Here is a 144,179-nt window from a genome sequence, read left to right as displayed (position 1 = left end):
AAATCAAAGCATATACTGGAGCAGTGCATGCCATAACTCAAGGACCCCTCAGCCAACCATGTTCCCTTCAGGGATTTGGAGACAACAGTGGAAGAAAACTGCTGGAATACCCACACAAAGAGCCAGAGATGGGCAGGAGAACTGCCAGCACATGCCATGCTTCATACAGCACAACTGACCAAAAGCCTGAGGTTACAGAACTGGAAAAGAGCAAGATCCACACCATGGAGGGCTTCAGTGCTGAGCTGAATTCCTCCCACTCTCCTAGTGATTTAAAAGAAAAATGGCTACTGCAGAAAAAGGGTTAAGAGGAAAAAAACCCAATCAGCCAATTAGGTATCTGCAGCACAGACCAATTCAGCAACTTAAGAGAGTTATGAAAATAGCCAATATTTCTCTTTTCTGGGACGAAAAATGACTACTTATAACTCAATTGAAAGCAATGTCCTTGCTTTCCAAAAATCAGCCATTTGTAGCTGATCTGAAAACAATGTTCCTGCACAAGAAGTGGCCACTTGTAACTCAGAAGCTCAGAAGGAATGTTCCCGCTCCACTGGGAGTCTCCTCAGTGCTGTTAGGCCAGCATGCTGTTACTGTCTTCAGCGTGGTACCATACCCGGGTGGGGAAATATATTGATTACTGTACTCTGGCCTCTGCAAGTTGTTCATGCACTGGTGAGGACGGCAAGGTCAACAGAAATAAGAAGCGTCTCCTCCAGCCTTCCCATGAGACCGTCATAGCTGTGTGACAACGATGGATGACCACCGTGCTTACCGTGAGATTTAGCTAAGAAAAAGCTATGGGATGAGCTCATTTGTATTTGAATCAAGGCGGGCGCAGCCTCTTCTGAGAGCAAAAGCAGAAAGGGACACAGGAAAATGAAAATATCTTCCATGCTACCCAGGAAAACAATTTTCTGTGCATATTTCCTACATGTTTTGCATAGTGTCAACCCTGTGCTGTCTTTATACACTGGTATTGTATAAAAAGGGAAAAAACCACAACACCTGGGGTAGGATTCATCTCGCCTAACCTTAGCTGTCTAAATCAGACCATTGCAGTGAACACAGAGAAACAAGCATTGGCAGGGTCATATTCCTCCTCTGCCTTATCCCAGAGGCTTTAAGATGAGATAACTCATGCCCGAGAGATGAGTCTAAGCCTCCCTCTCCCCACGAAGTAGAAAGGACAAGCTCAGACATGTATGGGGCGGAGAGGTGAGTCCCATCGTTACTTTCTACGGATGCAATTCGGGTCTCCAGTACTGATTCAGATGTGGAACGGCGTCCTGCCTGGCCTCCAGCTGCTGCTTCAGAAAGATGCAGGTCTCATGGCTCTCACTGTCATCTGCCAGCTCTGTGCAGATGACTCCAGTACCCCAAGATGTTTAACATGGCACTGGGGACCTTTCCGTAGGTACCTCAATTGCTCCCTGCATTTCTAACTGGAAAGTAGAAAAAGTAGAGAAAGTAGAACAGGCTGGGGTTTTAAAAGCTATTTTCAACACAAAAATTGGATAATGCATGACAAACTTCTGCTCTATTATATACTGGGGGTAGGAGGGAGAGGAGAGATTCCAAATAAATTCCAAATAAATGGGCCAATGCTTTCCTTATTTAAAATTATTGGGGTTTTGGGAAAAAAAAGAAAAAAAAAAAAAAGAAGGGAATTGAAGGGGAAGAAGGAGGAGAGAGGGTTTTTTTTTTTAAAAAAAAAAAGCGAAAATATGATATAGCAGAATTTTTCAGATTTAGGTCCATCATAAAATTGTGCTTGATTTTCTCAGTTTAGAAAACAAAAAGCAATACAGAAAGATTTTCAGCAAAATTATGCTTTTCATAATGATAGAATCATAGAATCATAGAAAAGTTTGGGTTGGAAAAAACCTTTACAGTTCATCTAGACCAACCCCCTGCAATGAGCAGGGACATCTTCAACTCAGTCAGGTTTCTCAGAGCCCTGTCCAACCTGACCTTGAATGTTTCCAGGGATGGGGCATCTACCACCTCTCTGGGCAATGTATGCCAGTGTTTCACCACCCTCATCGTAAAAAAATGTCCAGCCAAAATCTTCCCTCTTTTAGTTTAAAACCTTTACCCCTTCTCCTGTCACTGCAGGCCCTAGTAAAAAGTCTCTCTCCATCTTTCTTATAAGCCCTCTTTAAGTACGGAAAAGCCACATTGAGGTCTCCCCAGAGCCTCCTCTTCTCCAGGCTGAACAACCCCAACTCTCTCAGCCTGTCCTTGCAGGAGAGGGGCTTCTGCTTTGACAGAAGAAAGGGGGAGCAGGATCGAGAAGCAGTGGGAGATAACAGTATCTCCAGTCAGTTTTGAGGTGCCCTTGAGTTCAACAAGGGCAAATGTAGGGTCTGTACCTGGGGAGGAAGAACCCCAGGCACCAATATAGGTTAGGGATGGATCTTCTGGAAAGCACTTCTGAGGAGAAGGATCTGGGGGTCCTGGTGGATAGTAAACTATCCATGAGCCAGCAATGTGCCCTTGTTGCCAAGAGGGCCAATGGGATCCTGGGCTGCATAGGGAAGAGTGTGGCCAGTAAGTCGAGGGAGGTCATTCTCCCCCTCTGCTCTGCACTGGTGAGGCCACAACTGGAATACTGTGTCCGGTTCTGGGCTCCCCAGTTCAAGAGAGACAGGGAACTACTGGAGAGAGTCCAACGTAGGGCAACAAAGATGATTAAGGGATTGGAGCATCTCCTTTACGAGGAAAGGCTCAAAGAGCTGGGGATCTTTAGCCTGGAGAAGAGAAGGCTGAGGGGAGACCTTATCTATGTTTACAAGTACCTAAAGGGTTGGTTGAAGGATGATGGAGCCGGACTCTTTTCAGTGGTTCCCAGCGATAGGACGAGGGGCAACAGGCACAAGCTGGAACATAGGAAGTTCCATTTAAATATGAGGAAGAACTTCTTTACAGTGAGGGTGACAGAGCCCTGGAACAGGCTGCCCAGGGAGGTCATGGAGTGCCCTTCTCTGGAGATTTTCAAGACCCGCCTGGATGCAGTCCAGAGTAATGTGCTCTAGGCAATCCTGCTTCAGCAGGGGAGTTGGACTAGATGATCTCTAGAGGTCCCTTCCAACTCTGACAATTCCGTGATGCCGTGATTGAGAGTCCTAGGAGAAAGAAGGCTGACGGGGAATACATTTGCGAGGGTTTTCCGGAGGAACATGAGAGGGCAAGGGTTCCCAACTCACAGCTGCGTGCCCGCACACGGGAGTGGGAGACCGGGCATCCCAAGCCTGGAAACAGACTGTCAACAGCCAGGCCTCAGAGCCGCCATTGTTTGGGCTACAGCGAGAAGATGTGGCCTTTAAAGGAGCTGAGCCGTACGAAAAGATAAAAAACTCACAACACACATTTTGTTTATTTTTGCAGAGCTATTTCAGACATTTACCGGTGAAGCGACAATGAAACGCCCACTACCAGCGACTCGGAAGGAGGTATCCGTAGGATATTGTTCAACCTCCGAATGTGATTTTAACCAATTTTTCTCCCTTCTGCGATACTTGGTGGTAGATGGTGGCAGACCGTGTCTCTGGCCGGCGGCTGTCAGAAGGAACCACCCCTTGCACCTGCCACCCCCGCGCTTTAAAGTCATTAAAAATGACTTTAACCTTGTAAAGCCATTTCCGCTTTGACAACATCCCATCCCCGAACGCTACGAACGCCCCCTCCCCGTTCCCGTTCCCGCCCCCCCGACTCCCGCCTTCCCCGCAGCGCAGCACCACCCCGCCACGCCCCAGGGACGCCGCCGCGCATGCGCCCCGCCACAGGCGGGAGGCGAAAGCGAGGCTCCGGCTCCGAAGTGGGTGGGGCGTCTCCAGGAAGTACGCGCGGAGTATGGCGTCATCGGTGCGCGTCGCTGAGCGTCGGTCGGTTGGAGCGATGTCGCCGCCGCTCTTCAGCCTGCCTGAGGCCCGGATCCGCTTTACGGTGAGCTCGACCGGGGTCGGGGGGGGCTCCTCTTCCTCGGGACCGCTCGGAGGGGAGGGGCCCGGCGGGCAGGAGGCTGCCTCAGCGCGACGTCCGCCCCTCTTCCGCCTGAGCCGCCGTCCGGGGCCGCCCCTGGGCCCACAGCCTCCCCCTGAGGAGGGACCCAGGCTCTCCTTTAACGAGCATGCAGCGCGGCTGAGAAAGCGGTTTAAGTTTGGGGACAGGGCTTCGTACCGGCTCAGCCAGGCCCGCCCAAGGGAGGAGCTGCTGTTTGGTTTTGACTGAAATTAACGTAAAATAAAATGAAATTAAGTTATGGCGTAACGTCCGCAGATTATCGCGCGTATCTCTTTTGCGCCTCTGCCGAATGGTGCTTTTGCGTTGCCAGAGCAGATGGGGCTGGGATGTGCACCCCGGCATCCGGGTCCAGCCGTTTGCAGCTCAGTTTGTCGGACAAGGGGATGGGGTTTGCGCAGAAGTGGTCAGGCACTTGCTCCATTAGATTCATGTTTGTTACAGGATAGCTGTGGGGCAGGTGAAGTTGTGTGCCTGGGACTTGAGACTGTTGTAGATGCAGCAACAGTGTATTCCTTCGTATTTCACTTAGAGATAATATTTTTACCACACTGTTAGCCCAGATTTGAAACGTGGTGCTCTACTAGGTTATGTGCCTAATTTGCTAGGCACATGACCTAGTAGACCACTACCTGTTAGAAAGTTCTTTTTGTAAATTGATGCATGGTGTGTGGCAAATAGATTCTGTAGTGTTTCCATCCACTGTTGGCTAGAGGAAGGAGGAGGTCCTTCTGGTTTTGTAACTTTTCTTTCTTTACATTTTGGTAGACGTCCACCAGAGATGCTCTGATTAACAAAAGTATCAAGCCATTGTTGAACGCATTTAACCAGATTCCTGGGAGGTAAATAAATGCCACTTGATTTTAAAAGGTGTCTATTCAAATAACTTTTAGTAATCTTGTCCTAAATAATTCTTATTACCTGATGTGGAATGTTTGCATTTGCAGTGAAAATGAAAAGAAATGTACCTTGGATCAAGCTTTTCGAGTTATTGTAGAAGAAGAAATAGTAAGTATTTCAAGATGCTACAGCTTATCTCTTGATAAAACTCACATTTCTATTTGCAGGTGAATGTATTAATTTAACAGCAACTTACTATAATATAAATAAATACTGTTCATTAAAAACCTGAATTATGTCAAAGTTACCTAATTAAGATTGAATATAGATGATTAAAGAAGGACAGAATGGCAGTATTTTACAGATAGCAGACTATAGCAAGAGGTGTTGACTTAGCCTTTTCCAGCAGTTCTTTGGAATGCTTATGCAAAGCCTGCTATGTCTTAAAATTGTAGTTCATAAATGCACATTATTCTACAACTGTACTTTAAGGGTGGAGTGGGTTATCTGTTATTAGCATGTAACAAAACTGCCTGTTAGCTGAAAAGAATGATGAAATGTATAATGATTTTGAGTGAAGGCTGAATGTGGGATATTAATTTTCAGAGGTAAATGACTCTACACAGTAGGTGTTGTAGGGTCTTTAATAGCTGGAGGCAATCAAGAAACATTGCTCACTCAATAAGAACTTCATCTAGTTAACTGACAATTCTGATTAAATACATGCCTACTCAGAAACAAGAATTTTAGTTTTGTTCGATATATTTAGGTCAGAATAGATAAGTTTAACGCTGTTTTGTTTGTTTAGATAAACAAAGCTCCATGTGAAAATCTCCTGGCAATTATTTCTCTTGCTATTAATGGAGTCACAGAAGGTGAGCATCTTTCTCTCAAATATGTTGGCCTATAAATAAGTTATAGGGACCATTTAGGGGGATTTTAAAATCTTCATTTTTTGTATGTCATCTCCAGCAGTTAGCTTTGATAATGTGTTACCCTTATGCTAGTGGTTATGAAATGTTTCATGAGAGGAATGAAATATAATTAAATTCGCTTATATGTGTGACATTTTTGTTGGTTTGGTTTTTTTTTAGTGGAGGAAGATACATGGTCAGAAAATGCTAATTATTTTCTGTCTTTGTCCACCACTGTAAAAATGTTTGAAAGTTTCCCATCATAATTTCAGAGATGAGACCACTGAGGCAGAGTTGTAGGTTTCACTGGCATAGCCAGAAATAACCTTTCCTGAATATCTATGCTCATCTCCCAGTACTCACCTGTCAGTACACAGCTGGTTTTCAGATACTTGAATCTGTTTCTACTGTTGTCTTTTGTGTCAGAAATCGGTATGTTAATCTCTTCTGAAGAGACTTTCCCGCTCTTCCCTTTGTTAATTTGTTCACATTGCACATCAAATGCTTGTTTGTTTCAGTAAATATAACTCAATTACATACGTGTTTTATGAACTGTATAATAACAAGACCTGTGATTATGAGGAGTGCAGATGCTACCAAACTACAGAGCGTGGGTAGAGAGACTTGAAGCTCTGCTTTAGTAGTGCTTTGCTTGAGGAAAAGACTGTCAAACTGCATGGCTGTGTATAGTGTTAACTAGCTGGGGGTTTTGCAGACTGCAAGTGAGCTCTTTCAGACTTCTAAGAGATGCAACATTGTTTCAGACTTTGAGGTTTTTTAGAACAGTTACTCTTTATTATTTGTCTTAGGTTAGTGCACAGCTCTTGTAAAGCTCATCTGCGTATCTATGATTCTATATGTATATATATAGAAATAGCTTTAATGGAAGTCCATGTTTTAGGTCAAGCTTTTTGTTAGGATTTGTAGGAACCCAGGAGAACTTTTTTCTTCTTTTTGGCATAATGTCCCTCAACTGACATGCATTTTTATTGCATTTCGGTTAAAATTTGCTGAATAAAATATTCCCTGTTCCTCATAGGTATCTGCACTGCTTCAACCCCTTTTGTGCTTCTGGGGGATGTTCTGGATTGCCTGCCTTTGGATCAGTGTGACAAAATTTTCACTTTTGTGGAGAAAAACGTTGCTACATGGAAATCAGTAGGTATTTTTCCAAAATGTGATATAGCTGTGCCAAAGCTTCTGTCTACCTGAACCATTTTTACCGATGTATTTTAACTGTCTTTGTATCTTTTTGTGTTAAAATAGTAGCATTGAGCACATTTTGTTTTGAGGCTTAATAATGTCTGAGCAGCAGAGGTCAGAGAATCAATAATAAAAGAAATCATAGTTTTGATTTATGTATATTCACAAACTGTTCTTTATCATTAATTCAAGTGCCTATCAATTTCTTCCTCCTGCTACCAGGTTACTGGTACTGTGAATGCTCTGTATCTTGTGTACTGCGTTTATGTATAAAGGATGCATGGAATAGTAAAGGCAATGAGTGTAAAAATTAGTGTGTACCAGGAAAAAAAGGTGGATGCTGCTCTTACAGTTCATTATCACATAGTTTGTCTGTATGGAGGCTGGATTTAAATATTCTGTTTTATGCTTTCTTGGAATTTGTGAGACTGCTTGTTTTATTTTGCCTTTTTGTGAAACCTGCCTCTTATTTAAGGGAAAACTCAAATTTAGAATTAACAGTATGGGGGACTCATACTTACTCATGGCTTGTGATTGATTTAAATTCTGCCCAAGAAGGTTTTGTGTTCTCTTAATGATCTAAGTACCTTTAATCCGTTTCAGAATACATTTTACTCTGCAGGGAAAAATTACTTACTACGAATGTGCAATGGTGAGTTTTTCAGGGGGGTGGCAGGGAATTAAAGAACTCCCTATCTTGGCAAATGACAGTGAGTTTTATATTTTGATTTACATTCAGTGTGTTCAGTAAGTACTGAAGTTAAAAGACAGATCACTCATCTGAGCAGATATTCATGAGTCTTGCTGATTAATGTAAAAGTCATTCTGACCTTAGGGAAATCTCTTCATCGATGCAGGTCGTTATAGCAGAACATCTGAGATATATTTATTCTTCAGCAATGATAAGGCCCATATCAGAGCCTGTATTTAAGTAGGATTCATTTTAACTTATTTTTTATTGCTGTTGAAGGTGTTAGGAGAATTGGTAGAATGCGTTTGGAAAAAATGACTGATCTAAGGAAGCTACTAGCATTTAAATTTACAAATCTTAGCTTCCTTTCTTTAGCTAAGTAGGTCCTGTAATTGGCAAGTCTTAAACTCTAGTGCATGAGAAATGGAAAGAGGGATTAATACTAATATTCTTTACTTTTTACAATGTTTAGACCTCCTAAGAAGATTATCTAAGTCACAAAACACAGTCTTCTGTGGAAGAATTCAGCTGTTCTTGGCTAGGTTATTTCCACTTTCAGAAAAGTCAGGTGAGATTTTTTGTATTTCATCACACAACATCTAACAAAGACTAAATATGCTGAATCTTTTAAGTTTATGATGGTTGCTGACCAAATTCAGTTGGAGAAAATAACTTTGGACTTTTATCTTAATTCTTGTCTCTACACTTGATACTGTAAGTGACTTTCATGTGTTGTGATTTCAAACACAAGTTTTGAATGCTGTTTCTGAGAATTTAATATCAGCATCTCATAAACAACTGAATGACCGGACTTAAAAACGTCACATCTTCTAAGGCTGACTCTTTGTATTTTACAGGACTTAACTTGCAGAGTCAGTTTAACCTGGAAAATGTCACTGTTTTTAATACCAATGAACATGAGAGCACTCTGGGACAGAAGGTGAAAATTCTTGTCATTTTTCCCTCATTCTGCAGGAAATGTGTAAGACTGTGCAGAAATACGCTACTGTGTATAATGTTCAGAACTGTATGTTCACAGTTTGATGGTCCCTCTTCAGATCAAGCTGGTGATTCTGGAAATAGGGATGTTACCTGGTACATTAAATTGTGTAGACTTTGGGGAGGGGGGAAGGTTGATTAGATTGTGAAGGATAAGCGCTGTCACTTACTATACTAAGTTTTTCCCACAATGTACGGAGGATAGAGCTGTCCCTTCAGCTCTTTTTCAAGAGAAGTCAGGCCACCATTGCAAAGTGTAGTAAGGTGTTAGGACAAGAATTAGTTGTGCATTTTACTGGAATAATACTTTACAGAACTTTCAAATTACCAGCTTAAGCTTTGTGATCTAACAGGTAATAGAATGTTTAAAATAAAGGACATCATGCAAACTGTATGCAAGTTATACTGGCATTTGTATAAGTGTTATTTTTTCCTATTAGCACACCGAGGAGAGAGAAGAAGGAATGGATGTAGAGGAAGGTGAAATGGGAGATGATGAAGCACCAACAAGTTGGTGAGTTTATAGCAATTCTAAAAGTTGAAACAATTTTTTTTAAAGTGAAAGTAAAGAGCTGTTTGGGAAATACCCTTAAATGTTGTACTCAGAATTCTACTTATCTCCTGTCCTTTCAGGATTAGATACACAGATTAAGAAATGGCTAGGTTGTAAGTGGAGGTGCCTGAAAGAGGAAAGAAATCTATAGATTATTTGAAAAAGTTACATACCCTGGCTGAGAACCACTGTTATTCTCTCTTTCACAATTTTCCCAGTTATCTTGACAAAACTTGTTCTGGTAATACATATTCAGGGATTCTAAGTACATGCTGTGTATGCTTTTAGGAGTAAAAGCTGTGCTCCTCTTCATTCCCCACATAGTGAAAAATTCTGAAGATCCCTTTCTCTTATTATTTCTGCTTTTGTGGTGAGAAGGTAACAATAGACTGGCTGGAAAACTCTTTAAGGGACAAATTCTGAATGACAGATTTTCTGTAAGGGCTTGCTATTGACTCATCATTTCACTTTCAAAATTTGCTATTTGCTATTTCAAAATAATGCTATTTACTGACATTGTACGTTTCTGAGTGGACTCGAATTTAATATATCACTATCAATATTGGTTTCTTATATTTATTTTTCTCCCCCAGTTCCATTCCAATAGATTATAACCTGTATAGAAAATTCTGGTCGCTTCAAGATTATTTTAGAAATCCTGTGCAGTGCTATGAGAAGGTCTCATGGAAAACTTTTCTTAAGGTAATCTGAGTTCATGCTTTCAACCATTCAGCCTAAGCAAAAATCACAGTTTACACAAGCAGAAGAGTGACTGCATAAGCATAGAACATTTCAGCTACTAATGCTATTGAAAAAATAATAGCGCATGAGGAAGTGATTTTGGTGTTTTCTAAAGCGAGCCTTTGATGGTACAGAGTATATTAAGATGTACAGTAAATTCCCTAATAAAACTTTTGTAAATCAATTACAGAAAGACTTCATATTTTGCAACAATGTCAGAAGTACCTTTTCTGTGATTTATCAGCTGCAAAAAGCAGAATTTGTGGGTTTGGGTTTTTTTTCCCCAACAAGAAAAATAGTTCTACCTAATCCTAGATCTTACTTTTGAATAGTTATATTAATCCTGGTGGGATCCTAAAGATAATAGGTTTCTAATGAAACAATTCTCTTTATAGAAGCAATGACTTGAACGTCCCCTTTGGCCAGCTATTTCAATTTTTCTTAGTATGAATGTTGAGGATGATTTGTTGCTAAGCTACCTGTTTAATCACAATTTGCCACTCACTGTTTATTTAATAGCAAGAAGCCTTTTGGGTTTTTTTTCAATCTTCATTCTCTGTGTTCTGGTAATAAGAGGTAACATCTGCTCAGACATTCTAACATAAATCTCATTAATGAGGTCTATATTCTCAGCTTTCAAAAAAACCCCAACACAACAAACACAAAAAAACCCCCCACGTGTGGTTCAGAGAAACTGAACAAGGCCAAGCTTAAGCCTTTCAGATGAAACTTTTGAGTTTTTCTTCATTGCAGCTTTAAGGCTCTGAATTGATTTTTAAGAGCAGCACTTCAAATTTAACTGTCACTTACGTACCTTTCTTTGCTAAGTTCTGAACAACTTAAATTGAGTTTGAATATAGCACTATCATCACCTCTTTTTCATAAGGTCTAAACAACAAAGCAGCTGTGCCCTCTTTGCAACCTGTAACATTGTTTTTCTTAGTATGCTTTAAATACTCCAAATGATTAGATGTTCTGAAATGATAAGTAACACTTTCACTGTCATTTGTGGTGTTCAGAGAAGCCCTACATATTAATGGCAAATGGGTCTTGTTTTGACTGGCTCATAGCAAGTTTACAAATGATTTTGCTAGCTTTGCACTAAGTCTACTGTAGTTCTTCAGTTAAGAAGTTTTTGTACTACTTTCATGTGGTAAATAACTCTGTTTTATAGTACTCGGAAGAGGTTTTGGCTGTCTTCAAAAGTTACAAATTGGATGACACTCAGGCTTCCCGAAAAAAGTTGGAAGAACTGAAGACAGGAGGAGAACACGTATATTTTGCAAAGTTCCTAACTAGTGAAAAGGTATGTGCTTTCTTTTCTCAGAATCACAGCCTAGTTTAGTTTGGAAGGAACCTGTGTCTATTTCAACCTCCTTGCTCAAGGCTCTCAGCTAGAGCAGCTTGATCAGTGCTGTGTCCACTTGGGTTTTGAATATCTCCACGGATAGAGACTCCACAGCTCCTCTGGGTATCCTGTCCCGTTGTGTGGGTTCTCTTTGTTAGTTGATGATTCAGAGACTTTTATTTCCGGGACAGGAGTCTGAAGTAAAGCTGATGTTTGTTTATTGTGTTTGATATATATTGTTACATTTAGAAAGAGAAGTTAAAAGAAAGTAAATATTTAAAGATGTTGCTTTTTTATTGCCTTTAGAATTACATTTTCAATAATTGGCTGATGATCTGTTAATTATATTTTCTGTTTCTTACTTAAAATTGCTTCTAAAAACATCTTGAGAGGTTTTAATTATAGGAAAAGGGAGTAAGCTTTCCAAGTTACTGCAAAAATCAAATTTTTGTTTTTTTCCAAATTCTTGTTTGCATCAAAGTGAATGATATGAAATCCAGCAGCATGAAACTAGTTAAACAAAAAAGTAGGGATACACCATTTATTCTTACAGGCAGTTCCTCATGCTTTTAAAAAAATGGATTTCATTAGAAATTTTGATAACTGTCTTTCCTAAATGACATCTTTCCTAGATAATAGTTTACCAGTCCTAGCACCTTATGGAGCACTGTCCTTAGAAGTGATACTGAATAGAGGTTCTGTAATGACTTATCTTACTATAAAAATAGTTCCCATCTAGTTTATCTGAAACTGTTTGTTAGATTTTTTTTTTTCACTTATGCATGTTTAGTGTCTTTAAAATATGTTTCATTCTTTTTTTGTTTGGCTTTTTTTTTTTTTTGTTTAGCTGATGGATTTACAGCTGAGTGACAGTAACTTTCGCCGCCACATCTTGTTGCAGTACCTAATCCTATTTCAGTATCTAAAGGGACAGGTCAAATTTAAAAGGTAATGTGGAAATATGTTGTGTTTTGGAGACAGGGAGCTAAAAACTTTGAGATAAACCAAAAAATTGTACCTTTTCTGCTTGTTCTTGTGAAACTTGTAGAGCCTTGGATTGGTAAATATAGGGTGTGACTGAAGTTATTTTACAGCAGGAAAGGGGAGATCGCATTCTTGCCTTTCTCCACTCCTCTCTGTGTGATTCTCTGCCCACCCTTGTATTTGCCATAGTGTTCATTAAACTTACTCAAATTTGGCCAGTTTATTAAACCAGCAAAAAAAAGTCTACTCATCTCTGCAGAACTATTTTTCTGCTAAGCTGGTGAGTTGAGTGGAGTCTGAGAGAAGTAGAGGCCCCTAAAGCTTGCTTAAGGTGAGTGCCAGCCATCTGAGGGAAGGAGTCTCTCTTTGGCTGCAGCAAGTTGTTAGACCCATGCAAGCTACTTGTATGTGGCATTGTTTTGAATTTATATTGACTCCACGATGTGTCATTGTTTGCTGGTTTATTTTTTCCTGGTGTGCTACAGATTTCTGTCTAAAATAGCAAGAAATAACAGTGGTGATTATTGCTTTTATAAATTAATGGGACAGAACAAACCCCTATCTTTTCTTACTCTGTACTCTAATGTTACGCTGAAAATAACCCTGCCTCTCAGTTCATTTCTTGTGCCCTTGATCACGTGTGTATAATGATTAACATTTAAGGCAGTGATCTTTCATCTGCAATACACTGCTTTTTACAAACAGATCTCAAAGAACTTTGCAAACTAGATTAGGATCATTATCCTCATTCTAGAGATTATTTACCAAGGCAATGTGGTGGCAGAGAAGGACTAGAATTCTTGTCTTCTGAATTGCAGTTCAGTCCTGTAGAGGTCATAGTCAGTCATTTCAATGACAATTAATTAAAGTGCTCATTAAAAGCACTACCCATTTATCGCTTGTCAAGGATGGTATGACATATAAATGGTGTAGCGTAACACCTGGTGTGGTTGTAAAATAATACTAATTATTCCCTTCCTTAAAAAGGATGAGCTCTTTTATATCCTATTAACTAAGAGAAGCTAGTTCTGAAAGTCGCTCATGTTATTGACTTGGCCATAATCATGTTTATATTTGCTATTTATGGTACTTAGTGCTTTGTAAAAAGCTGGTTTGTGTTATATTGCTTTTGAACCATGTAAATAGAATGTTAATGGTTATGCTTCAAATGGATTCTTGAACCAGTGAAAACCAAAACTAGATTCTTATCTGATTTTTAATGTGTTTTAAAAAGTTCCGGTCTCTGCTTGGGAATGAAGTGGTCCGTGTTGTATTTATTTCTATGTTCTTTCCTTTTCGCTTCCACTTACTGATTTCATTATAATTCTGGATGTACCAAGCAATTTGTTTAATGACTTCAGGTTATTTTATATATAGTACGTGTTTTGAGATATTCAAGTTCTGTGTTCTGTATACAGCTGGTAGATTAATTGTTTCTTTTACTATGGTTTGTCTACGGTAGCGCTTTAGCTGGGGTTAGGAGAGGGGGGTTTTTTTTGAAGCCTTTTCGTTGTGCCCACTTGCTGTGCTTTGGGTCCAACATCAAGGTGTGACCTTGAATCATGCAAATGGACTTCCTGTTGGATAAAGTTAAACCCAAAAGTATAATCCGCAAGTGCATCTATTAATTCCACAAATACCAGGTGGCTAGTCCGTGGGACTAGAGCACATGCATAGTACTTTCATCAGATCCCCTCTAACACTTCTCAAAAAGTATGTAGTGTAAATGTTGTGGATGTGTCCTCAGCAATATTTTGAGGTGTAGTAACCTCTTCAAATTTACTAAAGAAAAAAAAAGGCAGGCTGATTTAATGACTCTTTCTTTGTTGACTTTTTCCTTTTTTTTTTTTTTTTCCAATTCCAGTTCGAACTATGTTCTAACTGACGAACAGTCTCTTTGGATTGAAGATACTACAAAAGCGGTTTACCAGGTTGGTACAGTAGATACTTCTCTAAAAATTACTTGTAAAAATATTTATTGTGTGGTATGGTATCAACCACCTTTGAAGCAGTAACCACTGCTTTCTTTGGGTTTTTTTTCTATGTATTCTGTGACAAATGTGATGCTAAAAGTTAACTTTTTTTCTCCCTCCCAATCACAGCTTCTTTCAGAAAATCCTCCAGATGGGGAAAGATTCTCAAAAATGGTTGAGGTAAGTAGTTCGGTGCTGGTCTGAACAAAGTCTACATAGAGCATAAAAAAGCACTATCAGTTTAAACTAGCTTTTGGAACACAGATGTAACATCTGAGGGAATTTGTATTTCATCTCACTGAAAAATAAAAAAGGTCCTATAATGTCTTCTTATTTTGTAGTCACGTTTTTCCCATGTTTTCATTAATGTGCTTTTCTTCTGAGGAGAAATGGAAATGTGCATATATGTGCATGTGTATGTACAAGAGACATTGGTTATTGAAAAAATTAATAAAGAATATAATAATATATTATAATAATATTGTTAATTATAATAATATATAATGTAGTAAACAATATAATTAAAAAAAAAAAAGCCTTTATATAAAGGAGTGCTGTGCCCAAAGGCATAGGGATAAGATGGAAGTGGAATTAAAAAAAAGTTGTCTTGCTTTCCTTTTTTCCTTTCCTTTGGCTGCATGTGTTTCCTTGTTTAAAGGAGGAGAAATAAAGCCCTTCCCACAATTATTGAAGAGAGGAGATACACTGTTTTTGAATAAACTAAACCAGCTGACTAAGATTATACTGATGACCTTCAAAATAGTGGCTGAAATAGAGTAACAAAGTTTTCCCTTTAATTGTAATAGCTCAATTAAAAACTTTGAGATCAGCTCTGAAGGTGATTATAACCCTAATAATGTGCAATACTATGTTTCTCCAGCATATATTAAATACTGAAGAAAACTGGAACTCATGGAAAAATGAGGGCTGCCCAAGCTTTGTGAAGGAAAGGTAACTATCATGAAGTAGAAGTTTGCTGCTGCTTGTTCAAAATGATGGTTCAACTTCAGAATATGTACCCATGGTGTATATGAATATGAACATTAATGATTCACACAACTTTGAGATTTGTATAGTTGGATGCCCCTTCTATATGTGCAGAAGGCTTTCAGATTTCTGCCAAAAGTCATAAGGTTTCATTATGTCAGTGAAGAGGTGGTTATGAATGTGCAGGGTGTCAGGAGAGCATTCCTCGCTGTCTTGTGGTGAAGTTTTGTTCCCTTAATACCAAGGGTCCAGTGACGAGGAGACTGGAGCAAGTTGTCTCCCCTCCGTCCTTCAGCAGACCCTAGGTTGGAGAAGTTAGTGCCTGACTATATACCACTTCAGATTGCCTTTAATGAAGCCTTTGGCCATATGGCTTTGGAGGAGCAGCCTGCCTGGAGTTTAGTGTAACAGTTCTCCTCTTACGCACTTTATTTATTAGGTTTGCTGCTTGGCGATGATCAGTTACCTGAACGGAAATTATAATTTGGCAGTTCTTGCCATTGAAAGGTTTCCTTTATAACTAGTTACTAGCTAGTGGCAAAACTTGAACAAGATTCCATATGTCTCTTTGACTATCTTGAGTTGGTGACCAAACATTCCTCTTCCATCCTTCTCCATTCAGCACACAGACCATAGCCTCTTCGTGTTGAGGAGCATCTGGGTCATTATCTCTTTGCAGATTTTCTTTTATGGGGAGATCAGGTGGAGCCACCTCTTCATGACTTGAGCTGTTTGCAATAAAAAGGGGAGGGGGGGCTGTGAGAAGAGAGAAATTACTATTGGGGGGGGGTAGGAAAGTAAAATTATGAAATTTGACTTTTATAAATGTTCTGTCTCCTCCTTTAGATCTCAGCCAGAGTTTCAGCTTGGGTAGGTCTTACCCTAACCTCAGTGGTCTGGGATCGCCATTCTCTGATCCCATGAAATCAGGTGCACCTGGGGAAAGGGAACTTGCAATCATAGAGCAGGTGATCCCAGCAGCAGGGTAGATAATACTTAGTATGTGCTGCTGGCACCCATGTGATTTCCTTCTTTTTCTATATTGGGACTCTGGACCTTTCAATTTGTGACTGAACTAATTCTGGTGTCTGGCAAATCCCTTTCCTTATCCTTACTTAACCTTCTCTCTCCACTTACCCCCCTGCCTCCTTCCACTCCTAGAATCCCTGTCCTTTTGAATACTTCCATTATGATTTAACTTGACACCACCTGAAGCAAAATGGCTTGATTTTGTTCTGTATTACTGGTTTGATACTAAAGAGTATCTTTTTTTTCTTTAGACCTCCTGATTCTAAGCCAATGAGGCCGGTGAGAAAGAGGCCAGCTCCAGAGGACTTCTTAGGAAAAGGACCAAACAAAAAAATCCTTATGGGGAAGTATGTTGGATTTTTTTTTTCATTACAAGGTTTCTGGGTTTTGGTTGGTTAGTTGATCTGGGGTTTTTTTGGGTGGTTTTTTTGTCACTCACTGCTTTTCTAGTCGGTAATTTTCAAAATTCCTCACTTTGGAACTGCCCGGAAAGAACAGCTGAGGGCTATGTCATTCTTTTAAAACTTGCAGTAGGCTTCCTTTCCTTCTAGGCATCTCTTGTAGATCCCTTTTAAATAGCCTGTAAGTTACAGGCTGAAAATCAGTATTTTGTACTTGTTGGATCAGATTTTATACTTTTGTCCTCTTTATTTTTATACTTAACACCCATGGCACAGATATATTTTAAAATAACACCCACTGGTATTTTATCCTCGGGGCAAAGAATTCTTCTTGATATGTCATCTCCAATAAAAGTGACATATTTTGTATGGTGTTAAGGGCTGCATTTTTCCACTTCTTTCTTTAGGAGAAATTATAGTCTTTTCATTGTAACCATTCACCTAACCGAGATGTGGAAATTTTGAATTTTGCCTTGAGCTTCAAGACTTTATACCAAGTGTTTAGCAAAATGTCCCTTCTGAAAAAGAAAGTGATAAACTATTTCATTTATCAAAACGAAGTGGCCTGACCTTAGCTAGTTTGGAATGTGAGAGTTTATTAGTTTCTGACCACGGATCAGTAAGAGATAATAATAGAAATTTAGTACATAATTTTGCTAATTTGCAACATCATATAAGATTTCTGTCACTTCTGGTAATTCCTAATATGTATGTAGCGCAAATTTTATATGGTATGCTTTATTGTAAAGGCTCTGGGGTGAGAATTTCTGTAGCATTGTTTCATGTGTCTGTCTTTGAATGATGCAACGTGGAATGATAGAATGATGAATGTGGAGTTTGATACGTGTTTATGCTTCTCTTTTCAGTGAGGAACTGACCCGCCTTTGGAATCTGTGTCCTGATAACATGGAAGCTTGTAAATCTGAGAGTAGGTAGGTAAAAAATGGTACATCCATTGTCTAAAGCTAACTTTCAGCACTTATTTACACACAAAATTACAATTACTGAAAATTGGTATAAGGAAAGTGTGCAAGATGTTCTTGTATGGCATGCCGTTTCACTGCGTGTCTTGAGTGAGAGGTTGGTTGTATGAATCTTTGTCTTGAAATCTCCTTACAGTTTTCTTCACTAGTGTTTATGTGGCGGTAGCTTTCATTGCTTAGGAAAGTAAAATCTAAGCTAAAAACCAGATGGAAGCTCCAGTTTTGTATGCCGTGATTGTATAATTAATTACCTTGTATAATAAAGGAAGATTGCCAGATCTGTCTCTAATGAAGTTAGCATGCTGTTTGGCTATGATTTTCAAGCAGGTATGTGCTTTGAACAATACTAGATAAGAGGCAGTTGGCTCGCAGGCATTGTTTCATGCATACCGGATCTACTAGTGGTGCTGATGTAGAAAAATACAATTATTGGTTATCCCTTCTGCTCGCACAATTGTAGGAAATACTGAAAATGTACTTTGCTACATAACTTTGTTTGTTAAAAATAGCGTAATCCCTTTTTGTGCAGACATGTTACCTAGTATGAAAAATTTGGTAAAGGAATGGGAGAGTTTCGGAAGAGAACTTTGCTAGTAGTGGCTGTAAAGGCTGGGTGCCTGGGGAGAGGCGCTGGCTGTGCAGAAGTCCTGAGTGGAGGAACTGCTTTTCCAGAGGTTGAGAGCTCTGCAGAGGAAGTGCCCTCCTTTCTTGGGAGGCTGGGGTGTGTAGCAAGGCCTCTGACAGGATACTTGCCGTTACTAGGCCAAGGGTGAAAGGTAGAGTTGTGTTTGGAAGCAAAGCTTTTAATTCCCAGTGCATGACTGTATTGTGCTGCAACTTCTTTAAATAAAATAACCCCTCATACTAAACACATGGAGATAAACCAAGAAAATGTATGCCATGGTAAACAGGAAAGAGAAGATCCTGGGAGATCTGGATTGGATTCCAAGTTTTATTATAGACTTTGTGACTGAATGTGGTCAAGTGACTGTAACTTTGTTTTGGTTCCTCGTTTCCTCATTCAGATGAGGTAATACTTCCTTACCTGGCTTCTTTTTGTATAGCTGTTCTTGGGATGATATAGTAGGATTCAAATCAGATGGGTTTTCAAGATGATGGCTTTGGTTCCAGTAGTCAGTGATAATACTACACGTATACATGCATAGGGCACAGCTTTCCTGAGCAAAATATATTTTTCAAAACAAAACTAAAGTGAATTTATAGACCAATGTGCTTCCCCCTCTGCCCCAACTGATTACTAGGTTTCCTTGTAGAAGCAGATGTGTCTGTGTCAAACATTAGGTAGGAGAAATACAGCTCGCTATGAGCTTGCTTTGCACCACCGATAGCCTTGGCTCACAGTAACCTACAGCTCTGATCTGTATTTCTTGCTTGTAGTCTTCAAAGCAGCAAACTGTCCTCATCATTGTGAATGTTATTTCTGTTATTTTTTCAGGTCATGGTTCCTTATGTACTGGTGTGAATACCTTTCAGAAGCACCCACTAGCTGCTCTAAGAGCAGGAGCATCAATCGCCTTTTTAATATGTCCCCATCAACCACAAATGTGGTCTTTTAAATCACAGAAGAGCTGAGGTTGGAAGGAACCTCTAGAGATCACCTAGTCCACCCCCTTGCTCAAAGCAGGGTCAAGTAGAGCAAGTTGCCGTGGACCTTCTCCAGTCACGTTTTGAATGTCTGTCCAAGAGTGGAAGTTCCACAGCCTTCCTGGGCAACCTGTTCCAATGTTTGATCTCCCTCACAGAAAAGTTTTGGATTTTTTTTTTTCTGATGCTTAAGTGGAGTTTCCTGTATTTCAATTTGTGCCACCTGCTGCTTGTACTTTCACTGAGTAGCATCAAGTCTGACTCTTTCTTTCTTATTGCCCCTCTCAGGGGTTCGCTGCCTCTGAGCCCTCTCTTCTCCAGGGTAAGCACTCCTAGCTCCTTCCGCCTCTCCTTGGATGTCGGATGTTCCTGTCCGTGCACAGCTTTTTGCATGGACCCATGTCTCTTGCTGTGGAGCCCAGAACTGGACCCAGTACTCCACATGTGTCTTGCCAGTGCTGAGCAGAAGGGAAGGATCATCTCCCTTGACCTGTTGGCAAGGCTCTTCCTAATGCAGCCCAGGATGCTGCTGGCCTTCTTTGCCAGAAGAGTGCATTGCTGGCTTATGTTCATGGTATTATTCCCCACGACCTTTTCTGCAAAGCTGCTCTCCAGCCAGTCAGTCACCAGCCTGTACTGGTGCCTGGGGTTGTTCCTCCCCAGGGGGAAGGACATTTCCCTTTCCTGGACTTCATGAGGTTCCTGTCAGCCAATTCTTCCAGTCTGTGTCCCTCTGAATGGCAGCACCGCCCTCTGTTCTGTCAGCCACTCCTCCCGGTTTTACATTTTCTGCAAACTTGCTGAGGGTGCACTCTGTCCCATCATCAGTAGGTTGCTAATGAAAGTGCTAAATAGTATTGGCCCCAGTATTGAGCCCTGGCATACACTAGTGACTGGCCTTCAGCGGGACTTCATGCCACTGATTGCATCTCTTTGAGACCAGGGGTTCAGTTACTTTTTGGTCCACTTCAAATAGATCAGTGTCTCCTGATGCCTGTAGACTTTGGACCTGGGTTGAATGTACTTTACTGAAGTACCTTCAGCAGAAGGTGCAGGCATCACCATGGGGGGTGAAATGAACATGTTTTTTGAGCGAGTCAGGGAGCCACTAAGATGGGATCATTCAGTACAACATTAAGCTGCCTAATATTTTCTCCCCTCTGAAATTAGTGGCTGTAAATAATTGAAATGGGGGAGTAATAGTAGTCTAGATTTCTCTGGTAGCAGGTGAAACTGAAATGGTGGGGTGGGAGGGGTAAAGAGGCCGTGTTTTACTTTTCTTGTCCTGTCAAGTTGCACAAAGCTAACAACCATTTTAGACTCCTGAGTGCTTGTGAGCTGTGTGAGTGACAGCATGTTTCTGACACAACCAATCGGTTGTTACGAGTATTTTTATGAAAGTCTCATTTCCTTATTGCCAGAATTCTTGTCTTGTGTCCCATGGTCCTTTTTCACCAGAAGCTGTTGACAGATGTTCATGTCACCTTTAATATGGCAGAAGGTTTAAATGCATATAATATTCAGTGCTAGCAACTACTGGTACGCTTCAAAGGTTACGCAGTAATTTTATAGCAACGTGTATCAAACAGATTCTTTGCTTATTTGCAGTTGTTAAATTTGAGTAGGTTGGGTTTGGGTTCTTTTTGTTTTTTTTCTTCAGTGGATGAACTTGAGATGTGTATAAAGGAACTGAAAACCAGCTATTTTAGAGTAGATTGTGGGGAGTATCAAGCTCCTTGTATTTTATTTTTTAGGGAATATATGCCAACGTTGGAGGAATTTTTCGAAGAAGCTATTGAACAAGCAGACCCTGAAAACATGGTTGAAAATAAGTATAAGTATGTCAATCTTTGCGTTTCACTTTATTTTGATCTCTTTCATGTTTGGATTGTTAAAGAAAACAGACTGTTCTGTGCATCACTAATACCTGTGCAGGACTGCAGTAATGGACAACAAATTTTAAGTTTGGACAGAATTACTTTTAATTAGTAAATGCCTCAGATCTCTTTTTTTTTTTTTTTGTGCTTTTAGAGATGCCAGACTGTCACCAACAAAACTTTTATTTTATTACAGGGCCGTGAACAATTCTAACTATGGCTGGAGAGCACTGAGACTTCTAGCACGCAGAAGTCCCCACTTCTTCCAGCCAACAAACCAACAATTCAAGAGTTTACCTGAATATCTAGAAAACATGGTAATCAAATTAGCCAAGGAGCTGCCTGTAAGTAATATTATTGTATAATAATAAATCCTGAATTCATTTGACTTCCTGCTTGTCTCTCTGCAGTCCATTTGGGGAGGCAGAAAGGGGGGAAAAAAACCCATTGTACACTAAAGTAAAATTACAAATAAAATTGGTCTAATACATGAAGATCCCAATAAGGCTAAACTGAATAACACTGACTAACCAAGCAAGTGCTGAGCTCTGCCTTGTGTTCTGTGAAGGAGCAGCTGTGGCAGGCCCCTTGGTAGGCAGGAATATATTTATACCCAGCTTCCTGGGTTCCGTGTTGTGATGCAAACAGCTTTTATTGAAGGTGTAGGCTGGTGTGATGGCTCAGGAATATCAGTAGCTGTGGCTACTGGGGTGGCGGTAAAAGGGGCAGGGTGTGCAGCTGAAGATACTGTGCTAAGTGTTACCAGATCGTTACAGCAAGATTGACCAGAGCTTTTCTATCGGCTCCCTGACTTTTAAATTTGTAAAGCAAAATAGACCTTGTGGAGCTGTAAATTTAAGGTGTTAACCCTTTGCATGTTCAACAGTACAAATTTGAGGCCACGGTGGGGTTTTTCAGATCACTCTATACACAATGGTAAGAGAGACTAAGAGTTGGGGAAGGGAGCGTTTTTCTAAGCCTTTGAGTGCGCACACAACCCAGGAATTTATTGCGGATATGAACCCAGGCTGCTGTACGTGAGACCTTCCTTGTCTGTAATGTGAAACCACTGAAGTGTAAAGGTTGGATTGTAATATAGAGCTTTTTTGTTTGTTCAGCCATTGAAGTTAACTAGATGCTAATAGCCATTCTAGAAAAAAATACTGGGAGGGGGAAAGCTGTTTAATATATCAAGTTGTTACTTTATGCGATATTCCTGATGGTGCTGCTGTCATGAGCCAAATGTTATGGCAAGAAACAAATATGTAGATAAGGCCTGTGATTGAAACGTAGGAAAAGAGGAAGCCTTTTGTTCATCTTGGCTGATGAGTAGCTTTAATCGGGGAGTGAAAAGTTTGTTGTTTGCATATTTGTTTGCCACCTTTAAGAAGTTTGAAAGTACAGAAAACTTTGAGGAATTCCCAAGTGAGGAATAAAATTAGTGAAAAAGAATAATAATTTAAAAAAAAAATGTTCATCGGTAGTGGTGTCATAGAAAGTTGGTTGGTTGTTTTTGGTTTTGAGTTGTGTGTTTTTTGTTTTTTTTTAAAGGAAGTAATAAAGCTAGGGATGTAATGCTTAGTTGTAGTTATGAAAAGGAGAGAATCCTGCGAAGTCAGTGGGTACTTCCATTAGGCTTTTTAGTTAATACTGTGTTTTATTAGAACACTTGTTACAGGTGTTTTGGATACGGGAGACTGTAGGGGTTTTTTAACTCTCATATGGGATCATGTCAGGTTTTCCATTCTAACACACGTTCTAGGGGCCATCACAGAGCTGTAAAATTTCTCTTTAAACCACAAAATTCATCCAGTGATGTTTAGTTCTCTCATTGTAGCCTCCTTCTGAAGAAATAAAAACAGGCGAAGATGAAGATGAGGAAGATAATGATGCTTTATTAAAGGAAAACAATGAAAGTAAGGTTTGCATGTTCTCAGTCCCTTCAGTTTCTCTCTTAATGTGTATTGTAGAAGCTGTGTTTTAACATAGTTTCTGCTGAGGGTCACCAGTCCTGGTTACCCTAGTGCTTCTGACTTGAACCCACATTCGTACCAGAAAGTGCAGCCCTTTCAGGACACAGGACACCGGTAGCAGCCTCTCAGTCTTGTGACCCGCAGTGCTCACAGTGCCCAACTTGTTGAACTTGGATTAGCGCTTTCATTAGAAGCCTCTGCCACCTTTTCTGCTCCATGGCATATGTTCACAGCGTTAGTAGGTGTTTAGAGCTAAAATGGCAGCATTGCTGAGTAAAAACCTGCCTGAAGTTCCTCACCCCGCTTTCCTGTTCTTTCTGTTCTGTAATTGCCACAGGCTAGTGCTTCCCTGTAGCCCCTGCTGGGGTGGGTAGTTGTGGGACTTTCAGAAATTAATATATTCCAGCTCTGGGATCTTTACTTCATCTTCATTTAAAATATCTTAAAAGCTTCTCTGTGAGAAGAGCAGCCTTCCTGACAAATACCATCTCTTGTTCATTCCTCTCCGTGAACCAGTCCTTCCATTTTTGTTTCTTGCCTGTAACCCTGGTATTTCCTGCTCCTGAGTGTCCTTCCCTGTCTCCTGTGTCTGTGACTGCCTTCTCCCGTCCTCCTTTGTGCCTTCATCTCGCAGCCCCTTCTCCCTCGCCGGTTATATCTCTGTGCTAGCTGGGATCCAGCACGGGCAGATGGGATGTGCAGGGCCTGGAAATCTCACACTGGGTACCCCTGGCAATTTTGTTGGAAGATTTTTCTGTTAGTAGAAAGCCGCCTGTGGGCCTCTGTGAATCTCTCTTCTGTTGCCCTTTTCCATCCAGCACCTGACCTTTTCCACAGTCTCCTTGCCAGCTGTGGAGAAGTTCTCTCCTCTTCAGCTTAACGCTGCCTGAAACAGCCTTTGAGGTTTCATGGTGTTGAATTTACGTTTTTCTTTCAATCTTGTCTTAAAGCAAAGAAGGCAGAGCTGTGGTCCCCTACGCACCCTTGTGCTTAGAAATAAGGGAAATGATCTCAGTGCTTTTGTTGTTTTGTGGTTCGTGATCTTCCATTCTTTCCCCTGGATGTAGTGAGTTTAGCTCAGATAAAGGGAGTGTGACTGATCAGTGCAGGAGAGAGTTGAAATTTCCACTCCATGCCAACTTGAGGTGGCATGAGGACGAGCCGTTTATTAAAAATTAAGAATATGATTAATTTCTGAAGTAATTCTGTCTTTAGGGTTTTTTCTTTAAAAGTGTGAAATAAGCTTGGGTGGTAAGCCATAGATTGTGAACCATGATAAGCTATAAATGTGCAAACCCATCTGTGTCATCACTGCAGCGCTTGGCTTCTCAGCAGGGCACAGTATTCCCTGGGGTTTTTTTTTATCTGGATGCCAGAATGACAGAAAATTCCTCTACATATTAAAGTTACTGTCCTGTCCACACTCCTGCTGCTGATAGGAACGTGAGGCTTTAGTAATTGAGTAAAAGGGAAGGAAACTATTTTTTACCTGGGCTAACTCTAAGTAACTAAAATAAGTCCAAAAGACAATTAAACTAAACTATATTTTAATATTATAGTTGACTCGTCTATTGAAAATTGCAGGCTGCTTGTCAACATCCTTGTTTTCATTTGGAAGAGGCAGTTCTGGTGCACTTAAGGCTTTAGCAATTCTCTCACGCTTAAAGAGGAGATAATGTAGCATAAAACCCAAGATGTCCTGTATCATGGATGATAAGGGACATTGCTCTTGGAACGCAGGTAACATACCTGTAGAAACCCATCTGCTCTCAGAGCTCTTGAGTAGGTGTTAACAACTGAAGGAAAGGTGTAAGTCAGTCTGTTAGTGAATAAATAGGAGGTTTAAAACGGGGCGGATCAGGACAGATTTATTTGCGGGACCTGGAGATGGTTCCCTCTGTCTCACTGATTCTTTCTTTTTTCTTTTCTTTTTTTCCCCTCCCAGGTCCAGAGGTACAACGGGACAAAGCCATGACGGGCGAACAAATCGAGTCATTTGCCATCAGGCTCGGGGAGCAGTGGAAGGCCTTGGCCCCCTACTTGGAAATGAAGGACTCCGACATCCGGCAGATCGAGTTGGACAGCGAGGACATGAAGATGAGGGCGAAGCAGCTGCTGGTGGCCTGGCAGGACCAGGAGGGGGCACACGCAAGCCCCGAGAATCTGATCGCTGCCCTGCAGAAAGCTGGGCTGAGTGACCTGGCGGAAAGCCTGACCAACGACACCGAGAGCAGCAGCTAACTGCGCTCAGAGGCCAGCTCCTCCTTTGGGCTGGGTGGTAGCTGTTGTTAATTGTGACTGTCTTTTGTTGTTAATTGTTGCTCTTGTTGCTAGGTAGCAGGTTTTTGATAGGTATTTTACGTTCAATAAATGATAACATTTTTTTAATAATGTTCTTCGGTTCTCCAGATTTTCGGAGAAAAAGATTACTCATCCCAATCCAGAAATAGGAAGCTTCATCTTGGCTGGCGGGAAGGTCAGAGGGAGGACGGAGGGTGAAGGCAGCTCCCTGCGCAGATGCAGGAGGAGGGTTTGGCATCGACGGAGCTCAGGTCACTCCCCTTGGACAGAGAGGTCTGATGGTCTCTGCGACTGCCTGCTCTCTCTGTGGTTTCTCAGAGCAGGGGCAGGTGTGAAGGACCTTCCAAGTCATTGCTTGGGGTGGTGGGGAGCTGTAGCCCAACAAAACCTACCTGTTTGCAGGTGGTTCAACTTTGAGAAAATAATAGGGTTGTGATGGAGCTCCAAGTCATAGTCCCTGTCAGTGAAGAACCTGTGTCCTTGGAGGGGCCCTGTGGTCAGTCCGCTCTTCTGCAAGAACTGGTTCTCTCCAGACACTGACAGTCAATAATCTAGGGGCTTTCTATGCTCATTTTTATTAGTAATTATCAATTTTAGTCTCTTGATTTGGCTGTGTAGGAACTCTCCTGACTCACGATAAACAAGGTAATGTTTTTGTCCCGGTTCACTGTGAATTGGTTTCATTTTAGGGATATGGCTCTTGTTTCGATGGGTACAAGCTGTTGTGAGGGACGTTAGTGGTGGTGTAGCTACCTACAACTTGCTTCATGGCTATTTCTTGTAGAATTTGTGTCATTCAGTGAAATCTTTGATTGCTGAGTGTTTGGAAAACTAGGTATCACCGAACTCTTCTCTGCAGAGTATTATTTCAGTTAATCCGACCTGTGAATTTCCAGGGTGGTTTGCTATCAGCTCAGGGTTCCTGCAGAGCTGTTGATGAGAACTTTGTGCCTGCTCCCCCTCAACCCTTTGATTTAAGGGTATTAGCAATTCGGTTGTTGGGTGCTTCAGTGAGAGTCGGTATGGGCTGAGATATGGACAGGAGCTGGAAACGACACAAGCGTACTCCTGCTGCAGGTGCAGTTGGGTAAAGGGTACAAAATGGAACCATCTCAACTGGTTTAGCTTTGATCCCCTTCTCTGACCGGGCAGCAGCGCAGTCTTGTGTCACTTTGATGTGAAGGACCTCTACTAGAAATGGAGGCTTCTAGCCCCACGTAGCAACTGCGGCTTCTACAGGGTTTTCAGCATCCCATGTGTTAATTACTAAAGTGTATCTTGTCCCAGTGAGACAACTTGCAGCCCAGTTGTCAGATGTGATAAATAAACGTCTCAACATTAGGAAAAAGCAGAACACTTTATGGGAAGGAAATATAGCTTAACTTTTTATATATATACATATAACTAATACTAATTAAGACTAATTATTTTATAGGTGTAGGGTCATGTAATCCTTCACAACAGAAGGCTCTTTTCCCCTGTCAACAGCAGCTTTAGGAGCGGAAACATTGATCAGAGGGCCACAGCTGGGAGGACATAGTTCCATGAAGCAGCAACCAGGCTCAGGCACAGTCTCAGTCTCTCCTCCTGACCATGAGCCAGAACGAGACTTTAAAACCAGTGGAGCCTGTGCTGTCTCTGTGGGGCAGACGGGACCAGAGCCAGTGGGGCAGTGGTGTGTCTGTAAGGGCTGGCGCTTGCCTTTAAGCATTGTGCAACTCTTTAAAATACACCCTTAGGCCTCTGGGGTGCTCCCAGGGAAAGGTGTGTGGTGAAGGTGGCAGCACAATAACCAGCAACACCAGTTGCAAGGCAGAAGAACATCCTGGGGAGGTCACAGCTGAAGGCAGCGTCCCCAAGGGAGGGTAAAAGAGGGGTCCTTTCTGAACAGGTGAGGCACAGTTAAACTCACCACCCAGCCACTGTTAATGAAGACACAACTGAAGGTACTTCATAGGAACATGGACTAGTGTTGGTACAGCTCTCCCAGGAGGGACTGGGACATGTTAAAAAGGAGGTCCTCTACACAGTGGCTGAGTTCTGTTGATGGGCTAGTGCTTTTCTGGCTGTACCCAACACTGAAGTACTTTTTTTATGGCAGCCTCCCACTAGCACACAGCTCTTGCATCCATTCCTGGGGGGCAGGGACAGAAGTTACTGTGAGCAAGCCCCAGTTTTGCAGCCGCCGTATAAGACTTATCTGCAGAGTAAAGAGTAGCAGGACAGGAGAGAGACACCTACAGCTTAAACAAAAACAAAAAAAAAAAAGTGGCTTTATTACATAACCGCTTTGAGACATTGATCAGTGGTGGCCAAGAAGCGAAACCAAAGACATACTAAACTACACCACCCAGACATGAACTTTTTTTAATGGAGACACATTATTGATCACAATTTATTTTGCAATCGTGAGATGCCAGCAACAGAACAGACTGAGTCAGCAGGTCAGGCTGGACAAGAACTTGATTGACTGTAGCCGTGGGCAGCAGCTACGGGCACCAGCACGGAGTTATGCAACAAGGCAACAGTTTCTCTTCTGCCTTCCTAACGGAACTGCCAGGAAAGGCAAAGGATGGAGAGCTACGGAACTGTGGTATAAACCATGCAAGAGTAAGAAATGTGAGAATAGGTGTGTAATAAATACTTGATGACATCGGGGGGGGGGGGGGGAGAGGCTCATTTAAAAAAAATTATCTTTTGCAAGACATTAAAGCTATTTTAAGTATTGTCACCACCACAGTGGGCAGTCCAGTCCAGTAGTGACTAATTGGTACACGGATCAGTTTTAAAACAATATCCCTCTTCACATGAAAAGGTTTGAACGAATTATTTCTCCACTTGCTAAAGCTCTGGGGTTAAAAGAAGTGATCAGTAATCAACATTTATTTCACACCTAGGCAGAATGACTAAAACTGAAGACTACTGCTCAGCTTCATCTTCAATCACTTCAATTCTGCGAGGCCCGTAGAGTAGAACATAAGCTATGTGCCAGTCTCCGCCCCCAGATAACCTCAAAATATCTTCAGGTGTAACAATGCTGACTTTGTCATCATCAAACTTAATCCATTCATCTGAAAGAAAAAACAAGAGAATTATTTGTAATTAGAAAAAAAAAAAAGTCTACCTGTGCTTAACAGCCCCTTAAGTAAAGTAAAAGAAGCTGTGAGGGGTGGGTAACAGCGCTATAATTTTATATTTCTTTTTACCTTGTTTCCTTTTAACCCAAGACACGTAATGCCCAGAGGAACTGGATCGGCCTTGATGCGTTAGCACTGCCTGCAGGTCGTAATAGCCGCAATTATTAGAACCAATATCTGAAGAAAGAGCAGGGGGAGGGAAAGTTACACAAGTCTTACGTGAAGGGTTTCAGCGTTTTTAACAGCACAGACCGAAGTGCTGCAGCTGCGTGAAACCCCATTCACAGCGTGGCTCTAAGTCATTGGGAACTAAAAGCAGGGGCTTTCAGCCAGGACGGCCCCACAGGAAACTGGGAATGTTGTCCATTTTCATTACATAAATATGTACCCTGGACATCATGCAAATGCAATAAGATTAAAGCATGAAAATGATGATGTGTGGTCAGTAGACCTTTTGGACAGGCTCAGCCAATACCTCCTTCAAACAGCAGCTGCTGGTGCAAGCTGTGAAACAGCAAGGACCGACGTGCTGAGAATACTCGGGTACAGCTCAGCCACTCCGCAGTCGGTTCCATTGCACTATTCAATTTTTCAATGGAAGAAACTGGCGAATTCCAAACGTATGGAGAAAGGTGTTACAGTCCCCAATGTCTCTCCACTGCATTTCACAGCACTCCAGACTATCCTGTTTTCACCATGCTCTCGATCTAGTCAACGTTGTCCCCCCCCGCCTTCTCATCTTCATCACACACAAGCCTCAGGAAGCACCAAATGGTGACAATTTGGGTAAACAAGACCTCCAGAATACCTTCTACACAGCATCCTCAACAGAAGGGCGAATACTTAGGATGTTCAAGCTCCAAGCTCCACAGCAGTTTTAGAAGTCCAATTTAAGTTTTTGTTTTAATTTCAGCTTCCTACTTCCCACTGACAAGGAATTGTACAAAACAACTGGATGTGACACGCAAATGCCTTTTGATCATAGAATCATAGAATCGTCTAGGTTGGAAGAGACCCTTGGGATCATCGAGTCCAACCATCTACCCTACTCTACAAAGTTCTCCCCTACACCATGTCCCCCAACACCACATCTAAACGTCTCTTAAACACATCCAGGGATGGTGACTCAACCACCTCCCTGGGCAGCCTATTCCAATGCCCGACCACTCTTTCTGTGAAAAATTCTTTCCTAATGTTCAGTCTAAACCCACCCTGTTGGAGCCTGAAGCCATTCCCTCTCGTTCTGTCATTAATTACCTGTGCGAAGAGACCAGCACCAACCTCTCTACAGTGTCCTTTCAAGTAGTTGTAGAGAGTGATGAGGTCTCCCCTCAGCCTCCTCTTCCTCAGACTAAACAGTCCCAGCTCTTTCATCTTCATATGATTTGTTTTCCAGGCCCTTCACCAGCTTTGTTGCCCTCCTCTGCACTCGCTCCAGCACCTTGATGTCTCTCTTGTATTGAGGTGCCCAAAACTGGACACAATACTCGAGGTGTGGCCTCACCAGTGCTGAGTACAGGGGCACAATCACCTCCCTACTTCTGCTGGTCACGCTATTTCTAATACAAGCCAGGATGCCGTTGGCTTTCTTGGCCACCTGGGCACACTGCCGGCTGATGTGCATGCCTTCTGTGTATCATCAACTTGTCAGGTGGATGACAATTATTTGACTATCTCAACAGCATTTTGACTTGCCTAATCTTTCCATTCCTTAAATTTCTGTCAGTTTCTTAAGATTAATTTTCAAAGGTATTAAAAACAACCAGGGTTCTCAAAATATTCTTACCATCCAGTCCACTTAAACATAAGTAAATAAAAATACAATTTAAAATAGATTTACTTCCCTGTACTCACCATCAGGAAAAGAAAACGGTTCATATTTAACTTCTTTCTGTGCACCATCACTTTTAGTGGACTAAAGAACAGAATACGCTGAATTAGTGTGGAATGGTTTTGAGAAAGCTTTAGCACAATCATATTAAATACCAACTCTCTATTTCATTTAGAAATGTCATAAAGACATTTCTAAGCTTAAACTTCTTCTGTTCAACTTGAAAGAAGTTCCATTACTGTGTTTCTAGCTGAACATCCAAAAGCCTAATCTAATCAAGACCACTTTTTAAAGCAAATCTATAACCATTTTAGCATATATTGCCTAGACTGCTCACCCACCAGATTTACAGGTTTGGAGCAAGAAAACAATTCTGCAGTTGAAGATTTTATTCCCTGTTGGGGACTTGCAAGCAGCAGAAGCGGTAACAAGAAAAATACCACAGACAGACTCTTAAGTGCCAATACATTCTGTTTTAAAATAGCATTCTTTCCTCGTTCCTAACTGTAAAGAGAGATGCAAGCCCAAGTCAAATGTTTAAATGAAGCTGCCAGGAGTTAGGCCAGGAAGAGCAGCAAACTTTAAAAAAAAAATAATTGGCTAAACTACTACAAGTTTTAGCTCATTTACTTTATTTCTTCATTAAAGAAAGGCAAGTTAGTTTTAGAATCTGTAGACAGGATAAGAGACTGAAGTATTTACCAAATCTTTAGAGTACAGTCTTTTAGCTCACTAGTATGTATATTCTAAACTTTATCAGTCAGACACTTAGTACTCCCTTGTACAACCCCTTCCGGCTGGTGAGCAGGAATACCTCCCTGTCCTCCACTGAACGAGTGACCACCAGCCAGCAATAACCTCTGAAGAGAATAATTTTGTGTAATTCACAGAACACATTAGGCATAATACTGGTAAGCGGAAGCACTACGCTTTAATACATTTTGAAATAAAAATCTAAGCAACGTGTTTGTCTCCAGCATTTCACATTTCTCAGCACCAAAGCAGATACTGTATTTTCGTGACAATACCCAAAGAAGATCTAAAGGTCAATACCAAGGAGTTTGAATGGTAAATAAGAAAACAATATATTTAAGGAAGTCAAGTCTTCTCTAGTCCTTATTTGTACCCCAATTTCAGACGGATGACTTATTTAATTAAAACATCCATGAAATTGCCAGCAGACTTACATTCTTTGGCTGTTGATTTACTTTTTTGTCTTCTAGATCTTTGAATTTTGATCGGTAAGAAACCATTTTTTCCTGAAGGTCTGGAGTACACAGCTCATAGACATCCAACATAAGAGGAAATTTAACATCCTAGGAAGTAAAAAGTATAAAAATTATTAGCATAATTTGGTACTCCACATTAAAGCATTCTCCCATGGGAAGACAACACTAAGTCCAATTAAATGCAACTCTCCTCACATTTACGACAACTTGATCTACTGAAATGTTGCTGATGGTACTTACGTGAAGGGCCACAATACTTTCACAGAAAAATGTCTGATTCAGTATAAATATTTAGATTTTTTATTATCACCTGTCATACTTTTATACTGTGGAAATACCTCTACAGGCCTAAGGATGAAAAATGCATGTAGAATGACTGAACGCTTGCAAAAATGTCAACTCGTGTTATTCAAACAATCTTCTAAAATAATTGACATGTGCCTTCAATCTTTCTTCCCTTGCTTGTCTTGTAAGGAACAGGCATCGCCTATCGTGATGCTGCTCCCCGGGCAGCCTGGGGGTCTATCAGCCAAGGCAACAAAGAGCAGAACTGGAACATTTAGCTGTTTGCAGCTGGTTCCTGCACTTATCAATCAGAAAGCCAGACAATTAACATAACTAATACAGGAAGTGTTTGTTAGCATTAACATTTCTCATCAACTTTAGAACACTGTCCAGTGACTGAAAGCACGGCTCTCTCCTTAATTAAACATCCTCCACTGGTGAAAAGAGACCAAAAACCATCCTAACGGTATTGGAGCAAATTCACTGCTGTCCCTTACCTCCTCCCCCCGCCTGATCTAGTAGTATAGTTTGCCACAACTGGGAACAAAGCTACTCTGAATTTAAGCAAAGAAACTGCACTGTTAATATTTTGAAATGCAATTTAAAAGCAAACAACTTAGCAAACGGCCTTCAAGTATTAGCTGTCTCCTATAATAAAAAAATCACTGAAAAGCATAAAGAGGAATTAAACATCAATATGCAGAAAACTTACCTTAAGAACTTTGGCATTCACAGATTCTTTCTCTTTGTAAAAAAATCTAACCATCTGAATAGTCAGGTACGCTGGCAAGCGGCTAATTTTAGACTATAAAAAAAAATTAGAAAAAGCTATTACTTTAGATATTCACAGATCTTTTATACCTTAAATACTGCTCATCCTAAATTACAGGTTATTCTGAGAACAAACACATAGGAGTATAAGGCGGCTTCCTACTTTTGAAGCTCTGTATAGTAGTGTACTCGAAATAATTTTCAACTGGTCTTAAAACTTCTTGCTAGTGGATATTCAGATGCTTTATAAACACATCACATACTTGACTGATTCTGCCCCTCTACTCTGCTCTCGTGAGACCCCACCTGGAGTACTGTGTCCGGCTCTGGAGTCCTCAACACAGGAAGGACATGGACCTGTTGGAATGGGTCCAGAGGAGGGTCACGAAGATGCTCAGACGGCTGGAGCACCTTCTCTACATGAAGCCAGGCTGAGAGAGTTGGGATTGTTCAGCCTGGAGAAGAGAAGGCTCCGGGGAGACCTTATAGCAGCCTTCCAGTATCTGAAGGGGGCCTACTGGAGAGATGGGGAGGGACTCTTTATCAGGGAATGTTGTGACAGGATGAGGGGTAATGGTTTTAAATTGAAAGAGGGGAGATTTAGATTAGATACTAGGAAGAAATTCTTTACTGTGAGGGTGGTGAGACACTGGAACAGGTTGCCCAGAGAAGTTGGGGTTGCCCCATCCCTGGAAGTGTTCAAGACCAGGCTGGATGGGGCTTTGAGCAACCTGCTCTGGTGGAGGTGTCCCTGCCCATGGCAGGGGGGTTGGAACTGTATGATCTTTAAGGTCCCTTCTAACTCTAACCATTCTACGATTCTATGCTGTTGCAGCAATAACTTTGTGTTTTGGGACAGAAAATTGACAACAGTTAAAAGAATCATAAAGAGAGCAACAGAAGCACCACTCACAGATTTGATATAGAGTGCATTTCTCTGCAGTGTTGGAGAAAGTTTGGTAATTTCCTCTTGAAGACGCTGTTAAAAAAAAAAAGGTAGTAACACATACATTCATCATAACACACGGCTTAAAGAAAAGCAGAGCGCGGATAAACAAGTCATTAACTAAATCTTGTTCTGCCAATCTGTTCTGCTGCTATCAGCCATTACAACACACATCATTTCAAAATCCCTTGGCAGAAAGACCATCCCCATTCATTTGTTCAGCTCCAGGCTCATTCCTCAGCCCTGACAACATGGAGTTTCTCTCTGCAGAAAATTTTATTCTGCACAAGTAAAACTTGCAACTGGATTTGGTTACAAATGTGTCATGTCATGCTTGGGACACAACTGAGCAAAATCTGAAGTTTCTTCTGACAGGAATATTTGCACATTTCTCAACTCTCAGTCTAAAGCAGAGAGAGCTGTATATAAGGAGACAGGTGGGGATACTCTGCTTCCAGGGACCTTTCCGAATTCAGGGAAAAAGTGGCCTGGTTGTTAGTGCTATGACTCTCCTGCTACAGGCAATCCAGCCTAAGAATTCTAGAAGTCCTTTTTTGGCCTGAAAAGCGAGGTTTCTTTTTTCATAATCTTTCATAATTTGTGAGCATTAACTATTTTATCTTACTTTTCCTTCTAAATTATGCCAAGAAAGAAAAAACAGACACCAAGGTTATCTGAGAGCCACGCTACTTGGTCCAGTCCTGTACAAACCAGATCATTGCCTTCCATCCCTGCTCTTTTACAAATACTCTGCAAGAGCAGTTACTACAAAGGTTTTGTAGTAAGTCCTCTCCTTGCTCCTTCCAACTGCCCAAATAACCCTGAAAACTTAGAAATAAATAAATAAGAAGCACAGTCCACTTCGAGAAGTTCTACTTAAATAAACAGTTTAAAGATGATGCTGTGTCATGGAAAATGACACCCCCCTTCAAAATCTGCAAAATTAAATTTAAGTTTAGTTGTTCCAGCGTCTGGTTTTTTGATTAGCATCCCAAATGCCACCCTATTTTAAAACTGACTTTTGAACGTTTTGGGAACCATTGACAGCATGCTTAAATCCTGCTACTGCTCAGTCTGCAGTGAAAGCCAGCTGAACAATCAAGTAGCAAATTGGCTTGCACTTGGCTACTGCACAGGGAAGGCCATGTCAGGGTCAAAAAAAAAAAAAAAAATCTCTGTTGAAGTCTACTTTACATTAACATGCAATTATTCATTTTCACTGCCATCTTCCCATTGAACACCAAAAAAAAAAAACTTGGAACTTTATAAAGCTTGGGCAGCAGATGTCTATTCCAAGTCACAGATCAAAAACACAGATCATTTAGAATTTCAGTGAAATAAAAGTTGTAATGGCTTACCAATTTTAGTCCTGTAAACAGATATTTCACTTCTTGGTTGATAAAGCAGCTAAGCTGAAGCAGATTCTCTTTTCCTTTAGTAACCTCCTCTTCTTCAGCTTCTGTACATTTCATGCTTCACAAAATTAAGGAAAACCATCATGCACCAAGAGCTGAACTACTGCTCTAGTGAAAACAACATGCTGAACAGCATCATAATTTAAGATAATCCTGTGCTTGTGCATCAAGAGTACTTTTACTTCTTGTAGTATAAAAAAGAAGATTTGAAACAACCCTTCCTTCTGACCAATCTGTTCCTTTGCGTCTAATGACAAGTGGTAGCTGAAGCAGACAGCACACCAAAAAAAGTAAAATAAATTTTTAATCACCACTTAAGCTTGTGAGGCCTGCTTTGTTCTTTCTTCTCCCCCCACCCCTAATCTCCAGGACACAGACCATAATAACTGGCTGCCAATACCATACTAACTGGCTCCCAATAGCAAGTTATGAAGCCCTCCTGCAACGTTATGCTCCATTGCTGTTTACAATTAATGAAGTTCTTCTATTCCTGATACTGGCCAGAATTCCTGTTTCTGTCAACATGCACGACCTCCTTTCCCTGCCTTGTATCTGCCCTTTTCACCGAAATGAAGTCCATTTATTCATTATTTTCTACACATTCTTCTAATCATTCTGTCCAACCTCTTCTTTTTCATACTTTTACCCGAATCCTTTTCTCTCACCACTTCCTTCTAACTAGACATTTTTCTGACTGCTCTGAATGCACCTATTCTACAAATGCTGCCATAATCACACTTAGAAGGCTTGCAACATGACTTTTCTAGCAAGTATCTTCCTCCTGCCATTAGCCTATGCATCATTCCTCTTAGCTACTCGTTCTGCTCCTCCCAACTATTTCAGGGATAACAAACATTACAACACAGGGAGAGAGATGCATGCCTTAACAAAGACCTTTACTCTTATCACTACCAAGCTATGAGATAAAATACCTCATCTAAGGGGATGTTTCCTTATTTCAGACAAGTAAAACACACAGTATAATTCTTTTTAAAAGTGATGGTCAGTTTCATGATGGCCAGGATTTTGAGGTGAAGTGAGAAAAGAGTAATACTTGGCGTAAGATGTGTGCCACGTGGTCATACGCTTTTTGTTCTTGCTATAAAAAAAAAAGCTTCCAGAAACTTGTCAGCCACATCCGTTTCTTACTCATCTAACAGCGTGCATCTAATTTATTTCTTAAAAAAAAAAAATCCATCAAGCTATCTTTTGTGCACATTTAGTATGCCAAGTATATCAGCAACACTCCCTTACGAGACAAAAAAAAAGGCTATTTAGGACAATAATTACTTTTATTTGGATAAGACATGTCAGCATCCATGAAATACATACCTGGCAATCTTCTCTGGGGAGGAAATCTGGTATTTAAAGTCAGTGCATTTTTTTCCTGTAAATTTCCATTACCGTGTTTTTGCCCCACATCATCCTCTCTGTCAATGTATATCCAGTCTTAACTTTAACTTCTGTGTACTCCTGCAATACAGAATTCCCTCTCTTTCCCAACACACACCTTTATTTTCTATACTATTCTGAACAATGCTTTTTGTGGTCCCTGCACTCAGCTCCTAAAGCGTGAAATTATTATCATTCTTTATGTCTTGCCTTAGTCTTAGGATACGCTGTTTCAAATTCAATACTGAAGAACTGATCAATTAAACTCTTCTTTTTAGAAGATGCTGCTGTAGCTCCAGAATCTGTCTGTAAAACAAATTCTCTTATGATGCAACTTTAAATAACATGTAACAACAGTCGAAAATAACCCCATTTATTTCTTTAAAGCCTATTCCTTCACCATTCTATAAGTGCATTTTCTTCTAGTCAATCTCCTTACACAGCATAAAAGTTTCAGAACAAATGCATTTATAGTGTGCTGTTAAAAACACCTTGCACGTATTAGCAAGCAAGATTTAAATCAGAAAGTCACACCTCCCTGCCCCCCAACTTAAATATATCTTAAATTTTAGAGAAGTCTATCAGATTTTTGCCACTGCCAAGACTCTCCAGAGAAAGAAGAAAGTTGGTCTGGTAAAATCTTTACAAATGAATTAAAGTTTTTCCCATCAGGTTGATTAAGCTAGTTGTCTGTTTGAAATGGTGTTCTTGTAGCCAATGAAAAAAAAAAAGTTCTTATGTGCTAAATTCACAGGTTATCAGGGCCAGCTGCTGCATACGCAGTCACCACCACTCTGGTCCAACACAAAACCTTACACAGCCCAAAGGGAAAGCATTCCTACAGTAGACTCCAAAGCATGACTGACATGATATAGGTAGCATTATGCTGATCGGACACATCAGAAAGCAACTTCACTTACTGGACTACAGACACATGTCAAAGAACTCACAAAACAGATAATCCTTACCAAAAATACGTGAATCGCAAGTACAACATTATAAATCCTAACTCTGGTTAGAGTAAGACTACAATTACCTCCATAACTGTATCACCTTCTATGCCTTCCAGCTTCTGCTGTAGTACCCTCATCATCTGCACCCAGCACTCATTGGCATCCTAGGAAGGGAACAGAACATTCAATCTGACTAGTCGTATTACAATTTAGTAACATTAAATCCATCGATCTTTACATTATAAAACCAAACATAAGGATTCCTTAACTAAGAATTTCTCCCTATTCCACCATACATTTTCAGAGCTAGCACTTGATATTACATCCAACTTTTCTACATGATATAAAAGCAAACGCTTTACTGGGATAAATTATTTTCACAAGAGAAGGAAAGTTTTAAATAATTCTTATTCTCAACTTCCAACATGATAAAGAATTTTCAAAAAAAAAAAAGCTAATAATCAGTCTTTACCTGTTGAAGGTACTGGCCTTGGTCGCCCTTCTCTGCAAACTGTGGGAAGGCCATATGTAAAAACTGCAGGAGAATGATAGGTGGGATACTGGTGGAAGTTTTATCCATGGAATCAAACAAGTCTCTAAGAGCTTGAAGAAAAAGTAAGTGAATGCTTTGAGAAGTGGAAAAACAATTCAAACATGGCAGGAAGTTTAAAAAGAATAGTAAAACAGCAGCAACATTTTAAGATTGATCATTTAACAGTGTCCAATTTGATCTTTTCAAAGCAGGACCAAGTTTTCCAGGTGGTATAGCAGGTGCACCTAAGATCTCATTTGTGAACATGACTTTGCAAGTGTAAAGTTGACAACTCTGAGAGTTTGGCACACAGTGCCTTGCCTTTCCTGGCTGATAACAGAAGAAAAAAAAAAACATTTTTAAGCAGTTAAGATTTCATTTGAAACACATCTGAGGAACAGTATTTTCACAAATGGACTACACCTAGAAAAACCAGAAGGCATTCACAATCTATCCTCTAGAGGAGCTTAAGTTTCTCCAACTACAGGGAAAAAACTTTCATTCTTCCCAACAAAAATATCTAGAAAATACTCATGCTTAATTTAAGACCCAGGAAAACAAGTATGTGTATGCATACGTGCAGACAGTTCATAACTATGTGCAATTTGATGAACGCTACTGATTGTATGACAATACACATGGCTTTCTTTTTTTGCTCCAGACACACTACTAGATATCTTATCTACTCAGGTTACAGCATTTTAAATACACAAATCACTTCAGAGATACCTGTTAATCCTCACAACAACCCAGGCAACAGTCTGCATGGTCACTAATTTACAAGTGGAGAGACTAATGAATGATACTGTTGAATAAGTGAATATAGGCAAGATTATAAGGAACCAAGGTCAGATGCTTCCTCACTTTAAGAAATATCTTTACTGACCTTGATAAGAGGGACAACTGATATGACACAGCAATTAAAAAAAATGCCACAAGTGTCATGCAGGAGTTCTTGACCAGCTCAGCACCAAAGAATTAACTATGAATTACTTAAACTATTACGATTCCTAAAAAGCAGAGCTGTCACCTTAAAAAGAAAACAAGGGACACGAAGTAAAGGCAGTGAAAAGGGGAGGGGCAGGCATGGTTGTATAGAGTAACCATTGAACTTACCACCCCAAAATTCGATCAGCAGGCATACCCACAAACTGGACCTTTCCTTCCTTATATTGTTTTGTTTTTCCTTAAATGGACTGGTAGAAATCCCAGTGTCCTGGCCCAGCATCTTAGTGGGGCAATGAAATAGAGTAAAAAAAGAAAAAGTGGACAAGTAGTACCCTTGTTCAAGTGTAAGGGGTCTAACTAGAATTCTAGTTAGAACTTGGAGATACGGGGCCATCGTGAGCTCTCACATCGTGAGCACCCAGATCACCACAACAAAGAGTAACTTTCCTTCTGAAGACACTACTTTCTATTTCATTTAGGAAATCTGGATCTCTAGGGTAAAGGCTAAGACCACTGATAAAGCATCAACTACCACCTTAATAATAATGCTTACCCAATAAATCATATTTAAAAATATCAACGAAATATATATTCTAGGAGTATGGCGTTAGCCTACCATTAAATGAAACACAGAACTGTACACTAATATATTTCTACACAAAATGATGAAATCAACAGATGGATGGAGTCTGCTTTAGGAAGTTCTAATTACTTTATGCCTATATGCAAAACAGTTAAGAGATACAAATGATTTCTATCTAAGCCTAGAGCACAACTGAATATATTTTTCCTAGCGTTCAGCTAGGTAATACGCAGAGATGTATGCTTTGAAGTCACAGTCAGAATAACCTTTAAAGATATTAACAACAGAGCAAAATGAATCCTCCAGTGCTAGCAGATCCAAAATTCCTAAGGCATATGTCCTAAAGAAAAATACGCAGTGCTCTAACTGCAATTTTCATGAGCAGTTAGCAGGAAATCACACACTAGCCTCAAACTCTGTGTTCTACTCTAAACACCAACCTGCAGTAATGTATTGAGCAGAGGCCATTTCTCCTGAAGCTCTTAAGGCACCACCATACCTAAAACAGAGAAAAATAGTTTGTATGCAATTAAACACAATCAAGAAAAACAGTCAGTTTTTCAAAATCACAAAGCAGACAGCAGTTAAATTTATTTAAATGTATCAAAAGAAATCAAATCACCAAACCAGAAGTAACTGAAGATAAGATTTACTCACACCCACCTCAAAGTCTCTTCCATGCAAGCACAGCATGGAAGCAAAGGAAAACTGGCATCCTTGAGACAATAAACGCAGACTGAGAAGTCTGGATCCATGACTGCTGCATACCTAATCCACTCGCCTCAAAGACTCAATCTATTTTTAAAGAAACTGAGAAAAAGTCTGAATAGAAGCTACCCCATTTCTGAAACATTTGCCACACTTTCTTCAGATACGTGGAAAAAACCACCTTCAAGGTTAGATGGCAGATAAAAAGCACAGAGACAGAGGGCAGGTTTGCTTCCAACCTCCACAGCAGAAGCAAACCAGTGAGAGATGAGACATTTTTCTTGAGGAGTCATTTCCTACGCTGAAAAAGTATGGGAGTCCACTCGTATTACTAGAACTTGCCACTCTTCTTTGAATGATTTCTTAATTTAACACCTGCCCAAGGAACAGATGGCCTCCTTGAAGCATATAAGCCCTCAAGCAAAAGGAAGGTCTCATGCATTCTTTAGTCTCAGACTGAACTTTAAGAATTCTGTCCACTGCTAGATGATGAGCAGGAAACTTGCCTCCATCATGCTACAAAACAGGGAGTACCCTTTGCAGAGACCAGAGCAGCTGGTGAGAAATGAAGCCATAATAGTAAGCTTTCCCATTTGAGTCCTTTCACCTCTCTCCCACTGCCATATACCCTTCAACGCTGTTGTCAAGCAGGGAAGACCAAATAAAAGCTAAGTCTCCAGGGGAAAACAGAGTGGCTGCCTGTGGATCTGACTTCCCACAGACAATAAGGCCACATCTTGTATTGCAATCTGCCAGTATTATAGGGTACATTTTGACATTTGGTATGTTAAATTTGTCAAATACTCTGATTCAGTGCAGTAACTCAGAGTCCTTTACATGGAAATAAACAGACTTTCCTACAACGAAAACCATGAAAAATAGAGTTTCTGTACTTCACAAATAGTTCCCAGTGCTAAATAATTAAGGTTCACCTCCTAACAGAATGAAGAAAAATTTGTAAGTACTTAAGTAATGTGTGATTACAGTAATCTAGATTATCCAGCTGGGTACCAAAGTGTCAAGAAAGCAGTGTATTTTTAAAGAATTATCTTAACCCTAAGATGGCAGTGCTCTACCTAATCCTCACATTTTTTAAAAACTGATGGTTTTCTCATTATGATTCATCTGGAGGACAAATTCAGGCTCCCATTGCCATGTATTCTTTTTTTCCCCTCTGATTTTCTGAATTTTCAAGTTTCTTGCAGATGCCTCACCAAAAAACCAAAATGGCCATTTTCACATTTTAGTCCAGAATAACAACAAAAAAACACCCAAAACAAAAACCACAAACCCCACCCAGAAAAGTTATTCTACAATCAGAACAAATGGAACAAATTCCATAAGGGCACGTCTTCTGTTCCCTATACATCCACAGGGCACTAACTCCAGCTTATTCCAGTTTGCCACCACAGAAACACCCACGGTTCTATGTCAGAGCTTCCTGCTCTACCTCCAAGTACCAACTGTCAGTAACATCAGTTTCATAGCTGAAAACACATCGTGCAATAAAGCCACTGAAAAAAAAAATGTTCCTCACAGGAACAGGACTTCCATACAATTCCTTTATACAGAACAAGACTATGCAAACACCAGAAAACAGGAGTTCAGTAGCTTGTTTAAGCTTTTTAAACGTCTTGATAGGAACAATTTTTTAGCTAGGCAAAACACATTCTCTCCGCTAAAAGCCAGTTCCAACAAACAAGTAGTCTTAAGTTCTTTAAAAAATACAGACTAACATAGCCATAGGATAAACTTTAATCAATCATTATGTTAACCTTGAACGTATTTAAAGAATAACAGATTGTTATGATAATCCATACCAGTATTAAGACGAGCATTCCACAAAATATCTATTTCATAAGCTAAAGAAAATATTTTGGTCGTGGTATTTTTGTACTGAATCTTACCTTTTAAGGGCCTCTTTCACTTCTGGCACCGAGCGGATACACTGAACCGTAGCATTCATGTAGCAAGTGTTGCCAAGGTTTGTCAATCCACATGGTAATTCCATCTACCAAAAAAATTTACAAGGGTGCTTGAAGGTCTGAGAGAGATGTGCAACCATTTTTGTATAAACACTGTAATTTGACATCAACTTCTAAGAAAAGGAATGACCAAAGATGAGTAAAACCTGGAATATTCCATCAAACTGTATGAAGTTTTCCAGATCTATTTTCTGATAATATTAATAATTTCACCTTTTGGTGCTTTTAGGATTCAACAATGCTTTGGGGTTTTTTTTCTGTGCATGTTTAGTTTAATGAACATATTCTTCAAGCAGGCAGTCATTCAGAAAGTTCAATGATAATCTCATTCAAGTTTTGACCTTAAAATTCTACTTCCATGGAATTTCCACATGAATACATTTGTACAAAACACTGATGTTTTAATTAAAACCAGTTTTCGGTAAAACTCTGAATGTGATGAAGTTCATAGCATTATAAACAAAAGCATTATTTAAACTCCTCTCCAGAAGTCTGCAACAGATCATTAATTTGATCCTTTCAGACAACTTGTGAATTTCTGAAGTTTTGACAAATGTGAAGGCCAACTAATAATTAAACTAACTAGTTTCAGAAACAACTATAAGTCACAATATAATAGCATTTTTCTTCTTTTTTTTTTTTAATCCTGCATATTTGAGTAGTTGTCAGGGAAAAGCACGTAGTTTAATGAAACTGAAGTAGTACTGCATACCAATGCCACTTAATTATTTTAGGAAGAGAGAATTCATTTAGCTGTGCATTCCATTTTTAATGAATACATGCAGTACGGACGACTGGATTTTGATGTATAACAAAATTTCAATCAGAGAAATGCAACATGACCAACTTTTTCAAAATGTTATCTGACACTGAATCATCTCCTCGTTTGCCTCTCGGTTATCTCAAAGTCTGTGTATAGGGGTTAGTCTCAAAAATACAGAAATATCCTTCACCTGCTGGTGCCGTGGAAACCATTAAATACTGAAGCACAAAACCAGTCCTAAACTACAGATCTGTTTTGATACGGACACGCTTTAAAGTATTATCATTCTGCATGCGCAGTTTACAACAGTCACGCAACTGTTTTAAGTATGATGAAGAGCTCCTACTTCAAGTGGATGATGAGAAAATTAAGCCTTTCAAATTGTAAAAAAAAAAAAAAAAAGGAAACAAACAGAACAAACAGAAGGTACTTCATTAAAAAAAAAAAAAAAAAAAGAGAAATTAATTATGCTCTTCCAGACTTTACTCCCATCAGGGAAAACATATAATCTATGCCACTAATGTCAAACTTACTTTCATTTTTTAGAAAGTTTAGCTAATAGTACTAATGAGGACAAACAAAACCCCAAACACACCCCACCCCAAAAACACCCTGGTTTCCCTTCACAGCTATGAAGAAGGCAGGAAACCATTTTGCACATCTAAGAGCCCTTATTCAGGCAAAGATCAGGACAGTACAGCAATGCTATTTTTAGAAAATTTACTAAGCTGCTTAAAGAAAAGACAGCACTACTTATATGACTATTGAAATGAAATTCCAGACTTCTCATCACTGCTACCAATTGGGTTATTGACGTAAATTTGCGTTTCTTTGAGAAGCTATAAGTGCTAAACAAACATTACCATTGCGAAATCCACTTTTAAGCAAGTGCAAGGATTTAAAAACTTGTGATTATTCAAAGGTTTACAAGAGAAAGTTTGAAATATGCTTACAGCTGAAGCCAACTGTTCCTCTGTCATGTCTTCTACAAAGACGGGTCGAGCAACTGGCTCTTCCGGAAGCGCATCTGCAGAACCCATCATTAATAAGGTCATCCCCTTGAAACACAGTAAAAATAGTAATAAGTATTTAAGGGCAGTTATTTCCGCTTAAAAAATAAAATAAAATCATTAAGCTCTTGACATATTTCAGCTATTTCCCCCAAAATAAGCACAGTCTTTCTCTTAGTTTACAGAGCTGATAATGCACTGTTGTTTCTTAACTTTCCCATTACCTAGAAAGTACTTATTGAGAACAATTCCACAGCATTATCCTTGCTAGACATTTCCACTGAGCCTGGCTGAGCTTGGCAGCAGCTGACAACGCAAGATTCCAATCGGGACTTAATTTAACATTCATGAAATACCCCAATGCAAAGTGTTCAGAAAAGTTCCCTTCCTGATGGATCACTAGGGATCACGCATCTTCAACACTTCAGTGCAAATATTCCTCTTTCCCTTAAGCTTTAGAAAATACCTTAGAACCAAGGATAACTGAGCAGCTAAATTTCAATTTGAAAGAAGATGCAATATTTGAGCTTCTCAATCTACAGTCTTAAGTTCTCAAACTCAGACTTCTCTAAACAACAACAAAAACTACCCTCATGTTTAGCCTTGAATCCTGGGAAACACTTCAGACACATGTGGGTAATAATGAGGACCACAACTCTGGGTTCAGAATTGTTTTTTTCACCTGAAGAGCAAGCAGGAAAGGGAAGTACCACCCTTTGGTCTGGCAAGTTCTGAGGACGTTAAACTGATTGAAAAGTTAAAAATAACCAAAATGACCCCATAAGTTTAGGCATAAGGACTTGCGTGCAAGGGGGGGAAAAAAAGCAATCAAGTTTCCATGCTTGCTGGACTAGCATAAAGAAAAGCAGTTTTTCAGCATTCAACAGCACTACATCTACATGATAAGATCTATCAAAGGGGGAGAAAATGGCTATCTGGGGCCTTGAAAAATACATTGCTAAGAAAAAGGATGGCAACAGAACGGAAAGAAACTGCTTTGACAGTGTAAATAAATCCCTAGAACTTGTATATAACAAGGCAGCTATGAGTCTAACAGTGTGCAGAAAAGGACAAGAATATTATGTACTGGGGGTTTTGCTGAACAACTTATAGCAACTATAGGCTACTAATAGATGCTTGCAAAGTAATTGTAAGGGTAAGAGGAATGCTACCTAGTTCGATCTGCTCAGCAAAGAGCTGGAGTAAAACCTGTACCAAACAGATGTTACAAGACACCTACAGAAATGAAAATGACCAAAAAAAAGCCCTGAACAAAAATCTTTGGGATTCCCCATTACAATATTATATAGGTAAGAAACACAAATATATTCACTTTTTGTTTTCTTTTTGAACTAGTCAAAAGTATGAATAACCATTACTAAGGGCTTTGTCTTTAAACAGCAGCTATTTAGTACAGGAGAACAAATTTCAGCAGCTTGATAAAAAAGGAAATAGGCAGAGCTGTAATTCCAGCATTTGTAAGGCAACAGTTTTCCATGCTGGGGATGCACAAGCACAACAGACTGCAGAGACTGCCCAGGTTCACAAGCTCTCTCTAAATAACATTGTTTATTATTATGGTCACAGATACACAACACAGAAGTACCACTGGTCTGATCCAGAACAATTCCTGTAAGAAAGAAAGAAATATACGCTCCCAAGTACTTCAGGAAGACAGGATTATTTCCCTACTGATGCCCAAAAAAGATTTTTTACAAATAAATGGTGAGAACTTTGGAAGAATGCTTAGGTATGATAACTATAAAAATCAGACCTTCATGAAAAATAATTTTAAGAATGAGCTAACCATTCAAACAGCAACAGCAAAAACTTTAAATCTTTCTTTAAATGCCAAAATAAAAATCAAACTAGTAAAATTTGGTTATTCCTCAGAACTTACATTCTTTATTTTTATGTTCCCCCAGTCATCATCCTGTATTTGAAATTAAATAAAATAAAAGACAGGTTAATTATCTCACGGCAAAAGACAAGCAAGTATTTTCATTAATATTAATCACATATTTCTAAATATACAATTGTGTTTCATCCAAGATTCCACAATATTAACTATTTACACATCAAGTCTTGTCTGACTAAAATAAAAAGCAGCCAAGTCATCTCTTCAATAAGGTTCTTCATCTGTTGTTCAACACTGCTGAGATGTAAACAACTTTTTGTAGGAAAATCACTTATATCACATTATACCGATAAGTCTCTAGCAAAGAAGTGCCAGAGAAACTTTTCTTAAACAAGCTAAAAAACAAAAAAAGTTGCATTCAGGTTCTGAACATTTTAAAAAGGAACAGAAAAAAACCCTCATCAAGCAGAGTAGCGTTTGGTATGAAAGAGTGAAGAAGTGTTTTAAAACAGCAGTGAACCTCCCAACCATTTAGCAACACACTTTTGCCAGTATTTTCCAGTAGTAGGCAATGAACCAAACAGAATTATTTCTGAAAAGTGTAGTCAGTTTAATACATACAATGAAAGATCTTCTGGAGAAACACTCAGAAATATGGTCATTGCTCATTACGTTATAATTTAATAAAGTTAGAAAGAACACAAAAAAACACATAGTTCTACCTTCAGAGTTCCTCCTTTAACCATAACCTTCTGTCTAGCTGGCTGAACTCCAGTCAGTGCAAACAACTGGGCTTTGAAGACCATTGGAGGTTCGTCAGTGTTAAGCTCCACACCATCGAATTTCTCTTTTCCCCATTTTACGTTAACTGCAAACAAAACGTTTTGAAACTAGATTATTTCCTAATATACAAGAATGCAATTACCAAGGTTAACCCAGTATTTCAAATTCCAGATGTTATACCATCTCAAAACATTCAGTTTTTAACTCTAAAACTTGTCAATAGCTAAAGGTCACCTTTTCTTCAAGGTGTCGCCATCAGAACATACTATTTCCAACAAGTCTAAGAACATCCTACAAAACAACTGTAAGCAACATATACACTGAAAAACTTTGCAAGCAATACGTGTGTATAACAGCATCAGAAATTCTTTGGGCAAATCTTCACAAAAGCAGCTCGAAAGCAACTCTCCCAATCTCTTAGCGCTGTTCATTGCAAACAAATTCCTGAAGGAAGTTCAGACGTGCGATTCCACTTCAGTTTTCCATAGCATTTCCATCCTCCTTCAACGCAAACAATACCATGTTCTTTAAAAGCAAAGCAACTGTTTGACAGACACAGTTTTGGCTACCAGTATCGTTCACGTGGAGCTACATGTGAAGGTAAGTGCGTGTCAAGACAAGACCCATAAAATAGCACACCTCCTGCTTCCTTTCAATAGGAGGTGAACCTCATAGTGTCATTTACACCACCGTCACTGTTACCCTCCTGAGTTTTGATAGCGTTCACACAAACAGCATACCTGTGTGCAAATACGGACTAGAACCCAGCACAGGTTGCAGCTCCAGAAGGCCTGACCCCAGTAAAGGTGCAGGACTGGAATTAAGAAGCGAAGGGAAATTTGGTCATGCAAAGTGTAACTCTTGATGTTGGAAATGGGATTACCAGCAGAAACATTAAGCAGAACAACGCAAAGGCACATGCACTTCGGTAAAGCTAGTACTAACCAGAGAAGACAAAAATGTCTGGAATAAACAGCGCGTTTCTAAAGAACGATCACGTCTTTGATCACTTTCAATGACTATCATAGGTGCAAAAGGCTACTTTAGCAAGCTGCAGTTTTGCTGAAAATCTGCAAAGTATAGAACACGGTAATATCCTATGTCCACAGCAAGTGGCTGAAATACCATACTTTAAGAAAGCCATATCCTTCCTTCTACCTGGGCTTTGGCTTTAAGTAAATATACTACAGCAACTCAAAGTTTTTTTCAACACAAAATTCTTAAAAGTTGTGATTTAAAAAAACCTTCCAAGAAGGTTCAGATTTCAGACGTATGCAGTGCTTGTGACGGGTAACGAGAATAACCAAAACTCAGTCTAAATTAGCCTACAAAGCAACTCAAATGACTGGCTTTTCAGGATTTCGAGCAGAAAGTACCTTCTGATTTGCCCAACCTTCTGTTTTTTTAAAAAAACACATTTCTTATTTTGCATATTTAAGACCTACCAAGCTCAAGTCTTTTCTCATTTTCTGAGAAGACAACCCACTCAGTCACTGAGCAAGTCAGCTGCAGAGTCTTTTAAGTTTTGCATTTTTGAACAGTCATGCATCCAATCGCTAGATATGCAGAAGTTAGCAATTATTAATCTGTAGTGTCACCGGTTTTGACAACTCAGCACTCAAGAGGAGGAGACTGAGGAGCGTGAGCGTCTTCTCTTCAGAGATCGCAACGGAAATTTCACCAGAAGTTTTGAAAATAAGGAGAGAAAATTGTTAATTTGAAAATAATGGAAAATAAGAAAGAGGAAGGACATATTTGCCCCACTGAACAGAAAACGCATCTTATACAGATGTGCTAGGGTTCAGAAAAGTCCCGTTGTACTGACATCAGGATCCCAGTTTGCCAAACACAATTAAAATAGTGGAAAAACAAGGACACAGCTGTGTACTGAGGCCTTCTACAGACTGTTCCTCACATACTAAGAAGCCGCGAGGGGCCAAACCTGCAAAACATAAATGAGCCAGTAACCAGCCCTAGAAGTGTCACCAGAGGTTTTGGCTCTTGCAGTCTTCACTAGAAACTTTCCTTCCCAACAAGGAGGGCAAGTGGAATGTGATACAATTTAGGAAAATTTTAACTCCTCTGGTTTTAACTAGTAAATCACGGATTTACAAGAGCAGAGGCAGATGCACCTAAATAAATTTGGAGGCACGGATGCAGAATTGTGGCTCACTTGACAGACAGCAGCACTTACCTTAACACAAAACAAAAATAAACCAAGAAGGGGCAATACCGAGGCACGATCGCACGCGATACACATATGACACCCGTTCGCACGGCCGAGCCTTGCCGAAAGGGCCCTCCCGGCCACCAACACCGCTCGCCCCTCGCCCCAGCCGGGCCAGGCCAACACTTCCTCCTCAGCCGGCCAGGCCGCCTCCCGCGCCGGGCCGCCCGCACGCCCCGGGGAACTCCCGGTGCTGCCCTCAACCGGGCGCGGCGGACACGTGTGGGGGCCGGTGGGGCGGCCGGAGGATCTTCCCGTTGCCCCTCGGGAGGCACCGCCCGCCTCTCCCCCGCCCGGCGGCGGGAAAGGCCCGGGTGGGGGCGGCGGGGCTACCGAGGAGGGCTCGTCGCTGAGGCAACGGCACCCGCCACCGCAGGCACTGCCCTCCCCCAGCCCCAGGCTGCGGCCGGGCTGGGCCGGGCCGGGCCGGGCCCCGCCAGGCCCGGCGCGGGCGGCGGGACCGGCTCACCTGAGAAGAGCGGCATGGCGGAGGGGGCGAGCGGCGCGCCGTGTCCCGGGAGGGTGCGGTGGCGACGGGGGAAGCACAAAGGCGGCGGGGAGCGGCGTTAGCGGGGAGGGAGCGGGCAGGCGATGGCGGCGGCAGCGGCGCGTCCCTCCCTCCTTCGGGGTCTCATTCAAACCGGCCCCTCAGGATGACGCTGCAAGCGGGGCCCGCTCGCCGGAAGTGGGGTGGGCTGCGCGCGCAGCGCCGGAAGGGCGGAGCGGCGGCCGGGGCGCGGGAGGAGGGCGGTCGCGCGGTGCAGCCGTTAACGGCTTCTCGGCGGAGCAACGGTCGCAGTGGCCGGGTCTGAGGCAGGGCAGGGCGCCCGGCTGGAGGAAGGAAGCGCTGGCCCTCGGACCGGGGAAGAGGAACGGCTCCGGCCGTGGGCTGCCCACGGACGAACGGTGGTTTGTCGGAGCCTGGGAAGAGCCCGGTCTCCTCCCAGGGCAGAAGCCGCCGTGGGTGCAAAGGGCAGGGAATAGCAGCGTAGGGGGCGACGTGGTGGAGAGCTGAGGTGGGCCTGTGGGCGGTGGGGTGGTGTACCCAGGGGCTGTGGTTGCACGAAGCTAGGGCGGGGGGGGAGAGAAAAAAGAAAAGGCTGTTGTGGATGAAAGGCTTTAGGGTTATAGGAAACTGTGGGCTAAGAGATAAAATTGTCAACAGAAGAACTTTATTAAGCGGAGAGGGGATGACTAATCTACCAGCAATTATACTTTTTAAGAGTCGGTCAGAGATAACGGATAAGAAGTGCCAAAAGATGAGTGTGATACCACTGGCCAGGAGCCTTCAGGACAATAAAAACAGTTTTAAAAATACTGAAAGCGGTAGGCATGGAGAGATGAGTCTCAACTGCTTCTACAGACGCTCTTGATATGAGCTTGTGATTAAAGAAACTAAAGTAGCGCTTAAACATATAAAAAGGAAGAGAGCGACAGAAAGAAACATTCCTTCCTCAGACTCCCAGCTACCACCTGTAGAAACCCAGCACTCCTATTTTCAGCAACCCCTCTGCCGGCTGCAGCGTAAGAGTTTCTGCCACTGTTTTGTTGTCTGTGTTTGCACTTCTGGCCCTGCTTTTGCTACAGAAGTGATACCTAAAGCAAGAAGGTTATTTCTTGATAAACATGCTCACTAAACGTGATACTTAATTCCAAACAGTTGAAGAAGGATATACAAAATGGCCATAAAAATAATCCAGGCCTTGAAAGTAAGCCTTAAGAGGGAAGGCTGAGAAATTTCAGTCTTTTCAGTTTGCCATGGAGAAGAAGAACGAAAGTTGATTTTATTGTCTAGTGTAGGCTCTTAGATGTGAAAAGGAAGTTTTGTGGAACAAGCATTACATTTCACAGAGAAGCTCCGATGAGTGGTATGCTGAAATTAAGATGAATTGTGATTTGAGATGGAGTTTCCAATTACTGAGGTGATTTAAGCATTGTTAAAGTTTACCGGTGAGGGTGATGAATCTTCTTACTTAGACTTGCTTAAAGGAGTTTTCTGGAAAAGCTTTGATCCAGTTCTGGGGTGAGATCCTGTAGACCATCTATTCAAGTGAGAGCAGATCCCAGCTGCCTGTCTGTGAGTCCAAGTGCAGGGTATCTCAAGTCTACCCATTTGTTCTTAATACCGACAGTGACCTATAGTGAGGCCATTTAATGAGGCTTCCAAATGAAAACTGAATGCTCTACAGCCTGAAGCTGCACTGAATACATTCTCCCCTTTAGAGTAACCCTTAGAGGCACAGGTCTGGAGCAATTACAGGCTGTTCGTTTCCAGGATTGGCAGAGGCACTAGAGGGTGCTGTGCCGAAAGAGAAGAATCCGGGTTTGTGTTTTGCAGGGAAACTCTTCCCGACCTCCAGATGAAGAACCACCACCTCGCTATTCTTTCCTCGGAGGAAAGGAAAGGACATAGGCCTCTTCCGGCTGCAACAGCTTTGGGCCTTTTTCCTTAAGGAGGGGATCAATAGACAGATGGTGGTTTCCTTGAATGTTACACAAACTGACATGAGGAGTATAGAGACAAAGAGTGCAGCCTGATGTATAAATATGAAGTACAGATTACCTTGACTACATTAAAATTGTGAAAGATTGGTTGAACATTATTAAATGCATCTTTTTTCTTAGTGCAGACAAGTCCTGGGGGGACCACAGGCTGGGTTGCAGGGACATGGGGACAGCAGAACTTCAGCTGTGTTTCTGTAGCCTTTTGCCAGGCCACCTGAGCACAGCTGCTTCCCATCCTGAGCTGGCCAGATGCCAAGCCAGCTTGGATCCAAAAGCTGGGGCTGTGTCATTAGCACAATACTGCATGCAGGCCAACAGGCCCAGCAGGATTTATTAATGCTGGAAGATGGGTCAGAGTAAGTCCAGATCTGTTTACAAAAGGCTTTTGCTCTATGAAATCTCTCATGGCTCAGTTCTGAGGGAGCACAACCCATAGGTGTACCCACAGACAGTACAAGCAGGTGCTGTGACACAATGAAAGGCATGGGGAAGCAGGGCAAGCCCCTTTGCAAGGCACAGTTTAGGCACCTGTGTGATACCTGCAATAGAACAAAGGTGGTAGTCTTAAATAATCAATGTCACAGGGATTAAAATACTGCATTTACATTCCTTTATTTCTTTAAAGGGGAAGAAGTGTTATCCTCATCCAATATATTGACAGGTGTATTTATTAACATACATTTTGTTTTCTATGGGGAACATAATGTTCTTTGGAACCTTCCTATGTGTCTCCAGGTTTTAAACATTTTAATGAGGATGTATTCACAGCACAGGCAGGATCAAATCACATTATTAACTCCTGTTTTCCAGATAATTGGCATGCATATTGAACAAAATTAATCCTCATTTTAAGTGCTTTAAGTCCAATTTTTCCAGTGTCCTGGTATGTTACAGTACTTTACATGTTTAAAGAGAAGCTCTTTTTCACAATAAAGGTAAGCATTCCACTTTCCTGCACTGCAAACCTTGGCTGTCTCCACATGAGCACCTAGAAAACGAGGAACAGAAGGTCCTTGAAGAAAACTCTGGTGTGCAGGATCTCCCCAGCACCGCCCAGGGCTGAGCGAGGCACAAAGAGAGATCACCATGGCTGGCCTGAGCAGTGGTGGCTCCTAGAGCTGACTTAGGGGCCTGGGTATGGCATGGCCCAGCCTGGAAGCCACTGCTACTTTTGATCCCTGTCCCACAGCAACTAAGAACTGAAAAATGCAGTGTCAATAAGATATGGCTCCCAATAACAGATAAAATTGAAAATATAATGTCAGGGTAAAGAGAAATGTAGTGATCCAGGAGATGTTTAAACTAACACACATGCGATCCTCCATTTCAGCGATACCCATTCCATTTCAGCAGTTTTCAAACTTTGTGCGTTCTGGGTCATTATGAATGTACATCTCAGAGTTTTGTTATTTTTCCGTGACCATTTGCCTATTTTTTTTTGTTGGTAACTAGTACATAAAAAATTCCCAGTAGAGTTTCAGCAGCTGAGAGGGAAGGTGAGCACCTGCTGCCCCTCCTGTCACAGGAACCACATGGTTGCTGACTTGCTGCTGGCTACAGTCTCAGTGGATGCTGCTAATCCCGCCTGTGGGAGAGGCGGAATCCTTTTCTTATTACCCAGGCTGTTTTGCTACAGTTAGCTACTCTTACCATTTTCTTTTCCTGTTTCCTTCAGCGGGAACAGGGAGGCTTGAAAAGGGGATGGAAAAAAGCAATTTTGGCTTTCTACCGATGTTAATGAACTTTCAACTTAATACAGTAATAGAAAGTGGGGAAAAAAGTGGAGGCAAATCAACAAAAAAGGATCACATAAGAATCTAGACTTCCCGATTTCTCAAACTGGCTAAAACTACAACTCCACTGACATGAACAAGCCAGGTAGATTTACACTAGCTTTTCACAGCTTACCCATTCCCATCTCTTGATGAGTGTAGGCAAAATATTCCTGTAAGGGGAATCATTACTGACAATGGTAAAAGTTAAACAAAATAAAAAAGCAAGAGCCAGAAAAAGTGGAGCTGTAGCGAACATGCTGATTTTTTTTTTTTTCTGATGATTGCTAAAGATTTAACACCAATTATTTTTTTCCCTGAAATAATCTGTTTGCATGGTTGAGATTGTAGGCATTACTTTTCCTAACAGTAGAAACCTTTGGCTGAATTTCTTATGCAGTGTAGCTATTCCTGTAGATAAGCACCTTGCTTACAGTAAACAAGTGCCAACATCAGTATACCAGAACATACAAACTGTAATTTGCATGTCTAGACTTTATTATTACAGCATTTTAGTTGCAACTTATCCCAGACATATAAGTCAATGCAATTTTACACTTCATTATGCCTGCTGCTTCTTTCCCAAGCAGAATCAGCATTTAAAAAGAATTGCAGAATTTCAGCATTGCTAAAAAAGCTATGGAAATGGTAGTATGTCCCAATCTGTAGAGCAAACCTGTTTTTTCCACAATCCTTCCCTCTTCCCATTAATCATTATCTAGTCATAACAGGTTTCATACTATTTTTCAGATTCATAAAATACAGAAATGCAAGATATGAAGTTTTTTGATTAAGAAATTATCCAAGCAAGAGTTCTTGAGCCTGTACTCATAGCCAGTTACACATAAAGGAAAGCAGAAAAGCAATCCAAAATCTAATCTGGCTCTGGAGAATGACCTGACCAGATGCCTTTCTATTACTTTAAATTTCCTGTAATAATGTGCACATTTAAGTAAGATACGTTTAATCATCTTACTATATTATTTCCCCTGGGGGTATGTGATATAAGATTAAAGCAGGCCATAATTATCCCTTGTATTGCTTTGCAAGCCAACAGTCAACATGACTGGCGATCTGGATGGGAGTCTGTAGTGTATTCCAGCCACAGATTTGAAAGTTGCTGGCATTTCTGATACAGCAAGCTCAAGGTAGAGGAAATTTCTGAAATTACCACATCACCTACTTCTATTTATTTATACTTCCCAGCTCTGTGACCTTCTAAGGACATAAAATCATTCATATGCAATTTGTCCTTACTTACTTCATTGTTCTACAGGCCTTGGAGGATTACCCAGGGAGATATAGGGACACCCAACTTCATGGTGCACAGGCTGTTCCCAAACAACAACAACAACAAAAAAACCACACCAAAACCAAAAAACCCCCACAAACTCCAAAACCACCACCAACAAAAACCACCCCACAGTTCTTCATCTTTTGAACAGGGTTCTCTCCCCACAAATAAGTGGGACTGCTGCAGCTCCAAACCTGCATCATGAAAGATGACGCAATCACCAGGCAAGCTCCGGGTGGTGGTTGAATAATACATGAGAATTAGGCTACTACAGCAGGTCATGAGAATAAGGGAATGAAAAAAAAATATTTAATATGGTATTAATTATTCACATAGAACAGTAAAAAAAAAATGTTTCAGAGTCCCCTAGGCATTAAATTGCAAATGCACCTTGTACTAGAAGCTATTGCAATGTCTGAATGCTTAGAAAGATGCGTAAGCTGCCATCAGGAGAAAACACCATGCCAGTCGTTTTCAAAAGGGTCTTTCCATAAATTACTTTATTTCTCATTAAATGAGCACAGAGTCATTACCATATTAATAACAGATATGTTTATTATTACATATCCATCAGTGCGGCTTTCAATACCACTTGAAACATGCAAATCGTCCTAAGGACGAATCAGTTTTCCAGTGCTTCTTATTTAATACACAACTGCAAAGCCATTATAAATTACTGAGGAGGTATTTGGTTAAGAAATAAAATAAAATAAAACCATACTGCCCATACCATGAATGTATTCCTGCTACAAAGCAAGAGTCTGACAGCACTTACTGAAATTCCTGAATTACCCGGAGCTTTTGTGTTATATGCTTTTTTTTTTTGCATTGCCTACACATCTCTTCGCTTATGAAACAGAATCAGTCTTTCTTTGTAAGAGGAATTCTCATTCAAAGATTGTACTTAATTTAGAAAATGCATCTAGCATCTACAATACTTCAACCAATTAAAATTCAGTAAAATCCACTGATATGCAACAGTTTTTTAGAGGTTTCCTTTGTTTAGTTTTAAATTTCTACATTTATTGACATGGCAATAATACAATTATCTCAAATTAAGGCACTAAAAGGACAATGTAAAACCCAGTAAAAGTGTTCTAAGAATAATTTACATTTCAAACAGTGCATATATTTCTTAAATGTTTGTTAACTTAATGTATGTTATCACTTAAAATTGTAAGCCAATACACTATACAGTTATAGAAATGATGTACCCCAAAATACACTTCCAAACTTGGTGGTTCTTTTTAGTTTCTAATGCCTCTAATAGTAAAATAACTCGGTATGGCTTGGCAAAAATGCATAGATTAAAGGCAATTACTTGTTTTCCCCCCTTTACAAACCTGCTGAATCAGTATTTTGTAAAGCATAATGCAAAATATTTAACACTTTGATCCATTCCATAGTGGGTGGTTAGCATTAAGGCTGTTAAGAACTCTGCAGTGAAGGCACTGAAGTTCAAGTGATAAGGCTTCATTTTTAAGCTAGTTCTGCAGTCTTCAAGAGCACAACTTTGAGTCTTGAAAGCAATTGCAGTCCTTCTCATTGAGAAACCTTCCTCCTCTACTCCGTTTCATATGCTCATCTTGACATAAATATCCCCTTCACAGGGTAAACAGTCCTTTTCTTTCACTGATACGAAGAAAGTTGGCTGCATTTCATCATGATTGACAGGCTTTTTTTTTTTTTAAATCCAAAAAGGCAGCACCTTTTTTTTTTATACACCTAGCTAAGCTTTATTTGCTTTAACTTGCATTACATAGTAATAATTAATCTAATCTACCTTTAGGCGAACCCGCAATTAAACACCCTCAGCGTGCTTTTGTGCCAAAGCAAGGAGGAGACAGTAATAGCAATCTTAACCCTGAAGCCTGTGATAGTTATGTTGAAAGGAACAACAGCCCGTCTGCACTGTTCTGTGTGGTTAAAAAAAGCCCTGTTTCTCAGACCGCATCCCATGAGATTCCATTAAGCACTGTACGTGTGGTTAGCTGGAACAAAGAAGAAAACAGACAATTAATAACAGATAGAAAAATTAGCTTCATAACACTAGTGCATGTTTGCCAAGCGCTTCAGTGAAGAAAATATTTTACCTTGACAAAATATTTTTTCCATTGACATGGTACAATACTAAGATCATACCTAAACAATATTCCACAAACTGTTCTTAATTTCAAACAACATTAAATGAAGACAGAGATCAGATAGATGATAATATTACTGCAGCTTTACGAGTAAACAATCATGAGTGTATTCATGGCAAACGCAAGGTGACCCTCTTTCACTTGCAGGACAAGAAAAGGCTCTCTACAGGCCTAAGAGCACGCAAATGCAGTTGCCAGAGCTCATCTGATACGGGGCAGGTTGGTTGGTTTGTTTTTGAACATGCATTAATTTGATCAGGTGCCCAAGTCCAAATATTTGAAAACACAACACCCCAGCTGTGCTGATACAATGTGTACAAATGAGCATACTATAAACTATGAAGTGTAATTTCAGATTTTGAAGCAGTACTGCAAATGCTGGCAAGTTCATCATGAAGTTCTGATTCACATTTACTAGCGATAAATTCTTAAAATGAAGAATAGAACTTAAGATGAACTTATACGTGAAGCTCTTTTTAACGGGTCTGATACATCTCTCCATGAAGTCAACGAAGTGCTGCCACCCAACTGCAAAGAAAGGTGGATCAGACCCTAAATGAAACGTACTAAAATGTCTTAAAGCACGTGTTAACATCTGTATCCATTTGACAGAATAGTTAATGCCTGCTTACATGGTAGGACTCCATCACCGAGATCAAGTTCTGCTATACTGTCTGATAAGAGAACAACATTCAGATACTTAGTAAAAGCTACACATGTATATCCCATAAGAATCATCTCTTACTCCCACATCTAGGTAGAGAGATCAGGATGAGAACTGCAGGGTGCAGTGTCTTGAGTTCAAAGAAGCTGATCTACCAACTCGCTGCCTCCTAAAAGGAAAAGGGCCCGCTGTTCCTCCACCTTCCTGACCGCAGGGGAGCACCCTCCTACTTACCTGTCCTCAGATTTGGCAATCACCACACTTCTCAGCAGGCTGATTCCACTCGCTAGACTTAACAAAGTAAGTCTACATTTTTTGACAGTCAGGAAACTGAACTGTGGACCTTCAAGGAAGGGTCCAAAATGGACAATCACTTACCCAGGATCCAATGACAGAAGAGCAGGGAAGGAAGACAGAGAGGGAAAATCCTCCCCCTTAAATAGCAACAGGCTGTCAGATTAGCTCAGCTACTGTGCAATCACCAGTTAAGTTTTCAGTATATGAGATTCATTGTAAATATATTTAACAATCTAAATTTTAACATCTGGTATGTCAGAAGTGAATTTTCCTAAAACAGATCCAGTGCTTCTTTCTAAACATACAGGATGGAACATGCAGTGGTATCAGGGCACATCTTGGCCACCACCCTACATCACAGCAGTGATTGTCTAGTTCACAGACACAACTAACATCATATTTGTCTGAGAAAGTCACAAAAACGTCCACAGTGGAACTTGAAAGAGAAGTTCCTTTCTGACCTTTTTCTAACACTTATTTGCTCAGTGTTACTCGGAATCTTTCCACTGTTGGCTCGCATTGCTCTGCAGGTGCCACACAAGCCCCACTACATTCCAGTCAACCCAGTGGCAGCTGTCTGATGAGGACAGAGCATCCCTCAAAAGCCACCCAAGCAGCTCCTCAAGCACCAGCGAGGTGCAGGGGCTCCCCACCCGCCCCCGGCACACGTCTCCGTGCAGCACGCCAGGCCAGCAGCACACGCATACCTAGCACTCGCTGGTCAAGTACCGTGCCTCTCAATTGCTTATGCTCAATGTGCTTCTTCCACCATACTCAGTGCCTACAGTATGTAGCATTAAAATAGAGTTTGCTGTAAATTAATTGTACGTTGTACAAGGCTATGTCAGTATTAAACATTAAGAAGCAAGATTTCTAAGGTCAAATATCAATTATGTCATCAAACTCACTGATGGATTTGGGCTCGGTATAGAAGAATAATATAAGCATTAACTGTTTGATTCACATCCCAGTCCGTTAGAAAAATTCAAGCAGTTAAAGAGATAAGATACCACGCAGGTATTAACTTCTCAATTACCAGAAAACTTAAGAGCTTTATTTCTTCCCAAGAAACTGGAAGGTCCTGTTGGGTGATGGAGAAAGGTGTGAACAGAGACCGTACACTAGAGCAAATGGAGGAAATGTAAGGCTGCAGTATTCTCAACAGCTGGTCCAACCTGATACTTCTAAGTGCAAGAAGACCATCTTCACCCTTCCTCCTTCAATTTTTGAGACACATCTGGTGCTTTCTGGACTCTTCCATGAACCATTGCAACCTCCTAATCCAACAGAAAACCACGCACTTTTCTTTGTGGGGTTAGGGTTGGGTTTTTTAATTGTTCTGCTTTGGGTTTTTTGGCATTTCTTTAATGTAAACATTCCTGGATTAATTCTCTGCTGGAAAATAGATCATTTTACTGTGGTAATCTGTGAAGCATGAGCTGACACAAGATAAAGAGCAAGAATGTGCAGTTCTCCTCCTTCTGGTGCTGGTGCGATATTGGGCTCACTGTATCTCTAGGATCTTAAGAGCTTTAAAGATGGTGTTTCTCATTTTTTAAAAAAGTTCCCATTCACTACTTGCTTATTTCTGTGATTCTCTAACACTCTCATGTGACAAATGCCAATAGGATTAATAACAGAAATTGTCTGAATAACTGATCTCCCCAAACAGACCCATTCCTTTAAAAGCTACTGTAAAGCTTCAAATATGTTTCAAATCTGTTCATTCTATAAGAGATTAGCTACAAACATGTTCTTGCTGAAGGCAACCCCAAACCAGCATTTCTATTGAGACAGACTGAAAAAGAATCAATTAATTGATTTAAGAAAATGATTTGCCCCCAATAAAAGAGCATGGATGAAAGCTTCTCTGCTTTTCCAATTAGCTCTAAAACAGCTGGAAAAAAGTTAAGATCTTGAAATGAAAAAACTGAGAAATCACATGTCATGCTGAAAAAAAAAAAACTATTGAAAAGCTAACAGCTATGAGACATCTGAATACCAGAGCTGTTCTGCCTATAGTAAGTTTTTAATCTCCCCACCCTCCTTTCTTTTTAATTCTGTTGTGCACATGCAAATTCCCCCTTCACACCCTAGCATGAGGTATATTACAGTAACTGCAGTGTAGCTCATCTGAAGAGCCTCCCAAAAATTGGAAACAAACATTGCAACACAACTTAAAAAAAACCAACTGGTTATTTACAGCTTCCAGAGGAAGCTGGGAGAAATGGGAAGCTGGAAGCTGGGAGAAATGGAAATTTTGTAGACAAGACAAACAGTTTAACAAGATTCTGTTGTACCAAGTACGTACCACATAAGTACATAACAAACATGTCTGAAACCCCCTGAAATTAGCAATTACCGAATTGTCTTTATTTGGTACAATACTGAAGATGCTACTATTTAGTAAGCAGACTCTGATTTTACAGGCATTCTTCTTAACTCAGGTTTAGCACTGTGTGCTTTTCCACTGCATTCACCCTTGTTTTCAACAGATTTTTACAGTGAAGACTGTAACGAAAACCTGCCCACTTCCCAGGGAATCTCCCCACAAATCAGAAGAGTTTCTGTGCTTCACAACTTCAGCTTGCTTCAGCGCCAGTGTTGAAAAATGTAAAATCGCATCATGATTCAGTTATGTTCCCACCATTTGAACTACAACTGTCAAACTGAGACTTAGTTCAGTGTTTAGGAACGTCTTCTCCCCCAAATACTCTAGCTACATCTTAACTGCTGGTCACAGATTTCTTTATGTCTTGTTCCTCATGCTATTGCACACATTATTCTCTCTAACACAGTACTGCCTGCAACATCATTGTTTTACATATTGACAGCTTTGTACTTGAGGCCTAAAGTAATTTTTCTGGATGAGATTATCTTCACTGAATATATTAGTATTTTAAAACTACAATCACTTCTGCTTTAGTGTTAATCATGGGGACGAGAAAATCAGCACCCTTTGTATCTTTCAGATTTTTTCCCTACTCTCCTCTGCAGAAGGATGTTTCATGATGTACCCAGTGTCTCTTTACATGCAAAAGTTTGCTTTTATTGCACTTCATGCAAGGAATGTTTACAGGAAATTTATTTTGGTAGCACTGCCAATCTAGGAAGGCTTTTCCTACTGAGACACTAGTTTCCATTTCATACTGTTGACCCAAACGGTTATTTTGGGGGGAAACACACAAACTGTATGAGGAAGCTAATGCAGGTTAAAAAAAATCAGCTTAGAGTAATCTAGCATTAAAAAGTGGATTTTGAATCTGGCCCTGGTTAATGCACAGGGTCACCAACAGCTTACAAAAACAACTGCTGGGATAGAAGACAACAGGGAATAAGCAAGCAGGGAGAAAGAATGGAATTAATACTTAAACTGCCTCACACCAAAAGATATGGCATAACAACAGACTGAGCATCTCTTAAGTTTCTTGTTTCACCCCCATGTGCAGAAGACTTCTAGCTTATGCAAGCTCCATGTGTGAATCCATGAATGACTCTGCAGATCATCCTTGCAGCTAAATGCCATTGCTGATGTATCTACTGAGTCCTGCCTTTAAGGAGGAAAAAATGCAACCTGTATTGCCAGGCCAGGCTCTGCCAACTCTACAGTGCCTTTCCAAATCCAAAGAACTGATAAATTTACCACAATAGCAGGAGAATTCTGTCTGCTCCTTCCTGAAGGATTTGAGCAAAGATTTAGATCAGCAGTTCAACAACCATAACTATGCAATGATTTCACATTAAATAAGATTTATAAACAGACTTTTTTTTTTAGTTAAAAAAGTTCTGTAGCTTTTGTAGTTTCTCACCTAGTTTTTCCAGAAGTATTTTTAACAACTTTTCGGAATGACTGATTTGCTGACGATCTTGTAGACATAGTTCTAGGAGAAGCACGAACAAAAGTAGATGGTGGTGTCTTAGGGATCTTCTTTACTAAATGAGTCACCCACTTCTTCTGTTCATCTTGACAGGATGCCAATAACAACATATCTCTTGCTGAAGTTACGTCATAACTCACTATAAGTAAAAGGAAGAAGATGATTCAGTGAAAGCTAGGACTTGTTATCAAGATAAGGATTATGACACACCAGGTGTGCCACTAGAAAGAACAATGGCACCTATATACCTACTTGTATAGGAATTGATTACATATTTCTGGAAGACAACAAAAAGCAGGGGAAATTATAAACATAGTTTCTTTCAATATTCGTCACTGTGCATTAAGATTCTTGATTCTAATCACTAATATAGGAGAAATGAGAAACTAATTGCAGTCTTAGTAAGATGGCTGCAGCTGCCTTGTGGCTCAATTCCAGAGTATATACCCCAAATACTCCACAGGAGCACAAAAAGGATGCCTTTACTCCAATCCATGAAGTGGCTGAAGAACCATTCTTCAAGGTCCAAGCACAGCTTGGTGATGCAGCCGCTGCACTGTCCCTAATACAGTCCATGTGTAAGAGAGAATGCTCTGGGAACCAAGGAGCTGCCCAGTGCTTGGGCACAAACCTCTAGGGACCCTTGTGCTCTCAGGACCCTCAGCAGAGCCACATCAGTTACACCACCAAGGGCATCTCTACAGAAGCTGGTCACAGCTGCCAGTTCATAAGCGGTGTTAACAGCTAATTATTTTAATAGCACCTTTCGCATCTAAAATCATGAAACTAAAGAGTAGAAAACTTTTAAACTAAAGTGCTTTAATTTGCTTTTGATAGTTTAGCAGGTTTGGCTAAACATGCAGAGAACACAGAATGCAAAAAACCACAAGGATACCTTTGCATGGTGCAATTAATTCCTCCTTTTTATCCAGGTGGTCTCTATGGCACTTCACATGGCATCTTCGACATTCTAGGGCAGCGGGGGGTTTAAAGACATGCCAAAGAGGTTTGGCACAGGCCTCGCAGTTGGCTGGGAAGTGGTATAACGTTGGAATAAATTCATGGCCTTTGTGGTTTAGAAAATTTGTCTTCTCTGCCGGCTGTACTGGTTCTACCTCCAAGTCCTTCCTGCATTCCCCCTCATTAGCATAGAGAATCTGAAAAAGAATACTGCTGTGTTATTGCTGAAGCACCACATATTTTTATATATTTTTCAAAGAAGCCAACAAAGTTTTTCAAGAGAGTTATATAGAAATGAGAAAACGCATTTTTACCTGGAATATTTTAGGAATTTCTTCAGTTTCAGCTCTATATACATCTCCTTGAGTTACAGGCCGGACATGGAACAGCTTACTAGATTAGAAGAAATATGAATCAGGAAATGCTAAAAGGCTATGTGTGTTTTTAAGACAGCTATTAAAGTGCTTTGAAGTTCTTATAAATCTTGTTTATGCAAGCAATACCATATACTTTAAGGCTGCAATATGATTTTAGGAATTAATTCATAAACGGTATAGATTTTGTCTACTCAAGCAAAACCAAAACATTTCGTAGCATGGAAAGAGGGTTCCCTTACAATGGGTTCAAGATCCATCATGGCAAACTTACCTGTGAAAAAGGCTTTCAAATTCTTCCTCAGAACACTGGGAAGTCTAACTGACTTGTTAGAAAAGCTCATTGATAATCCTGGGTGGAAGGAACCATGAAGTATAGTACTACTCACTACTTTTTTTGCCAAATCATGTTATCAGTTGATAAACAATCAGTGTCAGAACATCACAAAGGCAATCTGGGGCACCAGCTGTTGAAATTGCTATTAAAATTGGAGCAAACATCATCTTATATTGGGTCAAGATTAAGTCCATCTATCCCAACATCCTGTTTTCAACAGTTGCCGTCACAGATGTTTGTGAAAAGAGAATAAGAAACAGCTCAAAGAGAAAATAACTCTTTTCCTGGTTACGAGCAATTGGCAGCTTAAGCACTTCCTGAGTTTGAGATTCCTTCCAGACCACTGTATTTGTTAGTCACTGATAGGCTATTCATGAATTTTAAAACCTTTTTTCAATTACTACTCCACAAGGTCCCATAATGTCGATCAGCTGTTCAAACATCACCCTCAGTCATGTATCAGCGATGGGCTTCAGTGATATTTGACACAATTTTCCTCATGTAAAACCAATGTAAAGGGATCACAATTAATTTATTTTGTCACTTTAAACAGAAACCACCTGGAAAAGTTAAAAATGCTTTGGGCTTGATCAACGCTGATCCTCGGACAGCAAGAAAAAGGTATGAAGCAAGGGGACAAGACCTAAAATAAGACAGTCCGTTCCCTATCTATCCCACAACTATCATGCCCTGTTTTAGGAAGCAGCTGTTGAAGCAACTGGAAAAAACAGTCATTACACTGAATCATAAAAAGAGATAGCAAAATATGTAGGTTCCACTGTCTCTGACCCTTCTCTGGCATAAGGAGATGAGGCTCTTCCTTTCTGTAAATTCAGACCAGTGACTACAGACTGTGCCACGCTCTTGTGTATTTTGCTTTTTCTCTAACTTTTAGCAATAGTAGGACAAACGAAAAGTAGTACTTTCTGTTAACAGCTCCCTGAAATACAGATAAACAGACATTTTCAAACTAGTACGGGAAATTAAAAATTATTTATGGAATCTTGATTCCAAGCTTCTAGATTTGTTATCAATTATCTCACACACAATGCGCTCTTGTCAAATTGTATCCAAAACCAGCAGTAACTTTACTTACTCTATATCTAGTACCATGGATGGATTAGACTGGTCCTTGTCCTTCTCATCATTGTAGAACAGTATCTTTTTACTGCTCACCACAACATACTGGGGAAAGAAAGGGTAAAACCAAGTTAAAATTGCATTTTAAAAAGCAATGTTTATCCTACTGTACTCCCATATGCACATAGAAAGCCTGAGTAAATTAAATTTTTTAAACTAGTCTAAGGAGATATTTAAATCATCATGGAGGCTGCTATACTCCTGACAGCTGTGCAATGCTACAAGCCACAGTGACTGTATTGTCACTGGAGCACCCTAAAATGCTTGTGACGACTCTGGAAGTCTATCTGTGCACAAACTCACAAACTTCAGTTGCTTCTGGCATATTACTACAAAAATTAGTGTACCACCAAGAAACTCCTGGAGCGCAAAATCTATCACTTATTGATAAAGTTGTAAACAACTTCTCTAGAGACCTGCAGGACTCACTGGTAGTTCGCACCGAACTACTGGTAGGGTTAAAGAGATTCTTCATAGCTCCAGCCAACTATTTCCTACGCTTTCAATTTAATGGACTGGTAAAACAAAGAGCCAAAATGAATCAGCAGAAACAGAGGTCTGATGTACACTCCAAATCTAGGAATACACCGAGACAGTAAGGGAAAGGTTTGCAGAGGAGAAAAGAAATGGCCATTCTTTTGCTATGTATCACTTTAAAGCTCAAACCACACAGTTTTTTTCCAGAATGGTAAAGATGTTAAAGAACAGAAACATCTGGTAATGTGTTGATTAGTTTCTTCCCCGAGTGTTTTAAAAGTTCTTGCTCAAAATCTGCACATTAATATATTATACCTATCCCATGCCACTGAAAAAGTGGAGTACTCCAGAATACATGGGATTCTGGGGAACAAGCAAGAGCTACTGGGAAGGCACTGTGAGTTTTAGAGCAGGAGTGGACTTCAGGCCCCATTTCCAAGAGAATTCCCAAATGCTGAGTATACCTGCAGTGCCTGCCTGTCCACCCCAAAAAGCCCAAGGATGTTTTCCTCAACCTGAAGTACACAGATGCCCTGCCAGTGCTGCTCACAATCACACAGAATTATAAACATTTGTTCATATAACAGGAACAACAAAGCAAGCCGCTCAGAAAAAGTTTTGTGGCCCATAGGCCAGTTAAGATCAAACACCTCAAACCTAAGCACTTCCCAGTGAGTTCAACCCTGTAGAATTCATTGCCTCTTGCTCTTCACCAGGAGCTGCCAGTGTCTTTGCTGTAACTATCCATAAGCATAAGCTCAGTGACAGCTGTGGCAGGTCCCTCCCCTGCAGTTGCAAACGTTTTAGAAATAATGTATTAAAACTCATGAGATACTAAAGAGGATTAAAAAGAGGTACATTGACTGCTCCGCCTATATTGAGCTCCAGGTTCAGGTATAATACAACCTAGAAGTAAGGGAAAGGACAGAAAAGCAAGAGAGTGAATACATGAGCAGTTCATCTTGAATTCCAGTTACTGGTAGGTATTAAATGTGAGCTGTAAAACCAACTCACCGAATGCCTAAAAAACTTTCCAAGAGAGTGGAGGAAATAAAAAAAATAAATTTATTTGTACCTGTTTCTTCCAGCCATGTCGCTTTATATTTCCTTTGTTTGGTACTGAAAGCCAACCTTCAAGTCTTGATTCTGGTTTAAAAAATGAATATTAAATAATTTTATATATTTGTAACAATAAAGCAGAATAGCACAAAAGCAAACTATTACTAGAAAGGAAGATGTGCTACATGCAGTAATAGGCAATTACCTATTTAGCAAAGCAAATAAAAAGCACAGCTAAATAAAATGAAGATATAAGCATTTACTTCATGCTTCACCACAAGCTAACGCTTCATGATACAGTTACTGCAAAATAAAGTGAAGCCGTTTTCCTGGATGCCAACATCTATCACTGTATGTAAATAGTTTGCAAAGAGCCGGGCAGGAAAGACTTTGCTTTGAAAATGTGTTACAGCTTAAACAGAGGATGATTAAGAGATTTTCAATATAAACATAATTTAACATTCAGAGGGGCTATATGAAAATACTCAGCAGGAAGATGCAGCAAGTAAAACAAATCAGATCCACATTTTCCAAGGGAAACAAAAAATGGAGAGCGCACAAGAGCAAGCAAAGCTACACAGGTGTCCCATTACTCACAGAAGATAAGCATAGGAGATAAATAAATAAGGAATGCAGGAAGAATCAACTAGATATAAAGAATAAGAGACAAATGTTTTATTCAAAAATTCAGGGGACAATTTTTCCAAAGAGTAATGTACTACCGTATTTTCCTACCATGAAACTACTGAAGTAATTTACCAATGATCCAAAGAAGCATCACAAGAAAATTAGCATTCTGTCTAACGTGAATCATACATTTAAAAAAACCTTTCCAGCTAACTGATACTGTTTTTTGAGAGATATTTTTTCAATTATGAAGCCAGGTAATAGCAGTGTGATTCCATTAATCTGAAATGACACAGTAAAAAGTCTCACGATTTTGTAAATGTGAGAATGAGGAATCAAAATTTCACTCCATAATTATAAATTTATTTTACAATTGAGAAAAAAAATGTTTGGGTTTTTTTTTAAATACTCATTAAAATGTGATTTGTAAAAGAAGTTTCAGAGTACAGAAGTATAGCCAATAGCTAATGGATGCATTCTTTACAATAAACTTAACTGCCAGCACCGAAACCTTCCAAAACATTAAGTTAAAAGTTGCTGAAACATTCTCCACAAGTCTTTATGTAAGAAGGAGCTACTGGTCCCTTTTATCCTTTAGGGATAACTCTGTGTGGTGCAGCCCAGCACGCTCTGAAAATACATCCAAACATATAAAACACATTGGCCATACATTTTGTTATCTACAATCATAATGAGACTGACAGCCTAGTCTTCTACAAAGCATTAAAATTAGACATAAATACCCCCCTTCCCAGATTAGCCTTACAGCATACAATATTTAGAAGTGAATTACACTTAAAAATATAAAATCATTGTCCTAACATTTCTCCACAGAGAGTAACTTCAAAATACTGGGGAACCACTGAAGTATTGAAATTCTAATTGGAAGAAAGGCATGTTCGCAGAAATCATTCCAGTAAGAAACCTTCCTGGAAAATGAAGGAAATTTGTATTTCCTTGCTTCTCTCATCTCTCTCTGATCTGCGTAAGAATTGCAGGGGGTGGGGGTTGCCCCCCCAGTCCCTCCCTAATTCTTGATATTCAGTAAATTTGGACAAAGAATCCTATTTCCTTCATGTCTGTAGGCTTCACAGAGAATGTTTACTCATTTTGAATACTTTGATTAATTTTTACGTAAAGAGAAGATTCTTCTATTTTTAGAAATATCCTGAAACTTAAGACCTCCATTGCAAAATAAAGTGATTAACTGCTAATAAAGAACATAGTATGGACAACTGTGGTTCAAAAGGAGTAAGTAAGCATCTGTGGAAATTGTGGCATATGGAAATCTGGGAAGATCCAATAATGATAAACTTTAAAAGATGCAGCCTGTATTATGCTGCTTATAGGGACTGTTTGAGTTGGAGTTTTTCTAAGTTCACTTCTATTTCAGCATGTCCTGAAATTTCAAAGGAAGTCTAAAGTGGATGAGCTATTACAAATGAATTGGTTGACATTCTTTTCTGTCTACTACAAATCTATTTTAGTGAGCAAATTCTATTTGCATGAGAGATGATTTCTGAACTGTGACTAACGTCTTACAGTTGAAAATAACAGTTTCTGAATGTACTTCTTTTCAACAAACCTAACGTTTGTCTGGAACCAAATGTACTCTTGAAAGGGTAGATGAGCCCTTTCATTCCAACCTTGCCACAAAGGTTTGTCTCAAACAATATTTATAATGTATTTTAATTTCCCTTGACAGAGTTAGCTAGCACAACCCAAAATGCTCATCTGGCCATTTCATAAAGATTTAATCCAGAAGAATATTTATGAGTGTTCTGATTAAGTAATTAAGAAAATATGGGCTATCTAGACTATGAAAAACAATCTTCCGTTCCTGTCTTTAAAAATAGGCACAAAAGTATTGCCTGACAACTTCCCTGTACTTTGGAAAGAATCCCAGAATTGATACTTCATATTTCCAATCCAGAAAATCCAAGATAGGCCTCAAAAATATCTGATGGCTAGCTGGACCTGAATAGAGTATGAAGAAAGAATTCCATGAAGGCTACAGATCTTATAATTATCTCCAAATATATATTAAAATGTAGATTTGCATTCTAAACATCTTCATGGTTAGCATTCATACTGCCAGGATTCGTTGTGATTCAGTGTAATAAATGTGAGTTCTAAGAGTAAGTCTTCAACAAATCACAGAAGACAACCACGACCGTACTGATTTATGAGACACTGTGTTGTTTTGGAGCAAATACTGGTGCCTTCATAAGCAGTAGAGCATCTCTTTCCAATGTTCAAAAATTCCTACTCCTCAGACTCTTCCATAGTTACCAAAAACCTGGAGATACCACCTTGCTAATTCTTTCCAGTCCACCCTTCCCATTTGATTCTTTCCTTCCTCAGACTGTCTTACTATAATTTCCTGTGGATCTCACCATGGATTGCTGACTAGATCTTGCTTTGAGGTTTGTTCAGGTGATGGCTACCAGCAGGTATTTCAGAAAGTCCTATCTGTGTCCCATATTCCACAAAAACCGTTGGCTTAAATGGTCCACATTTACTATTCCATCCTATCTTTGTGTAAAACATGATTTATAACATACACTGAAAACATTATGTGCTGCAGTTAAACTTGTAGGACGCCTCGATTGCTTGAATTATCTTGCCAATCAGATGAAAGTAATTAATTCACAACAGGTTAAGTGCCCTCTAACAATTAGGAAAAAAACCCTTAAGTTCCTGATTATGTTTTGTCATGATGAAGAAATCTGTTTACAATCATGTAAGTATTAAGATTTCTTAAGTCCAGCCAGGAGGAAGAGGAGTTCCAAAGGCATCATTAAAAAGCAAATCATTACAAGTTCAGCTGTTTCACCAGGGACTCTATTAACATTGGAGACGTGAACTGAGCCATGAGCTACCAGCTGAATCAATAATCAGGAGCCAGAGTTACAAAAAATGCCTAAAACTGAATAAAAGCAAAATCTTCCTCCAAGGCGTGACCTTTCCCATCTGGTGAAGCAGAAGACTGAGAATAGCCTGGACTGTCTGAACAAGCCAGTCCCTACCTTGGGAGCAGCGTTGCCCTGAGAGCTACCAGAACTTGAGGGAGCATTTAGCTCAATGCAGACAGAAACCTCCAAATACGATGCAGCTGTGCGTTACCACATGATTTGTCTGTATCTACCTCTACACAAATGTTTTTCCTTGATTTTTCTGAGTATTAGGAATTCACTTTAGCATTACCTTGAGTTTATTCAGAGAGTGCAAAGCTTGCTGAGGCCAACATTTTACAAGATGCTCTTCCTGTAACTTATGAATTCTACTCTCGTAGCCTCTCTGGCAGCTGGTAACCTAAGCTCCCTGGTTAGACAAGACACTGCTCCATTGCCTGAACCTCTCTGCCATGCATGAGGACAGCAGAAAAAAGCTGGGAGCAGGGATCTCTGGAATTCCACTAACATTAGTATCACATCATTTCATACCAATTTTTTTCTCAATTAAACCAGAGGCTGCCCATCACCAGAATTAAGACCGTGGTATCATTCTTTTATACACGTTTACATTATTTTGTGGTTTCATTTTTTCCCTGGTGATGTTTTTACTGTGACAGGAAACCAAATAAATCATGCTGATTACTTATTTAATAATTCTGCCATTTATTTGCCTTAAATATTTTTAAGGAATGTCATTGCCTTAAGAACAGATGCATCAGCTAGAGAATCCTATTGACTCCTCATCAGATCCACCTCTTAAACAAGATGCTATTCAAGGCGCTCTCAAGGAATGCCTGCGTTTGGGCTGCAGAAGCCATGACAGTTGAAGACAAACAACTTTGTATACAACTACATTGTAGCAAACGAACTGCTGTGGTATGCCACCTTCTGTTTTGAAGACTAATTACTTGGTTTGCAGAAAAATAACCACGCGCTGAATAATTTCCTATTCTGTGGCATGGGGTATTTCTGCTTTGAAAACTGGCTTTTTTCTTTCCTCCTTATAAGGCTAATGCACTCCTCTGCCCTCCACTTGGCTCTTTGACAAATGCATGAAATCTGACTATACTAATGTCACTTAATCTCTTTTAATTACCTGAATTGCTTCTTACTCAGATCCTGATCAACTCAGAGCCTTGCTCAAAAAAAAGAAAAAAAAGCAGCATGTAGGGACATGATCCAAATCGAGAAAAGTCCTAATAATATGTATTAGAGGTCCTACCTGTATGAAACAGTAACACCAGCATCACAACTGCAGTAAAAATCAGAGGCATGTATGGAGAAAAGGGCAAAAAGAAGACAAAAGAAATGAAAGGCTGGTAAAAAAGAGATAGTTAGAGGGGTCACGAGTACAGAAGACAAAGTGGAAGACCATAAGAACTTCCGGTAATTGTGATGTTCTAATTAACAATGGAAAAGTTACAACTGACTTGAAAATATCTTGCACATACTGAAATTTCTGCCCCAAAACTGAAGTGGCAGGTCATACAGGCAGAAGCCTGACTACACACATCTCCACAGGTAAAACTGAAAAGTAACCTAGCTTAACACATCAGACAAAGAAAGCGCTTACTCCTACAGTCTTTCCAAGATCTAAGAGACACGAGGGTCATATTTACATACTATTATCCTTAGGAACAAAATAGGGGAGGTGCCTACGGCCATATGGAGGCATTGGGTGCTTTCAGTGTAATAGACAACAGCCATTATGCTGCAAATGGCTGAGAAGGAAAGTAAGGAAGTTCAAAACTACCCTTTTATGTAGAATAAATCTAGTCTGTTTTCTTGTAGAAAAAATTAAGCTCTCAATTTACAGGAGTTCAGAAATTTTTAATAAAAAATTATGAACTACAATGTTCTTCCTTTAGGAGACACTATCAAACATAAGGCTTGATTCCAAATAGTAATTTGAGGGGAGAAAAAGAAAACAGTTTAATAAGTAAAACCCCTCTGGTTTCTTTTTTACCTCATTTAAATGGAATACTTTGAGAATATGTATCCAAGAGAAAAACTCCTGAGAAGTACGGCCAGTTCAGAAATACCAGAGGGAGTTCCTAGCAGGTGACAGCTAAGGAAAAATAAAAGTTCTTTCAACAATCTAATAGCTCTAAGAATTCCCAATATTGAGTTTCAATGGAAGTTTGGCCCAGAAGATGTTTTGGAAAGAAGTAGAATAGACATTTACTTTACAAGATGGCAATTGCCTCAGGGTTTTATGGATCAAACTTCAGAGGTCAAAAGGTTTCTTGGATAGAATGGAAGTTGTGAAGAAAAGACTGTACCATTATCCAAATGAAGATCTATTCTAGAACAAAATTCATTTTAATATTAACTACAAACGAAAACCTAAAAATATACTAGGAAAAGACAGGACACAAAAACAGACACAGAAAGGAACAACTACAGAAAAACATATACTAAGTCTCATAACATACCTGAAATTTCTAATCACTCTAAGACCCCTGGAAAAACTCTAGAATGTGGCAGTCTGAGCAGCATGAAGTGCATTAACAGGAAAAGAGACACCTAAAATGATTCTATTTACTTTTATCTGATTACATTGAGGTCTTAAAATACCCAAAATAGTATTCTATTTTTGTATGTTTGACTATATTTTTTTTAACAATAAAAATCTGTCCATAAATCTGTAATACAAGCACTTACTAAGAACTTCATGATGAATTATAAAAATTACTTCACAATACAAGAAAATAAACCTAGCTCCAACATATGAAAATTGTTACGCACAATTTATTACCACTAAATGGTGGGGTTTTTTTTCCTTTATCTAGAGATACAGAAGTGGATCAACATGAAAGCACTGACTGATTACACTTTTCAAACACTGGGGAGGAGGGAATCACTAACCAGTGTAACAGTTTCAAAATATAGCGCGTACAGAACTGACACTACATGGAAATGACTAACTACACTGTATTATTGTGTTCTTATTTTAATCTGCCAAATCAGAGTACCTTACAACCAAAAACGCATTATGGAAATTCCTACAATTATTTTTTACATCAGCCATTATTGCCACTTGTCACAAAGGTGCTACAAAACTGTGGGTAAGAACAGACAAGATCAAGGCAATTTTGCATTCAAGATACGATCACGATGTTGTGGAAGTGCTGGCCCTGTATTCTGTTCACTGGATATTGCACATTGTATTCACTATATTGAAACAGCAGCAATTGTAAAGATACCCTTCCTATGAAACTAGCTAAAAATTATGCTAATGTCAAGCCATACAGTGGGAGGAGTGATGTGAGAAGAAATTAAGACTTAAATATAAGCAGCTCAGCTATGAAATATCTCCCCCCCCCGCAAAAAAAAAAAAAAGGAAGTGGAGATATGATATAGAAAGAGGCAGCCAGAAGATTTTAAAAGTAACTTGTTTGAAACAATACCTTCCAAAACTATGTGTATCACAAAATCAACTAGTTCAAATATGCTTTTCTCTTACCTGAAAGATTTCCATCTGTTTCATCTGTCGGGAGACTAGCAACACTGGTAGAATCCATTCCTTGCTGGAGGTCCAAAATTTTCCTTCGTAGTTGTTCTATGTCACTCTCTTTACTATCCAGCTGCATCTGGAGTTCATTCCTGTATGTAGATTCTTCTGCTAGTTGCTGTATTTATACACACATGCAGAGTTAGTGTGACACCAAAAATACAGCAGCAAAGTATTCTGAAAACAAAACTCATTACTTTTTTTTAATATTTCTAGATACTTTTGATTGCATCAGCATAAATTATTACAGTAGAAGTGTTCGTTCAGCCTTGGAAAGAAGTTAAATATCAAAGATTCAGCAATACATTCAAGTACGAAACAGTCTGACTAATCTATTAAATTACCATTTGGTTTTGAAAAGGAGACCACCTACCAGTGAAACAAACTGCATAAATAGTATGCTACACAGTACTCATATTTTCAGTCTTCATAATATATTAGTAACTTCCACAGTTAAGAATTTAGAAAGGGGAAATGAATGAGAAGCGCAGCTGCACACTTGTCAAATTGTCTGCCTCACTGAAATTCTGTAGCTTAGAACATCAGAAACAGATTTTGTCATTTTTTCAATTAGACTAAGAGCTACACATTTTTCCTGCCAAGAGAATTCCACAATGTGACAAAAAAAATTTAAGATTTTACCGCTTGCATTTCATTGAGCTCCTTCTGGTATTTCACTACCATCTGATTGAATTTCTCTTTTTCTTGATTAAGCTCTAACTGTAGCTTTCGGTTTTCCTTCTCTTTCTTCCTCAAATCTTGCATATTAGCTTTCTTTCTGTCTATTTTAAAATCTTTCCGATTCATTATCTCAGCCAGTTTGTTGACAGCCTGTTAAGAAAAAGGAAAACCAGCAAGAAAAATGATATATGCCAGCACGTTTCATACCAAACTTCTAAGTTCCTCTAGTAATAGGATTTGATAAAAAAAAAAATCTTCACCAACATAAATGGTCCTTACAGTAGAAGTAATACTGAAAAGTATACAGCACCAAAACTTATTCTTTCAACTGTAAATATCAACAATGCATATTATACATCATGGCTAATATAAATTTAAAGGAACTAAGAGTTAGTTGCACAAAAAACAATGAACTGAAAATATATCTGATATGCAAAATAATTATTGTTACTAAATTGCATAAAAGGTTATACCTGTGTCTTCAGAGTTCTTTCAGTGTTAATGCTCTTCTCATAATGCATTCTAATATTATTGATTTCCTCCTCTTTTTTCATTTTGTATTCTGTTAAAACAATATTCAACTTTGAGATATTTTAGGACATGGTAAATATTTCTAAGCTTAATCACTTCTACAATTGCATAATTTGTGTTTCTTTCTTCATATTCCCAATGTGTCGCTATATGTGCAACAATAAAGGTTACCAGTTTAATGCTACCGTAATGATAGAAAATTACCAGAAGGCTACATCAGAAAGGCATTAAGATTAAATATTAAAGCCAATGTATGTTTTTTTATTTCCTGGTGATGACTAAGGTTGTTGCCCCACTTCCTTCGTGTTTGAACTACCAAAAGTGTTTCAGCAGTACCAAAAATTATTAAGTCAGTACTTACACAGAATAAGACTGATATGACTGGGCTCACACTCAGTACAAGGGAAAAAGGCTTTCTTTAAACAAGGAATGACTCTGTTAGACTCCCCCCACCCCTCTCACACACTAGCTACTCAATTCTACCAATCTATCACACCCCTAGCCTGCTGATTTGTTCCTTAAGTTTCTAGAAGTATGCATTTCACTAATAAGGATTTCTCCACCAAAACCACAAACAGTTAAAGAATAATTTTCAAGTACTTAAAAGTAACGAACTCCATAAACTAAAAAATACTGAAAACTGCTTGCTCACCCAATCCCTTCTGTTACAGAAATGTAGAACTAAGGAAAAATATTTTGGTATACCTTCCTGCCTACACAGTGTTTGCAACAACACTGGCAACTCAACAAATAAGGCCTTTACTCTCATAGGTAACAGATATTAAAGCATGCATTCTGATTTTATAATGCTTGCTCAAATGCAAAACCATGGGAGTAAACTGAATAATAAAGTAACGTCCCATATAGTCAGAATGAATGGAAATAGAATGCCTATCCACTGGTATGTGCGAGATCACAACTTTGGTTCTGAATCTGAGATCTTACGGAAGTTGAAATACTGATACTGCTTTATTGCAAATACTGGAGATAGAAACAAAAACTTTAATAAATACATTGTGTGCAATATGAAATGACGAAAATACATTTCCTTAATAACTTTCATGTATGCAAGGGCATGGCTGGCAGAAGGGGGTTTGGCAGAAAATCTACGAACGAGCTGTACTGGACAAGCACCAAGTGTCTGCCTGCAGGACCTCAGTGCTGACTTGTTTTAAAAAGAGGGACTGTAAGCAGAAACTCACTTTTTCCTACTTGCTACAGCTGAGGTTTCAATTACTTTCAATAATAAAGGCAGTGCATGGAAATGAATGCAATACAGTAGCAAGAGCAGCAATTTACATGGAAGATATATTTTCAAGATGAAGACACTGACTTCCATTACTTTTCATCAAGCCCAAAATAGTAGGGAAGATAAAAAGCAACACCTCCCATTTCCATTTTGACACATATGCTTCAAATTCAATTGTGCTTCATAACAGATGAATTAAAATTCCAAACATGACATACCTTCCTCCTGTTTCTTAATTTTTTCACTGATCTCTGAATTTTCCTTTGTTATTAAATCAACATCTTTGGTTAAGGTGCTATTAGTTTCTTCCAGCTAAATGAAAAGAAGCACATTTTAAAATATGGAACTTGCCATAAATTCTAAAAATGTTTATAACATTCTCATTTCAAATACCCTTAAATCTATAACAACCATTATATATCATGAAAAACAGCTATAAATCAGCACAAAAATAAAACTAAATTTGGTCTAAGTCAAAGCATAAGTCGGTAAATATATACGTGGGTTTATAAAAAAAAAAAGGAAAGTAAAACCGTTACACTTTCAATATGTTACTGCCAGAAGATACAGTCAGGATCACTTTGCTAACCACTTCACAAATACATATTAAAAAACAGACATAATTGCATTCCTGAATAAAGGTTTTGTTTGAAGCCTATAGAAATGATTGTGTATTGAACTGACAAAATTATCAGAACATTTGAAAGCAACAAACATACTGACAAGGAGGTATTTTTTTGATACCATAGTCTTCTAAACAATTCTTAAGAAATGGTGACAATTCTGGAGATTTCAAGCTTATAAAAGGGAACACGTGCAACAAACACTACCATCTCTGTGTAAAGACAGTGGAATTAGTGCTAACAGAAAACTTTGAGCAATTGATCCACTTTCAGCTACACCTAGAGTTTTGCTGAAGTTTTACGACCCCTGGATTCTTAAAATCTGCATAGCTGATGCTAAATGGGAAAAAACAATAAAGATAGAATAACTATGCTATACATGGCTTGCTATTTGAAACTCTTCAGTTAAGACATCTATCAACATGATAGTAGTACTCAAGACCTACGCTATAAAGTATCTTCAAAAATTACAGTTTGGAGTTTGTATTGGGTTGGGGTTTTTTTTTAATAGTTTACCAATGGGAAGAAACTCAAGACTTCCAAGTTGCTTGTTTTTTTAAGAGACTAAGTAATTTTGCAATAAGAGTCTCTAATACGCAGCTCCACAAATTTACAAGATTTAAAAAAATACATTGGGCAATGACAAGAAGTAATTACAAAAGGGTTAATAACTGAATTATAGACATTTGTTAGATTTTCAATCTGGCTTCACCTTAGATCCATTGAGTCTACGTTTCTTTGGGAATTCACATGATGCGATTTAAATGTTTAAGGTTCCAACTGAGTCCAAAACTCAGATGCTAAAATAACTGTCACTTATGACCACAGAAAGACTTTATAAATTAATAGGAAAATATTAATTTCTGTTTCTAACTGGAAGATATATATAGATATTAATTACAGTGGAATAATTTACCCTTCTTATGATGCTGTCCTTATCAGACATTTCTTGCCTGTGTCTTGATGCTGCTTTTTTGCTTTCCTGACTTAATTCAAAACACTGTTCTTCCAGGAGAGCTCGTGCCAACCGTTCCGACTCAGCTTTGGTTTCAGCTAAATCCAACTGGGTAGTGAGTGTTTCTCTGTAAAAAGGACATTAAGATTTTGTTCTCCTATGCAAAACATTCCAAATTTTCAGGAAGACTAACAAACCCAAATTATACCATTCAGCTAACTGTCATTATCTTAGTTTCTTAAGAAAAGAGGACTAAAGGAAGTCACTCCTTCCCTCCCCTCCCTCAAGTTTGACACTACTCCTGAAAAACTTTGCATAGGCAGGTGTTTTCCACCTATATCATATTTATTAGCCCAACATCATTTCTTTTTCCCTTTCTTAGCCCACCAAAATGCATCATGAACACCATACATAACCTGCTCCCTTTAGATTGTTTTGCAATTCTCATGCTCAAGCAGAACAAGAGACCCAGACTTTAGAAGAGAAAAACTGCTTCATGCAGTTCAAGGTTACAGCCGTCTTCTTCAGAATAAATACATATTAAATTAATTAATAAATTGGAAAAATAAGCTTAAAAAACTTCTTTCCTTATTTGTTAACTTAGAAAATAGTACATCACAACTAATGGTTGGTGGATTAAATGTTTTTGCTGTGATCAGATGTATACTACACTTAGAAATCAAAGTATTTTGATTTTTTTTCTGAAATTATTTTATTGGCTATAGAAATAGATCAAGTAATTATCAGGATAATATAATCAAATAAAAAAAAAGTTGTTACACAGGCAAAAATCATTACCACAAATTGTAATGGTTTTTCAAAATTTTGCCTTTCCTAAATTCTCAGCAGTCATCATTCTTCTTCCAGACATTACAAATAGAGTCCAAAGCAAATATGAATAACCAAATTTGGCTTTGTGAGTTAGCATAGGTAATGTCCTATGTATTTGTCATCTTATACTTTTGAGACCTGTCTTTTTCGGAAGGAATGAAACATTTTAAATCTGATTCAAATATCTTCATGAGTGAGACCATGTTATACAGAAAAAACTTATGTCTATTTCAAAAACACAAGGCCATACTTTTCATTTTGCAATTCCTGCATTTTTCGTTGAGTTTCTTTATTCTTTTCATCAATTTCCTCTTTCAGTTCCTTAACCTGAGTTTTGTAAAGTGTCTGTAAAAGAAAGCATAAAAAAAGAAATATTCCTCAAATTCCATAGTGAAATTCTTCATTGACAGATTCAAAACAACCAGTACCAAAACAAACCCCAACACACGCCAGGACCATCTTTAACAGAATTTCCTCCTTCCTGCCTGTCTGAGATGCTCCTTTCCAGTTTCCCTTGTGCAGGGAACTGATGTGACCAGGTTAGTTTACAGTTTTCTAGTCTGGTTTTCTACATAATTGTGCAAACACACTTGCTGAGAAGGAAGGCACTAGGACACAGCTGAGCAGGTCTCTTGGAGACAACAGGACAAAATTGCATCCTCTTACAGCATCACTGTCTCAAAATGTCAGTCAAACAAACCTAACACTATCCTGTGCTTCCACCTGTTGTATTCTGTTTGTATCCATGTATCTCTTCTCTTAGAGGGATTTTGTGTACAGACTGACTTTGTCTTAAAAACTGATTCAACAGCAGTCTATTCACATGAATTACTTCTGTTCTTAATAACTATATTGTTATTAACACCATCAGTAATTCTGAAAGTTAAAATTTGACCTTCTACAGTAAAATTTGATCTACTTTTGCTAAATATTTAGACTAAATTACAAATGTCTCATTTAAACTACGTGCTACTGAAGAAAGACAAAGCTGAGAATGAAACTCAATACCCTGAATCTTCTTATTAGCAATATGTTATGGAGAAATGTAAAAAAAAAAAATCTGTAATACATAATGAAATCACAATCATATGCAGTTTAGGAAACATGAAATTTTTTTATTTCCCCTCCAAGGAAGAACCAAATTTAAAAAGTACTTCCCAAAGTGAAATGAAACTGTCCATATTCACAAATGTGTTTGAAGTTCAGGCATTACAGAGCATCTCATGCTATTGTTTTGGGTTTTTTTCACATAAATGAAAAAGATCAAACTAAATTTATGAAATACACATTTTTGCGACCTGGAGTACTGAATAAGGCTCTTCAGGGACTCAGGTGCAGAGAAGGTATCTTTTTAGAAGCAGGAGGAATATATGCAGAATGCTACTGATCTATGGTTCTTAAATATACTTATGGTAGATCAATAGTATGGAATATATTCCAGGAAGTACAGAGATTTTGAACTGTCTACAACAAGTTTGCAGTTGTGTCAGAAAAATATCTCTTTTCCAACTTCAAGATAAGAATTACTCTGATAAATAATTCAGATAAAATTTACTCGATGTAATGAATAAGATTTCACAAACAACTACAAAGCAACATATTAGACAATCTAATGTTCTCTAATTTTGTTCACTGTTTGCATTTCAAGCAGGATTTTGTGAATTGCTGACTTATGCCAGGTTGTTATTTACATTTAAAAATTTTTAATATGTCAAACTATTGGCTGTTCAATGATTTTGTGTCAAAATGTAGCACTCACAATTCTTTGCAAGACTTACCGAAAAATACTGCTCAGCTTCAAGCTGATCCTGAAGCTCACGCATTTGACCTTCATTTCCTCTGTATTGTCTTTGAAGGAATAAAAAAGTAAAACATGTAAAAACTCAGCTATTAACAAATGACAAAGACTATTTCTAACCAGAACAGCATCCTACAAAGATCTTACAGCTGTGCACATATTATTTCACAGAGACCAACAGTTTGCTGTGTCCTAAAATTCTGATTGAATTACATTCTTTATTCTACCCTGATGCTTGTTTCTGTATGTAATTTAGAAGACAAGTAGTACTCTAAATGGAGAAACGTTAAGTCAGCTGAAGGAAGATATGATAGAAGCCTAATTAATGAAAAATTTCTTCAGTCAGCTTCAGAAATGTTAAGGAAAAGAATCAGCTGGTTAAGGAGGGAAAAAAAGCTATTGACTCCCATGTAGTAAAACTAAAAGGGCTGTACAATTTAATAAGTAGTATCACAAGTCAATCCATTAAAAAAAAAAAAATCACTCAAAAGTGGCATATATGCCTTGACATAGAATGATGAGCCAAGTTCCACATCATAGCTCATAACAAAAATATTCCAACACTGAAGGCTACATACAGAAATCATAACATGCAGCTAAAAATATTCTTTTAGTATAGAAAAAAATGCCTATGCGCCCAAGGACTTTTTTCACTAATAGGAACAGGCAAAACAGCGCATGTATAATTAAGCAACTTTTTCCATTTTACTTCAGATTTTTACTTACTTAGCAAGTTGAGCCAACTCGAATTCCAGTAATCTCTTTGCTTCCAACAACGTATTGATTTCCTGTTTCAGCTGCTTCTCAGAACCCTTCAAGTTATCTGCTTCAAAAGCTTGCGCCTTTAATTCATTCTGTGCCATTATTCGCTTATTCGTCTCTTGTTCTAGCTGAAGTGTTAGATTCTTTACCTAAATGAGAAATATTTCAATTTAGGAGCGTTTGCTGAATAACCAATTGCACGTGGTTGAAAGTGTTTTTTATATGGGTTATTTTATGTCAAACACCATTGCCTAGATGCTACACATTGCTCAATGTGTAAAAATATTCCTTAATCTCCAAACACTTCAGTGCAATAATCTTATAGAAAGCCGTTGCCCTTACAGAATGTACTGATATGATGCTGAATGATGATAAAGCTTCCCTGTAGGTAGCTTATTTCAAAGGCCCAAATGTGTTTTATCTTATCTCAAAGGCAACAATGGAAGAAACCTGAACTGTCTGCCGAAAGGTCCTGCAAACCTCTCTGTGGATTTCAGGTCTTAAAAACTTCTCACCCTAGAAAAAAACTACAGCCTACCGGCTGTATAAAAACTAATTTACACAAGTCATGACTCCTAAGAAAGGTGTTAAAACCTTCATTCCCTGTGTCCTGTAAAGAAAAAGTAAGGATGAAACTATTATTCTTAGTACATAGTTTTCACACTCAATATTCTAATTGCTTTTTTCTAATTTTGCTTTTCTCGAGAAAGCAAACTCGCAACTGCAAACCAATCGGAGTACACAGTCAAATTCACAAGCAAGTTCTTCCTTTACGAAAAGAAAAGGAAACACAAAAAATTGCATTATATTAAATTAAGGGCTCAAATATGTAAGGCATCCAAGAGCTAAGAAACAAGTGGAAATTACTTAATACCATTTAGGCCAACAACTGTCTTCAGTTCTACTGAGAGATGTATTGTACAAGAAGCTCAGTGTAAATGAATTTAATTTTCTATTTCTCAATGCAACTATAGTTTCTTATTTATATAGAAAATTGTTAGTGATGAACATTTAACTTACTTCATCTTCCAGTCTTTCCTTTTGCTGAAGAAGGTGTTCCAGTTTCTGCTGAGATTGCTTCAGGTCAAAGTCCAGCATGGAACACTGTTTTTCAGCTTGAACTATTCGATTTTCTGCCTTTTCTCTTGCTGCCCTTTCTTCCTTTACTTTTTTTTCCATTTCTAAACAAGATTAAGGAGAGAAAAGCAACAAAAATTAATATGTAGCATCTGCAAGAATGCTTTTGTAAACACAGTCTTAAGTATACTAGTATTTTTTGGACACTTTTGTTCAGCTATTTAAGCTTTTCTGCTGTTAGATGGACTGATTACTGAGTAAAAAATTCCTGGCAATATTACAAGAAACACTAAAAAAGAAATATAATTCCAATTTGCATTCAAAGCACTGGAATATTATTATCACAACTGAAAGATAAATAGTGAAAGAAATAAAAAATGCAGATTCTTGAAGTAATTATTATGAAATAAAGGCAAAGTTTCCTTTCCATGAGCGGATAGTAGAGCAAAAGAAAAGAAATGCTACCATTTGCGTTAGCTTTCTGAAAAGTTACAAACTGCACATGCAGGTACCGATGACCTTCACAAAGAAAACCTGATGTATTCAATTAAGATAAAGACATATCTTTGATTCATGGATATGTATCTATAAAAGAAACTTTACCACTTCAGACAAGCCTAATACAACTCCAATATTTTTAATGCAGTTAGACAGGAATGAATGCTCCAAGACATCTGTCTTGATAATGCATTCTTTCAATTCTGTTTAGCATTAGCCAGAATTTCCAGTTTCAATAGCATTTTAGAAGTCAAGCAAGGCTTTGAATTGCAAACACAGGAACATATCCAAAATATTAAAAAACAATGCAATATTTATGGTACAAGTACGATGTTAGAGAAAGTTATTTGAAATGCATAGTTTTCATTATGTACATTTTAAGATTCTGATATGCATTTTCTTTATACAAGGGATTAAACACTTGTATAAGAGTACTGCGTTATAAGATGTTGTGTTTTAAGATCTCATAAATACCTTTTATTACATATTTACTTGAAACTTACAAAAAATACTTACCACACATTGCAACTGATCTTGCCTCCTCTATTGACTGATGTTTGTCAGTTAACCGAGCTTTAGTTACTTTGTGTTCATTTACTTCCTGTTCTAACCGGTCTTGTAATGATTTGAGTTTGTAGTTCAAATCTATCTCTAAATTATTCTTTTCCTAAAGATAAGAAAAAAAAAGTTACCAGATTTCTGTAATGTTTCTATAATATCTGAGGGAATCACATTTCCTTTTTTCCCTTTTTTAGTGCTAACTTTTTGTTATGAAGAAATTAAAAATGTTATTTTCCATGCTTATTAAAGAATGCTAACAGACAAAAACTGTACTCAGTGCTCTGGAGAAAACATCATTAACTTTTTTAAGTAGTGTATAAATTCATAAGATAATGGAAACTTCTCTGTTTGAATAATTAGTAGTCACCTAAATTGGAAATGCACAACTAATCCACCAACAACACTACAGCACAAAGGAATCTGAAATATTGTTACCTGGATGCAATTCTGTTATTTCATTGTTGGGATTGCCAGCCGTTAACAGTAACTCATGAAACAAGCACTGGAGATGAGCTTTGGGAGACAGGGACTTACCTTTGGATCGCTGCTTCATGCAACACCAAATGAGAAGGGGAACTACTTACACCCTCCCTCCTGGGTAGTCACATCCCTCTGGTTAATTTGGATAGACCACACAGCACAGCAAGTCTTTACCTGACCTCAAAACATAGAGCTAACTATGTAGTCTATCTAAAAAAGGGTGGAGGATTTCCTTTTACTCCTCTTTACTTGTTTCTTCATCTTGGGGTGGGGATCAGAGATGTTCGGGGAACATGCTGCTACCATTTTTGGAAGGAAGGAAGGAAAAAAATTCAAATGGTTCAGCTCCAAAGTTGATCAAAAGGTCTGGTACTGATCTAAAAGCAGAAATTTAAATTTCAGGCTTTTAAGAAGTTCAATTCATAGATTTTCAGGAAGCAAGTCTCTGAAGCGATAGTTAGGCAGGCAGAACAAAAGTACTTGTTACTGGCAGAAGGGTTGGATCATTGATACTGAATGACAAAAAAGAATTTTACGCCAAAGCTACAAGTAAGAACTACCTGAGGACTTAGCACTTAAATTAGCACTATTTAGTTAATCATTTTAACACAAGACTGATTTAGAACAAGAACAAAGGGCTTAGCATTAAATACTATTTGAAGATATAGTCAAAAACTGACAAAGAACATTAGCCTCAACATCATTTTACTGTACCTTTTCTGAATGATTAAGCATATCCTGTGCTTGCTTTCTTTCTGCTTCCACTCTTTCAAGATTGTTTTTAATGTTTTTCACTTCTTCTTGTAAAGTTGTAATTCGAACTGCCATGAGAAATGAAATATCATTCAGTATTAGTAACTCAACTTAGATCAACAGGCTTTTAAACCTTTATTGATCTCCGGGCCCCTAAAATATTTACACCTTTGAATTTTTCAGATACGCAAAGGCTGTACATTGTAAAAGGAAACGGATCTTTTTAGCCACTCTTTATGCATCCCATTAGTAACAGTTATCAAAAAATAATCACATGGAAAACTTGGTACCTGTCTTCCATCACTTCCAATATCTAATATGCAAAATTTCTTCCATTAACCCAAGTTCTGCTGTGCTATGCAACAAGAACCTTTTCTGATGCAAGCTCAAATAATATACAGATAAGGCACATTACACAGCAAGTCAGTCTAAAATGGATCTACGTGTACTAATACAGTATGTATCACCTAAGCGTGACTCAAGCGGTCTGCCATGGATAGCGGAACTATTCCCTGTCCCCCAGAGCATCTACCACAAGACCCTGTGTGGCATCGGAAGTTTATACTAAATACTAAGTAGAATCACAGAATGGTTTGGGTTGGGAGGGATCTTTAAAGACCATCTAGTCCAACCCCCCCACCATGGGCAGGAACATCTTTCACCAGATCAGGTTGCTCAAAGCCCCATCCAGTATGACCTTGAACACCTCCAGGGAGTGGGCAACCACAATTTCTCTGGGCAACCTGCCGCAGGGTCTCACCACCCTCATTGGAATAAATTTGTTCCTTATATCCAATGTAAATCTGCTCTCTTTCAGTGTAAAACTATCGCCCCTTGTCCTGCCAGTACAGGGCCTGGTAAAAAGTCTCTCTCTGTTTTTCTTACAAGCCGCCTTTAAGTATTGAAAAGCCACAATAAGATCTCCCCCAGAGCCTTTGTAGTAGCAGTAGTGTGTAGTGTGTGAGTGTGTGTGTGTTTGCACGTGCTGTAGTAGTAGAATATATATAAACTGAAGTAGTGGTACATATTTCTAGACTGAAAAATCTGCATTAGCTCCTTTAAAATAAATACGTAATATTTTGGACTACTCTATATTACACTTAATACCTTAAGCACAGTATGCAAAAATACACCTATCAATTCAAACATCTGTCTACAGTACACTCCACTTCACTTAATTTTTAAGTATAAAGAGACATCCTGGCAATATGTAAGAAACTATGAGATCGAAGATGATAAAGTCTTCCTAAATGTCATGCTTTTCTCATTCATTTTAATGTGCTTTTAAAACCAGCTGTTCAAGTACTTGAATTACATAAAGCTATTTGGGTATATATCAGTAAAGCATCTTAACTCTACACCCTTCAGAAACACATCCATTTCCTGCAGGCTACTCAGTTGGATGTGGTCAAAAACACATTTTAAAGTGCATAGAATACTCTTCTGGTGCCATTTGTACCTCCTGCTTGCAATTAACAACAGACTGGATCAAACTACACTCAGTCATTTCAGAGGAACCTTACAATCATTCAACTGAAATTGATTTACTATATTTGAAGCACAATAAATGGGCAACTTGATTCTTGATAGATCTAGATAGCTTCTTTTTGCTAGCAAAGTTTACCTTAAAAAAAACAACAAAAAAACCAAAAACAAAACACACACGAAAAAAAAAAACCACCCAGAAGTCCCCAACAAAAGATTGTACCTCATGGAAAATGATTTTCAATACTGTAGGCAGTATTGAAAATTTTTTCAATTGGTTTAAAATTACAAGTTAAGAGGCAGGATCCATGAGCATAAGCACAGTCATGAAGTAATGTATCTTAATATTTTCTAGTATGAAAAATTAGAAGTACAAATGGTAGAAAGTTCCAAGCATCCAAAAAAAAAAAAAAAAAGAGATTCCACATCTGTATCCCTTACTATGCTCTCCATCTTGCTTATAAAGTAATGCAGGAGCATCGTAAAAGAAAACAAATGCAATTTAACAACAAAACAGCTTTCTCCACAAATGAAAGAGAAAGTGCAGGTTACGTCAAGTTGGCTACAGCACCAAGGCAGTTAAGACAGTGTTGTGTCTTCTCTAACACTGTATCAGTTTTTCATGTTTTTTTACCACTGGACTCAGACTTTTAGTCAGGGCAGCCCCACAGACTTACAATCAATGTTTTGCACTCTTTGATTTTGATACTAGCCCTCTTAAGAGCTGCTCAGACACGGATCAGAAAGGAAGATCCAATCTTCAGAAATCATTCTATTAAGTCACACGTAGTTTGCAGGTTGGCTTTCCTCCCTTAATGTAACTGTACATTATTCAATGGGGTTATCACAACTTTTTTGGTAAAGTATAAATACAGAAAAACTACCTTGTAATTCTCCAATCATTTCAGATCCATGACTTCTGTCTCTTCGTTCCGACTCCAAAGCTGCTTGCAGTTGGTAATAATCCTTCTCCACCTGCAGTTTTGTGCTTTCTAGAACTCTGCACCTTTCCTGCAGTTCTCTATTCAGGGATTCTACCTGACTTAATGACTTGCTCATTTCTGTGTTACCCTTTCTCAGCCTTGCGGCTGTATCCGATTCTGTCCTCAGCAAATCATTTGCTTCTTCTAGCTGTTAAAATAAAACAGACAAGATTCTCAAACATAAAAATTATTGGGACCATTTTTTTTTAATACTCAAATGCTCAATACTGTTTCTCAAATCTAAGAAATAACGAAGACAATGAACAGAAGCAACATACTTGTTTTTGTAGTTGCGTTATCTTCTCATTTGAAATTTGTGAATGCTGGCTGATTTTTTTCAAGTCTTCCAGCTGATCTTTTAACGTGGACACTGAGGAGAAATTACACCATTAATATATCACATTAAAAAAATCCTTAGGGTTTTTGTGGCTTGTTTTTTTCATAAACATTCAAATAAATTCTTGGCATATAATAGGTCTTTTGTTGAATTTTGCTTCTTATATGCATTTTTAGGTCAAATTCTGTGATTGCAGAACAACAATGAACACTGTGGAGAACAGAATTTGAAAATTAGACAAAAATATTGTGTTCTTGTTAAAACTCAAATAAAAATAATATTAAAAAAATTAAAAATAAATTTGTGTCCATTATTTTAAAAGATCGCTTTAAATTTGCATAGCACTTAAGATGCTAAGGCAGTAAATTATTCCACAGAACACACCATACACCTCATCAGTGTCAACGTTCGGACAACATGGCATACCTTCATTTTCCACATTCCGTCTTTTTTCATTCTCTTGTTCAATTTTTCTTTGGTACTCATTTATTTTATGTTGCAATACCATCTTTTCCTTCTCAATCTGAGACACTGTTGATTCCAAGTTCTTTCTTTGATTTCCCTAGAATTAAAAGCATTGGTATTTTTTATTTACATTTTAAGGAATAATCCCTAAACCAGTACCTCTGCAACTAATAAATCAAGGAAACTGATGCATTGTTTCCAGTGAATGACTTTCTGGCTTCCTTGAAAAGGTTTTCATAAAAGATAGCTTTTTTAACTTTTACATAACAAATTTATGAAATTACTAAAAAAGTTATCATTAACATGATTATATGTAAGTAACTATTAAAATTATTATTAAGAGAAAACAGAAGTACTCAATAGAAAATCATCTGTAGATTAATTTTTAGAGTAACCGATTTTGATAACTCCAGAGAAATGAGGAAGACTAAGCAAAACATTTAGCAGAGGAAGCAGAACTCAGTGTGCATACAGAAAAAGTTTTTGAAAATGTATACAAATAAAAATATATCTCCCAAGGCTACATATTGAAATATGATGGTTTGGCCTCAAATTTAAACTCAGAATTTTTTTAGTCACAGAAGAAATATCTTAAATCATTAAAGCATTATTCACATTCTTTACCCAACTAAGGGTTCAGTGAGGAAAAAATTTACCTCTTCATCCAGTTCTTTCATTATCTTGTCTAGCTTTATGTTTGAAGATCTAAAAAGAAAACAAAATCATAAAATCATTTCAGTAATATTTAAGGATACATTACACATAGTATATTTCTAATGATATAATTTGGGACTGCTACTAAAGTAAACATTTTGACTAATGCTATTTTGTAATAAACATTTGAAACTGAAGAAAACAATCATAGGAAATAATTTGTAAAATAAATTATTAAGTATTTATCAACTTTGCTGCAGATTATATACGCAAAATTTTAAGTGTCACATTTTCTCCCTTAATCTGCAAATGTAAAAACAGTGTATGGACACAACAGGTTATCATTAAAATTATAATACCCTGGTGAACTGCTAAAATTTCCTCTAGTTGTGAACTTGCCAAATATCTAAAATGATTCATTAGTTCAAGAGTAGACAGCTCCCCACTATGGATAAAGATATCTGAGTAATATTATTTGAAAGCCTTTCTCTTGAAGTAATGTATTAGAACGGAGTACTACAGAGAGAGTTAGGTTAAGTGCATAGTAAAATCTAAGTCAACTTGCAATAACAATGACACATCCATTGCATTTTTGTAGCTAACTATCCCTCTTCAAAGAGAAAAGAAAAAGGACCCAGACTGTGTCACCTGGCAGGTACAAAAAGGAGCAGTTACAGCAACATATCCTACCTACTAACTCTGCATATCAGAAGACACACTGTTGTGTGTCTGACAACTGACAACTTCAGTAGTACTGCAGGAAGACAGTTACTGAGTATCTTTCAACTAACGTATGTCCTGCTTCTGGAAAGCAATCAGAACAGTGTGTTGTGTTTAAGCACACACTGTGTGAACAGTGGAGTTGTGTTTAAGTAAGCGACAGTGTCACACAGTCTAAATTCCCACTGGATCATTTTGGCTACCAGTTCCCACATAAATAGCTTGTACAGCTACACATTAATACCTCCTGGTTTATTTAGGCCTTCAGGAAAAGACTTCAAAAGGAGAAGCTAAATGAAGGGGAATTTAGTTTGCATCAATCTGAGTAAAAATTTCTGATTATCAGAAAAGATGAATCCCAACTGTTTGTTCATAAGTGTAGATGCAAGAAAAATGCAAATTCTCATGTAGCTACTTCTTCAACGTAGTAGAAACAAGACTTTAGAAAGCAAAAAGTTGTTCTTATCTATCAGTTACATGAAAAAAAAGGAATGGGGTTTTCCAACACGTACCATGTATTTAGAAACGAGGCAGTTAATTTTAATAATCCAATATATACCATATACTCTTTTAAAAACTTTTACATTCCTTTAAAAATCAGCATGATCATTGTGTACCTCAGTCCAACAAGACATCTGAATTCAGAAATATCATGTAAATTCAAACATGCAAGTGTTTAGAAAGAGTATGCGCTGCATGGGTGCCAGTTAAAACACTTCATTCTATTGTCAAGAAAACCATCCAAATACTGTTTAGAATAACTTAAACCTGTGCCTGGAACTCCCCTGGAGAACTACAGTACCATTCTTAATGTTATTCTGGTGATCCCTAAAGCAGTAATACAGAACTGAAGTGTTAGATGTATTTAAATTATGTAAACAATTAAAGTTCAAAGTCTCACCTGCACTTTTGCTCCATTTCATCTTTCAACTGCATTTCATTATGTAGTTGTTCTTCCAAATCATAGATCATCTTCTGCATATTTTCCAGCTTTAAATATATATTTGTACATGAAAGAACATGCATTAAATTTAAAAACTTATAAAAGGACATCAGAATATTCAGTGCTGCTTATGTTGTATCACAGCTTACTCGTTTATATCTAAACACTAAATTTTTACCTTATTAAAATGTGATCCCCCCCAAAAAAATTCTTAAAAAGTTAATTAAAGGAAACAGCTTTAATATTACGCAGTTTTACCATTTGCATGCACATAAAACTTTAGGGTTCTGAACAGTTCTGTAAAAATTCACTGGGCTAAGCTAAGTCAAATCCTCCTTGTTTTAAATATCTTCAGAATCAGACTAAAGATACTACTGCAAAAACATAAGAAAGCATTTTAATTAGTCTCCAAATTTCTTTTTCTAGCATCAACCACCACATGTATTTTGCAACGCATCTTCAAGCTCTCGACAAGTTCAGGTAGCAGAACCAGGCCTGTCAGGTATTAGCAATGGGAAGGAAATGCTCTTAACATCTATTCAGTCATAGATAATTTTTACAGCTAGCACTGTACTAAGGTTTGAAAATACTAACAAGCTTAATATGTTAGTATGGAACATTACTCTATAGCACGAAGTGTTTGCCAGCAAGATAAATTCAGAAATTCATTTTTTTCATGTAGTTGCAAAGTATCTACCTTCTACTGGATCTCCGGGCACAATAATTCTACTCCAACACCAGCAAAATCCTCAATTAACAGCAAGATGGTATCAACTTTGGGGAAGCTCATTAAGTCAAGCCTGGGCTGATTCACTCTTTTAAACCTTTTCACTAATCTTGTTGGGATTTCAGCCTTATTTAGCTTTCTCACATTTCCCTCAACACCCTTGGAACTGCACAGAGAATTACAGTTCTAACCTGCACTCTCTTCAAAGCAACATATTCCAGTGGTTCTGACCTTTTGCTTTCTTGTTCCTTGTTCTAACTTCAAAAACTCTGGCAATTGCCTGACTCCTTTTGCACAATCATCCCACAAAAAGAAGCAACTGGAGAAAAATTAAAACTCCTCAGTAAGATTATGAAGAGGAGTTTGAAGACATATTATAGCATGCTTTATCTGTATTAAATGTGAAAGTTACAGCTGAGATTATTTTTGCCTACTTCCAGGCAGGTGTTTTCCTTATTTCCTACTTTCAACCTGTTCTCCTTCCCATTGTAGCAGGAAATAAAGCATGGAACATTCACATGCTCTCAAAAATTGGAGATCATTTCTTATTTCCTTTTTCTTGCACATTCTTAAGCTGCTCTGAAGTTTTCAGAGGAACCACACAGACATGGTGACTGGGGACTAATCAGAAAGTGTATATTTTATATATTCACCACACTATTCTGTATATTTACCACTACCTCTCAGAAAGCCTTGAGACAGCAAGGAAATACTGGAAGAAATAGACTTCTCAGCACTTACAGAACAGCTCTGGAAAACCGAATACTGGTGTGACATACAACATAACACCACATCGATGAGAATGGTGTAGTCAAAAGCCACAGAGATGGCCTCTAAATCTAAACTTTGAGGAAAAAGTAAGGAGGACCAGTACACAACACATTTGTCTCCTTGGTATGAACCACTGAGAAATAAAGAAAGAAGCAAGACTACTTAAAGGCTAGCTCTCACTTTAGTGAAAAGGGACCACAGCTAATGCACAAAAATAAAGGACGAAGAAGTTTCAACATAATTGCTCTTCCATTTCTTGGTTAATTATTTTATAGTCCTTCCAGAAAGGCCACACAGAGGAACTAAACGGGATGGATGAGGAACAGGTCCAAAAAGACATCTGGCAACTGAGGCATTTCTGTACTGACTCCTACTAGTATGGACCTCTATTGCCTTTTCTTGCTTCTTTCCGTCTCTGGATGCTTTTAGTGCTGTATCCTAAGGGGCCTATCTAAGCTTGCTGAGCAGTCTAATTACATTAGTATGAGACAACAGGCTTCCAGAGAAGTTTTTCACAATCCGATATCAATAGACTAAATAATGCCTTACGAAAATCCTGAGTTACAATTAACTCAGTATAAAAGCATTCCTTTATGTTTTAGTTTGTTCTCAGTTTCCATTTTGAATAGGAGGCGGGGGAGGAAAGGAATATGGAAAAGCCTGCCTACAGCAGAGAAGCCAAGAAAAATCCCTCTGGAACTGACATACTTTTTTTTTTTTTTTTAATTAATCATTATGGTTTAGCACGTCTGGTTCTGCATCCTAAACAATGAAGAAAACCAAAAACCCAGCACAAAAGAATCTGTCGATCTTGTCTTTCTTAATATCTGGACTGTTTACAGGTGGTTATGGTAGCACTAAACCAAAGGAAATAAACGGATCTTCAAAGAGGTAAATTCAGTTAAAGGACATTGAATTCCATTTTTGTCCAACTTCATGGCCTAATTCTATGAAGTTTTACACACTTGCAAAACACTATGACTTCCTTGGAAACTTCTGGCACTCAGTCCCTCCCAGAAGACACTCGGTACCATGCTAAACGCAGATAGATCAGGTAACATCTTGTGTTATATTTCCAGAACTAATTAATTTGCTAACCATGTGTCAACATTACCGTTTTCATTGCAGCATGTAATGAAAGAAAAACAGCTGAGAAAGAACTGTGGGGTAAAAATACCTTGTAGTAAAGACTTAACATTTATTTAAACCTCTGTGTCACTCATACTCTTCCAGAGCCTCACCTTCCTAAACTGTTAAAATCACAAGACATTCAAATACACCTGACAAGACAGACAGGACTCTTGAGGGTTCCTTAACTACATGCAGGTGTGTGTATCCCACTAATTATGCCTAATCCATTCAGTAACTTTCTTCAAAGTCAACCAAAGGCCAGCACACAGCTTTAAGTATCTGCAAATATTTGAAAGTCTGGCTCGGTTTTTAATTTTACCATATCAACAGCCAAATGCTTATGAGGAAAACAAAATTTATGGAATATATCAACATACATAAAGAAATCAAGACACTTCAGTGCTTAATAAATTCAGTTAGTCCAATGAAGCATGTAATCAGCTCCCCTGCCCTTTGCAAATGTTCTCTGGGTAATATCATTAAAACCTTTAGATTGCAATCGATGCATCAATACCTGCTTCTCTTCTACTTTAAACGGGAACCAGAACAAAATACTAACAAAGTAAATCATAGTCAACATCAAGATTTCTTTCAGAATTAATTATCAATTTTTTGTCAGTGTTTTCTACTGGAAAGAATGTAATTTGTAAAATATCAAACCGTTCTGAGGTAATAACTTGATTTACACCAGAACTTACACAGAATGCAAGCAGGCCTTTTTTCCAACACCTCAGCATACCTTCCCAGAAACCTGACTGCCAAGAAGCTTGGGAAACAGGAACTGAAAGAACTCCTGAACATTTCTTGCTGGGTGAACTAATCTATAAATGCAGACCCTCAGTGCCCAAATTCCCAATAGCTTGTGGGGTACCCTTAGGAAGGAGCAGAATACCCAAGCTTGGTACATTATCTGCCACCTCCTAGTTGGCTCACAGGAGGCCTGACTCCAGTGTTTAACTGGTGGGCTGCTGGAAAGCCCAAGCTTCCCAGCACACTCACATGCAGATTCCATGATTGCCACAAAGCCAGTGTACACCTGAGATTGATAAGGCACTTCCATATTTCTAAAGACAAAAACTGAATCCACTTCCACAAAAGAGTATGCAGTTTCAGCTATTTTATCCCAATTCAGAAAAACCTATGTCATATGAAGAACTGAAATTCTGCTTTTCCAATACTTTTAATAGGCAGGCCATACTAAACAGTTAAAATTTCTGTATTGATTTCCCATATTCCAAACACCAAAATAATTTAAGACATTTAGAACTCAAACAGTTTTCCCATTTTAGCAATAGATTCTGTACGAGGACCCAACGAAGCTGAAAATCAATGAGACATACCACACTTTTATCCACACTGGACCCTGTTCTGTTATCATTGGAGTTTTCTGCAGAGACGGCTAAATACCTGTAACAACATTTAAAAAGTTTTAATTCAAGAGTTGTTTAAAAGCAAGGTTATAAAAAAAAAAAAAAAAGAATACAATCAGCCTAAAACATAACCCCCAGATTTTTTTCTCCAAAACGTGGATAACCAAATAGTAACATAATCAGAATTTTTCATTTCTGTATTTATTATACTTTAAGATTTAAGCACAGTTAATTCAAAATCTCACATAATTTATTGTAAAGGGTAAAGTAGAAAGCCGCAGTAGAAGACCTACAGAAAAAAAGGATTTCTGCCAAATACTAATACAACCACTTTTCTTTTTTTAATAACCATTAAAAAAATCCTTGCTTTCCATGGTTACAACACTCTCATTGGCTTCCATCCCATAAATATTTACTCAGGCACTTATGCAGCAAGTAACAGCAATGAGACGACTCTGCAGAGATTGTGTAACTTCCAACAAAGTTACTAAGAGTTCCTTCACACAAAAAGCTTGCCCTGAAGCCAGTGTTCTTATTTTACATAAGTGTTTTCTAAAAATACCACAAAATTCCTATTTTTCATGATTCTGAAAAGCCAGGTAAATAAATACAAATTACTATCTTCAAATTCCTTTGGTATTTGATGTGATATTCTTGGCCTGGTAACTGGTCTAGAGAGACGTAAAACGTCTTTAACTGCATCAGATTATGGGAGGAAACGCTTTCCAACACATAACTAAGGAAGACGGACACATCCTCTTTTTTGTTTCACGTGAATATTTTCACATCTACATAAACCTCTCCAAAAGATGAAGGAGGGTAAAATCAGAGACATCTCCAAAGCCTTGGTCAAATTAAACATAAAGACTGCTTTCAGACAATCCATTGACAAAGAGGAAATGGAACAGTTTCCTACAGAAAGGGGCTCGCTGTCTTGAGTACAAGAAGCGAAGCCACCATATTTTGCACGACGGGGCTGCTGAACAGCGAGAATGTGATATTTAAACACCCACAGCACCAGCTCCATCAGAATCTAGAAGAGAACACACAGGCCAGATAGGACTGCAAAGTGTTCTTAGCTAGTATTCTGGAATCTATGTTATAGGTGAAGTTCAATAATAAACAACCACATTTCCTATTTACAATCAATGAGATCACATCTGAAGAAAGTACTCTATACTAAGATTGTACTACTTCCTTTAAAGACAGAAGTCACATCATTTTCCTAGATATCCATTTCTTTAAGCTCTCAGTATACATGAGTTAGATGAAACTGAAGGAGGGAGAGACACAAATGTGCAACTTTTTCTAAACATGCATTTTTTTTTAATGTTTGAACTATTTTCAATTAAAAAAGGGAATAAAAACTAGGAATACAGGTTTAGTAAGTATGAATGGTCACTTCAGACTTTTCAAGACTATTACACCAACAAAATATTACGGGACAAAATTCAATTCTAAGACAGCATTTTAGTTCTCGTAAGCCTACAAAGTTATGATATTATTCTGTAACAGAGTTTTTTTAATGACAGCAAAACAGAGCCATTTAGTTCCCTAAATTCCTAATACTGTCCCCCAAGAAGGAAGAGGGGGAGAGAAGGAATTATATTATTAACAAGCTTCTGTATGCTACTTCACCTTCTTGATAATATATTCCAAAATATTCCTGCAAGATTTTAAGACTTTTTCAAATTATAGACTAAGATTAGAACAGTAAGAGAAATTCCTGACCTGCTGAACTTGCACAAACCGTATGCAACGGTTCTAAGTCCTTCTATGCCTTACTATACAGAAAGCAATAACAAATCCAGCTCTTTGCAAAGATGGAAAGAATTTCACCACAGGGTTGGAAAAGTGATTCCTCTTCTATCCAAGGACAAAAACCAGATTTATTTCCTTTAAGATTTTCCTATCCAGAAATGCCATTAAAACTAATAGTCTCTACCTGACATAGTCCACTAGAACTTTTAACCTATTTTAAGCGTGACACCCACCACAATTAAAAGCAGCTTTCAAAGCAAGAAAAAGTTATCAAGATTTTTTAATGTAGATATAGCTAGCCATAGTGCCTACAACAATAACAACTGTTAAAAGTATTTATTAATGTAATTTTAACTGATGTAATTTAAAGTCTTCTAAGCAACAGTGATAACTATAAAGCACCACAATCCCACTCTGCAGCGCACGAGTACTTGGGAGAAAAAATTATGAAGCAGGTAATATACATGTACAACATATTTTACTTCTAGTAAGCCAAGGTTTAATTTATCACATGCTAAAACACTGATGTAAAGCATGGAATTTTCATATACAGCTCAGGAACAGTAATTCGCAGCAAAACAAAGTGACATTCGTAACCCCAATTCAGGACTCTACATATATAATTTCAGTGCTCTGCAGGCAGCTCTGCTTAGTAGCAGCAACAGTGGATTTTTCTTACTTAGCTTCTGCAGCCCCACTATACAATATTCTTAATGCAGAAAAAGATATTCACAAATTCAGTGTGATATTTTAAGGTACTGATGACTAGCAGTGCTGGTTATCATTTCCAAAGTGTCAAAAGAATATAATTTATTAGGATTCTGAACCATTAATAAGAATCTGAAAAGGCTTGTATCGAAATACTGATTGCTAAGCATCAGAAACAGTGTCGACTAAAGAACACACCATTAGCTTGCTTTCTGCATACATACCGACGGTTGCTGTAGTACGTAAATCCTACAAAAGGAAGTTGGTTGCCCACAAATGCTTTTGGTATGGGAAATGTTTCTTCTTCTCCTTTGTCTTCCTCCAGATCATCAAAATTGCTAGTGTCAATGTCACTACTTAAGTCAGGCACAACAGGTGCCACAGCTAGGAAAAAAGCACAAGAGTACGATAATGATCAGTGTATTACTCAAGTGACACAATCAAGAATTTTTTGGGGGAATGTTGCTTTGGTGTCTAAGAAATCTCTTTCTTTGGAAAAGAATAAATAAAACTAAATTCCATGAAAAAGAAATATGGCAGTCCTTTTGCTAACATAAAATGTAAATAAGACAGATCACCGCCTCTAAGAAAAACATTATACTTACTGTCTCTGAGAGTCTCCCAAGCCCATTGATCATTTTTGAAGAAAAGGTGCCGTTTAATTTCTTCTACACCATTTCGTCCTAGCCTCACTTCCCTGTTAAAGAGTGTCTTGGTTAAGCATGGAAGATTACATAAATTATTCCGAAGCAAAGACTCATTTCTAAGGCATAATCTAACAACAAAGACAAAAAAATTACCTCTCAAATTATGGTATGAAATAAATATATCTCAAAGTTTTCATATGAAGATATCTATAGGAGCACAGTAGCTATATTTCAGAACACAGTCTGGTTTTAAGTCCAGTCCCTAAGAAGTCCTGCTGGTACTGTTTCCACCATCACAAACTAGCTGGACAGCCGCCAAGCAGCAGCGAGGTGCCACCTCTTCTAGGAGTTCATGCTGTTGTTTGAATCCCATGCAGCCTGGCAAATGCAGCACCAGTTCTCACCCCCCTCCTTTGCAGCACCAGTTCTCAAGAAAGGTTATGCTTCTATTAATAAGTAGTGTGGGTACAGCAGGAGCGTACTCACAAAGTGAAGCAGACCTAACACCCACATTTCAGATGGGCTTCCTTCGGGTTGACTCTAGCCTGATCCTGAACGCCCACTAAGACCTGGGCACTCCTGAAATGCACCTTTTGCTTTAGCTTCATCCAAAAGGAACCCGTTTTGCATGTCCCTCAACACCATGCAACACAGACCATGGTAACAGTAGCTGTTATTATGGAGTAACACTTCATATTCAAACAAAATTTATGAGGTATACTATGTACCCATAGTAATAGCACCCCCCTTTCCCCCAGTATACGTGACACTACCATGAAGAGCAGCAGCAACCATTGGTAACTCCTCTCCCAAATACTCACTTCTGTTGAGCAGTTTAGAAACCCACACGAAGCAAATATATATATGTGTGTGTTCTTTCAACATGAGAAGAAATTCTCTTAACAAAGGCTTACTTTCATTTTGAGTAAAGTTTAAATCTTACCTATCAGTTAAAAAGGCACAAATAAGGTTTTTTGCCTCTTTAGAAATCTCATTGTCATCAGGGAAAGTAAGGGAGTTCTTATGGTTCATAATCTTACTGTATGTTCCAACCAAAGAATCTGCATAAAAAGGTGTATCACCTGAAAAAGCAGCAATGCAAAAATTAAAAAGCAGATCAAAAATATTGTAGATTTGACTTATAATATTCAAACTACATATGCAACAATGTAAGCAACTAAGGGAATAAGAGACAAGGACAAATGCTTGAGAACTGGGCCAGAATATTTCTAAAGCATGTTCTGTAAATACCATGATCAGTAAGCCACCGCTTATGTTGGAAAAGTAATAAATTAAACGGTTAAAAGCAACAGTAATTTTAACAAAGAGTCTAGTTAAGTAGTGCAGTCAATTCTGATTATCCTCCTACTCACCTACAAGCATCTCATACAAAAAGACTCCAACCGACCACCAGTCACATTCTCGCCCATAGTAACCATCACCACCCTGGGACTTCAATACTTCAGGAGAGATATAGTCTGGTGTTCCCACAGCTGTATCACATCGTACCATACCTTCCTACAAAGAGGAGGAAAACAGCCAGGCCCAAATATAAGATCCAAAATTGCAAACCATTTCTAAGAGTTTATGCAGCCTAAGCAACATTGACAGATCAACATCAACTTTCATCAACAGGCGTTCATTCATTTCCGAATGGGTATTTTAACATTTTTAAATTCTAAGCTGCTAAATCCAGAACGAACCAGATTTATCAAACAGTGTAAGTTACTTTAAAAACCTCAGTTAACATCCAAGAAATAAATCAGAATTGCATCTAGGCCCTGTAAGCACTGCATAGCCTCTCCTACTTATGCTAGTATAAATGCATCATATACCGACAGGATGTACCGCAAACAGGAAAAACTCCTCTGTTAGCATAAATGGGTCAGTGTCAGGGATTTTACTAACAGAATCAGCTACAGTGCAATTTTTTCACCTCTGACTCAATATACTTAATGCCAGGAGGACTAAAGGTAGACAGGGCCTTGAAACTGAGTAAACAGGCTACAAAACAGGTAACAGGTGAGAAGAATGTCTGACACTCCTCATTCCCCTGAGAAAGGGCTGGCAGGACACAGATCAGTCACAGTGGAGCTGGCACCTAGAATGCTGCAGCTGCAACCACGTGCCCCCTTCCAGTGCCATTCAGGCACTTCTGGAATAATCCTACGCCATTCCTAGAAATGGATCAGTAGAAAAACTCACATAAAAATATATAACTAAGTAAATATAACAAATAGAAATCCAGTGTTGCATATGCAGCAAATCCAGAATGCACCTAAATTAAGCTCCTATGCTCAGCAGTTTCTCTCCCACAGAGTAACCTCTCTCATTCAAAAGACTACAGCAACCCAAGACTAGGCTCAAGACTACCCAGCCAGCTTTGTTTAGAACAGCACAAAACATAGTGTTGTTGATGCAAGTTTACTTCTATAGTGCTAATGTACAGCAAAGTTTTGTAATATTTTTTCTTTTCTTTTTTTTGGCACTTACAGCTAGGATATTCTTTTTCTACATTTCAAAAATTCCTCATTGTTAAGAAAATAATCAGTCATGGAAAAATGTGGTTTAAGTCAAAACAAAGCCAAATTTTGCATCAGCTACTCCACTGAAGTGGACTGTTTGTGACTTGAGGCAACTCCTTGAATTTGTACACATAACCTGCACTTGGTTTTCATTGGTGCCTTCTATTTATGGCAAAGGAGTTAAATACAGTGATTTATTCAAAGTTCCTGGAATATATTGAAAACACAACATACATATTACACAGACTCTATTAAGCACCACATATTTCAGATTGTTCTCCTCATGTCCATCTCTCCTATGTCCAGGCTGACACAAACTGATCGGAGTTTCATGAAGGGAACAACAGTGCTTCACAGTACACAAAATACTGTTGCAAAATATATTTTTTTAGTGACCTCAGGATATATTTTAAAAAATAAATAATTCTATTATATTCTTTAACCCGTTTCCTTCAGATTTGCCCTTTTGCTACATCAGCATATGGCTAGTAAGTACAATTGGGATTCGGCAATTTGTAGATCAGTTTTGATTCTTTCATTACTGACACACTACATGAAAATAATCTCACTGCTATGCATTAACTTCTGATAACAAAAGACTTAAAGAAATAATCCAGAGGAAATAGAGACAATCAAAGGCTTGACTTCAGGAAGTTTCTCTACCAAATGGTATAGAAGCTGATACAGTCCCTATTTCAAGAACATTTCTGCATGCTACATTGCCACTGCATAGGATGCATAAAGAACAGAGAGAAACTTTCAACTCCTCTCATCTGGCTAAAAAGTTTTCTGTTATTCTTTTTACTTTTAAGTACGTTTTCCTTTCACAAACAGAAACGCAAAATTAAAAACATACATTTACCTTATTCATCTTCATACAAGTACCAAAATCGGCTAGTTTTAAATGACCAGCTTTATCTAGCAGCATATTATCAGGCTTCACATCTCTGAAAGGAGAAAAATATATGTTTAAAAGTAAATAAATCAATTTAACTTATAAAAACTATAGAAGTCAACTATTTTTCAGATGTAACATTGCAAAGAAAAGCACCAACATGAAAGCACCGCTTCCTCCATTTTTTTCTGCTTTTCTTTCAAACCGGGACACTTTCTCTAAGTATCATGTCCAGTACATAAACTGCTGAACTATAACATTTTAAAAAGTTATAATGGATGTGGGAAAACAGTCTTAAGTGACCAAATTTAACAAATCCAGACATTAATCTTGAACCTCAAGTTCCTAAAAAGCACTCACTGGTTGAAGTACCTCTCTGCTAGGATCCAGCTGCAGAAAAAAATCCATTCTGGTTCTCAGTTAGCTATCTCCTACAGACCCTGAAAACATAGCATCTTCTCTGACAATTTTATTACTCCTCAAACTGAGGAACATCAGCCTGCTGAAAACCTTCACTTTATATCACCTTAGACTTGTAGTCTCTGATGGCAAGAACCTTTGAAGTTATAAGATGGAATAACTATGAAACAATAATGAGGAAGTAACGTCATAAATTTTAAAACTGCCTAAACAATTACTGAAGCCATTCTGATAACACCAGGAATAAAATAACACTATGTAACAACACTTATTTCTTTTTCACCTGTGTATAAAACCCATTGAGTGAATTGCATCTAATGCAAGTACAACTTCAGCAGTATAAAATCTTGCCCATTTCTCTGGAACATCGTAGTTGCTCATTAAATTCACAAGGTCCCCACCAGGCATGTATTCCATCACCATGTAAAGGTAACGGTCATCTTGGAATGCGTAAAATAACTGTAAAAAGGATATAAACAAAAACCAAGTCACTGAATGTTCCATTTTTCTTTAATCTTGTACTTGTTGGAAATAAAGGGAATTTCTGCACAAACTGATTTACAAAGTAAATTGCTACAACTACCACAGCAACTTTGCATCATCCAGCAGACCTCCTAAAAAGGAATTCTCTCAAAGATATATTTCAGCCAGATCTTCCATCCCTTCATATTACAATCGAAGGAGAAGAGTCCTGGTTACAAATTAAGATAAGTGACTCTGGTGCAATAAATTCTGAGATCATTTCAAAGAATGCTCATTGCATCAGAGGAACAAAATGCTTCCTTTTGCACTGGGACACTAGTTGACAAATACATAAACATGAAACTACTGTATTGTAAACATCTGCGCAATTCTCTGTGTTATCACTAAATATTTATTATTCTATTATCAATGCATTTATTGTTTAGAAAGTGAGCCTAAATTTTAAACAATTAAGTAAAAACATTTCCCTTACAGCTGTCAATGCTCTATTCAACATGAGTAGTGCAAGTAGATGTAAGTTTCTAACTTAAAATTTTTTGAAAATCATAAAAGTACTATTCTGGACAATGACTCCAGACAAATAGTAACATAGTTACCTATTTAATCTAAGTAAACCTTGAATAATTTTGTTTAATTCTAACCTAACAGAAGAATTTACATGCTTAAGGGTAAGAACAGTTTAAACGAACAAGTTAACATGTGCACACACAATGCACAATGATTGCTTCAGGCGTGCTCCTTATAAACTTCAAAGGCAGCAACGCCTCCTAAAAAATTGTCAGTGATAACACTGAGATGAGGAAAAAATAACCTGAGCGGGCATAATTTGCAGTCAAATATACACAGAGAAATCAGAATATATATACAGAGGCTGTGTCTTAAGTGTATCTTTCTGGTATGCTGGATGCCTCAAAAAATTACTACAGAGCAGGCTCACCAATATATATCTGGCAGAGTTTTAAAAGTAAACAGCAGAGCTTATCTTGTAAATGTTACAACAAAATACTGTTTTGAAGCAAATGCAGTATATTATTAACATTAGGATAGCAGATATTTCCCTAACAGACCAATACAACCAAAAAAGGGACTTTGGAAAGCTAAAAATGAAAACATGTAATTCCAAGTCATGCAGTGTTATAACAAAACTATTCTACAATGGCAGTATTTTAAAAAGAGTATCACTATACCTGAACAACCCAGGGACTGTTAGCAAAAGCCATAATATCCCTTTCTTCCCAGAAGAATGCAGAATCTGATCTTTTTATCATCTCAAATTTGCTCAGTAGCTTCATAGCATATACTCTCCTTGAGGATTTATGCCTTACCTATGAAGAAAAACGTGACACATAGAACACATTAGTTTGCCACATTAACATATGAAGAACACCACTGAATATATTACTTTTCCTGCTTCACTATTTAACAAGTTTTATCAGACTCTTCACATTTTTATAAAAATTTATATACTGTAGGTCTATAGAATAATTACATTCCATTATCTGCCAATATATGCATTGCTTTTAAAATACTTGCTAGAGCTATTCAACGTAGAAGTACATAGGCATAACTGCCACTTCGTAATTTGTAGGTATGTGTCTTTAAAAGGACAAATATTGGCACCCATTAAATATTATAAAGTTAAAACTACAAACCTTTCACACAGTTCATTAGCAAAAATGTATACTTGCTGCCATACTTTCAGTTTCTCCCATGAGTTCCCAATTCAGTAAAGCAGGACAGACATGCCTGGTTGGCTAGTCAATCACAAACAACACATAACATCTCTCATCTGTGAGAACTACATCCACAAAAATCTGGTGTAGTCCCTGAATTGGCAGAAATTATTGTAGTCCTGAAGATTTATTCGAGCGTCCACATATAAAGCGGCAACAGCTAATTTTCTTGATTATGAGGAATACACTTCCCATTTTATTTCAATAGAGAAGCGTGACTACAATGCAAAACGAGTACTTGTGCACTTTGAGAGTACTGAAATGTAAGATTCTCAAAAACATCCATGGGATAAAAAGAAATAAAATTTCACTGAGTTAAAGGCTTTAATATTAAGAGTGCATCTTCTGAACACTGTATTCAGAAATAGACACCTGAGCAAATACTACGGAATACATTCGAATGTAAAAACAGAAACATAACTTACCAACTGAACCTCCCCAAATGCCCCTCTACCAATCACCTTCACCACTTCATAATCTTCAGCTTTCATTCGCAGATCTCTCATCTTATTTACTGTGTCTTTATCTACATAAAAGAAAATTCACATTTCAAACATAATCAATTTAATTAAACCCATTCATCTGATTTCAGTTTTTCATAGTTATTAGAAGATGTGCTGCTTAGAGGGGAGACTTCCTTTTGAACCTGCCTTCCTATTGGAAACCTCTCTTCAGAATGCCTGAGCTCACTCTCAGTACCATAGTAACCAAAACCTGACATAAACATAATGCAATGACTCTACTCTACAATCAAATTACTGGACATCTTAATTTGGGAATTTCTTTTAAAGTAACCACCTGCAAAAAAAAAAAAAAACCTATGCAAAATTTCATATCCAGCATGAACTTGCTTGTAAGTTGATCAGTATAAAAAGATTATTTCTGGATAAATATGCAACACAACTCAGAAAATACCATAAAGTACACATACAAGACACTTGAACAAACTATTTTAAAAAAATAAGCTCTCGCTTATCTGCAATTTCATTATATCTAATACTCAAAAAAATATATTTTAATTTAAAACATGCAGTGGGAATCATTGTAATTATTTATATAAACCTGTCATTCTATAAACTACAATAATTTACAAACTCCCATTGGGCAGATATTCTAATTCCAAATTTGGTCAAAGATTAAAACAGTCTATTTTAATCCATGTGGGTCAACACTGGCATGAGATTACATGGAAAAGCTTCATGCTCCAGTATTTCTAAAAGCAAGGAACATCTAAAACAGATATGCTTTTAATAAAATAACTTAAGCAATGATATTTTATTTTCAAAAATAATATTCTAGGCCTAAAAGCCAAGTTTAGAAAGAAGTAAGGACGAGGGGAGAGAAAGGAGAAGAAATGTCATCTTTTTAAGTTCGTGTTTTTAAAAAATGATTAGGCAGACAACAGAAAATTACCATTAGATTTCTACCTACACCGGCCATTATCTGAAGCAAAAGCAGCATATGTACAACTAAAATTCAGTAAGATTTTATTACCACAACAGGAACAAATATAGCTGTGTTTGAATAAACACTCTGTGGCATTACTGTTTAATTAAAGCCAACCCTTTACAATGCAGCACACCACTACCTGATTTCAATGAATTATATTAACGTTGTAAGTTCTGACAAATTATTTCACAGAAGGATCAAAATATTTAGTAATTTTAAAAGAATAATGCATTGCCTTATTTTCCCTGCTGAAAACTGACCTATCGTGGAGGATGAGTAAGACTGCTGGAACTAAAATGCAGCAATTCCCTTGACAACAATTCTCTGGTTATTGTTAACTTACTGCCTAGTAATCTCACAACGGGGGCTCCACCACTTCTGAATGAAAAATCTTGACATTGGTGCAAAAGAAAGCTGGGCAACACATGAATGCTTTAAATGGTTTTCAGTCACAAGCTAAAACAGAATTAAGGAAAATACATCTTAAGGGGGAACTAAACTAAAGATTTTTAAATAGTGCAAACTGGGCTTGTGAGCAGTTGCAAATTGCAACTTACTGCTTGAGAGACATACTAACGCTCAGACAGACAACTGAAAATTAGACAACTAATCTTCAGACAATATGTTAGAGTAAAAACAGCTGGAAATTTGACCTCGGTACGCTAAGATCTGTTAAACAGGGTTTATCAGGCTGCAACATATTCAAACAGGCAGCTCTTTATCTCCTGCTAACAGTGAGGACCTGAGCAGCTTACGCTCTATAGACAGGTGGGGCAGCTCCCATGGCAAAAGATCGCGTTCTCCAACCTGCCCTGAAGTTTGACTATAAGCTTAGATGCTGTCTTGAAATAGACTGCAAAGTGGGGCTCTCAACCATCTTGAATATTGACTTCTGTATTCTTTTAATTCTATATCGTAGAAAATTAATTAAGGTTTACACACGTGCAAAAACAACCCTTACAACCTTAAGCAGTAGAAGCAGATTTTGGAAGTTCCACAAATACACAATGTAAACCAGAAAAAAAAAAAAATAGCAGTGGATAAGGACTGGCTCCTAGGGCAATCAGTCTATAAAATGGGAGTTTGCTTCCTTTATTTTATTTGCAATCTAGAAATTTATTTTTAAGTTCAAGAATAATGGTGCAAACTGTTTAGACTGCTAATACTGCAAAAAGATATTTTAAACAGTTTTCTATTAGGACTAAAATAAACATGAAAATGTTCTTGTATATCTATTTATTATTTTTTTAAATAGAAATTCGAGACAAACTATACTTCACAGTTCCCTCTAAGTCCACTACTCGCACATCCACAGCTTGCTTTCATATTTCAGCAAACACAGCCAGATAAGCGTTCTAAAGGCAATCTGAAGGGAAAAATTATGGTCTGTTCTCCACCTTCATATTAATTCAGGTCACATCTTACACTCTATATAGTTTATACCTACAGGATACTCATTATGAGACTGTAAACTTAAGTTTTCTTTTCCTTCACTCAGCTCCAATTGCAAAAGTGAAGCTCTTTGAAAATCACTAATGATTTCACTATTCATAAAAATTACATTCAAATTATCTGTTGCAATGAGTATTTCCTTTGCCTAACACACAACTTCTCTTTTCTCTAAGAGTTTCACCACACCTTCTGTGTAAATAACTGAGTATACAAAATGTGCATGTAGCAGTGTACGGTATCAAATATAGTTTAAACTTTGAAAAGTTAAACAAAACATTTGAACTTAGGCCTTTTGGCAACCAGCTTACATGCAAGTGAGCCATCAACTAGATTCAGTGGACTCATACATTCCTACAAATAGGGAATAATTTAAAATAAACCCCACAAATTCACTGTCATTGCTTATAGTTGCACCAAGTAAACTATTTGAAAACACTCTGGAAACAAATAACATAAATTTCTGTGAAGACAAAAAGATATTTTAGTCAATTACTTCATATTTGCCACTTAAAATCCTTTTATTACAACATTTAATTGAGATGCTTAAGCCTGCAAAAAAATCTAAGAACATTAGTTTAATATCAAGGCTTGCGCATTCAGTCCACAGGCAGAAGTAAGTCTTGAATCAAAAAATGTCTCTTCCGTGATTTCCAGAATTTGTCAGTTTGGAAGCCTTTAGAAAAGACTTAGCTCCTAAACGCCTTTTTGTTTGGTTTTTGTTTGGGGTTTTTTGTTGGTTTTGGTAGTTTTGATTTTTATTATGAAAATTATGGAACTATGACTTCTATAAAAAAAAAAACCACAAAAACTTTATTTATTCAAAATATTATTACAGAGCAGAATATGCAAGAAATCTGGTCATAGAAGAACAGACTAAACAGAGAAGAATTCTGCAGAAACATCAGCTGCATACACAAGTAAGTACAGCAGCTATGCAGTATAAGAATTTCATGGGATAATGAAAAGAAACCTTTTATACTAAATAAAAAAGTCAACAAAACACATGTTTCAGTCTGTCAGTGAACAAATTTTTAATATGATTTCTTGGCACTGTATACATGTTATGTCATTTTACTGTTAATTGCTTATGATATAGTAGTACATGAAATTACAAAGCAAGTTATGGGAATCCAGAGGGTTGCCAAGAACAAAGATAACAAGCTTTTCTCCCAAAAGGCTTTGTGCCACTGAAAACAATGCCGTTTACAGTGGCAACAAACTTGGACATTCAGTTACTGGGGATTAGATTTGTAGAGGCAGCTGTCAGGTTTCACTGAAATAAATAAACCATCGGGCTTTTAAAAAAACTTGCATCCAAAAACTTAATGTACCCCAAATTCCTAGTTGCCTTTCAAAAAGCTAGAACTGCTTTTATTATTTATTTTTGCTTGTACATATAGTCTTTTGTTATTTAGTAACTGAAACATTAAATACTTACACCTGTTTAAGAAGTTATCAATGTTTTTGTTTTTTCTCAAGGCAGGAAAATCCAAGTCATATACCAAAGCATCTAATCCATCCTGAAAAAAAAAAAAGAAAACAAAACAAGAAAAATTAGGTGTTTGGAAAAATAATTACATGAACTGCTAACTGAAGAGACAAGATAAAAACAGTTGTCCCTATTAATTATTCATACAAATGAAATCATTCACATTTATTTAATGATTGTTAGCAGTTACATGAAACAGCTGTCACTACTCCACTTCCATTGGACTCTTCAAAACTCAATTTCCATCCATCCCAACACAAATGTACTTCTATGAATTATTAATTACCTTAATTAGCTCCACATTTACATAAAAACTTTCTTTCTTCCAAACATGAAAAGAACAAATAACAGTTCTAATAAAGCTCAATAATGTTAAGAAGTCACAACATATCACACAGTACGTACTCGAACATTAAGCGGCAACTGGCAAATAGGACAATGATGGTAATTTAATTCCAAGAGTCAACGCCACCCCCACCCCCCATTTTATTCATGGAATTCAGAGGAAATTTTCATGAACAAGATACTAGCTTTATGCATTCTAACTTAAACCTAGGAACAAACAGCTACAAGCCCATCTGGCATTACTACCATGCAATACATCCCTATGAACAAAAACAAAAACCACCAAAAAAAACCCAGAAAAATACAACATTAAAGAAGACTGTAGTTTTAAGGCCTTGTTAAGTGCCATGAACCTCCTAACTTAAAGTTTAAGTCTAAATTTTATAATTCTTCAGTGGATTGTATATTGTCAGAGAAAACCTAAACCAGATATTTTGGTTGAAAATCACAGATATAGTATCTAATGAAAAATGATCAAGTATTCTAGGGAATTATATCATGAAGAATCAAATAGCATTAGAGAGCCTTCTTTCTCAACTAGGTAATGTTTAAGTGACAATTGCAAAAATAGAAAATAGAGAGGAAGGCCATAAAGTACAAATTGATGGATGTTAACAAAGCCTGCCAGGGAAGCACTGCTATTTAGTTGTCCAATTCATACCTACGTGTCGTATGCCATCTGCTGTTGACTTGTTGGGAGTGAGATATTAGACCAAATCAGACCATTTGATCTTATCAGTTCAGATCTGGTAAGACCTAACTTGACTGTTTTCAGCTTTTATAAAATTATACAAGACAAGACTGAAAGCTGATCCATCAGTCTTTGACTACTACATCCATCAAGTAACTATGCCTGAAAAAAAGCTAAAGTATAAATGTTTTTTAAAAGCTTATTTTCCAGGATCATGTATTAGAGAACACAATCTAGATTTTGAAAAAATTAGTCTTTGATCCCTCACTTCAAATTCAAACCTCTTTTTCCCCCTCTGTCTAAAGGGGATTTAAAGCTATAAAAAACCCAAATGCTATCAAAATTAAAATTATTTATAGGCTTGCAGTCCTCGCTTTCGAAGTACACGAGATAGAAAATTTTTACTTCAGCTATTGATGGTTGGACTAGATGATCTTATAGGTCCCCTCCAACCTAGACAAATTCTATACTGAGAATAAACAGTAAAGTCACACTAGAATTTGAGAACAGGGGTCAAGAAGTAGAACTACAAGGATAATCAGAATTACGCAGGCTAGGTGTTATTAAATTTATTAACTTCATAAAAACAGTCCTGTCTTAAGTTACCTCTCCATACAGTGGCTTAGTTTTAACTAAGCAATGTTACCAGGAAAATTATAAGAACCAAGAAAAACATCACAATATTTTCACAGCACTTAAAGTCAGGTTTTGCAGCCTGAACGTATTAAAGGATCATCTCTTTGGATTTACACCAGTGATGAAAACGAAAAGCAAATGGCAATGAAAAAAACTTTTAATAGATTAGTAATATAAATAAGAGAGTAAGAGGCAAACAACAATTTGGACTCAAGACAGATGTATAAATAAAACTATGCAGGGTAAGGGCAACTCAATGAGAAATACTTTGGAAGCTACTAAAAGACACCTTTTCCAACGATACGTAGTAAATACCCAGGAAATCCATTAAAGAATTTCAATTCTTTGGTAAATTCAACAGAGAAACCATGATAACTGCTTGTACAGCAGCACCAAGTGCAGTGGCAGCTCTATGCATTGAGCCCCACACTTTGAGAAGCAGCAGGCAAAGAACATCTCCCAGGCTGCCAGGTCACATCCTGGGATTTTTAAAAGCAGATGAGTGATGGGGATGAATTGCCAAAGCTGGGAGTCCACTCTGACCCTTAAGCCTTCAAATCTGTATAGTCAATCAATTTGTCCCGGGTCACATCTAACACAGAAAACTTTTCAACTCATCAAGCAGAAGCACAAAAAATTCTCTAAATCCTGGTTTGCTCTGGGGCAGCACAATTACCTGCTTCATTTCAGGGTTTGCTTCAAAAGCCAAAATACAGTCTTTTTCTTTAGAGGGGGGGAGATTTTTTAAACACCGAATAGAATAACATGGGACAAATGGGAATATTTACAAATTTTTAACTTCAATCTTACTTGTGTATCACACTTTTTCCTTTAAAATATTAAAATATAAGCCTACGCAGAAAAAGGCAAGAAGTACAGAAAGTATCGCAGTTTCATTGGTCATGTTGGGTATTTTATTGTGTTTCTTTTTAAAAGCTCTAAAATAATGATGAAAAATAGGATACAAATTATACTTTTTATAAACTATATACTATATTTATTTATATTATATAATTACACTTTTAACATCAAGCATTTTAAGAAGTAAAAGCAAATTTCAATAACGTTCCACTCAGAATTCACCATGAAAACATTGCCTTTCAGATCTTAGATATGAACTCTTTCAAGTAAAACACTTAACAAAAAAACCTTTGAAATAGAGATTCAGCCTATTGATCTCGCACTCAATTCAAATCACACTTCAAAATCATGCAACCAACACCTAAGGAAGCTGCATGCCAAGAACTGTGTATGTAAAAGGCTCTTCAATAATCAATTCCCCTTTGCTACAGTATCCAGAGAAGAAACTATCCTCGTTGAAAACTTTGGTTAAAAATAAGGTAGGGGTGGGGTGAGGTGCCTACAATAATTAAGAGACTTGTAAATTGTTAATTCTCAAAATCATTCATTTCTTCAACTGAAGTATGTTTCTGAAGAAAAAATAGCATGGTATTATTTTAACTGTGGACTGCAAATACAAGACTACGCTTAAGGTAATTTTAGAGAATTGTGAATAATGAAAGTGAAATATTTGGGATACCTACTGTATAACATAAAACAGAATAGCCTTTTTATTTCACTTACATTAGCGAAACAAGAAGAACTTGCAAATGCTACAAGCTGTTCCAGTACAAAGGGAAATAGAGAAGCATGGCTATTTTAAGTGGTATGACTGGTAAACAAACAGGAAGGAGGAGCACACAAACTCACCAGCGAGGAGGCTATGCCAGTAGAAAGTGGTACAGGTCACGGAGATGGGAATATACTGCAGAGTTTTAGCAATAATGGTTAGGAGAAAAAGGGTGAAGGCCAAATGAAAGGAGACATGATTATTATTGTTGATGGTTGCAGAGATAACTCATCTCTCAGCTTTTCTGTTTTCCATCTTGCTCAGTCTTTCAATGTGCTATCTGACTTTATTCCTAACACAGAAAGGAATTCCTTTATTCCTAACACACCTTTCTTTCAAGACCTACAGTAGCCATACCCCCCTCCTCTTGAAGAAAAAGGATACTGAGACATCATTATAATAGCAAACCATACATCCAATAGTTAAATATGCTTTATTAAAATAAGAAGGCCTCATTCTTATGATGGATTTTTTCCCCACTTGGATGGGTTCAATATATTTCAGTATGTATCTTCTTTAAATACAGCACATCCTGTACTTCTAAGAAACACATTGTAGCTTAGAGGTATTTTCAGCTAACGCCAAGCTCTACCTTATTCTGTCATTACAGAGCAATTTTGCTGTTTAGCTTTGTGGTCTACACATTTTCCTTTTATGTTAATAGTTAAATTGGATTACTAAAATAAATTGGTTTATAAAAGCAAACATATTACTTCCACTTACATCTTACATAGTAACAGTATTTCAGAGGTGATTAAAAAAGAACAGGGGGAAAAAGCTTTCTTTCCAATATGTCCTTCACTCAAAACAGTTTCATGGTCTGATAATGTCTTTTCTATACCACACTTGTCTAACAGCAACAGTTGTATGAACAGTTTCATAATCTATTTAAAATACCTCATTTTACCCTGAAATTAAAAAGAGGCATACTAGGAAGCCATTATAATGTGCAGAGAGTTCTTCCTTACAAAACCAACAATCAACATGTATGCTGTTGATTTTGTATCTCATTAGTACACCACACTTGGTTTCAAAAGAACAGATATATGGAGTGAAATCACAGGTCAGCCTGGACTCCTGTACTGCCTCAAGAGATGACACAGCTTTACGTACTTCCACCGTTTCTCCCTTGGTCATCTCTCTTCCAATTATCCTGTACAAAAGCTATTCCAATTCCTACCACCACCACTGTCCTCGGAACTTTTTTTATTTCTACTGTATACTTTTTGAATTGGGGAGAAACTGCAAATAGCATTTCAGTATGAGCACACCATAAATAAACAATGCAGTACAGTGTTTCCTGTTCTGTCTTCATTAAATTTTAAGCTATTAACGGAAATATCTGGTTAATTCTTATAGTCACTGTGTACTAAATGGATTCTTTCACAAAACTAGGTACTATAAATCAAAGCTAGTTCAACATTCAAAAACACAAGTACATAAAGATGGGAGGTTTTTCTCCCATACACTCACTCAACATTCATCAATGTTGAATTTCACTTACTACTTTTAATCACCCAGGCACTAAAGAACATTAATTTCTTCTGTGATTTGCTATAGCTTCAATTTTTACTAATCTATCACCATTAATGAATCATTATTCACCATTTTAGATCCCTTATGACTGTGAAATAGCACAGACCTGTTAGACTCCATTACTGACCTCTCTGTTTTGAACAAACTGATCACCAGCTCTCACTTCATTCATTCATCCATCCACAAAAAAAGCCCAGCCCCAAGCAGTTTATTTCTGATAAAAAGCTCAAACAAAGAGCCTCATCAAAAGCTTTTTGTTATCCTCCTACTGAGCAATTACTTCAAGGAACTCCACTACATTTCTAGTCCACTAGATGTATGACTTTCTTCTACAATACATGGGTTATCTCTTCCCCATCGCAACACCTGTGGGCTCACTTGTTCTGCTATTGGGCTTGGGGGCTCCCGTCTTATCCACAAGATATTTTTTTTCTTTAATAGAAAAAAAATTAAAAAGCTATATATTTACCATCTTCCTTACTACTGTTGTCAAAACAGTTTAAAGCACTAATGTAGATAAACACAAAGGTTATACACGCGCTTATGTGCCTTAATAAGAGACAATCAGGTACAAAAAAAGATGGATAAATATCAAGCAGTTTCATCATCTCAGCGATCTTACTGTTTGCATCATTTTGTCCAAAAAATTTTTCTAGTATCACTTTAGCTTGAGAGAGATCCTCCAGCATGAACACTGTAAAGAAGGATTCCAGTATGGAAACTCCTCTAAGCTTCTTTTCACATTTCATGAAGAAATGTGCAGAAAGATTTCTGCAATAGCCTGTTACTTCACTTTCCCTTCAGTTTTCCTAAAAAAACTTTTTTATGTTATTGCATTCTGTAATCATTAACATACACATTAACTACAAAATCTATTAGCATTGAATTTCTCAAGCTGTTATGTTAACTTCTTTTCATTAGATTCCTCTAATATGTACTGGTTTTATTCAGTTTGGCTTAAGGAGTCCCATATTAATTGGATTTTTTTCCCACATTTTGGTCTATACCTATTTCCAAAGTTTTAATGTATCAAACTGTCAGTCCTACAATGACTATACTGGACTGCCTCACGCTCTAACTACATTCCTTAATCTTAAAAATCACTACAATTATGTAATGCTAGTTTTATTCAGATATACAAATTAATATTAATGCAATTTTATAGTGAAATTTACTGTTAAGATATTTCAAAATATACTCCATCAAGCAACTTCAATTCAGCAAAACATTATCTCAGGATTCACAAGTGATATAACGTAAAAACCAGTATATGATCTGCAATATCAGGATACAGTTATAGCATCTTTGTATTTTGAATTTTTTACTTCATACACATTTCATTATGACATAGTATCACCTAGTGGAAGCATATAATAAAGAAGAATGTATTAAATTCAGTTGAAACTTTGTTATTGAGATACTTGTTTATTTTACTATTTTTCTAGCATTCAAAGAACTAAAAAAAAAACTTAATGGGTATTATCAACATCAAAATTTGCATTCCTTAGACCGACTGGCAGTTACCCAAGTTTAAAGTCTTTGCTACTTTTCCTTTTTTGGAGAGACCAAAGTAAGTCTTAAGATCTACAACTCTAACTACCCATATTTTAGTTCCTTGTATTGTATCCATTTTCCTATTTCTATAGTACTAAAGCTTTCCTCCATACTTTAAATCAAAAAACGTGACTGGTCTTGATTTTCACGTGTTCATCACAATTTGTCATAACACCTTGTCATACACAAGTGATCTTGGTGGTCGACTATTGAAACTGAGAGCCCCTACTTAAGTGAGAAGCTAGTTTTTATGTCCGATTTTCAAATACACATGAAAAATAATACCTAAAATCCATCATTAAAAAAAATAAATCAGAAGTTTCTTTGATTTGTTTGAACTATCAGATCTCTGAATTGTAAAAATGACCTGGAGAGCCTGGAGAAACTGGCAGAGAAGAATCTCATGAAATTTAACAAAAAGAAATGCCAAGTCCTGCACCTGGGGAGGAACTGCCCCAGGCACCAGTAGGTGCTGGGGGCTGACCAGCTGGAAAGCCGCCCTGCCAAGAAGGGGCTTTTTTTGGCCCTCCAAGTAAGTCCACAGCAGCCATTACTCCTTTGTGACAAGGACAGACTTCTTCTGATGCTACTGACTGAATTGAGAAAAAACCACGGACCTCTTTGATACTTACTGTTTTAGGGAATACCCTACGCAACTTTATTGGTAAGGGAAAACACACACAGAGGACTTTCCTCTGGTGCCCAACATTAATACTTTTTTTTATATATATATAATTTATTTATTAAATGAGCAAGTGTAAGTTTACTTGAGAAACAAGTACTAAATAGATCTATACAACTCACTAGTTTCAGGCAAGAACACAGTTTGAAGATCAACTTTCAGGCCAATGCCAACAGTGCTACATTTATCTCTCTCTAATCAGGTACACAAAAGATCCCTCTATCTAGTTTTAAGTTCATCACATTCCTTTATTTTGCTCTCTAGAGAACAGAAAGCTGTAATTTAGTACTTCATCTTTAAAGCGGACAAGTCAATGTAGACAGAGTTAAGACACTTAAGAATTTTCATTACACTGTTAGGCTAGGCAAAGTATACAAACTGACATATGAGCCTGAGTACAAGGCACTTGATTCATTGCTCATTCTCACTGCCAGCATGATACAGTTCTACAGAGCTCGTTACTTCTTAATATCTTGCAATACTCATAAAGAGCTTTTGCAAATTTAGGTTAAATACATAGCCTTTCACAAAGAAAATTTTTTTAACTCAGTAAAGAGCTAAGAGCTTAATTCAGTAAAGATTTTAAAATCTCAATAAGTAGATCTTGAAACCTCAAGGAAGGATTATTGAAAGCAGTAGGGCTTATTGCTTTCATTTCAACCTTTTTAAAGAGTTACTCCATGTGTAGTTGCAAACTTCACCCATATTGCATTCTGTGTTGTTACATATATAAGTACATGTACTTGCATTCTGTTCAAACATCAACATTTTTACTGACAAATTACTAGAGTATACGCTTCCTACACCACTCAGTAAATTATAAATTCATATATACCTCTCAATATATATTGATACACACACGTATATGTATCAAAATACACACTGTCACTACATCAGAGCCCACAGACCTATCAATATTGGTAATGTATTAGCCAGGTGCAAGTCTACAGACAGGTATACATACAAGTAGTAATGCTCTTTCACAAGCAAGCAGTTTTTCCAGGTGCTGCTGGTTTTCCACTGCAGTAATGTATCTTACTACCTGAAACATCTCCTATTAACTCCTAAAATAAAATGCAGTACAAATCTGTGCAATCAACTTATATATACTAAGTATGCAAGAGTACTGTCAGTATCTATTACCCATATAATTCAGAGAAGTCTCAGGCTTCCACTAAAACTGAGGGCAAGAGCCTTTCTCTGTCCACTGACTAGGTGCAGGAACCTTGGATCCATAGATCCAAGATCCATACATCTGTTCTGAGTGATACCTATTCAAGGCACTGTTTTATGCCTAAAATTATGGAAAATTCACATTGTCTGAAGATGCATTCCAGAAAACATGGGGTTTTTCTTCCCCTCCAAAGTCAAACATCTAACCCTATATTACAATACTAATTTCACTACACTAGGATATTTTATTATGGTTAATAGTCTTTACATCCAAACTTGAGTTTCTTACATCAGTGTTCTATTATTTCAATTTAGCATCAGAATTAATTTCATTTAGTATTACATCTTTAAGAACAACTATCAGATAAGAGAGGAACATCTTCAAGGAAGATGAAGAATATATCCAAAATATCACCAAGAATATATTTCAGTAAAATTTATGCAGAAACATGTACAATAGATAATTTGAAAATAGTTCAAGGAGATGTGTAACAGCAACAAAAGCTGGCTGATATTAAGTCAAATTATATTATTTAATTTGACAGCAAGTGAGATGTCTGGATATTTACAACTTATTTTCCTTAAAAAAGGTTCATTTGTATGGGTTGATACGCTCTGTAGGCAAGTTTTACAAACTACAAATCTTCTATACCAAATGCGGCACATTCTGCCATCAATAGAATACCTTACATAAAAAGACCAAAGCAGTTGTACAGCTATCTGGAGGGCTACATAGATTCTTGATATTTTAATGTGTAGAAAATAAGGAAATAGATGGCATAGTTTAGGTTTCAAGGATTTATCAAGCCATATTTGTCTCTTGCTAGGATTACATAAAGGATAAGTACAGCTTCTTAAAATTGCACTTTTCAATAAAACTGCATTAAATGTTTTGAATGCAAGTACACTTACAGCATATATATATATATATATATATAAAAATAGTGTTAATAGAAGAGGGAGTACTGGTAGTTAAAGAACTGATGTTTATCACCATGGAAGCAGAACTCCACAGCAAAGTTAGCACTTGGCATTAAAGTGTCTCATAGGTCTAGAGTTCCCAGCTACTGTAACAACTGCAACTGGAGATGTGCAGCCAACCTGACACAGAGCAGGGTAACACTATCTACAGAAATACCTTGTGGGGGAAGAAAGTGACCTCACATCCTTTCGAGCTCTCAAAGTTATCATATTCACCAAAGATATAAGGCAATCCCTGCTCCCCCACCTACAATGTAGAGTAACTACTCAAGAAAATTTAAAAAAAAAAAAAAAAAAAAAAAAGGCAAAAAAAAGTAAAAGCCAAATCTCACTTGTAAATTACACCAGCAAAAGTCCTTTGAGGTCCCCACAGCATTCTTTGTTATAATGGGAGGACAGATTCTTCCACAGGCAGCACATATAGATCTACCCCTTCTGGTTCAGAAATCCTAGTATATTCGTTTTAAACACACACAACTAATTACCAATTTAGACCAACGGGAGTCAACACCCTAAGGAACACCCACTAGAAAGCAAAAGTAGGATGGATAAAAATTAACACTATGGATACAAATACTGATATATAACTTCCCTTCAACAAAACTGTACAGAAAACAGACAGATCAGAGATACAAAAGAAAAAAGAGAAACTGTTTCAGTCCCAGCTCAAAAGTTTTAAGACTTCATTGGGCAGCAGCCTGCAAGGAATCAGGTAAAGACTTCAATAAAAGGAAAGCAACTGCACAACTCCATTAAGAAATAGTAGTATTCAGAAAAGGAAATAGAACCCGCTCCACATCTGCTGCTTGGGAAATTGCTGTCTGCCTCAGATTTTTTTCCAGACAGGTATCCATAAAGCCAGACTTCGGGAAGTAAGCTTTAGTCAGTTGGATGAGAATCAGCAAGATACCAACATGTTCTTAAGAAGAAAGATAACACATTATTGCAAACAACATAAATAAAAATGCATTAGCACTTGTAAGCTGTTTAATATGCAAAGCAACTTTACTTTTACCATAATGTGTAAAGCTAAGAGATCTAGAGTAAGCTCTCCTATCAAGAGCTTGAATTGCTGCCTCTAGCTTCCCCACTATATCTTTGTCTGAAAAGTGTTCTCTCTGCTATGAAAAAAAACCAAAAACAAAACCTAAGCCCAAAACCATTACTAACAAACTTCACAATATAGTGAATGAGTGGAAAGGTAACTACTTTTTCTATAAAGCAACAATACCTCATCAGCCATACAGTACCTGTTGTCACCTGATCTGGATTATGTTCGCTGCAAACAAAACTGTGTGTTAACTATAGATATAAACAGTAAGCTATAAAACAATAAAAAAGGTAAACTCTATCCTTGACAACTTAGTCTCTGGAGACGATATTAGTTCAATAACTATGCTTTAGAAAAGACTCTCCAAAAAGCTATATTGGGAAAAAAAAACCCCACAAAAAAACAACAACAAAAACACAAACCACTAAAACCCTCTATTACTGGTAATACCTTCTAGCCCACAAAAACCAGTGACTGAAGACAAGCTAGACAAACAGAGGAAGACAAAAAAGGTACTTAATTTTTTAAACAGAAGGCAGACAATTAATATAATAACTTTCCAAGAAACAGTGAGACCATCATAATTTTTCCAGCAGTCTGGAAACACTGCACAAAATCTCTCTTGCCCCCCACACCAAAAGGGAAATTCTTCCCTAAAACTCTAGAACAAGTCAAAACACATTTTCAATTAGAGGTGAATAGCCATGACAGAAGTCCAAAAATAAAGGTTATGAAAGAATTATACTAAAAACACTTTGTAGAAACTGAATTAGTAGTTTGTAAAGCTATACACCTTTCTTTAGTGTCACACACAACCTACAGTCTGAAAAAAGAAATATGGAAAGTTGAGCAGAACTCAAGTGGAGGATCAACGCTGAGAAGCTTCTCTGATTGTGCAATCTCCTGTCAGAGCTCTAGCTACATTTCTGCAATAAACATTCCATCACAAGCAATCACACGTCAAACAGATATTTGAAATATGCAACTAAACAAGAACTTAACAGTGCTTAAGAATTTGTACATCATTATGCACTTTCATAATGCAAACTCTAGCCAAGCCCACGTATTGATTAAAAGAAAAACTTCACTTTCAATAAAGCAGAATATTTATGTATAAATAAAATCAATGTTTTTCTATATTTAGTCTTTTTTCCATTATTAATATGGCCACAAGAATTATTTTAAAGTAATGCTTTTTTTAAAAAGGTAATAAAAATTCTACAAAAACTTAGATAGAGACAAATTACTTGAGACGCCAGGTACTAAGATTCTTCAGAATTGACAGGATTTTGTTGCTAACAGGAACAAAGCAACAAGTTTTTCAGGGATTTGCACTGCTAATATAGAACAAAGCACTTCTGCTAACACATTATTTCCAGATTTCAGAATCCAATGCATTACATTTATAAATGGACATACAATGACATACTTTTTTACCCACTACCTTTAAGCAATTAAAAAAAAAGGTGTGATAGAGACATGCTCTCTTTTTCAAAATGCACTTGAAGAAAAAATGATAGCACATATAGACAACGCTATTAGTAATACAATTTTTAACCTATACTGGATGCTTAAGGGTATTTTCAAGCCACTATCAGTGACCAATTTCAGGTCAAGAAATATTTCAACAGCACTTAAAACCAATCTCTAAGCACTCTTATTATCCTTTCTGACACCATGGTACAGTCATGACTAACCATTCTATGATTCTATGAAAATCTTGAATGCTTTGGACTGCATGTGAAAAAAGAGAGATGTAACTACTAAATCAAAACCCTACAAGAAAACCTGGTTCCATATTCAAGTACTGAAATAACAGAACAGAACCAAAGCTGTCCATGGAAACTTAGGGTGGCTTTTTCCAAACCCAAGTTTCTCACATGATAACCAACAAGGGTTTTATCATACGTTACAGTGCAGCAATACAAGTCAGTTCACCTGGGATTTTCAAGTACAGTATTTCAAGACTAGAGGAAGAAAGGAAGAAAAGGCTGAGGGGAGACCTTATTAATGCCTATAAGTATCTCAAGGGTGGGTTGAAGGAGGAGGGAGCCAGACTCTTTTCAGTGGTTGCCAGTGACAGGACGAGGGGCAACGGGCACAAGTTGGAACATAGGAGGTTCCACTCGAATATGAGAAAGAATTTCTTCACAGTGAGGGTGACAGAGCCCTGGAACAGGCTGCCCAGGGAGGTTGTGGTGTCCCCTTCTTTGGAGATTTTCAAGACCCGCCTGGATGCAGTCTTGAGTAGCATTCTCTAAGCAATCCTGCTTCAGCAGGGGAGTTGGACTAGATGATCTATACGGTCCCTTCCAACTCTAAAAAAATTCAGTGAAATTCAGTGAAATTATAAATTTATTAGTAGGATCCAACATTTTTAATTTCAAAAGGGTCCAGAGAATATGTGTTTTATTAGGTTTACAAGTTCTTTTAAGGACATGCAAATAAGTTTTTCTATGCTCCTTTCAAGCCTTGAAACTCAAGCTTGAGCAAAACTAAAGCCATTAACTTCATATACCAAGAAACAAAGTATGTCCTAACTTTTCCAATACAGTTCCTCAAGCATGAGACGCAGACAGTAGAACATTGTAAAACACTGGTATTCAACTTTTAGAACACTGGGTATTTTCACCAACCCTGCTACCATAGGGATGAAAAATACTAAAATGCTAAGAAATAGCTGAAAAACAACTTTTCCACCAAGTTTTCCAAATACATTGGTATATCAGCTCTTCCCTAATACTGTTCTCCCCACATGACACTTGAGAACTTGGGAAAAACAAACCCCCATCCAAAGAGGATGCAGTAGATTGATATATATGTCCTCCAAAGACATGATTTTCTTTAGATTTAGAAGAGGGGAGAAAAATCTTAGCCCAAGAGGAAAGACAGCCAGGGCTGTCTGGACCATTGCCACTACCATGGAATCTTGTCAAAGTCTCTCCTGCCTGTCCTTACAAGGGAGCAAGGCTGAGCTTGGGCTGATTAACTTAATCTCTACAGGAGATGAGGGCAAGCAATATTTTTGTCACACCATAAAAACCTGTCATGAAACAAATAAGAGCACACTAACATTACATTTTCTGCTCCTTCATTCCACAGACCATTTTGAGTAGCTGTCACTTAGCTTCTCATTAAGCAGAAAGCAAAACTGATGAAAACATGTTTCCTAAAAACTAAAACAAAATCTACTGAAAGGCTGTGTTTGACTTGCATCCAACTTCTGTATGATTATTTTTTCCCGGCATTTGTTTTATGAAAACATTTTTCCAGCATTCAATTAAAACAAAACAAAACAAAAAAACAAACCAGAGCCACTAAAAAAGCACTACTTTCTTGGAAATCTGTATGAACTAAGGGACACTGTGATACCTAGTCTGTATATAAAACCGTGGTTCAAAAGCCACATCCAGTCAGGTCAAGTAGTATCTTCTAGCTCCCATCCATATAAACTCTATGTTTGTAGAACACCTAGTAAAGCAGGTTCTCAATTTCTAAATACTACAAAATATCAACAAGTGATATTCCAGAGCATATTTAACGGCAGTAATATTGTCTCAAGAATTCAGAGTTAAACTTTTGTCAGACCTCCTGCACTTTACTTTCCAGAAGTCACTGCTGGACCACAGAGCCAATTTCTGAAGAACTACATAAATACATGCATGTAAACAGCCATCTTGGAAACAGATACTTGTTACCAACCGTGGTCATTTTATAACTCAACAGACTTAGGCAGGCTCAGAGACTTAAGGGGAAATTAGGAAAACACTTTTGTGGTATTCAAACAAAACCCACTGGCACAGAAGTAAACTCTGCTATAGAAGTTAACTAGACCTCTTTTTTGTACATATTGCTGTAAGGAAACAAGAATACAGCAGAAGGTTAACTTTGAGTCAAAGCAAACCCATCTATGCACAGACAAGTTATTCCTTCTGAAAACCAATACAAAAGTTCATGGCTGTCCAGAAGACAAGAGCAAGAAATTTCAGAAAAAGAGCTGAGTGGAGTAGTTCTAAATGCTTGCATGTTGTTTCTATGTAAAAGATAGTCTTTACAACCGAAATTCTGAACATCCTACAACTTAACTCACTCTGGTTCCAAACACTGTTCCATAGCACGGCAAAAACACATTTTGATTTTGAATTACCAAAATGCCAAAGCCATCAATAAGTATGTCAGAGTCAGCAGTAAGATCTTAAGAATGGCAAAGTTGATAATAACATATTATAGTTCTGTCAAGAGTCAACCACCAACACACTGTATTCTGAACTAGTTGAAATACAAACAGAAGGCTAATGGTAAAAGGATGACTAAAAGATATCCTGAGGTAACCTCTTTTTCTTGCCACACCACAGTAACAGTGCTTGAATTTGCCCACTTGGCAGAGCAGATGTTGGAGCAGCCTCTTTCTTCAAAAGTGAACGGAGGATGCCAATAGCCTTACATAACTGCAACCCAGAAAAGACCAAAAGCAGTAGCTGGAATTTGATTTGCTCTTTGCATTGATTTTTTCTGATGCATTTTTATTTCATCTAATACATCTCCTGCTATTAATTATGTTACACACACCCCACTTCCCCCGCCCCGAAAAACGCAAAACAAAAATAAGATAAATTTTAAAAGGCATATACGTATGAATACTCATGAAAAAGAATTACATCCCATTTACTGAAGACTTTATTCTATGCTAATTCTTAATTTGAGAAATACAAACTAATTGAGCAACTTTTCACCTGAAGCCATCATGAGAGAAAACCAACTGAGTGCGTAAAAACTCCTACTAGCTCCTCATCATCTTGCAAGTTTCTCTTAGCTCAGCGAAGAGCTTTTCCCAACCTAAAGGGATAATTTGAACTTGCTGGTTTAAATCTTGAGAATATTTTTTTCCTCCTTCCAGACAGAGTTTACCTTCACTTGAAAGGTATGAAATGTCACAAAGAGAAAAAATTAACTCTACAGAAGCTGCTTTTCCTATTGTTTTTCTTTTTTAAATTCAGACACAATTGCGACTTACAGTTGTCATTTAGGATTAAAAATATTTAAGAAAATATCTAGCAGTAGTTTATCCTTTTGTCCATTTAGAAATTAGATTTGTTGTGTGTGCATTCTGTGGTTGAGTTTCCTCCATCTCTTCACGCTATTAGATTTAAAGATTTTTTTCCTTAAGACTGTTTCTTTTTTTATTATTCTGACCGGATCTGATGTTAGAAGACAAATCACACGAATGTTGGGCTGCTCTGCACAGTTATCATATCCTGTATAGTGTCGCCTCAGAAAATAGGACCTTGACAGCTACAGCTGAGAAAGCAATTTGTACACAGTGTATGTAATTAGTCGGTGCTTAACTAGCACTGCTGCAAACACATTGTTGCACTGATTCAAGAACTTCACTGATGTTTTGAAACAAAAGTTAGGAACTAAAGACAAGAGGAAAACCAATCAGTCAAACACTTGTACAGGTATTTTCTCAAAAGCTTGAGAATCAGAGAACCATAGAAATACCCAGATTGGAAGGGACCTCAAGTGTCACCCGGTCCAACCTTTCATGGAAAAGGGAGCCTAGATGAGATTATCGAGCAGTCAAATCTTGAAAACTTTCAATGATGGGGATTCTACCACATCCTTGGGGAGGTTCTTACAGATTGTTCTCACTGTAAAAAATTTCTATTATAGATAGGGAACCTCTCCCAGTGCAGCTTGTACTCATTGCCCCAGTCTTCTCCATGTGGCTCCTTGTGAAAAGATAGCATCTATCCTCTTTGTAGCCGCCCTTTAAGTGTGGGAATACTGTGATGAGGTCCCCTCAAGCCTTCTCCAGGGAGACTCCTTCAGTCTTCCTTGAAAAGGCAGATTCTCCTTTGCAACCCTCTTTCAGACTCTCTCCAGTCTGCCTGTGTCTTTCTTGAATTGTGGGAACGAGAACTGGACCCAGCACTCCAAGTGGGACCTGACCAGCACCGAGTAGAATGATGACATCTCCATGTCTCCTGGTAATATCCCTGGGGATGCAGTCCAGGATCCAGTTAGCCTTTGTTGCTGCAGTGGCACACTGCTGACTCACGTTCAGCTTGTTGTCCACCAGGACCCCCCAGCCAGCAGGACTGCTGCCCAGCCACACAGACCAAAACTTGTACTGTACCAAAACTCTCTGGTTATGGCATCCCAGGTGCCAGACTTTGCACTTGTCTTTGTTCAGCTTCATACTGTTCTTACTTGCCAACTGTTGCCGCCTCTCCAGGACTCTGTGCAAGATGGCTCTCCCTTCTGACATGTCCACCTCACCACCCACATTAGTGTCATCAGCAAATTTGGTGAGGGTGCTTTCAATCCCATCATCTTCTTTATGAAGATGTTGAAAAGTATGAGGCCCAGTATCCATCCCTGGAAGACCCTACTTGTGACAAGCTGCCAGCCCAAGCAAAAAACACCAACCACCAAGAGATCTTTTGAGATATTTTTAAAACAGTATATTTGATGTCTCACCAAAATTAGCTCGAATTCAACTACATATTAGCAAACTTTATGCAGATAATTCCTTGTGACATTTTGGTGTCATCACACAGGATATAGAAATATTCTTATCACAGTTCCCTTTAACAAAATCTGGAGCAGAAAACTGTAATTTGAGTATTGAAAACAACTCCTATGAATTATTCTGACACTTAGAATACTTCAACGGAATTTGCAGTGTTTTTCTTTTTAAAGGAAAATGCATGTCAGGACTTCATATTTTTTTTGTCACATGTGTGTATATACATAAAGTACAATGAAAGTACTGAACATAAATCTTTTCTTTCTAGCCAACCCATTTATTCAATGATGATCTCAAGTGATTAATGAAGCTTTTCACAGAAATGCTTTCCTGGAAACTTATGAAGCACATCTTCAGAAGTAAGTAGTTGCATGTGAATTCCTTAAGGTAGGAAAACACCACCTACTCAATATGTAGGGCTAACAAGAAAGAGAATTGTTTCTGAGAACTAGTGGACTTTATTTATTACAACCCTCAAACTATTTAGGTCAATGGAACATTTCAGTGATCTTTCCACCTTTCCTCTAGTGATTACACCACTGGAAACTACGGCAAACAGGAACAGCCTCCTGTTATACTACTCAGCATTACCAGCTGAGCGCTGGACAATATTTGAGTTTAACTGCATTAAAATGCATACATTTTCATTTTAACAGCTTCATATACGTGCACAACAGAGCTCAAACAGTCAGGCAGTACTGAATTTTCTCCACAAAAAGCATCAAATTTCACAAATCTCCTCTTAATTTGTCTCCCATTTTTCCCCTAGAAAATACAACAAATCCATACACACGGTCTATGCACAGACCAACGAACATCATAAACAGCAAAGTTTCCATGCTACTAAAAAAGTTGAGGCATTGTAAAAAATTAGTTTACTGAAGCAAAGTAATTTTTAGGCTTGTGTACTAATATACACTAATACAGAGAAATTAATTTTCTTTACTTAAAAACAGTATCTTGCAGTCATAAGTCTATGTTCAGATAAATTAGTTTCCCTATTTATCTGTGGGAACATCTGTAACTAACGAAAATACAACTCAGAACACTTAAGAATCTGAAAGCAAGGGCTTATATTAAAATAGCACAGTTTAACATTGCATCTTCATTGGTATGTTATAAACAGACTCATACCTTTCCACTTAACTTTAAAAAGTCTTCTTGTGGAGGTTTTTTTGGTCATTGATATTTGCCACGTGTGCTTGAAGCTTGATCTCTGTTTTTCAAAACCACCATGGTACTACCAGTGAAATTTCCCTACCTCTCATGAAGAGTAAAAACAGTAGCTTGCCTCCACACCATCAAACCCACAAATCTGTGGAGGGGGGTGGGGGTGAGGGGAGGGTGTGTGGAGGAAAGTACTTCCTTATTTTAGATACAGGAAATAGAAATTCAAAACACTCTCACAAAAAGCCTGAAGAAATAAGGAAGCCCTGACTTAAGTCACCATAGGCCAAACAAAAAATCCCAATGCCAAAATCACCTTTAATTATAATCTTCCTAATTTCTCTGCCTGTTTTCCAAACCTCATATTTGTATTTATCTCTTATGGACAGACAAGACTTCCTTCTACAAAAAGCACATTTTTTTTTGGTTCTCGTACCCTACCACTGCCCCGTAAGTGAAACCTGTTTTGTGTTCTGCAGTTAGGAATATTCAAAAGTACAGAAGGACAATATCACAGTCTGATACTGCACTGATGGTCCCTGCTTGTTGATATTTCATTTACTAAGTAGCAGGAGAAAAGAGGATAACATGGCACACCAACTTTGATTTCAACTTCTCTGATTGTGGAAAGTCAGTCATTCTATTTAAATACTTTTGCTTGTTTAATTACCAAAGTCAAATTGAGTTTATCCATTTTATTTTATCTGGGAATTTTTTAAAACTGTTAAGAATGAAGTAACTTATGGTAGGCAAATATCTACTGCACAAATTTAAGAATTAACTCAAGAGTCTATGAATAGACAGGACTGGCATTACTGACAACTATTTTTTTTGTCATCTGCCCAATTAGTCGCTCCTCCTCTTTGTATCAGAACTTGATTACTTCTTTACTTCTTCTGGAGTAGAAACGAAACAGAAATTAACTGATCTGAACAGTGAAGAACATGAGATCTTGATAACAGGCATCCCCCTGAAAAATTAAGAAATTAAATGATTGTCTTTTGCAGAGCTGAGGACACAGGTATCTTGTCCAACTTAAGCATGAGCTCTTTTGGTTAACACCATTTCCACTTTCTGCTAGATGAAGAAAGGAGGCTTAACTAATAAACCAGCTTATTTGTATAGCTCTAGGATGAATAAGCTGCACTTCATTATACCTGAAAAACAATTGTTTATCATGATGCAATTCCGAGGCAAGCAAGATCTACAGGAGATTGCCTAATCTTAAGTATGAGCTTTAGCTCAAAGTTGCAAGTTACTTGCAAAAAAAAAAAAAAAAAAAAAAAAAAAAAGAAGGTTGCGCCTTCTTCCATTGTTATGAAAAAGGTTGGTTCCAACTCCTCCAAGAAAATAAATATATTCTGTGAAAACATCAGAGTACTTCTGAAAATAATTCTTAAATACTCATAACCCAGCCCCTGGAGACAAGGGGGGCGGTCTGGAGAGAGGAAGACTTTTCCTCTTTTTGGGAGGACTGGGTTAGAGACCACTTGGCCAAACTAGACATACACAAGTCCATGGGCCCTGATGGGATGTACCCACAAGTGCTGAGAGAACTGGCAGATGTTATTGCTGAGCCACTCTCCACCATTTTTGAGAGGTCTTGGAGAACAGGAGAAGTGCCTGAGGACTGGAAGAAGGCAAATATCACACCAGTCTACAAAAAGGGCAAGGAGGACCCAAGGAACTACAGGTGAATTAGACTCACCTCTGTCCCTGGGAAAACAATGGAGAGACTCGTTCTGGATGTCATCTCCAAACACATTCAAGATCAAGAAGTTATTGGAAGTGGTCAACACGGATTTACCAAGGGTAAATCATGCTTGACCAATCTGATAGTCTTCTATGATGTTATAACTGGATGGCTGGATGAGGGGTGAGCAGCAGTTGTCATCTACCTTGACTTCAGCAAGGCTTTTGACACAGTCTCCCATAACATCCTCATTAGAAAATTAAGGAAGTGTGGCCTAGATGAGGGGGCAGTGAGGTGGATTGAGAGCTGGTTGTGTGACAGGACTCAGAGGGTTATAATTAATGGAGCAGGGTCAAGTTGGAGGCCTGTAACCAGTGGTGTCCCTCAGGGGTCAGTACTCGGCCCAGTCCTGTTCAACATATTTATCAATGACCTGGACGAGGGGACAGAGTGTATCCTCAGCAAGTTCACTGATGATACCAAACTAGGAGGACTGGCTGACGCTCCAGAGGGCTGTGCTGCCATCCAGCGCAACCTGGACAAGCTGGAGAGCTGGGCAGAGAAGAACCTAATGAGGTTCAAGAAGGGCAAGTGTAGGGTCCTGCACCTGGGGAGGAAGAACCCCAGGCACCAATACAAGTTAGGGGTGGATCTTCTGGAAAGCACTTCTGAGGAGAAGGATCTGGGGGTCCTGGTGGAGAGTAAACCATCCATGAGCCAGCAATGTGCCCTTGTTGCCAAGAGGGCCAATGGGATCCTGGGGTGCACAGGGAAGAGTGTGACCAGTAGGTCGAGGGAGGTCATTCTCCCCCTCTGCTTTGTACTGGTGAGGCCACAACTGGAATACTATGTCCAGTTCTGGGCTCCCCAGTTCAAGAGAGACAGGGAACTACTGGAAAGAGTCCAGCCTAGGGCAACAAAGGTGATTAAGGGATTAGAGCACTTCCCTTACGAGGAAAGGCTCAAAGAGCTGGGGATCTTTAGCCTGGAGAAGAGAAGGCTGAGGGGAGACCTTATCTGTGTTTACAAGTACCTAAAAAGTGGGTTGAAGGATGATGGAGCCGGACTCTTTTCAGTGGTTCCCAGCGATAGGACGAGGGGCAACAGGCACAAGCTGGAACATAGGGAGTTCCATTTAAATATGAGGAAAAACTTCTTTACGGTGAGGGTGACAGAGCCCTGGAACAGGCTGCCCAGGGAGGTCGTGGAGTCCCCTTCTCTGGACATTTTCAAGACCCGCCTGGATGCAGTCCTGAGTAATGTGCTCTAGGCAATCCTGCTTCAGCAGGGGAGTTGGACTAGATGATCTCTAGAGGTCCCTTCCAACTCTGACAATTCCATGATTACCATGTTTCATTTTTTTTCACTTTTGCTAATCCATCACTTCATAAGACAAATTTTTAAAATTAAATGTAAAGACTTGACTGATAATTCCTCTTGCAGCAGAAAGCTTACTAGTTCATCAACTTGTTTATAAAATACACTTTTGTTGGGTACTGTTATTTCCTCCCACAAAATGTGAGTAATGCAACACCATTGGAAGGCAAGTCTGCTGATGTTGAAACACACGAGAAAGAAAGCGAAAGAGTCCTACTTGATACAGTTAGTCAACTTTGCACAAAACAGCCTGATTTGACGGAAAATCTTCAGCTGCCTATTCTGGTTGAATCGTAAATTAAAAAATTAAGTTCCTACTCCCTTCCACTTCAGAAGAAGCTTCCCAACCTACAAATACATGGTTTTAACCAACACTTTCTTTTATTCCTGACCATGTCTATGACTCTGTCAAAATGCAATGAAAAAAAGGTATATGAAAAAAATCCTTTTTTCTTTCCCCTAGAATTCCTCATTCTCAGACCCTTCCTTCCCATTAACTTATCAAGAACTATGATAGAAACTATTCTTTATATGAAGGTGAACTTGATCTGACTCCCTTTTTTGCCAGGAGCTAAAAGAGGAGGTTGTCATGATCAAAAGAAAGGGTAAGGTCAAGAACAATGCAGCCATCCCAACTCTTCCCTGATGCTGGCCAGAATCAATTGTACAGAAGGCAGAAAATTACATAGGAGTCATTTACAGTTGCAGTCCCAGAACCGAAGCAGCTCCAGCAGCACCAGCATCATAAGGCTCCAATTTCTCCTCTAAACAGCATCTTTGATTACATCTCAAGTCCAAACTACTGATGAAAGTAGTGTTATGTATACAATCACATTAAAAGGACAAAAGCTTTGTTATGAGAGCCTGAAGGGATTTTAGAACAGAAAAGAAACAATAGGAGAAAACTTCAAAGACTCCTCTGACCTTACACTCATGAAGAATTAAAAGCAAGAAAGACTTTTAGTCCTTTCCTTACTCCAATCCAATCTGCCAAGTGGAATCAATGGACTGCCCTGAGTATGCAAGTTACTTGCTAAAAGACATTCTTTGTGTTACAACTCTATTCTTTAGATACATAACCCAGAATTCTCAGGAATATGGTCTTCCTAACGAGAGCCTTCACAGCTTGTTTCAGAACCACAATGTGACTAGTTCTGAAGATTTCTCGAACTGTCTGCTTTTACAAGACAAAAGCATCTCCAAACACTTTAAGGTCATGCTACATGCAGAAACCACATGCACCAGACAGTTTGCGTGGTATGAGAAAGGCTGAAAATAGCCACAAGCATGTTAGTAAAAGACAGAAGACAAAAACTCTTCCAGGAAGTTTACTAATCTATTCTCTACGGAGAGAGCTTCGCTTCTTAATGACATCTCCAATTCCAGCATACTGAAATAAACCCCAGAAAAGCACAACTGAAAAACCAACCGAACAAAACACACAATCACATCAATAGTTCAGCTTTCGCTCTGTAGGCCTTAATGGGCATTTTGTTATTTCTGTCAGCACCTTCACTCTGCTAGTGTTGACAACAACAGCCCGTTTCAAAAGCCACGACAATTGTTGCCAATACTAGCAGAGCAAAAACTTCAAGTCCTAATAAGTCTACCATTTGGCTGGCACCATTTTTGGCCTTGTATTCCTACAAAAGAGGATATATAGCGTGTAATAGCAGGTTTGAATGGTCCCAAGACTAAAACAAAGTATATCGTTGGTACATTGGCAATCGTTTGTTTAATTGCCATTGAACTTAGTAGTAACTGGAGCTTAAGGAGGAGGACAGCAGCTAACAGAAGATTTATTAGAGCAATAAATAAAGTGTTAGGTAGATTGGAGCGGCAGAAGAACCTTTCCTCTTTGCAAGGGGAGAGTAAATTCTCTCAGCTTAATACTGACAGGATTCTTTGTGTGCCTACAACCAAAGCTACTTTCTAAGAAGAGATTAGCGTAATAATACATTGGTATAATAAGATTTCATAACAAAGAAGGCCGCATGAGGAAACTCTAAGATTCCACCTCTAGCACTGACAGTAGTGCATAATATCAAGACAAAGTTGCAAAGCACCAGTATTGCCTCTATTTTCAACTACAGCTTCATGTCCTGCCTGGTATTGTTCTGTGCAACCTGGCATCTGTCAAAAGGCATAGGGCAAGTATAAACAGCACAAATTCATTGCCCTACCTTCAGTCTCGCTCCTCCCCATACATTTTACACTATCATCTCCTGGCTTCCTCCCCTCTTAAATACCTCAACATAGAGTCACTCCACATTTGTACTCAAAGGTGGTCTTAAGATATGAATGGTGGAATTAACATGCTGGACTCTGTCACCCATACTCCATGAAGATCAAGGCCAGGCTGGATGGTGCTTTGAGCAACCTGGTCTACTGGGAGGTGCCCCTGCCCATGGCAGGGGGGTTGGAACTCTATGATCTTTAGGGTCCCTTCCAACCTAAACCATTCTATGACTCCAAGATGGTGCCTGTTGTACTGACACCTTGCACTTCAGCTTCTACCACAGGCAGTATCTCCTCCTGCTGCTTCACCTAACTCCCAGGGACAGGTTCCTGCCCCATCAGTATCAAAAAGTCTTCCCCATTGCCATGCCAGTAAGAAAGTCCTACCCAGCCTCCCTCACTGTCTGTCAGAAGGAGAATGATATACATACACAAATATAGAAAATACAATGCTACCAAGGTTCAGAACCCTGAAAAACTGAAGTGGCATTCCTGGAGTTGTAAAGTAGACATCAGAGCAATGCTTCCTCCAACAGAAAAATTCTACACCTAATCTGTTTCAACTGCAGTCACAAATTAAGCTTAATGAGCTTACCAATTCACAGCAACTGTCTCCTCACATACAAACCCTTATGCTTAAAATCTCCAAATCTACGATTACACCATACAGAAAGTTCCCCTGGTCTACTGTGGCAGATGCCTTTCAGAAAATTATTTGGGTTACAAAGAGGTTTACTGATCAAGCTAAGACCAAAACACTTAGAGAACTCTGCAAATAAATGCAAAATGAGTACTGATGAATTTTCTATTTAATTTTGGTGAATTTTATGCTCTGCTACAAAGACTCAACCAAGTAAATGCACTGCTGAGAAGGGGAAAATTACAGGTTGCCCAGAGAGGCTGTGAAGTTTAGCACCTTCAAGATACTCAAAAGCCATCCTGGGCAACCTGCTCTAGGTAGGCCTGCCAGAGCAACAGGGTTAGATAAGATGACCTCCAGAGGTCCCTTGCAGCCTCAATCATTCTATGAAATAACGACCACTTGTACCCAACTAAATACTACTGTCACTGTGCACATTGTATTAAATATTCAAAAGGCAGACATACAAATCATCTTCCAAAGTAACTGATTTAGAAAGAAGAAACAACTTCTTGAGTTTTCTTTAGACGCTTCTAATCAAAATATGTACATGAAGAACCTGTTTTTGTCTCAAAATCTCCAATTCCTTGGAATACTAAGTGTACCATCATCTATCAGTATGACGTGAATACCCTGACCATCCTTCACGTTTTCCCATTTGAAATAAACATTACAGCTATAGTACAAGTCCTACCAACCATCTTCTGAAAAACATAACTTCCCCAACCACAAAACAGGGAAAATTTCCTAGCTGAAATTTCCAAATGTCAGGAGAAGCTTCTGGCCTCTTCTTTGGAAAGTGCATTCCAGATGACATACTTAATTTTGTGCAGTCAGGGCTTTTTTTTTTGGTCATTATTTATTTGCTAAAAAAGAAGTCCAACCTCCACAGAAACAGTATTTTCATAGCAGTCAGTGACTGCATGGGAAAATAGCCATCTTGTATTAATACACTTTATATGTAGATATTTAACATCAATAGACCTTATGAGGAAGTATCAGTGTTCCTCTGAATATATTCATACCTTAGAATTTAATGCATTGTATTCAGATGCAGCACTATCTGAATACGATGCAGCTTTAAGAGAAAAAAGATAAAGACACAGTTACTCAATATTTGCATAACTGTTAGAATTTGAGGATTTGTTTGCCATATTTTTTTTAAGTGAATATTATGACTCATGAAGATCTGTAGGAAAAAACAAGTTCCAACACAATTCCACTTGTGTTTCCGGATCAATTATAAGTTCTGTAGCCCAGACACACACAAACTAGAAACTCATTTAGGTAGTTTCAACCTACAGTCCAAAATAAAGCCTTAGTTCATGTAGTGTTTTCTACAGAGGTTTCCAAGCATGAGGTCTTTGCATCATCTCAGACCATGCAACTGAAAAGAAACTAAGAAAACCCTCATGTATTTCTCAACTCTATAAAAGCAGCAGAAAAACGAATGCATATAAGAAATTTAAAAGGGAAAGCTGAAAATAAAGAAATCAGCAGTTGGATTTAAATTAGGACTTTATTAATAAAGAGATCTTACATACTGTCCCCATGACAGTTTGTATTGTATAAATATTGACAGGGAGTGGCAATCTTTCAGTTAGTTAAAGCCAACCTTTTCAAGATTTTGAGTATCAGAATAGACTTCGACCTGTGTTCCAGTTAGAAGCTGGTACCTTCTGTGCCGGTTCTCCCCTAGCAGCACAGGTAGCTAACCAGACCAAGCAACTGCCGCTTATCTAGACAGTAGCTAGACTGCTTTAACTAAAGATGCACCACAGCATGTTATACTCTGCTGATGCTGTTTCAATACTGAAAAGCCCAAGGAGAAACCTGACTTGAGATTACACAACAGGAGATCCAATTGTCGCAGCAGAGTGAAACACTATGGACAACAAGAGCTCCAAAACATTTTTCTTCTTCACAAAGATCAAGTCTCAGCTCTTGTTCAATCATCATTAATTCAGGTGTTTATTTCACAGCAGACTACCGAGAAAGCTAAAAGATAGTATTATTCGCATTTATCTTAAAAGAGCTATAACTGGGTGTTGTCTGCATAGTGCTTACAGTTTTACCAATATTGTTTAGTCACTCCTTTGACTTATTGCTGCTTGAATGACTGGACAAATTAAGGCAAAGACAGAATAGTTTTCAACCATTCTCTAATTTTGTTCTCAAGGAAGGAAGTTCAGTTTTTCAGTATCTCCACTTGGAACTGCAATTTCTTGATAACAAAGGGGTTTTGATAAATAGCATCAAGCAACATCCACAAAAATATAGACTTTTTTAATGACATGCTTTGGGACCTCTCAAATTCAAGATAAACATCCTGTATCGAGACAAACATCTCAGTATTCCTTAGTAAGAGACCTAAAAAAGGTTTTCATTTTATGTAGTACTAAAGTATGTCCTATGGAATTCTGCTAACAGCAACTGTGCAGCTACCAGTATCATCTGCTCACAGTGCTTCTAAGTATTTATTAGGTTCTCAATAGCGGCTCATGAAGCTATCTTTGTCCTCAAAGATTTACAGACCAACAGGTTGATTTTCACTTTGTCTAACAAACAAATTCCAGGTGTTTCCCTCTTCCTTCCCACCACCCCCAAAAAACAAAAACACTCCACAGTTGCCAGGGTAAAGGACATTGTTTACAAATATTTTTACTTGATAAGAGCATTTATAATTTACTATGGGATTTTAGGTTCTTTTTTTAATCCTCTTGTTGAAACGTGTCTTAACATCAACTTTCTATTATCGTTCTTGATTAAAAATTTTTACGGGAAAAAATAATTACATTCCTACAGCCTCCAGTTTTATGAGCAGAAGAATTGGCTAAGATAACTGTTATTCCTGTATAGAACCTACCATACACTGTGAACCAAACGCTAACATTTTGACAGCCTTATCTCTACTGTTAACTCTCCAAAGGATTACAGAATATTAAAAAAGTCTTCTAAGAGGTGCAACATGAAATGAGAATCCACCAAAATACTGCATTTCCAAAGCCAACTTAGAGTTACATTTAACCTTTGATTAACATACTAAGTTACACATTTTATCATTAATTTCACATCAACCTATACATTTCATAATTCTTAGGGATAAGCAGGCAATATTAACCTGCAATTATAATTGGTTTTGCATATAAAACTTGGATATGGTAACTTGAAAAGACAGAATTACATTTCTAAGTCAGCCAGAAGTCTTATTTTAGATAGAATCTCACAGAATCGTTTGGGTTGGAAGGGACCTTTAAAGATCATCTAGTTCCAACTTCCATGGCCATAGGCAACAACATCTTTCACTAGACCAGGTTGCTCAAAGCCCTGTCCAATCTGGCCTTGAACACTTCCAGCAATGCACCATCCACAATCTCTCTGGGCAGTCTCTTCCAGTGTCTTACCACCCTCACAGTAAAAAACTTCCTTCTTATGTCCAGTCTAAATCTACCCTCCTTCAGTTTAAAACCGCTGGCCCTTGTCTTGTCACTACAGGCCCTAGTAAAGAGTCTCTCTCTATCAGAAGACAGAAATATTCAGATGTTCTCTCCAAATATCCCCAAGTCCTTCTCCACAGAGCTGCAACCAATCCTTTCAACACCCAGGCTGTAATGATACTCGTGATTATCCAAACTCAAGCCCAGGACCTTGCATTTTGATCTAAAGAACAGCAGAAATGTGTCCAAGGAGATTTAGTCAATCATTACATTTCCCCTTATTTTGAACTACCTCCAGACAACTTACAGCATTCTGAAGTTGACACTCTGCAAATGTTCACACTCTGTTTTTATGCATGAGCTTCATTAGCAAACAAGCAAGATTCTCAGATACCAAGTTTCTCCGGCATTTTATCACTCAGATTCTAAGAGCACAGTTAACATAGTTTCAGTGATGGTGATTTTTGACAGTTACTTTGATAGATAAGAACTTCTGAAGTAAAGGTATGAGTCTTTACTCTCTTTTTTTTTTTTTTTTTTAACCAAATCCCTGACAATAAGGTCTTCAGAAATGCTTTCTAACAATTTAAGCAGATGGGGAAAAAAGGTCTAGAGATGATAGAGCTTTACAACTCCAAATTCCAAAGAGGATGTGATTGTCTCACCTTTTCCTATAAAAAAACAGATGAACATGAATTCATCTAGCTAAATACGACATAGAAAATAGACCTAGGAAAAACAGGTCAATCAAGCTCTGTACTTGTGTAATTTTGGTGCAACAAAAAAGGAAACCTCTTAAGGCTAGGTAAACCGAGTTTGTCATATACAGTGTTTACTGCTGTCAGTTAATTTGAAGCCAAACTGCTGAACAAGTGAAACATTTGACATCTTTGAAGATTAAGACCATCAAGAGTCTGAAGTTTTAAAAATGAACTACTCAAGTAATTGGCTGAGTACTTGAATTAACTGAGTTACTCAAGTCTCTAGATAAAACACGAAAAGACCCTTTGTGAGTTATTATCAGAGCAAAGAGTACCAAAAAGCATTTTCATGAAAATTTATTAGTTATTTTTGAATAACAAGCATACACAGCTTCACGTCAAGATGTCCCCCCATCCATTCACCTGTTACACCCCCTCTCCCCACTCTACAAAAACTAGAAGCCCACAAACCCCAGGGATTTAGTAAGAAACACAGAGGAATAAGAAATTTGTTTCTATTCCAAAACTGTTGTAGAAGTATGCTCATTGAATACTGCGTTCCACTACTTAATACCATTAATGAGACACTAAGCTCAATTTAATAGCTAGTTACTTACATTGCCTTTGGCTCTACTTATCACTTCTACGGTATTCACCAGTATCTGATCATTACACATCCTAGAGTGTGACTACCTATCTAATGCAGCCTTCACAGTCTTATTAGATCTTTTTAGGACTGTAGGACTCCTAGTACCTGATATTTTGAGAAAAAAGCACTACATTATACTGTGGCACAGGCTTTACACCGAACTTAGGCTTTTTTGATGAGCCATGAGGAGGCCAAAGTCTATCTAAGATCTCCCAGCCTTGCACTAAATCAAGTGCACAGAAGCCCCCAAGAAACCAACAAGTTTAGTTACAGACAGTTGCAACTTAGTCCAATTTCTTGCTCTGTTTTTATTAGAGTTGCATAAGAGAAAACAGGAAAAATAAACACATCTCTCTCCTGCTCTTTATGAAATTTCCTTCCTGCAGCATGTAAATTGAAGTTATATAGTCCTCAGTGTGTCTTTTCCGCCTGCTCTGCTGTCAACACTCTTCTCCCACACCTTCCTGAAATGGTAACACACCTTCCTTTGTATCAGCCCCCCCAACCCCATCTTCTTTTCTTAGTGTTCTCATGCTACTTCATATATAAATTCAGAATCTTTCTAGCATACTGAACATACTAGCTTATGACATTTACAGAAACCAAAATGGTTACAAAACCAACTTAAAAGTTATTCTATGCCTGCCTTTTAGTCTACAAGGGCTACAGATTGATGGGGAAGAAAATTAAGAATAGAAGCAAAATTAAGCGAAGTTAAAGAGGAAAAAACCATCCTAAGAGAAGCCAAGGCCATTGCTGCTACTTTTCTTCACAGAGCCAAAAAAATATGTTTCTTGAATCTAAAGGAACTCCAGTATTTTAAGCCTACATGTACAGGATATCAGATGTTGAATTTAAAGTGTCTCAGTTACTCATATATCACCACACAGTTAGCTAACAGCTTTGCTCTGGAAAAATGAAAGCTATTATAAACAACATCAATTCACAACTTTAATCACAGGGAAAAAGAGGTTTAGATTTTAAAGGTTTTAATATTTTTTTTTGTATGTAGACTGATCATAAAAACTTGTTTTTATTTTCTTCTAAGTGTACCAGGCCTAGAGCCCGACAAGTCTCCCTCTTTAATCAGGGACTGCGGGGAGGGGAACAGGATGTTCATCTTAGAAGATATTTTAAGTATAGATTGATTACACCTACACCTGAGCTTTTCTTCCTTAAAAACATATCCACACAGATTACAAAGGATTTCATACATAAATAGTACCTTGGGCCAAGAATGATGGTTGTAGTGTGAATCATCACATTAAGAACTAGCGTAAAAAATTTAAACTCTTGAGAAAGTGTTAGGATACTTAAATTCCATAGAAAAGAGCACAAGAACCAGCTCAGGATGAGAGGTATGAAACAATGTAAAAGTCCAGCCACCAGAGAGATTGATACAACAACCAAACACATACGAAGTTAACCTACCAGCCTGTTTCTTCAGAAGCAGCACTCTCTTTAATTGGCATTAGTTTTTAAGAACAGTTTACAAGTCTAGCTTAAAAAAAAAAAACAAAAACACACAAACAAAACAAACCCAAAAACAATTCTGGTGACTATACCATAAGAAGCTGCCTTTAAAAGAATACGCAAAGGTATGCCCAAAAAAATCTCAGAAGATTTTTGAAACCTGTCACTTTAAAGGACATTCTTTAGATGTGGGTGCAAACACATGTTCTAAAACTTTACACAAGCATGACAGGAAGCATCCCAACAAGTTCATTCCCAGACTACAGCTTAGCTCCAAATAGCAATTCGTCCCTGAAACAAGGCAAATCCTTAAACTGATTAAAAGGTGAAGGAATACAGTTTAAAGATACTATCAACTGCATGCGTGATACCTGCAATCTCTTTACTATCACTGTAGGAAGGTCCCCATAGTATGGCCAGCATTAAAGCACACACTAGCAAATTGAGTCATGGTTAACATAAAGCTCTGGACACCTAATTGAATCTATACTTTTGACATCTATCAACAGAAGCTGGGTGTAAAAAAAGTCAGATTTGACAGTAGTCTTGAGCTATCAAAATTGACACAGTATACCCTAAGCATCAGAGCTCTTCTCATTGCTGTGGTTCTAAGATGACAGATATGTAAACTGGATCAAAAGAAGCAAGTTAACTGAAGTTGCAGTGCTATTTTCCTTTGTCGCAACAACATCCACAAGGCTCTGTCAACACTTCAGAAGCTCACAAATCATTAATAAGCTAAACAGAGTACACAATATCATGAACTTGTAAAGACTCTTAGATTCTTTCCACCTCTCCACCACCTTATACTCAAGCAAGCTTTCTGCTTAAAAACCATGCAGCAGAAGATGAAGAACGACTACCTCCACCCCCCCGCCTCCCTTCCCCCCCAAACCCAAATGTCAGGGTTCACACTAGGAACAAATTCAATTTACTTGCTCTCCTCTGACAACAGAAAGCCAGGAGAAAAAAAAAAAATACTAAAGAACCTTTATCCCTTGCTACAAAGAAAAGAAATTCTCTACTTCAGCATAGAAGCACAAATTACAATTTGCTACTATTTACCAGCATCGCTAGGCATATCAAAGTACCCAGGTACATCCCAAACAAATTGGCTGGATTTAGCATACACTTTATGGAGGTACTTTCTATAATCAAAACTAAAATACCACCCACTTTTGTCAGCTACCAAGTGATGTTGGTTTTATGTCAGGAAGTGTTATGGTTTGCTTTCTTATGATGCAATTATAACACTGACAGCACTGGTTCATACCACTGAACCATCAGGTATGATCAAGCAGGGAAACAATAAGCAAGCAGCCCTCTATCCCAGGCCTCGCACACCAATTAGTTTAAGATGCATTTAAACCCCTACCATGACTATTTCCCCACCTGTAAGGGCACATTCATCTTAGAGCTATGTTTTACACGTCATTAGTTCACATTTGCAAACCTCAACGCTAAACAGGCTGAAGTCAATGGTGCACTGCTTAACCACAACATAAGAGGACCTCACTCTTGGAAGGAAAAAAAAAAAAAAAAAAAAAAGAGGGAATTGGTATATCAAAGTTATTTACAATCTCCTGCTCACACACAGGACTGGCACTCACGAATTACGCCTCTGTACAAAGTGTCCACCGCCGCTTATGACAGTCGGTGAAGAGAAGAAAGGTGCATGAAGCGAGAGGGATGACAAGTCTGAGGCAGGACTGGGCGGGCGCCTCCTTGGCATGAGAGCCGCTCTCCCTGCACAGAGACGTTCACGCACCCTCAGCTCAACGCTGAGTAAACACAACACACTAGTGCGGAGTTAAGGAGGGTGGTGAGTCAGCCCGGGAGTGCGAGATTCGGTCCCACAGGGTAAGAAATTCGGGGAGACGGGACTGAGGGCCCATCGGCGCTCCCTACTCACCAGCAAACAGTCCACGTTCACTTCGGATTTGGGGTCCTTTAAAGTCACGTCGATTTTTTCAAACCGAGACTCAAAACTTTCTCCCGTCGACATGTTTCCGGAGATAAAAAGTTTCCCTTATTCCAGAGCAAAGTAAGGTTAAAAAAATAATGAAAAAGTTGAAAACAGGAACGAGCGAGCACAAAAGAGAAACCACAGAGCCTTCACCAGCCTGAAGAGCGCTTCCTGCAAAATCTCTTCAATCACAGAAGTCTCTTCTGAGGCAAGTTCCCCAGGCTGCCCCGCCAAGGGGAGAGAAAAATCGAAGGAGAGTCCACAGCGAGGGCGGGGGGGACACGGGGCTGCTTTTCCCCCCTCCTCCAGGCACGCACGCACTTTCCTGGGCTGCTCACAACGCAGCAGCAGCAGCAGGTTTCCTCTCCCTCCCTCCTCTACTCGGGCCCCAGCGTCTCAGCAACCTCATTTTCCCAGCCGGGGAAGCCGCCCTGGGAGCCAGCGTAGCGGTTCCTCCTCCTCCTCGCCCTGCAGGAACGGCGGCGGCGGGTCGGTGCCAGGTTCCGAAGCGCAGCTTTCTTCCGGAAAACCAGGAGAAAAAGCGACGACAACAAGAGAAAAGATTAAAAAAAAAAAGAAAAAACGAAAAAATAAGAAGAAGCCTGCTGGGACACCAACAAGGCAAAAATGAGAGAAAAGAAAAAACCGTAGGAAAATCCTCTCGGCGGCTTGTCTCAGCGCCGCGGGGTTGGTCCTTCCATGGGCACGGAGCAAGGGAGCCCGGGGCGGGCCGGGGGGAGAGGCTGCCCCTCTCCTCGGCTGTGCCCTGCCTGGGGCGGGCGGGCGGGGAGCGCAGGGCTGCCAGCTGCGCGCACAGGCCGCCCCGGCCCCCGCTGCGAGTTGCCCCCCGCGAGCAGGGGACGAGTCACTTCAACGGCGGAGCGACGGCAACAGCATCTTTCTTCTCTCCTCTTCTTCCTCGCTGGGCGGCCGCCGGCGGCTCCTCGCTGCCTCCCGCCGCTGCCAACGCCGGCTCCGCGCTCCCCCCACACCCCACTCCTACGCCTCAGGTAGGGGACGGCAGCGCCGGACCAACTTCAGGACCGAACCCGAGGTTGCGGCGTGAGAAGGAGGAGGGAAGAAGGCGGCTTAAGGGGAGGGGAGAGCGTAAGGTCCGGCCGCGGCGGCTGTGAGGAAACCTGCGAAAGACACCAACATGTCCGCCTTCCTGTTTGAACAGCCGGGGGGGGGGGGGGGGGGAGAGGCGGTTGGGAGGGAGGTGCAGGGCGCATGCGCGGAGGGAACGGCTCCGCCACGGGCAGGGATGGATGGGGGGGGGGCGGGAAGGAGGGAAGGAGGTATGCGCGCGCGCCGGCACTGTTCCTCTCCCGCTCGCCCCTGCCGGCCGCCGCTCAACGGTCGGAGGGGGCGCGCGCGTGCCGCGTGCCCGCGAGCCCCGGGCAGGAAAGGGCGGGAGGGGCGGTGGCTGCGGGGGGCCGGGGGGGGACGGGTTTGACAGCCCGGCGGCGGCGGCGGCAGCGCTGGGGAGAGAAAGCGGAGGCGTTCGCGGAGCGACGGGCCCCGGGAAAAGCGGCCGTTTCAATCAGGGGTCGGGCGGCGGGCCGCGGGAGGACGCCGCCCGCCGTAGGTCCGCCCCGGCTCCCTGAAGGCGCCTCAGAACCGCCCGCGGCTTCCTCTGAGGGGAACTGCGCGCACGGGCCCCCAGTCACCGCCGCGGGCCCGGCTCCGCCGTCGGGGAGCTTTGCGCAGCGCGGGTGGGAGGGGGGGGCAGGTGGCTGCGAGATCACCCCGCTCAGGGTGCCCCGGGAGATTCTGGCGTCTCCATCCCTGGAGAGCTTCAAAAGGCGGCTGGACACGGCCCCGGGCTGCCGGCTGCCCCGCTGGAGCAGGGGTGCTGGAGAAGTTGACCTCCAGAGATCCTTTCCAACGGTGACCCCGTGTGCCCCGGGGAAGGAGAGGCCGCTTTCCCCAACAGCAGAAGCCCAGAGCATCCCAGTGTGTGTCCTGATGAGAGCCACGTACAAGGTAGCACTCCTAACTGGGAAAGAATGGAGAGAGATGCAGCGTTAAACATGTAACCCGTGCGGCATGTCTCGGTGTTTCTAGCTCAAACCTTACTCTCAGACTCCAGCAGGGCCTGCTTCTTCAAATAAGGAAACTCCAGTAAAGTAATGGTTTCAAATAATATGGGACAGAGGCCGCTGTACTGGTTCAGTTCTTTGACTTCCACTGCAGTTCCAGAAATGGCAACGGCATTTTTACAAAGATCAGTAAAAATTATGTAGGGAATGTCAAGTCATTAATCTCTGGTCACTGAACAGTTGCTAGTAGCAAACCTGAATCGCTAGTGCTATGAGTTATTTTCAAAGTAATGGTTAAGAAACAAATGACCTATAGTCAAATGCTAGGAAATCTGAGCTATTCGATCTTGGATATTGCCATCTAGCTTTATTCCAAGAAAAAAAGAAGTGACATTGCACATTTTGCTTTTTCTCATCTGCAGCTGCCTGCATCTTTGCTTTTGTTTTCTAATGAGAAGTGTGTACAGTTAAAGCAAAAATACATGCTACAGCAATGTTACGCTTGTCTTAACTTTCACTCATTTCGCGCTGGGTATTACCACAGCCCTTTGATTCGGAGGGTTTGGTTGCTCTTGGAAATGCAGATGTTCCATTTCAACAACCACAGTCCAAGGAGAACATATCATGTACTCTGCAAGCTACAGGGTGTAGGTTTGGGATCGTTTCATATATGATGTAGCAAGTAATTCTTAAAATACAAGGAGAATGCTTCTAACAGTCCTCATACTAAACAAGATTAAGGTTACAGAGCCTAATTGGCAGTGCTCTCAGGCACCCTGTTTGGGCATTAAAACATATACAGGGACGATGCCAGGCCTCAGCAGGGTGATAGGAAGTGCCTTGCTGTAAAGCATGCAAAATTCATGAGGTCTGTAGCAGAGTAAGGAAGAGGAAGCCCAAGGTGACACAATCCTGAGCTGTGCTCCAGATGCTGCTTACGTGTTTTATCCAGTGTCTGTGGGAAAACGTATAGGTGCTCCTGGAAACGCAAAGCTTTCTTCATCCTCTGCAGGCCTCCCTGCAAGAAAGCTACATGGGTCTTACTCTCACTTGCCCTTTGCGTTACTTCTTTTACAGCAGCCCAGCTTCAACACAGTAAGTGGAGAAAGGCACCAACCCATTTGCTTGGCAACTTGGAGAATTCCCAGAGATAGGAGAGCTGGGTGTTGGACAGGCCCAGACTCAAACATTTATTTGCTAGTGAAGGTTCTTGCCACTAGAAGAGTACACCCAAGTACCTCTGCCGGTGTTTGTGGTGAGGGCAGCTGCTGTGTTTGTGTTCAGTTGCCTGCAAACTCGGTGTGTCTCAAACACTTCTGTCAGACGGAGCTTTTCTCATGACTATGGTGGACTAAAAGTGCTGGTTTGTCTGTCTCGAATAGAATAGAATTTGTGTGGGAGGTACTTCACCCAGCTGTCTAGGAAACCCTGAGCACTGCTTTGAAAACGTAAAAGGCAGGCTTTGGCTACAAAGACCAAAAAGGAAAATAAATTCTAATTTTAAAAGCAGGTATGGGTTAAGTGTATGGTGTGATAGAGTACTCATGTAAATTAAGAGTGTAATGTAATAGTTTCTAACCCAGTGGATGCTCATTAATGTGCTTGGATCTTGAAGCCCATTTTCACGAGTTTCTGTCAGACTATTTGTCTCTATATGTTTAGGAACTTGGCCTATTTCTAGCATTGGCCACTTAGAAATCATACAAAGTTCCATCCTAGGTAACCAATCGCAGTGCATTGAACACAATGTTTTAGTTTCTTTTTTCTTCCCAGTAAAAAATAAACTAAAAATAGGTAATTTCTTCTTCCTGCATTTTTTATGTCACATATTTTGTAATTGAGCTAGCTTTTCTTGAGTGACATGGAAATCACTTCGCATGTGTATGAACTGATAACATTGAGCTGATGGAAAGTGTCTCTATGCAAGCTCATGTCCATGCTTAGTAAACAGGAGAACTGATAATCCTTAATAAAACAGGAATCATAGTCCTCACATCCATGTTGTCCTGCCTATTTTGTAAGATATTTAAATTCTCTTGCTTTAGTGTGATACAAATATGACAAACTGACACTGACTTAAGAGCTGACTGTTTGGCAGAGATTGAAATTTCCTATTAACAGAAAATCAGTAAACTATAGAATTACTACATTGCCTTTCTCTAAAACTCTGTGTAATAGTGTTTATCGTGTAAATAGCATTCTTGTATGTTAGAGAAATTAGACTGTGCATAATAAGAGGTTTCAGTAGTGCCCGTTTCAGGAAATGAGCAAACAGCGAGGACATCAGAGCAGTGGAACACCCTGCAAGTGTTAGCTGGACCCTCTCTGAGCAGGTACTGTTACCTCCATCCTCTTGCGAAAAAGCTAGGAAAAAATAAGTGAAAGAGCTTGTAATAAAGTCAAAGGCCGTCTAGATTTTCTAGGTCACTGAGTGTGCATCTCTAAAAGGCATACACTCTCGGAATGAGAGAAAAGGCCAGAGTACGGGAGTTTCTGATGTAACTACTGACTTCAGAAGAGTTACACAAGGCAGAAATGAGACTGTATCCTGCTCACCATATTAGGCCAAGTTAGCAAAGCGTGATCTACCTTCACATTCAACTTCCTACTTAGTCAACGTGAAACCTACAGCAGTTAAATCGCGTTACGTTGAGCCTGCCTTTGGTCCACCACCCTCTCTCCTTGTTTGTCGTACAAAACTGGCTCAGGTTTGCCTCAGCTCTAGTCCTGCGGACAGCTAATAGCACGGGCCAGTACTGCTCAAAGCTCCGAGATGAAGACTGTGGTCAACAAATCCAGCCCTTGGGCAAAACATTTTACCATTGCTAAAGCTCATCTGTGCAACGGAAAGGCCTACTTCAGGCAAGGAATGACGGCTGCTCGTGCAGACTGAACTGACTGAACTGACTTTCGGTGATGATAAAGTCACCCCCTCCCCAGGGGGCTCCGCTGCCCACTGAAAAGGCTCCTCAGGGAGTCGCAGACTGCAAGCTCGAGGTGCGAGGTGCTCCCAGCAGCCAACACATTTAAAATGCTTACCAAGAGGAGAGAGAAAGCAAAGAGATGTGACAGATATTAGTCCTCTCACTGAAAAAAGGCAGCTTGGTTCTTACGGGATGAGGCAAAACATAGGAACTAGAACAGAAGTCGAATAGTAATTATCTGGGCAATAAAAATTGATAGTAAGAGAAGACATTTGGATATAATAGATCAAAAGAGAATGTCTCATGGATAGAGTCAACAAAAGTAGTATCTTTC

The 144,179-nt window shown here is 38.6% G+C and overlaps 3 protein-coding genes across 8 annotated transcripts; 1 reads left to right on the top strand and 2 right to left on the bottom strand.

Annotated features, from left to right (window-relative positions):
• Positions 1-3,857: 3,857 nt before the first annotated feature.
• THOC1 (THO complex subunit 1) lies at positions 3,858-25,510 on the top strand. Of its 2 annotated transcripts, XM_074146414.1 has the most exons (22): positions 3,865-3,948; positions 4,792-4,865; positions 4,971-5,031; positions 5,672-5,738; positions 6,817-6,935; positions 7,584-7,632; positions 8,144-8,239; positions 8,529-8,611; positions 9,111-9,184; positions 9,817-9,925; positions 11,139-11,270; positions 12,160-12,260; positions 14,161-14,227; positions 14,399-14,449; positions 15,150-15,220; positions 16,103-16,126; positions 16,537-16,632; positions 17,553-17,618; positions 21,029-21,112; positions 21,348-21,495; positions 22,989-23,067; positions 25,070-25,510. In XM_074146414.1, the coding sequence occupies exons 1-22, from the start codon at positions 3,901-3,903 to the stop codon at positions 25,363-25,365; spliced, it is 1,995 nt and encodes a 664-aa protein (XP_074002515.1). In that variant the 5' UTR covers positions 3,865-3,900; the 3' UTR covers positions 25,366-25,510. The 2 variants fall into 2 exon arrangements, with proteins under 2 accessions (XP_074002514.1, XP_074002515.1); XM_074146413.1 differs by lacking the exon at positions 16,103-16,126 and having other exon boundaries at positions 3,858-3,948.
• A 2,160-nt stretch (positions 25,511-27,670) lies between these two features.
• USP14 (ubiquitin specific peptidase 14) lies at positions 27,671-49,423 on the bottom strand. 3 transcript variants are annotated; one of them, XM_074146264.1, is made up of 16 exons: positions 49,251-49,423; positions 46,494-46,639; positions 45,814-45,846; positions 43,857-43,961; positions 42,063-42,166; positions 39,888-39,946; positions 37,857-37,987; positions 37,468-37,548; positions 36,658-36,737; positions 34,983-35,097; positions 33,592-33,657; positions 32,620-32,712; positions 31,581-31,709; positions 30,417-30,477; positions 28,632-28,739; positions 27,671-28,496 (listed from the first exon to the last, which is right to left on the bottom strand). In XM_074146264.1, exons 1-16 carry the CDS (start codon positions 49,264-49,266, stop codon positions 28,345-28,347), a joined length of 1,479 nt encoding a protein of 492 aa, XP_074002365.1. In that variant the 5' UTR covers positions 49,267-49,423; the 3' UTR covers positions 27,671-28,344. The 3 variants fall into 3 exon arrangements, with proteins under 3 accessions (XP_074002365.1, XP_074002364.1, XP_074002366.1); XM_074146263.1 differs by having other exon boundaries at positions 37,462-37,548; positions 49,251-49,266; XM_074146265.1 differs by lacking the exon at positions 43,857-43,961 and having other exon boundaries at positions 49,251-49,266.
• A 5,410-nt stretch (positions 49,424-54,833) lies between these two features.
• On the bottom strand, positions 54,834-139,540 carry ROCK1 (Rho associated coiled-coil containing protein kinase 1). Of its 3 annotated transcripts, none has more exons than XM_074146287.1 (33): positions 138,826-139,540; positions 106,677-106,758; positions 102,763-102,863; positions 101,792-101,929; positions 100,405-100,580; positions 99,669-99,753; positions 97,655-97,799; positions 97,225-97,363; positions 96,240-96,331; positions 95,859-96,018; positions 93,136-93,202; positions 89,125-89,213; positions 87,506-87,554; positions 86,811-86,946; positions 86,326-86,417; positions 85,949-86,195; positions 83,541-83,647; positions 82,302-82,452; positions 81,231-81,391; positions 80,175-80,359; positions 79,429-79,498; positions 77,901-77,995; positions 76,781-76,946; positions 75,460-75,553; positions 73,935-74,023; positions 73,423-73,611; positions 72,733-72,898; positions 65,699-65,769; positions 64,103-64,191; positions 62,610-62,688; positions 62,231-62,492; positions 61,267-61,474; positions 54,834-56,343 (listed from the first exon to the last, which is right to left on the bottom strand). In XM_074146287.1, the coding sequence occupies exons 1-33, from the start codon at positions 138,916-138,918 to the stop codon at positions 56,340-56,342; spliced, it is 4,077 nt and encodes a 1,358-aa protein (XP_074002388.1). In that variant the 5' UTR covers positions 138,919-139,540; the 3' UTR covers positions 54,834-56,339. The 3 variants fall into 3 exon arrangements, with proteins under 3 accessions (XP_074002388.1, XP_074002386.1, XP_074002387.1); XM_074146285.1 differs by lacking the exon at positions 54,834-56,343 and adding an exon at positions 57,152-57,170; XM_074146286.1 differs by lacking the exon at positions 54,834-56,343 and adding an exon at positions 58,232-58,238.
• Between the last annotated feature and the right edge of the window lie 4,639 nt (positions 139,541-144,179).

The sequence above is a fragment of the Numenius arquata genome, chromosome 4 (genome assembly GCF_964106895.1).
Source record: "Numenius arquata chromosome 4, bNumArq3.hap1.1, whole genome shotgun sequence".
Classification (NCBI taxonomy): Eukaryota; Metazoa; Chordata; class Aves; order Charadriiformes; family Scolopacidae; genus Numenius; species Numenius arquata.
This window is presented reverse-complemented; position numbering and strand designations above follow the sequence as displayed.

Bases quoted from the DNA above. Each gene is read 5' to 3' on its own strand.
- ROCK1 (XM_074146285.1), bottom strand. From the start codon at position 138,918: ATGTCGACGGGAGAAAGTTTTGAGTCTCGGTTTGAAAAAATCGACGTG. The intron at 97,800-99,668 runs GTAAATGTATGT...TCCTCTTTGTAG, and splicing joins CTTGTATGAAGATGAATAAG to GAAGGTATGGTACGATGTGA. The intron at 76,947-77,900 runs GTATGGCCTTGT...TCCTTTTTACAG, and splicing joins CAGGAATTGCAAAATGAAAA to AGAAACACTCACTACCCAGT.
- USP14 (XM_074146263.1), bottom strand. The intron at 33,658-34,982 runs GTAAGCCATTAC...TTTTTTTAACAG, and splicing joins TGTTTACAGGACTAAAATTG to CGTCTTCAAGAGGAAATTAC. The intron at 28,740-30,416 runs GTGAGTACAGGG...CTCTTTCTTCAG, and splicing joins ACCGTTTTCTTTTCCTGATG to ATATTGGTTCTAATAATTGC.
- THOC1 (XM_074146414.1), top strand. From the start codon at position 3,901: ATGTCGCCGCCGCTCTTCAGCCTGCCTGAGGCCCGGATCCGCTTTACG. The intron at 11,271-12,159 runs GTATGTGCTTTC...TTTTTTGTTTAG, and splicing joins AGTTCCTAACTAGTGAAAAG to CTGATGGATTTACAGCTGAG. The intron at 21,496-22,988 runs GTAAGTAATATT...CTCTCATTGTAG, and splicing joins AATTAGCCAAGGAGCTGCCT to CCTCCTTCTGAAGAAATAAA.